The 136,967-nt window shown below is 44.8% G+C and overlaps 1 protein-coding gene and 2 non-coding genes across 3 annotated transcripts; 1 reads left to right on the top strand and 2 right to left on the bottom strand.

Annotated features, from left to right (window-relative positions):
• The first annotated feature begins 50,823 nt into the window (after positions 1–50,823).
• On the top strand, positions 50,824–51,021 carry LOC139263568 (U2 spliceosomal RNA). Its single transcript, XR_011593169.1, has one exon. It is a non-coding gene; the product is annotated as a U2 spliceosomal RNA (small nuclear RNA).
• A 3,093-nt stretch (positions 51,022–54,114) lies between these two features.
• LOC139262351 (potassium channel subfamily K member 10-like) lies at positions 54,115–102,324 on the bottom strand. The gene is made up of 7 exons (XM_070877535.1): positions 102,240–102,324; positions 99,872–100,194; positions 97,997–98,114; positions 84,644–84,804; positions 79,096–79,282; positions 63,043–63,185; positions 54,115–54,720 (listed from the first exon to the last, which is right to left on the bottom strand). The coding sequence occupies exons 1-7, from the start codon at positions 102,322–102,324 to the stop codon at positions 54,115–54,117; spliced, it is 1,623 nt and encodes a 540-aa protein (XP_070733636.1).
• An 8,862-nt stretch (positions 102,325–111,186) lies between these two features.
• On the bottom strand, positions 111,187–111,384 carry LOC139263624 (U2 spliceosomal RNA). The gene has a single exon (XR_011593176.1). It is a non-coding gene; the product is annotated as a U2 spliceosomal RNA (small nuclear RNA).
• Positions 111,385–136,967: the final 25,583 nt, after the last annotated feature.

Genomic DNA, 136,967 nt, shown 5'->3' on the forward strand with positions numbered 1-136,967 from the left:
TGCTCCTCCATGTCAGTGATGTCGCTGGGGACTTGTGGCCCCCCACCCGTTCACCTCTGCACGGACCTCATCGTCGATAGCTTCTTCTGTAAAAGGTGACAGGACGACATGGCATGAGATCATTGCATGATATCATTGCTAGGTACTGTGACAGAGACTGATACAACACATAACTGACAGATGTAATCATGTTTATTATGATAATTATCATTCTTTACCTAAAGACATACACCGTGACCGCAGGCTTTGAGTAAAACATTCCCGGTAAAAGTGCAAGACCTCACATCTGCTGATAGTCACTCATGACTGTTACAAATCAAATTATATAAATACATAAGTACATGTAAATCAATGCAATACTTATTCTTGCGGATCTGACAAGGTTGTTCCATCGTTTGCGGCATTGGTTGCCCTCACGCACCTTATTGGTCGCTGACAAGACCACCTCTGCTATCTCGGCCCATATCCTCTGGTAGGCCTTTGGGGTGGGCTTCCCACACCCTCCCTGTGTCAAATCACCCCAGCGTAACTCAACCTCCTGCAGGAGGGAGGCATTTGCCTCGTCCGAGAACCTCCTGGCTCTTTTGCGCCCTCCAATGTGCTCCTCTCCCAGCTTACTGCTCTCCCCAGCATCAGCGTACTGTGATGCCTCCTCCTCTCTCTCCATTATAGGCCATGTTCGGTCAAATATGTGGCTTGTAACACCTACTTATTGTTTGCTGTGAAGCTCGAAAGTCTTCCTCCCAAAGCAGCCACACCACACCCAGCCACGCCTTCAGTTCCTCTGAGCTCCCTCTCTCTCTGTTTCCTTTTCTGCGCATGTTATGGTGATCTTGACCTCCAGAATCACGGGAATCGAGCGTCGCCATGTCGTTGCTAAGGACGGCCACACTTTACGGCAGAAGGTCAAAAAAATGTAACACTACCGCCCATTTTACATCGCTCGCGGTAACGCCCATTTTCAAAAGTGGAGACCATGTGGTTTGAGAATGGGCGAGAAGCCGGTGATCTGAAAACCCTTTTTACTACCCACGTCAGAAATATTGCCCATTTTTGGGCAATAAGCACAAAAGTGGCGGTTCTAGCCCTATGAATCTACCTGGTGGTCTGGGAGGAGTGAGGGATTCCGGTGGGGAGGCCTTCTCCTCCCGCGCTGCGAAGTGCGCTCCTATCCTCCAGGTTCCCATGGAGAAGGTGCAGTCACGTGTGACTGCTCAGCCAATCAGGTACAGTATTTCACAGCTTTCTCATTAATAGCAATGAGAACTCCGTATCTATGAGTTTTCATTGCTATTAAAGAGAAAAAAAACAAAGACACTAAACACATGTAATAAAAAATAAAAAACACACCTCATGTAATTAAAATTAAAAATCAAGCTCCAGCTTGACAGATCGGAAAAGCCGGTTTTCAGCGCATGCACATTGTGCGCTGAAAATCGGCTTTTCCGATGCCTTCCCGGGTCTGTACACACTCCGTACAGACCTGGAGAGGCCGGGATTTCCAGGCCATTATTGGCATCAGTATTCCTTAATTCATAGTTATGAAGCTCGTTAATTTTTTCAACTACAAAAAAGTCCATGAAATGTATTGTCCTCCTATTGTGTAAACTAAAACTATTGCTATTGAGTTCCTGTTTTCTTGTAGTTGCCTTATACTGTGTTTTTAGAAGTTTACTTCAGCAAAGTTAATAGTGCTTACAGATGCGCAGGTAGACAGACAACATCCATAATACTTACTTTTCATTTTATAGAAATCTGTCAGTTAATGACATGTTCAATCTACATAAGAACATAAGAATTAGGAACAGGAGTAGGCCATCTAGCCCCTCGAGCCTGCTCCGCCATTCAACAAGATCATGGCTGATCTGGCCGTGGACTCAGCTCCACTTACCCGCCCGCTCCCCGTAACCCTTAATTCCTTTATTGGCTAAAAATCTATCTATCTGTGACTTGAATACATTCAATGAGCTAGCCTCAACTGCTTCCTTGGGCAGAGAATTCCACAGATTCACAACCGTCTGGGATAAGAAATTCCTTCTCAACTCGGTTTTAAATTGGCTCCCCCATATTTTGAGGCTGTGCCCCCTAATTCTAGTCTCCCCTACCAGTGGAAACAACCTCTCTGCCTCTATCTTGTCTATCCCTTTCATTATTTTAAATGTTTCTATAAGATCACCCCTCATCCTTCTGAACTCCAACGAGTAAAGACCCAATCTACTCAATCTTTCATCATAAGGTAACCCCCTCATCTCCGGAATCAGCCTAATGAATCGTCTCAGTACCCCCTCCAAAGCTAGTATATCCTTCCTTAAGTAAAGTGACCAAAACTGCACGCAGTACTCCAGGTGCGGCCTCACCAATACCCTATACATTTGCAGCAGGACCTCTCTGCTTTTGTACTCCATCCCTCTCGCAATGAAGGCCAACATTCCATTCGCCTTCCTGATTACCTGCTGCACCTGCAAACTAACTTTTTGGGATTCATGCACAAGGACCCCCAGGTCCCTCTGCACCGCAGCCTGTTGTAATTTCTCCCCATTCAAATAATATTCCCTTTTGCTGTTTTTTTTTCCAAGGTGGATGACCTCACATTTTCCGACATTGTATTCCATCTGCCAAACCTTAGCCCATTCGCTCAACCTATCCAAATCTCTTTGCAGCCTCTCTGTGTCCTCTACACAACCCGCTTTCCCACTAATCTTTGTGTCATCTGCAAATTTTGTTACACTACACTCTGTCCCCTCTTCCAGGTCATCTATTATTGTAAACAGTTGTGGTCCCAGCACCGATCCCTGTGGCACACCACTAACCACCGATTTCCAATCTATAGTCTGATACATGAATATTTCCCAGTAGGCCTATGATCATGAGCAGAAGTTTTATAAAGTTTGGGGAGTGGAAAAATCTAAAGGAGAATTTTGGAGTTACTTATCTTGAACTGTTTTATTTAAAATTACCCAATATTTTTTTTCTCTTTACTTGGACAGAAAGGGTAGTGACAAAAAACAGCTTCAACAATAAGGTCTTCCAGCAGTTTACTTCTAAAACTCAAGTCAAGCTTAATTCTTAAATTATAGAAGCTTACCGACCACTGCATTTTAAAATAAATGAATATTATACCAGAATGATTTTGTAGTATACAAACTTCATTCTTCTTAGGAATAGTTCAGTAACTGGATCTTTTTTTTTATTCGTTCGTGGGATGTGGGCGTCGCTGGCAAAGCCAGGATTTATTGCCCATCTCTCATTGCCCTTGAAAAGGTGATGGTGAGCCGCCTTCGTGAACCGCTGCAGTTTGTGTGGTGAAGTTACTCCCACAGTGCTGTTAGTGAGGGAGTTCCAGAATTTTGACACAGCGACGATGAAGGAACGGCGATATACTTCCAAGTCAGGATGGTGTGTGACTTGGAGGGGAACTTGGATGTGGTGGTGTTCCCATGTGCCTGCTGTTCTAGCCCTTCTAAGTGGCAGAGGTCGCAGGTTTGGGAGGTGTTGCCAAAGAAGCCTTGGTAAGTTGCTGCAGTGCATCTTGTAGATCATACACACTGCAGCCACGGGGTGCCGGTGGTGGAGGGAGTAAATATTTAAGGTGGTAGATGGGTTGCCAAACAAGCAGGCTGCTTTGTCCTGGATGATGTTGAACCTCTTGAGTGTTGTTGGAGCTGCACTCATCCAGGCAAGTGGAGATTATTCCATCACACTCCTGACTTGTGCCTTGTAGATGGTGGAAAGAAAGACTTGCATTTATATAACGCCTTTTACGACTATCCTCATCATTATAGGCAGTCCCTCGAAATCGAGAAAGACTTGCTTCCACTCTAAAAGTGAGTTCTCAGGTGACTGAACAGTCCAATACAGGAATTATAGTCTCTGTCACAGGTGGAACAGACAGTCGTTGAAGGAAAGGGTGGGTGGGAGTCTGGTTTATCGCACGCTCCTTCTAAAACGCAAGTCAAGCTTAATTCTGTAAACTATAGAAGCTTACCGACCATTGCATTTTAAAATAAATGAATATTATACCAGAATGATTTTGTAGCATACAAACTTCATTCTTCTTAGGAATAGTTCAGTAACTGGACCTTTTTAAAAATTTGTTCGTGGGATATGGGCGTCGCTGGCAAAGCCAGGATTTATTGCCCATCCCTAATTACCCTTGAAAAGGTGATAGTGAGCCGCCTTCTTGAACCGCTGCAGTTCGTGTGGTGACACAACCACCAGAGGTCTCAAAGTGCTTCACAGCCAATTAAGTAATTTCACCACAAACAGCACCGTGATAATGACCAAATAATCTGTTTTTAGGGATAAATATTGACCAAAACACCGGGGATAACTCCCCTACTCTTCTTCCAAAGAGTGCCATGGGATCTTTTACGTCAATCTGAGAGAGCAGACGGGGCCTTGATTTAACATCTCATCTGAAAGACGGCACCTACCAACACTGCAGCACTTCCTCAGTACTGTGCTAGAGTGTCAGCCTAGATTTATTTGTGCTCAAGTCCCTGGAATGGGTCTTGAACCTACAAACTTCTAACTCAGAGGCGAGAGTGCTACCTATTGAAAAACAGCTGACACACAAAGTGCAGAATACCCAGCCCCTGACCTGGTCTTGTTGCCACAATATTTATGTGGTTGGGCCAGTTTCTGGTGAATGGTGGCCCCCAGGATGTTGATGATGGGAGATTCGGCGATGATAATCATAGAATCATAGAAATTTACAGCACAGAAGGGGGCCATTTCGGCCCATTGTGTCCGTGCCGGCTGACCAAGAGCTATCCAGCCTAATCTCACCTTCCAGCTCTTGGTCCATAGCCCTATAGGTTCCAGACCCTCACCACCATCTGGGTGAAGAAATTTCCCCTCATGTTTCCTCTAAACCTCCCCCCAATTACTTTAGATCTATGCCCCCTGGTTGTTGACCCCTCTGTCTCAACTAATAAAGGTGAGTATTCCATATGCCTTCTTAACCAGCTTATCTACCTGGCCTGCTACCTTCAGGGATCTGTGGACCTGTACTCCAAGGTCCCTTTGTTCCTCTACACTTTTCACTGTCGTACCATTTAATGTATATTTCCTTGCCTTGTTAGACCTCCCCAGATGCATTATCTCACATTTATCCGGATTGAATTCCATTTGCCACTTTTCTGCCCACCTGAACAGTACATTGATATCTTCCTGCAGTCCGCAGCTTTCTTCTTCATTATCAGCTACACAGCCTAGTTTAGTGTCATCTGCAAACTTCTTAATCATACCCTCAACATTCAAGTCCAAGTCATTGATATATACCACAAAAAGAAAGGGACCCGGCACTGAGCCCTGTGGAACCACATTGGATACAGCCTTCCAGTCACAAAAACACCCATCAACCATTACACTTTGCTTCCTGTCTCTGAGCCAATTTTGGATCCAACTTGCCACTTTGCCCTGGATCCTATGGGCTTTTACTTTCATGACCAGTCTGCCATGTGGAAAATTTTTGCTAAAATTAATATACACAACATCATATGCACTTCCCTCATCAACCCGCCTGGTTACCTCCTCGAAAAATTCAATTAAGTTAGTCAGACATGAATTTCCCTTAACAAATCCATGCTGACTGTCCATGTCTTTCCAAATGAAGATTTATCCTGTCCCTCAGGATTTTTTCCAATAATTTTCCCACCATTGGAGTTAGGCTAATGACCTGTAATTACTCGATCTATCCCTTTCTCCCTTTTTAAACGTAATGTCAAGCGGCGGTGGTTAGATTTTCGCTTGTTGGAGATAGTCATTGCCTGGCACTTGTACATAAGAACATAAGAAATAGGAGCAGGAGTAGGCCGTACGGCCCCTCGAGCCTGCTCTGCCATTTAATACGATCATGAACTCAGGTCCACTTCCCTGCCCGCTCTCCATTACCCCTTATTCCCTTATCGTTTAAGAAACTGTCTATTTCTGTCTTAAATTTATTCAATGTCCAGCTTCCAGGGCTCTCTGAGGCATCGAATTCCACAGGTCCACAACCATCTGAGAGAAGAAATTCCTCCTCATCTCAGTGTTAAATGGGCAGTCCCTTACTCTAAGATTATGCCCTCTCGTTCTAGACTCCCCTATCAGTGGAAACGTCCTCTCTGCATCCACCTTGTCAAGCCCCCTCATAATCTTATATGTTTCTGAATTCCAATGAGTAGAGGCCCAACCTACGCAACCTTTCCTCATAAGTCAACCCCCTCATCTCTGGAATCAACCTAGTGAACATCCTCTGAACTGCCTCCAAAGCAAGTATATCCTTTCGTAAAAATGGAAACCAAAACTGCACACAGTATTCCAGGTGTGGCCTCACCAATACCCTGTACAACTGTAGCAAGAATTCCCTGCTTTTATACTCCATCCCCTTTGCAATAAAGGCCAAGATTCCTTTGGCCTTCCTGATCACTTGCTGTACCTGCATACTAACCTTTTGTGTTTCATGCACAAGTACCCCCAGGTCCCGCTGTACTGCGGCACTTTGCAATCTTTCTCCATTTAAATAATAACTTGCTCTTTGATTTTTTTTCTGCCAAAGTGCATGACCTCACACTTTCCAACATTATACTCCATCTGCAAAATTTTTTCCCACTCACTTAGCCTGTGTATGTCCTTTTGCAGATTTTTTGTGTCCTCCTCACACATTGCTTTTCCTCCCATCTTTGTATCGTAAGCAAATTTGGCTATGTTACACTCTGTCCCTTCTTCCAAGTCGTTAATATAGATTGTGTGGTGCAAATGTTACTTGCCACTTATCAGCCCAAGTCTGAATGTCGTTCAGCTCTTGCTGCGTGCGAGCATTGACTGCTTCATTATCTGAGGAATTGCAAATGGCACTGAATACTGTGCAGTCGTCAGCTAACATCCTCAATTCTGATATTAAGATGGAGGGAAGGTCATTGATGAAGCAGTTGAAGATGGTTGGGCCTAGGACACTGCCCTGAGGAACTCCTGCGGCGACATCTTGGGGCTGGGATGATTGGTCTTCAACAACACAACCATCTTCCTTTGTGCTAGGTATGAGTCCCACCAATGAAGAGTTTTCCCCCTGGTTCCTTTGACTTCAGTTTAACGAGGGCTCCTTGATTCCACACTCGGTCAAATGCTGCCTTTATGTCAAGGGCTGTCACTCTCACCTCACCTCTGGAATTCAGCTATTTTGTCCATATTTGGACCAAGGCTGTAATGAGATCTGGACCTGAGTAGTCCGAGTGGAACCCAAAATGGTTATCGGTGAACAGGTTAATGGTGAATAAGTGCCGCTTGATAGCACTCTCGACGACATCTTCCTTCACTTTGCTGACGATTGAGCGTAGACTGATGGAGCGATAATTGGCCGGATTGGATTTGTCCTGCTTTTTGTGGATAGGGCATATCTGGGCAGTTTTCCACATTGTCGGATAGATGCCAGTGTTGTAGCTGTACTGGAACAACTTGGCTAGAGGCGTGGCTAGTTCTGGAGCACAAGTCTTCAGCACGACATTTGTTTATTATACTTTACCACTGATGCTTCAGATAGAAATGATCAATCATTAATGATCACATTTACCAACCAGTTCAATGCAGAAAGATGAATAGTGTCAAAGACATTGAAAGTAAATGGGGCCAAATTTCTCGGCGGTCCCCGGGCGGGAGCTACGTTTTTGCCACCCGCTGCCGCCAGGTCCCGTAGGAAGCCACTTTCGGCTCTGTTGTGAGGACGGCAGTCGGCGGCAGAAGCGTGAGTGTCCAGCCGGCATCACTATTGTGTGTCAGTTGGAGGCCTCCAATGCAGCACAGCTCTCTGCACTGAACGAGATGGTGCAGCTATTACGCACCAGCATGGAGATAGGTCGCGATATGCTGCAGACCCTGGCTGTGATAGCTGGCAGCATCGCCACCTTCACCCAGCAGTATGATCAGAGGATGGACTGGCTCATTACAGTGTGGGAGCGCACAATGGAGAGTGTTGAGGATGGCTTTTGCATGCGTAGTGCAAGCCCGCGACCACACACCCTCAAGGCAGACAGATCCGGAGGAACAGGAGATCCCGGTGCCTTCGGTCCCGTGTCCTACCTTTTCACCGAGATGCACACGTCTGCAGACATTCCGCTGCTCTCTGACTCAACCTTCTCAACCAGAGGCAGTGAGAGGCAGGGGAGCGCCACACCGTCGTGTAGGTGGGGGGGAGGAAGAGGATATTGGGCATCCCTGCAAGGGGTCAAGAAAGGTGGTGGTGCCGGGTAGAGGGGTGGGTGTTGCTCTTGTAAATGTTTTCATATTTAATAATATTATTATTGTTATTATGCACTTGTAAATACATTCACATTGCTGACCCTCTCTTGGTGAGTGTGTCATTTTTATGACATGTGTGGTGCGTTTTGAGAAACACACTTCTGTCCCTCAGGTCATCTGCTTTATCAGTAATATCTTCCCATCCATATCTCACTGCACTGTATAATGGCTCCTGTCATCAGGCCATCGCTAGACGACAAGGAAAGGTCACCAATGCAGGAAGGCTGCCATTCAATTACTCTCACTTTACCTACTTGCAGGGCAGACCTTAAGGCTTGCACTTCTATTTCCGAGGCCAAACATGGAGGAGTGCCACCTCTGAGATGACATGGTCATCAGTTACATTGCAGTACATTGTATCACACAATTAATGAATCAACTTGGATGTACAAAATGTGACATGCTGAAGACTTTTCACTTATTCATAATAATTTTCCTTTCGCCATTGGGCTTCTCAATGATGGACTTTCGGTCCGAGCAGCAGGAATCCGGGGGAGGCCTATAAAAGGCCCAACGTCGAGGAGGAGCGGCAGTCCGAGCAGCGGGAGTCTGGGGGAGGCCTATAAAAGGCCCAACGTCAAGGAGGAGCGGGCAGGTGCAGCTGCAGCAGGGAGAGAAGGCAAAAAAGAAGTAAAAAGAAATCGAAGGGTGACATCACAGCCAAGGGGGTAAGTGATTGGCTGGTGATTGGTGAGTAGTTTTTCTTCTTTTTCTTTTCCTTTATCAGTAAGAAATCTTTTGCATTGTTGCCAAATTAAATTAATTAAGGGTTAATTCATGGCAGGAGACCCCAGACCCATGTCATGCTCCTCCTATGCTATATGGGAAGCCAGGGACGCTTCCAGGGTCCCTGGCAACTACATGTGCGGGAAGTGTACCCAGCTGCAGCTCCTGACAGACCGCATTGTGGCACTGGAGCTGCGCATGGATTCACTCTGGAGCATCTGCGATGCTGAGGATGTCGTGAATAGCACGTTTAGTGAGTTGGTCACACTGCAGGTAAAGGTTACTCAGGTAGATAGGGAATGGGTGACCATCAGGCAAAGCAGTGGAAGGAAGGTAGTGCAGGGGTCCCCTGCGGCCATCCCCCTCCAAAACAGATACACTGCCTTGGGTGCTGTTGGGGGGGATGACTCAGCAGGGGAGGGCAGCAGCAGCCAAGTTCATGGCACCATGGGTGGCTCTGCTGCACAGGAGGGCAGGAAAAAAAGTGAGAGAGCTATAGTGGTAGGGGATTCTATTGTAAGGGGAATAGATAGGCGTTTCTGCGGCCGCAATTGAGACTCCAGGATGGTATGTTGTCTCCTTGGTGCAAGGGTCAAGGATGTCTTGGAGTGGCTGCAGGACGTTTTGGAGGGGGAGGGCGAACAGCCAGTTGGCGTGGTGCATATAGGTACCAACGATATAGGTAAAAAACGGGATGAGGTCCTACAAGCTGAATTTAGGGAGCTAGGAGTTAAATTAAAAAGTAGAATCTCAAAGGTAGAAATCTCAGGATTGCTACCAATGCCACGTGCTAGTCAGAGTAGGAATGACAGGATAGCTAAGATGAATATGTGGCTTGAAGAGTGGTGCAGGAGGGAGTGATTCAAATTCCTGGGACATTGGAATCGGTTCTGGGGAAGGTGGAACCCATACAAACTGGACGGTCTCCACCTGGGCAGGACCGGAACCAATGCACTAGGGGGAGTGTTTGCTAGTGCTGTTGGGGAGGGGTTAAGCTAATATGGCAGGGGGATGGAAACACATACAGGGAGACAGAGGGAAGTAGAATGGGGGCAGAAGCAAAAGATAAAAACAAGAAAAGTAAAAGTGGAGGGCAGAGAAACCCAAGGCAAAAATCAAAAAGGGCCACATTACAGCAAAATTCTAAAGGAGCAAAGTGTATTAAAGAGACAAGCCTGAAGGCTCTGTGCTTCAACACGAGGAGTACTCGTAATAAGGTGGATGAATTACTTGCGCAGGCAGCTATAAACGAATATGATATAATTGACATTACGGAGACATGGCTCCAGGGTGACCAAGGCTGGGAACTCAACATCCAGGGGTATTCAACATTCAGGAAGGATAGACAGAAAGGAAAAGGAGGTGGGGTAGCATTGCTGGTTAAAGAGGAAATTAACATAATAGTGAGGAAGATCATTAGCTTGGATGATGTGGAATCTGTACGGGTAGAGCCCAAAGGGCAGAAAACGCGAGTGGGAGTTGTGTGCAAACCACCAAACAGTAGTAGTTAGGATGGGGACAGCATCAAACAAGAAATTAGAGATGCGTGCAATAAGGTACAGCAGTTATCATGGGTGACTTTGATCTACATATTGATTGGGCTAACCAAACTGGTAGCAATACGGTGGAGGAGGATTTCCTGGAGCATATTAGGGATGGTTTTTTAGACCAATATGTCGAGAAACCAACTAGAGGAAGGACTAATGAGAAAGGACTAATTAGAAATCTTGTTATGTGTGGCCCCTTGGGGAAGAGTGACCATAATATGGTAGAATTCTTTATTAAGATGGAGAGTGACACAGTTAATTCAGAGACTAAGGTCCTGAACTTAAGGAAAGGTAACTTCAATGGTATGCGACTTGAATTGGCTAGAATAGACTGGCGAACGATACTTAAAGGATTGACGGTCGATAGGCAATGGCAAACATTTAAAGATCACATGGATGAACTTCAACAATTGTACATCCCTGTCTGGAGTAAAAATAAAACGGGGAAGGTGGCTCAACCGTGGCTAACAAAGGAAATTAAGGATAGTGTTAAATCCAAGGAAGAGGCATAGAAATTGGCCAGAAAAAGCAGCAAACCTGAGGACTGGGAGAAATTTAGAATTCAGCTGAGGTTTAGGGAGTGGTGTGTGGGGTCAGTTTGCCTTCCCTGACCCAGAGCGGTTGTGAGTCGTTCCCACTTCCTGGTTCTCGAGCCTGGATTTATTAATCAGGGTGTGATAAAGTACAGCAGACAACTGTTTTGTACAAAGAAGGTATGGATTTTATTCAAGAAAGCAAATAATACAAATACACTCCAGTAAAACGGTAAAATCTTACAAAAGGTTCAAAACAACGGGGAATGCTTTGTTACGGGTAATGAACACAACAGAAATACCTCCCACCTCCCACTTACTCTCTCGCGAAGTTAGACTCTAGGGCAACAGGAATAATGCTCACCAATCCTTCCTTTGACAGTTAGAGCTGTTTTGTGGTTTCGGGGTTCTTTGGTTATAGCCGGTTTGCCTTGCCATACCTCGGCGTGGCAGAAGACCTCTGCTGCGTATTGAAGCCAGTTGGGGCGAGTTCTTTTCTCTGATGTCGCGATGTTTCTTCCTGCGTTTTCTTGCCGTGTGCTCTCGATCTTGTTGTTCCGAAGTGCTTGGTCAGAAAAGTTCTTTCTGTGATGGTCAGAATAGAGATAGCTCTCTTGGTACAACAAGCCGCTAATTATACTCTGAGACCTGTTAAAAATCTAACGTTTCTTTTGTTTAAATTTTCTGCCTAGCTAACTGAAACTTGATTAAGTTTTAATCTGGTGTTGATAGACTTTTTTGAGTTGATGAGCTCTTGTCCATTGTGATAGCACCGCTTTTTTTTGCTTCCGGAAGTCTGGCCTGAGCCAGATATTCCTATGCCTGTTGAAAAGGTGTTGGAATATGTATGTGACATTTGGGTCCTCTGGTACAACAGAAATATCTGGCTCGATTGTTTAAATGCTAATGTTTTCTAGGGGCAGGTTTCGAGGGTAAACAGTTCCCAGACAATTTGATTAGCTCCAATGTCCAAACTGGCCTTTTAGAGATTGACCCCATCCCTTTTAAAAATCCCAAACTTGGTTAAAAACTCGTAGATGTTTTCCATAAGCATTTTAGGATCTCAAAATTTCTGTTTGATAATTCCAAATCGAATTTCCTTTTCAATGAGTCCAAACACTGGGGAGTTTCCACGAATTTTGGAATCTTGCAGAGGAGGACAAAGGGTTTAATTAGGAGGGGGGAAATAGAGTATGAGAGGAAGCATGCTGGGAACATAAAAATTGACTGCAAAAGCTTCTATAGATATGTGAAGAGAAAAAGATTATCGAAGACAAACATAGGCCTCTTGCAGTCAGAATCAGGTGAATTTATAATGGGGAACAAAGAAATGGCAAACCAATTGAACAAATACAATGCCAGGGGTAGTCAACATTCAGGAAGGATAGACAGAAAGGAAAAGGAGGTGGGGTAGCGTTGCTGGTTAAAGAGGAAAATAACGCAATAGTAAGGAGGGACATTAGCTTGGATGATGTGGAATCTGTATGGGTGGAGCTGCAGAATACTAAAGGGCAGAAAACGCTAGTGGGAGTTGTGTACAGACCACCAAACAGTAGTAGTGAGGTTGGGGACAGCCTCAAACAAGAAATTAGGGACGCGTGCAATAAAGGTATAGCAGTTATCATGGGCGACTTTAATCTACATATAGATTGGGCTAACCAAACTGGCAGCAATACGGTGGATATAGATTGGGCTAACCAAACTGGTAGCAATACGGTGGAGGAGGATTTCCTGGAGTGTATTAGGGATGGTTTTCTAGACCAATATATCGAGGAACGAACTAGAGAGCTGGCCATCCTAGATTGGGTGATGTGTAATGAGAAAGGACTAATTAGCAATCTTGTTGTGCCAGGCCCCTTGGGGAAGAGTGACCATAATATGGTAGAATTCTTTATTAAGATGGAGAGTGACACAGTTAATTCAGAGACTAGGGTCCTGAACTTAAGGAAAGGTAACTTCAATGGTATGAGGCGTGAATTGGCTAGAATAGACTGGCAAATGATACTTAATGGGTTGATGGTGGATAGGCAATGGCAAACATTTAAAGATCACATGGATGAACTTCAACAATTGTACATTACTGTCTGGAGTAAAAATAAAACGGGGAAGGTGGCTCAACTGTGGCTAACAAGGGAAATTAAGGATAGTGTTAAATCCAAGGAAGAGGCATAGAAATTGGCCAGAAAAAGCAGCAAACCTGAGGTGGGAGAAATTTAGAATTGAGCAGAGGAGGACAAAGGGTTTAATTAGGAGGGGGGAAATAGAGTATGAGAGGAAGCTTGCCGGGAACATAAAAATTGACTGCAAAAGCTTCTATTGATATTTGAAGAGAAAAAGATTAGGGAAGACAAATGTAGGTCCCTTGCAGTCAGATTCAGGTGAATTTATAATGGGGAACAAAGAAATGGCAGACCAGTTGAATAAATACTTTGATTCTGTCGTCACGAAGGAAGACATAACTAACCTTCCGGAAGTACTAGGGGACCGAGGGTCTAGTGAGAAGGAGGAACTGAAGGATATCCTTATTAGGCGGGAAATTGTGTAAGGGAAATTGATGGATTGAAGGCCTGATAGTCTGCATCCCAGAGCACTTAAGGAAGTGGCCATAGAAATAGTGGATGCATTGGTGATCATTTTCCAACAGTCTATCGACTCTGGATCAGTTCCTATGGACTGGAGGGTAGCAAATGTAACACCACTTTTTAAAAAAGGAGGGAGAGAGAAAACGGGTAATTATAGACCGGTTACCTGACATCAGTAGTGGGAGAAAAGGTTGGAATCAATTATTAAAGATGAAATAGCAGCGCATTTAGAAAGCAGTGACAGGATCGGTCCAAGTCAGCATGGATTTATGAAAGGGAAATCATGTTTGACAAATCTTCTAGAATTTTTTGAGGATGTAATTAGTAGAGTGGACAAGGGAGAACCAGTGGATGTGGTGTATTTGGACTTTCAAAAGGCTTTTGACAAGGTGCCACACAAGAGATTGGTGTGCAAAATTAAAGCACGTGGTATTGGGGGTAATGTATTGACGTGGATAGAGAACTGGTTGGCAGTCAGGAAGCAGAGAGTCGGGAGAAACGGGTCCTTTTCAGAATGGCAGGCAGTGACTAGTGGAGTGCCGCAGGGCTCAGTGCTGGGACCCCAGCTATTTATAATATACATCAATGATTTAGATGAAGGAATTGAGTGTACTATCTCCAAGTTTGCAGATGACACTAAGCTGGGTGGTGGTGTGAGCTGTGAGGAGGATGCTATGAGGCTGCAGGGTGACTTGGACAGGTTAGGTGAGTGGGCAAATGCATGACAGATGCAGTATAATGTGGATAAATGTGAGGTTATCCACTTTGATGGCAAAAACATGAAGGCGGAATATTATCTGAATGGCGGCAGATTAGGAAAAGGGGAGGTGCATCGAGACCTGGGTGTCATGGTGCATCAGTCATTGAAAGTTGGCATGCAGGTACAGCAGGCGGTGAAGAAGGCAAATGGCATGTTGGCCTTCATAACTAGGGGATAAGGGATAAGCCATTTAGGACCGAGATGAGGAGAAACTTCTTCACTCAAAGATTTGTTAACCTGTGTAATTCTCTTCCACAGAGAGTTGTTGATGCCAGTTTGTTGGATATATTCAAGAGGGTGCTAGATATGGCCCTTACGGCTAAAGGGATCAAGGGGTATGGAGAGAAAGCAGGAAAGGGGTACTGAGGTGACTGATCAGCCCTGATGTTATTGAATGGTGGTGCAGGCTCGAAGGGCCGAATGGCCTACTCCTGCACCTATTTTCTATATTCCTATGTTTCTATGTTTCAGCAAGGTCCAACAAAAAAGTTTCCATCAGCTTTGCCACATTTCGCTCACTTTTATGACATCCCAATTAAACATCACCATCAGCAGTAAAGTAATGCAACATGCACCTAACTTTTTTCCAGCAGTCCCACTCATAATGGTGCAGCATCCGCCTGACTGCCATGATGTGATGGCCTCCACCATTCCCTCTCACCCATTTTCCGTGCTGTCTGACTGCCGTGTGTGAAAGCCTCCAGCACTCCCTCCCACCCATTCTCCGTGCTGCCCGACTGCCGTGATGTGATGGCCTCCTTCACTGCCTCCCACCCATTCTCCCTGCCATCCGACTGCCATCCAGGTCAGACCTGCTTTTCCTGAGCGGTCCTTCTGCGGGTGCAGCAAGTCGATCGGAGGCCAGCATAACTGACCAATATGGGCCATTTGGAATATCTGGTATGGACGGGCGGCGCAACCTCATGTCGGCGGAACCCTTCCCCACCAATCTCCCGCCAGGCGGAATGTGGACGGCAGATGGGCGGTTCCAGAGGAATCGGCCAAAAAATCTACATTTCCGGTGGAACCTCGGCGGCTGCGGGTGCAATTTCCACCAAGTTCAGCCTCAATGTGTTTTTTTTAATGGAAGCTTTCTGTGAACCCTACCAGTTGTACCTGTCAAAAAACAAATGATGATTGATTACTCTTGTAAGACTTGTGATGATAGAATTTCATTATTTGCAGAATCTTAATCCTGTTTCTTTAAATTTGCAACTACGTTGTGACATCAATTGTTACAGCGCGAGTCTGCTCCACACAGCTAAAACTACATCATCTGGCATCATCCACAGACTGGTAACCTTTACAGAGATGACAAGTAATTGACGTTCTATGTTGGCGTAGATATTAACATGAGTTATTACCCAATTTCTGGAAACAATAAGAACCCAATAAACTGCCAAACACACACTTTCCATTTTCCCGTCAGAGATTTGCATCTAGCTGAATTTTCCATTACTAACTCTGCAATTGAGTTGGTGCTTTGTTGTGTCTATAATTTTTATTAGAGCATACTTTATGACATAGAGAATGTCAGTGTAAAAGGTCTCTTGTGAAGTGCAGAATATTCTGATCCAATCCTTCTCCCAGGTATAAACTCAGAGAAAAACAACATTAAAGGGAGGGAATTCATTCACCACGACTTCTAAACCTGTAAAAGTTTTACTGGTCTAGAGAAAAAAATTGGAAAACAGATACTTAGAAAGTAAAATTGCTTTGTTGTATTTTTTTTAACTATAATTTTTTTTAGAATTACCTACTACCACAATCCTACTATTTCATCATACTTTTGCTATAACTTCTGACTTCTGTCAGTCAGTAGCAAAATTCTTCGGGGGTTGACAAAGTTAATGCTGAGAAGATGTTTCCCCAGGCTGCAGAATCTAGAACACGGGGTCACAATCTCAAAATAAAGAGTCAGCTATTTAAGACTGAGATGAGGAGAAATTTCTTCACTCAAAGGGTTGTGAATCTTTGTAATTCTCTTCCCCAGAGAGCTGCGGATGCTCAGTCGGTGAGTATATTCAAGAAAGAGGTCGATAAATTTTTGGGAACAAAGGGAATTAAGGGATATGGGGATAGTACGGGAAGGTGGAGTTGAGGTAGAAGATCAGCCATGATTTTGTTGAATGGTGGAGCAAGCCCGAAGGGCCAAATAGCCTACTCCAGCTCCTATTTCTTATGTTCTTATTGTTATGTATGAATAAAGAGTCTGACTGGATACTGTGAGCTCAAAGTAAAGTGTGACCTTAGTTTTTTATTGCAGGTCTCTAGAGTGCCTCTCCAACCTGTGAGGCCTCCTTAAGTACCTGTGCTCCCAAGGGATTGTGGGATCCCTTGCGACTCCAGGGGATGAGCCCTCTGGTGGCAGTACAAGGTATATACAAGTTTACATATATAACAACACTCCCCCCCCTCCGCCCCAAGTCAACAGTGTAACTATTTACAAGGTGAGCCGATCTGGGGCCTTTCTTTCCCTGGTTGATCGTCTTGGTGCAAATGCTGGTTTTGGTGAATCGTCTGTTGGGCCCTCGCTGGGCTGCTGTGCAGCTGGTCTTGCTGGGCTGCCTGGTGTGGTGAGTCCTGCTGGGCTGCTGCGGGTGATGGGTTCTGCTTCGTGGCCAACCGAAGTGTCGGTTGCCACTGGTGTGTATGTTGGGGGGTCAAAGAAGGTAGGGTCCAAAGTGGGTTGCTCAGGATAGTCCGCGAATCTGAGTTTGATTTGGTCCCAGTGTTTCCGGTGAATGAGTCCACTTGAATGTTTGACCCGAAACACCCTGCTCACCTCTTTGGCCACGACAGTGCCAGGAAGCCACTTGGGACCTTGTCCATAATTCAATACAAATACAGGATCATTGATTTCAGTTTCGCGTGACACATTTGCGCTATCATGATATGTACTTTCTTGAAGCCGCCTGCTCTCTACCTGTTCATTGAGATCAGGGTGAACTAACGAGAGCCTTGTCTTAAGTGCCCTTTTAATGAGCAGCTCAACAGGTGGAATCCCAGTGAGCGAGTGGGGTCTCGTTCAGTAGCTAAACAGGACTTGGGCTAGGCGAGTCTGCAGTGAGCCTTCCGTTACCCTCTTCAAGCCCTGCTTAATAGTTTGCACTGCTCTCTCTGCCTGACCATTGGATGCTGGTTTGAAAGGGGCAGATGTAACATGTTTGATCCCGTTACGGGTCATAAATTCTTTGAACTCGGCACTGGTAAAACATGGCCCGTTATTGCTCACAAGGACATCGGGCAGGCCGTGCGTGGCAAATATGGCCCGCAGGCTTTCAGTGGTGGCAGCAGACATGCTTGCTGACATTATCTCACATTCAATCCATTTGGAGTATGCATCTACAAACACAACGAACATTTTACCCAAGAACGGGCCTGCACAGTAGACATGGAACCTAGACCATGGTTTGGAGGGCCAAGACCATAAACTTAGTGGCGTCTCCCTGGGTGCATTGCTTAACTGCGAACATGTGTTACATCTGTGTATGCAGGACTCTAAGTCCGCATCGATGCCAGGCCACCAGACGTGGGATCTGGCTATCGCTTTCATCATTACGATGCCTGGGTGGGTACTGTGGAGATCACTGATGAAGGTGTCTCTACCCTTCTTGGGGACAACTACCTGATTTCCCCACAGAAGGCAGTTTGCCTGTATAGACATTTCATCTTTGCGCTGCTGGTACGGCTTTATCTCTTCCTGCATTTCCACTGGGACACTGGACCAGCTCCCGTGAAGCACACAGTTTTTAACTAGGGACAGTAAGGGGTCCTGGCTCGTCCAGGTTCTAATCTGTCGGGCTGTGACAGGTGATTGCTCACTCTCAAATGCTTCAATAACCATGACTAAATCTGCAGGGTGCACCATTTCCACCCCCGTGATGGGCAATGGCAGCCAACTGAGAGCATCGGCACAGTTTTCTGTGCCTGGCCTGTGGCGGATGGCATAGTTGTATGCGGGCAACGTGAGCGCCCATCTCTGGATGCGGGCCAATGCATTAGTATTTATCCCCTTACTTTCGGAAAACAGGGATATTAGTGGCTTATGGTCCGTCTCCAATTAAAATTTTAGCCCAAACAGATATTGATACATTTTCTTTACCCCATAGACACATGCTAACGCTTCCTTTTCAATCATGCAGTAGGCTCTCTCAGCCTTAGACAGACTTCTGGATGCATAAGCAACCGGTTGCAGTTTCCCAAAATCATTAGCTTGTTGCAATACACACCCGACGCCATACGACGACGCATCACATGCTAGTACCAAACGCTTACAAGGATCATACAACACAAGCAATTTGTTTGAGCATAACAATTTTCTAGCTTTTACAAAGGCAGTTCTTGGCTTTTGCCCTATATCCATTCGTCTCCTTTAAGGCAGCAGTGGTTTTAACAGTGTGCTGAGATCCGGTAAGAAGTTACCAAAATATTTCAGGAGTCTTAGAAACGACCGCAGCTCCGTCACATTCTGTGGGCTCGGTGTGTTCTCGATTGCCTCCATCTTCGAATTGGTGGGCCTGATGCCGTCCGCCGCGATTCTCCTCCTCAGGAACTCCAATTCAGGCGCCAGGAAAATGCACTTCGAGCGTTTTAACATGAGCCCCACGAGGTTGAGTCGACTAAGAACCTCCTCCGTGTTCTGAAGATTCTCGACCATGTCGTGACCTGTAACCAAGATGTCGTCCTGGAAGACCACCGTGCGCGGGACCAACTTTAGTAAGCTTTCCATGTTTCTCTGGAATATCGCCGTGGCTGATCGAATTCCAAACAGGCATCTGTAATAAATGAAGAGACCTTTGCGCATGTTGATGCAGGTGAGGCCCTTCGATGATTCCTCCAGCTCCTGCGTCATGTAGGCCGAGGTCAAGTCCAGCTTCGTGAACGTCTTTTCTCCCGCCAGCGGAGCAAAAAGGTTGTCGGCCTTTGGTAATGGGTATTGATCCTGCAGGGAGAAACGATTGAAAGTTACTTTGTAATCACCACAGATTCTGATGGTGCCATCTCCTTTGAGGACTGGAACGATCGGACTGGCCCACTCGTTGAATTCAATCGGTGAAATGATGCCCTCTCTTTGCAACCGGTCTAGCTCAATCTCTACCCTTTCTCTCATCATGTACGGTACTGCTCTCACCTTGTGATGAATGGATCGTGAATTAGGTGGATCTGCACTTTTGCTCCTTTGAACTTCCCGATGCCTGGGCACACGAAGTGTTGTCAGCGAATGAGAGCGCTCGGCCGTCGTCCCAGTTCCAGCGTATCTTTCCCAGCCAGCTCCTGCCAAGCAGCATGGGATCATCGCCCGGTACCACCAGAGTGGTAGCTTGTGCACCGCTCCATCTTAGGAGACCTTTACAGTAGCACTGCCAATTATGGGAATCAGTTCCTTTGTGTAAGTTCTTAGTTTCGTGCAAATTGGAGTCAAGACTGGCCTTGAGGCCTTGCTGCACCACAATTTTTCGAAAGTCTTTTTGCTCATGATGGACTGGCTCACGCCCGTGTCCAACTCCATTGACACCGGGAGTCCATTTAGTTCGACCTTCAGCATTATCGGGGGGATACTTAGTGGTAAATGTGTTCACCCCATATACCTCTGCCTCTTCGGTCTGATGCTCTGGTTCGTCGTGATCCACTGTGGATCTGTCCTCCTCTGCAACATGGTGGTTTGCAGTATTAACAGAATTTGCAGCTCGCCTGCACATACGTTGGAGATGTCCCATTGTTCCACAGCCCTTGTAAACATACCCATTGAAGCGGCATGAATGGAAATGATGATCACCCCCGCAGCGCCAACAAGGTGTTAATGGCCTTGCATTCATCACCCTTGATTGTGGACGCTGAGACATCTGCGGACGTGCAGCTGCAGGCATATGGGGCCTGCCCTGTATGTTGCGATTTGAAAACAGCATCACTTTGTTCACAGTACTTGTAGCAGCACTCGTGTGCTGAGATATTTGCTTAGTATTGTCACTGGTGGCAATGTACGCCTGGGCTATCGCTATGGCCTTACTCAAGGTTGGGGTCTCTATAGTCAAAAGTTTGCGAAGTATCATTTCATGGCCAATGCCAAGTACTAAAAAGTTTCTAAGCATGTGCTCCAAATGTCCTTCAAATTCGCAATGTCCTGCAAGGCATCATAGCTCGGCGACATAACTCGCCACTTCCTGGCCTTCAGACCTTTTGTAGGTGTAGAACCGGTACCTTGCCATCAGAACGCTTTCCTTTGGGTTCAGATGCTCCTGGACCAGTGTGCACAAATCATCGTATGATTTCTCTGTGGGTTTCGCTGGAGCAAGCAGATTTTTCATGAGGCCATACGTTGGTGCCCCGTAGACGGTGAGGAGAATCGCCCTTCGTTTGGCAGCGTTCGCTTCTCCTTCCAGCTCGTTGGCTACGAAGTATTGGTCAAGTCGCTCCACGAAGATTTCCTAATCATCCCCCTCCGAAAATTTCTCCAGGATGCCCACTGTTCTCTGTATCATTGGGTTCGTCATCTGTATCTCGTCACCAGTTGTTATGTATGAATAAAGAGTCTGATTGGATATTGTGAGCTCAAAGTAAAGTGTGACCTTTGTCTTTTATTGCAGGTCTCCAGAGTGGCTCGCCAGCCTGTGAGGCCTCCTTAAGCACCTGTGCTCCCAAGGGATTGTGGGATCCCTTGGGATTCCAGGGGATGAGCCCTCTGGTAGCAGTATAAGGTAAATACAAGTTTACATATATAACACTTATGTTCTTATGTTCTTATGTTCAGTGCTGTTTCTGATTGTCTCCTTACTCTGCTTAACTTGTGTGACAGAACTTCTGAATTTTCTTATTTCAGCAGAGACTTCCAGAGAGGCCTGAGAGGACACAATATTACTAGCTGCAGGATGGACTAAGTTGGATAGTCTGGAGATCTATCTAATAAACTCATGAGAGCTATGCACTATGTAAAAGTGAACATCAAAACTACAACAACTTGCATTAATACTGAACCTTTAAAATGTAAAATAAACACCCCAAGACTACATTCTGTAGGCAGGAAGGAGAAGTAACTTCTGCCTCCATTTTCAACCTTCAATTTGCCTTTATAGTGGTTTCAAACTTTATCTCTCAAATAGCTAGTCCTAGTGAGGAGGAGATAATCAATAGCAAAATGCACCTCAGAGAGTTTGTGAATCCAAACATGAGAAAGCTGCCCACTCCAGAGCAACAGGGGCCTAATTTAAGTGGCAAAGACCCATCCCGATTACGTCATTGGGATATGTATGCCATTTTAACCGTGGGCCCGATTAACGGCCACACGGTCTCAAACCCACCAGCACGGATTCTGGCCACCGTAGGCCCAGGTAAATTTAACATTGTTTTTACTTTTAACAATACCTTTTGGGCCAGGAGGAGTCAGAAGAGATGCATGTGGGACCAGAAAGAATCTTAAGGCAGTTGTAACAGATAACATCTTTAGTTTAAGTACCCGTACTATGTAATGGAAAACTGCCATCCATACGAACGCCCAATAGCTTGGCAAAACAAAGAATGGCCACCATTGCTCTTATCCTTACATCAAGACCCATGAATACCACAACTTTCTTATTTTACCTCAATGAAATTAAACTATCACAATGCATTAGGGTACTAGTTAGTCCAAATTTATAGCTTGCCACATTTAATGGGTCACAATGACCCACAATCCAAATGGTTTAGCATGGCAATAATAGTGTTCTGCAAAATCATAGGCTTGTTCATATATTGTCCCTCTGTGAGGTTCACCAATCATATACTGAAGTGCTGCTAACATGCATGGTAAGTTAGATTGTAAAAGCAGGCAAAGTGTGAGCATACTTGGCAACCTTATGGAGACAAGCAAATTTCCTCCTCAGCTACTCCTAGGATTGTTGCACAGTTAAGGCAGCATTCATCCTTTCCCCAGCCTGTTCAGATAAAAGGAATTTCTTGTTTGTTCATCATCGTCCGCAGGCATGGGGTCAGCTTCCACGTGTACGTTGATAACACCCAGTTCTACCTCTTCATCACCTCCTCTTCCTCACAACTAACTATCTACCATCAGACTACTTGTCTGGTATTAAGCCACGAATCCTCCAACTTAACATCAGGAAGACCAAAGTCATCATTTTCAGCCCCCGGCATCAACTTCACTCCCATGCAACTGATTTAATTCCTGCCCAAATATTTGTGATGAACCCAACTGTACAAAGCCTTGACTATCTGTTCAAACCTATAATCAATCCATCGCCAAGATCAGCTATTTCCACCTGTTCAATATTGCGCAATCTGCAACACTCCAGCTCCTCCTCTGCAGAAACCAGCACTCATGGTTTGTCACCCCCAGACATTACTATTCCAATTCCCTCCTTTCTCGCCTTTCACCTGTGGCCCTCTTCGACTAGTTTTACTGGTGATACAGCCGAAGAGTCCCCAAAAGCAAGTTTTAAATTATTTTCACGGGGCCAGGAAGAGCAGAAGTATTCCTCTGGGCCTCACAAAGATATTTAAGTACTGCTGCTGGTCGCTGACCTTTCATCAGACCACAATTTTTTTTAAGCTTCTTAAAAATTATTGTTTTTTATCATAATGGGAAAAATTTTACACTCCACAAAATTAAAATTTGTTTTTTTGAGTGTTAACGTTTGTTTAGCAGTCAATACACTGTTAAAACCCCAGTTACACCTAATCCAACAAGGTCTAACATTTAGGGCCCAAGTTTCCACACGATAAAAAACGGGCGCCCCTCCGAGCTGGGCGCCCGTTTTTCGCGCCTAAAACGGCGCCTAAAAAAAAAAATCGCGATTCTGGAGCGTTCTGCAGCTCCTTGTCTGCCTGGCACGGCGTGAAGGGGGGTGGAGCCTACACTCGCGCCGATTTTGTAAGTGGGAGGGGGCGGGTACTATTTAAATTAGTTTTTTTCCTGCCGGCAACGCTGCGCGTGCGCGTTGGAGCGTTCGCGCATGCTCAGTGTGAAAAAAACATTGGCACTCGGCCATTTTTGTAGTTCTTTGTAGCTGTTTATTAGACAGGTTTCTGCTACATTCACTGGAACGGAAGTCCTCAGCAGAGTCCAGTTGACACGAGGTGCTGTGCAACTGTATCACGGAGTTCTCCGTTAAAAAAACCCAAAACCAAACACAACACATTAAAGAAGCATTAAAAGAACGGGTGCCTCCTCTCCCCTCCCCCCCCCCCCGCGGGAAGAATGGGCGCCTCCCCCCCCCGCGGGAAAGAACGGGCGCCTCCTCTCCCCCCCCCACCCCCCCCGCGGGAAGAACGGGCGCCTCAGGCTGACTGCAGCATTCTCTGTGCCTGAAGCACTTTCACACAGGTAGGAAGATGGTTTATTTAATCTTTTTTTTGCTTATAAATATTTATTCAGGTTGGATTTATTTGTATAATATTTGTAGAAGTATAAATAAGGATTTATTGTAGAATTTAATTACTTCCCTTCCCTCCCCTCCCCCCACACCTCGTTCTGGACGCCTAATTTGTAACCTGCGCCTGATTTTTTAATGTGTAGAACAGGTTTTTTCAGTTCTACAAAAATCTTCACTTGCTCCATTCTAACTTAGTTTGGAGTACGTTTTCACTGTGGAAACTTTGAAATCAGGCGTCAGTGGCCGGACACGCCCCCTTTTGAAGAAAAAATTCTGTTCCAAAGTAGAACTGTTCTACCTGACTAGAACTGCAGAAAAAAAAATGTGGAGAATTGCGATTTCTAAGATAGTCCGTTCTCCACCAGTTGCTCCTAAAAATCAGGCGCAAATCATGTGGAAACTTGGGCCCTTAATGAGGTATTTAACAGCAATAGTACCACGGAAAAGCCCAAGTTTTTCATCAGTTTCACTGATTTCACTGATTGCCGGCTATAGGGGCGGGGGGTTGCACAGTGCAGTCAGTGTCAGAGCAGTGAACGACTGACCACAACTTCAGAATTTCTGCATTTAGATGTGCATGGGCTGCCTCCTAAAATTGTGGTCAGTTTCAAAGGGGTAATAACGCTGAACGCTGACAGTTCACTGTCATTACCCACCGCAAATTACGGCCCATTATCTTTCTGAGGCTTGGGAGAGCACTTCCACTCCTCCTGGCTCCACAAAAATCATTTTAAACTTACCTTATTTTATTTCTCTTTGACTGTACCACCAGTGTAACTGGGCAAAGCGCGCACCTTCCTCCTAGTCGCCTCCCAAAATGGCCAACCCCCCGTGTGTACCCCATCAGTGCCTTATTTGCATATTTCAAGGGCCTACTGCCTGAAACAGTTGGGCACTTCGGATGGCCAGTTGTAGACCCCTTTAAAATTACTGGTGGCTGAAGCATTGGCATTAATGGAGCAGTAAGTCGAACAATCCATTAGTGGCTCGTCCACTATGATTTGGCCTAAATTGGCCCCATTGTGTTGTTCTGTTAAATCTCTTCCTGAAGTCTCTGTTTATACTTGTTGCCTTTAGCTTGCTATTTCCTGGTTCTGCTTTCCCTCCAATACTGTTTCCTTCCTCCGAACTTCCGTTTTAATTTACACTTTCCCACATGTAAATGATACAAATTATTCACGCAAAAATTCTAAAGGTGAAGCTACAAGTAGCAAAATATATTATTTAAAAACATTCTGTAATAATTAAAGATTGTACCACCGGTATCTGAACAGAATGTGCACTTACCTGATGGGAACCCGCCTTCGAGAACTTGCTGGCAGACGCTGGGTAGTAGAGGGCAGTGTAGTTGCCCTTGGGTCCCGGGGTGCACCGGGTACTCCAAACAGCAAACAGAAGGTCTCTCATTTGCAATGTATGCACCTATGAATGCTCACAGAGTTGTAGAACTGTTGAGTTGGGAGTGGCTTAGCCAGTCATGTGATGTTCACAAGACTCAATGAAACCCCAGCCAGTTGGGGTCAGGGATCCATGTGAGGCATATGGTTGTGAGCCTGGTGGATGAACTGGTAATGTGTAATGTGATTGTTAAACCTTTGCTAATAAACCAACTAGTTCTTAATAGCAATGTGTTGCTATGAATTCAGAAGCAAAGAACCCTTGATGCAAATACATTTCACTCCCAGTCTCTCACTCATGAGCCAATCAAATTTTTATCGTGGGAAATTACTTGTATATAAAGGCTTGCAAAATTCAAGTAAAATGCAGCAACTTTCTATTTGCATCCAAAAATAAAAATAGAGGATAAATGCCAGGCTACAGTGGAATGTTATTTTGTGTATTATTGACAATTTTTGGAAGCATTTTCTACTCTGATGGGAGCTGACGCTAAGTTTGAAAGACTGGCTTGTAGTTTAAGCTTTTAAAATTAAAAATATCCTTGGATTTCCAAACGGTTAGCACTTTACACTATGCAAACTGTTTGCACCAGCCGTAAAATTTTCAAGCCTAATTGTTGGGAGATTGGTGAGTAATTAGCACAACTCTGTGGCAGCAATTATGATTTCCATGTTTCTGCAGATCATCTGCCAAGTTGGAACTTGACAGATCGCAGGTTTGGGATTTAGCGTGTGCACAAGCGCATGAGGAAATCCCAAACTTGTTGTTCATTTCAAAGGTGGTATGATGGCGTACTCTGAGAGTATTCCATCATACCCATCACAAATTCTGGCCAATATTAATAGACACTAATGGTAAGCAAGTTGAGTGTAAGTATAGGAGGAAAGTGTTTATATTTGATTTGTTTAAAAACTTTCATTTACCTTTATTCACCTGGAGCTCTTGGCTTTTGTTTAAAGTCTTTTTTTTGTTGTATTTATGTCAAATGTTCTTGGATAGTGCACACCCACATGCCTGGACCAGAAACAACAGATACAGGGTATCATCCTGGCCCAGAGACAACCGATACAGGGTACCATCCTGGCCAAGAGACAACAGGCACAGGGTACCATCCTGGCCCAGAGACAACAGGCACAGGGTACCATCCTGGCCCAGAGACAACAGATACAGGGTACCATCCTGGCCCAGAGACAACAGGCACAGGGTACCATCCTGGCCCAGAGACAACAGATACAGGGTACCATCCTGGCCCAGAGACAACAGATACAAGGTACCATCCTGGCCCAGAGACAACAGATACAGGGTACCATCCTGGCCCAGAGACAACAGATACAGGGTACCATCCTGGCCCAGAGACAACAGATAAAGGGTACCATCCTGGCCCAGAGACAACAGGTACAGGGTACCATCCTGGCTCAGAGACAACAGGCACAGGGTACCATCCTGGCCCAGAGACAACAGGTACAGGGTACCATCCTGGCCCAGAGACAACAGGCACAGGGTACCATCCTGGCTCAGAGACAACAGGCACAGGGTACCATCCTGGCCCAGAGACAACAGATACAGGGTACCATCCTGGCCCAGAGACAACAGGCACAGGGTACCATCCTGGCCCAGAGATAACAGATACAGGGTACCATCCTGGCCCAGAGACAACAGATACAGGGTACCATCCTGGCCCAGAGACAACAGATACAGTGTACCATCCTGGCCCAGAGACAACAGATACAGGGTACTATCCTGGCCCAGAGACAACAGATACAGGGTACCATCCTGGCCCAGAGACAACAGATACAGTGTACCATCCTGGCCCAGAGACAACAGATACAGGGTACTATCCTGGCCCAGAGACAACAGATACAGGGTACCATCCTGGCCCAGAGACAACAGGCACAGGGTACCATCCTGGCCCAGAGACAACAGGCACAGGATACCATCCTGGCTCAGAGACAACAGGCACAGGGTACCATCCTGGCCCAGAGACAACAGATACAGGGTACCATCCTGGCCCAGAGACAACAGATACAGGGTACCATCCTGGCTCAGGTGCAGTGAATAGCAGAGAACGAGTGAATATGAGTCTACCTCATCTCTTATGGTGCCCCATGCTTTGGGGCAAATGGGGACTGTTGGGGAGGGAGAAAGTGAAGGAAAATGAAACCACAGTATAGATATATTATCGCTTAACTAAAGTAGCAGACAGGTGCTTTACATTTTTTTTAAACACGACGAGGAAAATAAATGAACATGTGAGGGCAATTTTAATTTAAACCGCCCATCAGGAAACTGACGATTTTGGGTACAACACTTGTTTTACACCTTGCCTGACTTTTGCTTTCCATTGAAGTCAATGGACAGTAATATCTGGCAGGGTGTAAAACTGGCATTCCACCCGATCCCCTGGGTTTCCCATTCAACGCTGGGCTCCGTTTTTCAGGGGGGTCAGTGGGCGCAATTGGTGGCGGGTTGGGTGGGAAAGTGTTTTTTTCCCCCAGCGGGTCAGGACCTCGCTGTGAACCCACTGCCACATGCCTTTTCCAAATGTCGGGTCTGTCGGTGCTGAGCAAACCCGACCCACAGCGGCGGGGGAAATAATTAAAATAATTAGTGGCTTCTTTACAACCACTTGTTTTTTTTCCCAGCTTTTTGAATTTAACAGGTCGCTCACTGGTTTCCTGCTGTGCCTAGACCTTGGCTGTGAAACTGAGACAGGAGGCCATTGAATCAGCTGGTGAGCTGATAGCTTCAAATGTCAAGTCAAAGCTCCCAGCTGATTATGAAATGTTCCCTTAACCATTAGCTTCTCTAAACTGCATTTCCACTGCAGATTCAGAATGCTGCAAGTCTTTAGGCTCGTCTCCATCCAGTCTGACCTCATTACCTCTCTCACCATTGACAGATCGCTTCTGTCATCTCTACTTCACTTGCCATCTATTCCATCAGCACGGGTGTCATTGAAGCTCTCTTACCTTGGTCCTCAGAATTCCACCACCATCAGCTCCAACACCAGCATCACCAGACACACCAGCAGCACCAACAACTACACCAACCTCCTCCGCAATTAACTGATGCTGCACAAGACATCAGCACCCATCCACATTGCTGCCAGGAGGCCAGGGATAGCCTCACCATAGCATTGCATAAAACACGCAAGTGTTTACCCTTGTGTGTTGTTAGTTGGTATGATTGGATTAGGATGAGGGTGTGTATGAGGGGTGGCTAGTGATAATGTAGATAGAGAGGGATAGGTGGAGGTGCAAGGTAAGTTGGTCTGAGTAAGGATGTGCAGGAGCAGGCGGAGTCAGGGAGATGGGGATGTGATGAGAGGCACAGCAGAATGAGGTTGAGTGTGGTTTTGTACTAACGTTTTGTGATCTACTGAGAACATTGAAAGGTTTGCGCCACTGCAGCCTGGTCTTCCTGATGACATCCCTGCTTGTACCCTCCTGCATAATGTGCAACCAGGTTGCATTGGTCTCCTGGGGAGGTCTTCTCCGCCCATGGGAAGGGAAGAGGACCTCCCTGCGTGCCGTGACTCCCTCCATAAGCATATGGAGGGAGTTATGGGAGAGCCTAGGTGCAGTCCCTGCACCTCTGTGCAGTCAATGCTGCAGAACACCGACAGCACAACTGTCAAATTTAAGTTGGCCATCGTCCTTTTAAGGAAACCAGCTGATGATGCATCATCAAATGACATCACCAGACCCGCTTCCTCTAATTGGCCAGGAAGTGCGCTGGACGGGCTTAACAAGGAAATTAAGGGAAATTAATTCTATACAATGGGCTGGCGCCGGCAACGTGGTCGGGACCCACCACTGACATCACCCGTCACGGACCCAGCAATATTCCTAAAATCCAGAGTTAGGTTAAAATGACCCCCAAATGATACCATCACTGAAACTGATGTATTTGTATTATAGTGAGTTTACCAATACAATATTACGGTATTAGGTCTATTTGCAAACCAAGGGAGCACAAAGCTATGCTGATGCTTGTACCACTGCAAGTAGGAGAGGGTGAACTAAAACTCTTCAGACCTCTGCACATGAGCAGCCCAAAGCCTACTCTTTGAGATTTAGCCTGCCTCCAGCATAACCATTCTGTTTCTTCTGACTGAAAAGAGCTGATGGGAAAGCCAATTTTTTCTAACTGGAAGGAAATAGATTGAGAGGGGAAATGGTAGTGTGCGATTTAGATTTTTTAAATGTATGTAAATGCATTTGCTTTAAACCACCTGTTGTGATACTGTAAAAGGCGCAAATCAGAATTGGTTGGAGAATTGAAGGAAACATAATTTTCATTGCCTTGTTGGAGGGCATGAAGAAGATTACAATGTTGTGGTTCATCCATTGTGCTGTCAGAGGTGCTGGTGAGATGAAATCTGAAGGAAGCTGATGAATGGAATCATCAGTAAACAATGGATAGGGTTGGATGAGGAGTGGAGGAGGTTGTTATGAAAAGGGAACAGAGTGGGAAAGAGGACATTTCAGAAATTGATAAGAATTGTTCTGTGATTTGTACTAGTTGCAAAAGTATATAAATAAATTATTAGACACTAACCTTTAACACCATCTTCCTGCTTCCTACTCAGCAAAGCCCTCAGCAGTCAAGAGCTGTTAGTCTCCTAAGGGGGGTGAAATTCAGCACCGCCCCGTTTGGGGGCGGTAACAGTCGGGAGGGGCAAGACTTGGCACCAGGCGCTGAAGTCTTGCCCCTCTCCAAAAATTCAGGTTACTGCCCTCAGAAGGAAGTGGAGTGCTAAATCAAGCGCTCCACTTCCTTCCTGGGACGCTAACAGGGCGGACACCTCAGCAGCGCTGCACACTGGGCTGTGCAGCGCTGCCATGTCCGAGGGGCCCTTCCCTCACTTAAAGGGAAGGGCTCACATTGCAAACTCTGCAAATGAAAAAGGGACCTACCTGGACCACCATGGAGCAGGGGTGCCGCACGATCAGCCCGGCACTCAAGCAGAGTGCAGTGCAGAATGATTGGGGCCAGGGCCCCATGAAGGAAATGGAGCAGCAGCAGGAAAACCAAGGTAACTTTTTTTTCTAATTTCCATCGGCCACCTCACCTTTAAATTTCACCCCGATAGTGGCCGGCCGCTAGATCCGCGGCTCCTGCAGCTGTCAGTGACTTCACCCAGTGCTGCTGCAGGGGGCGAAAGTCAATTTCGGGGCTGGGGAGCTAACAGGGCGATGCACGTGCTGATGATGTCACGATCTCCAGGTGCAGGAGATTGGGGCGCAAAGCCATAGTGTCGCTGCTAATCTCCCACCCAATATGGTGGGAGTCGTTGCCAGCGATGCGTCCGGGCGGTAAGGCAGTTGTGCTCTGTTAGCCTCCCACCCCCGGGGCAGCTAACAGGAGACGCAAATGCACCAAATTTCTATCACTAGTATCCAGCAGACACGGTCATGTCTCCCTGATCTATCTGAAGACCTCATTTAACCTCTTGTGGCACTCCTCTTGATCTGGAAATCATACTCATTTTGGGAGCTATCTTACCTTTCCCTGCCACTCTGTGGGTTGTGGGAGGAGGAGAATTAGACCAGTTTAGGACTTGATCCTTTTTATGCTATTTGTCAGTCTGTATTGTTCTTTTCTGTGTCAATTTTGAAATTTACCCTCAAGAGCTCATTTATACAATGTCACCAGTCTCATTCACACCTGATTTCTACGTTTCTGCGATTCTTTTATTTATTTCCTGATATTTTGCATAAAATAACAGCAGTTTGATTTGTGCCAAAGTGAGATGGAAAGATACATAATTTTTATCATGGATATCAGTGCCCACACTAAGGGGCCAAGTTTCGGCCTGAGTTGCTCCTGATTTTTTGGAGCAACTGGTTTAGAATGGAGTATCTTAGAAATTTGAATTCTCGGCATTTAGTTTGCTCCAGTTCTAGTCAGTTAGAACAGTTTCACTTTAGAACAGAATTTTTTTATCAAAAGGCGGCGTGTCCGGCCACTTACACCTGCTTCCAAAGTTTAGGCAGTGAAAACTTACTCCAAACTAACTTAGAATGGAGTAAGTGAAGATTTTTGTACATTCAAAAAAACCTTGTCTACACTTTAGAAAATCAGGCGTAGGTTACAAATCAGGCGTAGGGAAAGGGGGGGGGCTAGGGTTTAAAGGGAAGTTTACAAACATTAAACACTTCAGTTTTACAAATAAAGAGCCATCATCAATAATAAATGATAAATACATCAATAAATCAACCAATAAATCAATCAAAAAAAATTAATAAAAAATAATTTTTTTTAAAAATCAATAAATAAAACATTTTCTACTTACCGACTGCAGCACCGGGAGTCCTCCAACAGCGTGCTGGGACGGCCCCCCCAGTGTGTCTCTGTCAGTGTCTCTATCTCTCTGTCTGTCTGTGTGTGTGCCTCTCACTCTCTGTCTGTCAGTGTCTGTGTTTCTGACAGCGAGGGGAGGGGGAGAAGGTGGGTGGGGGAGAAGGGGTGGGGGGAGAGGTGGAGGGGGGAGGTGGAGGGGGGGTGGGGGGGTGGAGGGAGATGTGGAGGGGAGTGGGGGGGAGTTGGATGGGGGGAGGTGGAGGGGGGTGGGGGGAGGTGTAGGGGGGGTGGAGGGGTGGAGGGGGTGTGGGGGGAGAGGTGGAGGGGGGGTGGGGGGGAGTTGGAGGGGGGGAGGTGGAGGGGGGTGGAGTGGGGGTGGGGGGGAGGTGGAGGGGGGGTGGGGGAGGTGGAGGGGGGTGGGGAGGAGGAGGTGGGGTGGGGGTAGGAGGAGGAGGAGGGGGTGGGGGGAGAGGAGGAGGGGGGAGGTGGAGGGGGGTAGGGGGAGGGAAGGTGGAGGGGGTGTAGGGGGGAGAGGAGGGGGAGGGAGGGAAGGGAGAGAGGATGGAGGGAGGGAGGGATGGAGGGCGGAGAGGGGGAGAAGTGAAAGAGGATGGAGGGAGTGAAGGGAGGGAGGGAGGGATGGAAGGGAGAGAAGGAGGCTGAACGGCTGGGCCCAAGACTTCGGGCTGGATTTACAGGTAGGTGGCATCAGGTCTCGGGGGGGGGGGGGGGGGCGGGTCACGGAGGTCCGGGGGGGGGGCGGGGGAGGGAAGAGTCGCGGAGGTCCTTGGGGGGGCGGGGAAGAGTCGCGGAGGTCCGGGGGGGTAGTCGCGGAGGTCGGGGGAGGGGGTGGGAGAGTCGCAGGTGGGGGGGAAGAGAGAGAGTCACGGGGGGTGGGGGGGCGGAGGTCGAGTCGGGTCGGGGGGGGGAGCAGAGGTCGGGTCGCCGGGAGGGGGGACGGGAGGAAGCAGAGGTCGAGTCGAGTCCGGTCGGGTGGGAAGAGCCTTATTCACGCAGCCCCAGTGAGGCCATTCGGCCAGGGCTAGGGGCTGCGTGCTTTGGGCCCCTCCCACAGTTTTGGGTGCCTGGAGCTACTGCACATGCACGCCCACTGTAGCACACATGTGCAGAGGTCCCGGCACTGTTTTCAGCGCAGGGACCTGGCTCCGCCCCCTACAGCACATGCTGCGCTGCGCCCAGCTCCAGAGGGCCTGCAGGGAGCCGGAGAATAGGTAAGTTTTTTTTAGGCGCACTTTGTGGCGTGAAAAACAGGCGTCCAGGTCTGGGCTGCGCTGTTTTAGGCGTGGCCCGAAACTTGGGACCTAAGGAATGGAAAATATGTTCTGCTCAGAAGCTGCACAGTGTTTTATATAGGATTACATAGGATATACAGTACAGAAACAGGCCATTCAGCCCAACCAGCCCTTGCCGGTGATAATGCTCCACTCGAGCCTCCTCCCGTCTTTCCTCATCTAAATCTATCAGCATAATCCTTTATTTCCTTCTCCCTCATATGCTTATCTGGCCTCCCCTTAAATGCATCTATACTATTTGCTTCAACCACTCCATGTGGTAGCAAGTTCCACATTCTCAGCACTCTCTGGGTAAAGAAGTTTCTTCTGAATTCATTATTTGATTTCTTGGTGACTACCTTACATTGATGGCCTCTAGTTATGCTCTTCCCCACAAGTGGAAACACTCTCTCTGTATCTACTCTATCAAAATCTTTCATAATTTTAAAGACTTCTATTAGGTTACCCCTCAGCCTTCTCTTTTAACAGCCTTCCTGTTCATCCGTTTCCTGATGGGTATACCCTCGCATTTCTGGTATCATCCTTGTAAATCTCCTCTGCACGCTCTCCAGTGTCTCTATATCCTTTTTATAATATGGCGACCAGAACTGTACACAGTACTCCAAGTGTGGTCTAACCAAGGTTCAATATTTCACTACTTTTCAATTCTATCCCTCCAGAAATAAACCCTAGTGCTTAGTTTACTTTTTTTTAATGAACCTTGTTAACCTATGTTGCTACTTTTAGTGATTTGTGTATTTGTGCTCCGTGTTCCCTTTGCTCCACTACCCCAGCCAGACTCGCATCCTCCAAGTAATAAATGACCTACCTATTCTTCCTGCCAAAATGTAATGCCTCACATTTATCTGTGTTGAAATTCATTTTGTTTTTTGATGGTGGTTTTGCTAAGTTTTTGAAGTTATTTAGCAAATATTGAACAATTCTACCCTGTTCATTAATAATAAGTGTAAATCATTTACAACCACCATCCTCTGCTGAATGATCTCAACCATAGGCTTTAAAATAGCACAGGACTTTGCTGCTACTAATGGTGGTCTTCAGTGCATTATGATGACTGATTGTTCTGCAGCTGCACAGCAACATATTCCATAGAATATTGGCTCACAAACAAAGAGACACAGCTGGGCGAAGACATTTTATGAGTCAGAATTTATTGGTAAATTATTTAATGCAAGAAAACATAAATTAGCCATATGATGTCATTCTACCCAGAATAACACATATCTTCTGGGGCTCTTGGGAATTATGACTTTGCCTCCTCTAACAAAACTCTGAAATTTTACTGAACTATTTTAAAAGGAGAGATTACAAACTGCCTTTCTTAACCATCAAGGAATGTGTAGAGGCGAGAAATTCAATGGCGCCACGCCCGTTTTTTGGATGCTAAATGGGGGCCTAAACCTCCGATATGGCACACAGGAGGCACAGGTTCATTTCGGGCCAGAAGTTCACAGCCTGCCATTTTTGTATACAAAAGAAAATAGGCGTCCACATGCAAATAAAGGGTTTAATGCCCATTTGAAGTCCCTCTGCAAAATTGGTTTGCCCCGGGACAGCCAGCACCAGGTCGACATGTGGCCCAAGAGGCGGTCCTAAAAATGACTTCTGCAGGCTGCCACCAAAAAGGTCAGTTTGTGAAAAATATTTACCTAATTGTGGATCTGGGCACGGCAGGAATGCTCCTCTCGACCCGATATTAAAACCCTGGGCTGCTGCCGGCCACCGTTCATCCACCTTCCGATTGCAACCTCGACCCCCTCTGATCGTCACCGCCACGCTCTCCCCGCATCCCGGCCGCCGCCCTCCTGATCATCCCCCTATCCCGGCCTCCTTTAAGTTACCCGAGGGCCGCTGTCAGCGGTGCAGCAGCCTGATCCTCGGGGCTTCTTCACCAGCGAGCAGTCTGGGGACACCCGTTCAGTGTCCGCAGCCTGTCGGTTCTGTCATGTATGTAACCATCATGCAACAGTAACCTTCATGTAACTGTAACCTTCATGCAACTCCTGTACACTGTTCTTATACCCTAGAAATGCACACCCTGACCACAGGGGGTGAACTTGTGGGAGAAACTCCTCACCTGGGTTTCCAGGTATAAAAGGGGAGGTCCCATCCAGGGTCAGCACTCCTTGGTCCTGGGGAATAAAGGTTAAGGCCACGTAGTGACTGGGTCTGCAGTACATGCCTTGTGTGAGTTTGTAGTAAGGTGCAAGGACACCACATTTGGTGACGAGAAACGGGAATCACCCCGAACCACGAGGATGGCCACCGGTAGCACAGCGGAACGTTACTGTGTGGGTGAGGACTGGGACGACTTCGTGGAAAAACTCCAGCAGAGCTTTGTCACAAAGGACTGGCTGGGAGCGGCAGCGGCTGACAAGCGGAGGGCGCATCTACTGACCAGCTGCGGGCCACAGACGTATGCGCTGATGAAAGACCTGCTCGCACCCCAAAAGCCAGTGGACAAGTCCTTTAAAGAGCTCAGCCAGCTGATCAGTGAGCATCTCAAGCCGCGAGTAGCGTACACATGGCCCGGCACCGGTTCTACACACACCGGCGTCGGGAGGGACAATACATCTCGGACTTCGTTGCGGACCTGAGGCGCTTGGCCAGTCTCTGTGCAGGGGGGAGATGTTAAGGGATTTCTTCATTGAGGGAATGAATCATGCCGGGATTTTAAGGAAGCTCATAGAGACTAAGGACTTGACTTTAGAAGGGGCGGCATTGATAGCTCAGACCTTCATGGCAGGGGAAGAGGAGACCAAGCTAATTTACTTGCGCAGCCCTGGTCCCAACGTGGCGATGGACCAGGGAGTTAACATGGTGAACGCGGTTCGGGACCCCGCAGGCAGGCAAGGGCATTTCGAAACTGCCCAGGCAGCAACAGACTCTAGGGTGGGCCCGCAACAGGGTCAATGGAAAGGGGATCAGCAATTCACGTCATCACGAGGAACAATGCGTCCCGTGATGGGACCATTAACACCCACTATCAGAGTGCCTAGAAACAACCAAATGCGCAATCAGAGAGGAATGCCTGGTAACAGTCCTTTTGTTAACAACAATCTCAGCTCATGCTGGAGGTGAGGGTGGTTGACATACTGCGAAAAGCTGCATGTTTCAGCAATATACCTGTAGGATTTGTAATATCAGTGGACACTTGGCCAGGATGTGCAAAAAGGCTGTAGCGAGGCTAATCTGCGAGACAGAGGAACCAGATGAAGGGTCTGCAAAGCAGGATGAGGCCTGGGGAAAAGCCATGGATGCTGAAGTTCAGCGGGTTCATGTGGCTCATGTCCACAGCTCATACACTAAAACGCCACACATGATGATGAAAGTTTTATTGAATGGCATCCCGGTACGCATGGAGCTGGATACGGGAGCTGGCCAGTCACTTATGAGTGCCCAACAATTTGAGAGACTATGGCCACACAGAGCTAGTAGGCCCAAACTGGAACACATTGACATGCAGCTACGGACGTACACCAATGAGATCATCCCAGTGCTAGGCAGTGCAAACACATAATGGATCACAGAACCGGCTGCCACTCTGGATCGTCCCGGGAAATGGCCCCGCGCTCTTGGGGAGGAGTTGGCTAGCCGAGATGAATTGGAAATGGGGGGATGTGCACGCCATTTCATCTGTGGAGCGAAGTTCCACAGATGAAATGGCGTGCACAAAAATTCGGGTCACTGTTTCAACCCGGTGTCGCAACGTTCAAGGACACCAAAGTAGTGATACGCATCATTCCAGACGCCAGACCAGTGCACCACAAAGCCAGAGCGGTGCCGTATGTGATGCGTGAGAAAATTAAAAGTGAATTGGACAGGCTGCTCAGAGATGGCATAATTTCGGCCGTTGAATTCAGCGACTGGGCAAGTCCCATCATTCCTGTCCTTAAAGCAGATGGCTCAGTCAGGATTTGTGGCGACTACAAAGCCACCATCAACGGAGGATCTTTTTACCACGCAGGTGGCAAGCTGTTCACGAAGCTGGACCTCACTTCGGTCTACATGACTCAGGAACTGGCTGAAGAATCCAAGCTTCTGACCACCATCACGACACACAAGGGATTATTTATCTACAACAGGTGTCCGTTTGGCATTCGTTCAGTGGCAGCTATCTTTCAGAGAAACATGGAAAGCTTGCTCAAATCCATTCCTGGAACAATCGTATTCCAAAACGACATCCTTATAACGGGTTGAGACACTGAGGAACACCTCCACAACCTGGAGGAGGTGCTACGCCGACTGGACCGGGTAGGCCTAAGGCTGAAAAAGGCCAAGTGTGTGTTTTTGGCCCCAGAGGTCTGGTTTTGGGCAAGAGGGTTGCCGCAGATGGGATCCAGTCCACTGAATCAAAAATGGAGGTGATCCGCTGGGTGCCCAGGCCCGGTAACACGTCGGATTTGCGATCATTCCTGGGCTTTTTGAACCATTTCGAGAACTTTCTGCCGAATTTAAGCACATTGTTGGAGCCGTTACACATGCTCCTGCGTAAAGGCTGTGAATTGCTTTGGGGGGACTGTCAAGAACGGGCTTTCAATAAGGCGAGGAACCTGCTGTGTTCTAACAAACTGTTGACTTTGTATGACCCCTGTAAAAAACTGGTTTTAATGTGCAATGCATCATCCTACAGGATTGGGTGTGTATTGCAGCAGGGTAATGATGACAGCCGACTCCAACCGGTGGTTTATGCCTCCAGGTCACTCTCCCAGGCAGAGCGTAGATACGGCATGATCGAAAAGGAAGCACTCGCTTGTGTTTACGGTGTGAAAAAGATGCACCAGTACCTTTGGCTAGAAACGGACCACAAGCCGTTAACATCCCTGTTGTCCGACAGCAAGGCTGTCAATGCCAATGCGTCAGCTCGCATACAGCGATGGGCTCTCACGCTGGCTGCATATGACTACACCATACGGCACCGGCCAGGCACAGAAAATTGCGCTGACGCGCTCAGCAGGCTCCCACTGGCCACCACCGAGGGGGCAGCGGAGCAAAGCGCTGAGATGGTCATGGCTGTTGAGGCTTTTGACACCGCAGACTCCCCCATCACAGCCCGCCAGATCAAACTCTGGACCAACAGAGACCCCCTCCTATCCATGATAAAGAAATGTTTTCTGACTGGGGATTGGGCGCCCGCACACGGGGCGTGCCCCGAGGAGGTTAGACCGTTTCAAAGACGGATGGATAAGCTCTCCATCCAAGCCGACTGCCTGCTATGGGGCAGCCGGGTAGTCATGCCCCAGAAAGGAAGGGAAGCGTTCATCAGGGAACTCCACAGCGAGCACCCTGACATCGTGTTAATGAAGGCCATTGCCCGGTCACATGTATGGTGGCCGGGGTTTGACTCAGACCTGGAACACTGGGTTCGCAGGTGCACGACGTGTGTCCAGCTGGGCAATGCCCCCAGGGAGGCCCCACTCAGCCCGTAGCCCTGGCCCACCAGGCCATGGTCACGTATTCATTTAGACTATGCGGACCCGTTCATGGGGAAAATGTTCCCGATCGTTGTAGATGCATTGAACTCGTGCACGACATCCATCACCGTGGAGAGTCTGCGTACGGTTTTCATGACCCACGGCTTGCCGGACATCCTGGTCAGCGACAATGGCCCGTGTTTCACCAGCCATGAATTCCAGGAGTTTATGTCGGGCAATGGTATCAAACACGTCCAGACAGCACCGTTCAAGCCGGCTTCCAATGGCCAAGCGGAACGTGCGGTCCAAGTCATAAAACAGGGCATGCTATGCATCCAAGGACCCTCCCTTCAGTACCGCCTATCGCGCCTCCTGCTGGCCTACAGGTCCCGCTCACTCACGGGAGTCCCGCCAGGGGAACTCCTCATGAAACGCACACTTAAAACGCGTCTGTCCCTCATTCATCCAGCCCTGGCCGACATTGTTGAGGGCAATCGCCAGTCCCAAACCGAGTTCCATGATCGAAACTCAAGGGGGAGGTGTATAGAAATGGATGACCCGGTATTTGTTCTTAACCATGCTTTGGGACCCAAGTGGCTTGAGGGCACAGTAATTGGCAAAGAAGGGAATAGGGTCATAGTGGTTAGACTGAACAATGGGCAGATATGCCGCAAACACTTGGACCAAGTAAAGAAAAGGTTCAACATAGACACGGAGGAACCTGAAGAAGAGCATGAGATGTTACCCACACCACTGTAACCTTCATGTAACTCCTGTACACTGTACTTATACCCTAGAAATGCACACCCTGACCACAGGGGGTGAACTTGTGGGAGACACTCTTCACCTGGGTTTCCAGGTATAAAAGGGAAGGTCCCACCCAGGGTCAGCACTCCTTGATCCTGGGGAATAAAGGTTAAGGTAACGTAGTGACTGGCTCTGCAGTACATGCCTCATGTGAGTTTGTAGTATGGTGCAGAGACACCACAGGTTCGATGATTTTTTTAAAATTCATTCACAGGATGTGGGCATCGATGGCAAAGTCAGCATTTATTGCTCATCCCTAATTGCCCTTCAGAAGGTGCTAGTGAGCCACCTTTTTGAACAGCTCTAGTCCGTGTGGTGAGGCTACTCCCACAGTGCTGTTAGGAGGCAGTTCCAGGATTTTTATCCAGGGACGATGAAGGAACGGCGATATATTTCTAAGTCAGGTTGATGTGTAACTTGGAGGGGAACCTGGAGCACAAGTCTTCAACACGACAGCCAGAATGTTGTCAAGTCCCAAAGCCTTTGTTGTATCCAGTGCGCTCAGCTGTTTCTTGATATCAAATTGGCTGAAGACTGGCTTCTGTGATGGTGGGGACCTCAGGAAGGGGGCAGGATGGGTCATCTATTCGACACATCTGGCTGAAGATGATCGCAAATGCATCGGCCTTGTCTTTTACACTCATGTGCTGGGCTCTGCCATCATTGAGGATGGGGATGGTCATGGACCCTCCTCCTCCCATTAGTTGTTTAACTGTCCACCAACATTCACAACATGATGTGGTAGGACTGCAGAGCGTTGATCTGATCCGTTGGTTGTGAGGTCGCTTAGCTCTATTTATAGCATGCTGCTTCCGCTGTGTAGCATGCATGTTGTAGCTTCCCCAAGTTGGCACTTCATTTTTATGCCTTGTGCTGTTCCTGTCATGCTCTTCTACAATCCTGATTGAAGCAGGTTTGGTCCCCTGGCTTGATGGTAAAGGTAGAGTGAGGGATATGCTGGGCCATGAAGTTACAAATTGTGGTGGAATACAATTCTGCTGCTGTTGATGGCCCAAAGTGACTCATGGTTTCCCAGTTTTGAGCTGCTAGATCTGTTCTGAATCTATCCCAGTTAGCACGTTGGTAGTGCTACACAACACGATGGAGGGTGTCCTCAGTGTGAAGACAGGACTTCGTCTCCACAAGGATTGTGCGGTGGTCACTCCGACTAATACTGTTATGGCCAGATGCATCTGGGACAGGTAGATTGGTGAGGACGAGGTCAAGTAGGTTTTTCCCCTGTGTTGCTTCTCTTACCACCTGCCACAGGCCCAGTCTGGCAGCTATAGAATCGTAGAAAAATTACAACACAGAAGGAGGCCATTCAGCCCATCGTGTCCGCGCCAGTCGAAAAAGAGCTCTCCAGCCTAATCCCACCTTTCAGCACTAGATCCGTAGCCCTGTAGATTACAGCTCTTTAACTGCACATCCACGTACTTTTCAAATGTGATAAGGGTTTCTGCCTCTACCACCCTTTCAGGCAGTGAGTTCCAGACCCCCACCACCCTCTGGGTGAAGAAATTATTCCTCATCCCCCCTTTAATCCTTCTACGAAATACTTGAAATTCATGGCTCCTGGTTATTGACCCCTCTGCTAAGGGAAATAGATCCTTCCTATCCACTTTATCTAGGCCCCTTATAATTTATGCACTTCAATTAAATCTCCCCTCAGCCTCCTCTGTTCCAAAGAAAACAACCCAACCTATCCAATCTTTCCTCATAGTTAAAATTTCCCAGACCTGGCAACATTCTCTTATATCTCCTCTGCACCCTTTCTAGTGTAATCACATCCTTCCTGTAATATGGTGACCAGAACTGCACGCAGTATTCAAGCCTAACTAATCTTGTATACAGTTCTAGCATAACTTCCCTGCTCTTGTATTCTGTGCCTCAGCTGATAAAGGAAAGCATTCCGTATGTCTTTTTAACGACCTTATTGACCTGTCCTGCTAATTTAAGAATCTGTGGAGATATACTCCAAGGCCCCTGTTTCTCCACACCTCTCAATATCCTCCCATTTATTGTGTATTCACTTACCTTGTTGCCCCTCCCCAAATATATTACCTCACACTATTCTGGATTGAATTCCATTTGCCACTTTTCTGCCCAACTGATCAGTTCATCGATATCTTCCTGCAGTCTAGAGTTTTCCTCCTCACTGACAACCACACGACCAATTATTGTATCATCTGCAAATTTCTTTTTCATGCTTCCTACATTTAAGTCTAAGAGCTAGATTTTCCACTTTTGTGCTTATCACCCAAAAATGAGTATTATTTCCGGCTTGGTCGGTAAAAAAGGGTTTTCAGATCACCGACTTCTCGCCCATTCTCAAAGCACCTAGTCTCCATTGTTGAAAATGGGTGTTACCGCGAGCAATATCAAATGGGCAGTAGCGTTAAATCTCACTGACCTTCTGCCGTAAAGTGTCGCTGTCCTTAGCAACGGCATGGCAACGCTCGATTCCCGCGATTCAGGAGGTCAAGGGTCATCATGACATGCGCAGAAGAGGAGACAGAGAGAGAGGGAGCTCAAAGGAACTGAAGGCGTGTGTCGCTATGGTGTGTGCTTGTTTGGCTGTTGTGGGAGGTACTAGGGAGATGCAGCAGCAGCAAAAAGCCTGCTAAGCACGAAGAACATAGTTGGCACCGAGTTTTTGTCCAACAAATAAGATATAACATGGAAGGGATGGAGGAGGCCCTGAAGCTGGTAGCCAGAAACACTGGTGGCAGGGGGTTCCTAGTGGTCCTGGAGAGCGGCACTGCACCCCAAGGTGCCGCACCCCCATTGCCAACCACACATGAGAGCCAGGAGCAACATCTTGCTTCTGGCTCGGAGCACGTTCCCACCTTGGAACCGTCCTCTCCTGTATCCGTCCAAGCAGCGTTTCAGCCGTCATCCCCTCCCCCCAATGAAGTAACACCTGAGGAAATCCCTCGGCCAGGCGGCTTGGAGTCAGGAGGGGAAGGGGAAGGGGTAGGAGAAGTGGTTGGGGGGAAGAGAAGGGTTGGTTTTTACAGAAATACTTATGATTCAGACAAATGTTCGGTTTAAATGTTTTTTATTTAACAAAACCTTGGTTGCGCATTGGCTCAGATAGCTGCACCATTACATGCTGTTGATTCCTTAACATAAAAGGGTATAATGACACTTAACTTCAATCAACTTAAACTTTAACTGCCACCATTGATGTATCACCTGCACACCCAGCAGTGTGTCAGCCTTTTAAATAACACCAACGTTCTTTCAGGCAAAGCGATCATTGATGAGCTCCTGATGTAAGGCTCTTGCAGCTATCATGCCAACATGGGCCATTTCATGCAGTCTACAGGGGGGTGGGCGCATGGCTTCAGCATCAGCATGATTGTGTGGGCCGATGTTAGCGTCCGCCTCCTCATCCTCCTCTTCCTCTCTCTGGTGAGGTGGACTGTCAGACTCATCCAGCAATTCTTGTCCCCTCCTGATAGCCAAGTTGTGCAGCATGGAGCACGCCACCACGAATTGAGCTACCTGCTTAGGGTGGTATTGGAGCTCGCCTCCTGAGGCATCTAAAGCATTGCTTAAGCACTCCAATGGTTTTCTCCACGATATTGTGAGTGGCTCTGTGGCTCTCGTTGTATTGCCTCTCGGCTTCGGTGTGGGTATCACGTAGGGGGTCATCAGCCAGGTGGCGAGGTCATATCCCTTGTCACCAAGCATCCAGCATTGCCCTTGTAGCTGATTGTTAAACAAGTCAGATACAGTGCTCTCACACAGGATGTGAGCATCATAGATGCTGCCCGGAAATTGAGCATTCACTGCCAGTATAATTTGCTGGTGGTCGACAATGAGTTAGACATGCAGGGAGTGGAATCCCATGCAGTTCCTGAAAACCGCTGTATCCTGAAAAGGTGCCTGCATCGCGATGTGCGTACAGTCTATTGCTCCCTGCACCTTGGGGAAGTTTGCATCTCTACAATGCCTTACACAACCTCATGGCGTCCCGAAGTGCAATTCTGGAGAATCCTAGAGCCCTCTCATTCTGTGCCTCCCTGGTCATAAGGAAACATAGAAACATAAAAACATAGAAAATAGGTGCAGGAGTAGGTCATTCGACCTTTCGAGTCTGCACCACCATTCAATAAGATCATGGCTGATCATTCACCTCAGTACCCCTTTCCTACTTTATCTCCATCCCCCTTGATTCCTTTAGCCATAAGGGCCATATCTAACTCCCTCTTGAATATATCCAATGAACTGGCATCAACAACTCTCTGCGGTAGAGAATTCCACAGGTTAACAACTCTCTGAGTGAAGAAGTTTCTCCTCATCTTGGTCATAAATGGCTTACCCCTTATCCTTAGACTGTGACCCCTGGTTCTGGACTTCCCCAACATTGGGAACATTCTTCCTGCATCTAACCTGTTCAGTCCCGTCAGAATTTTATATGTTTCTATGAGATCCCCTCTCATTCTTCTAAACTCCAGTGAATACAGGCCCAGTCGATCCAATCTCTCCTCATATGTCAGTCCTGCCATCCCGGGAATCAGTCTGGTGAACCTTCGCTGCACTCCCTCAAGTCCCTCCTGCGTGCGTACAGGGCTTCAACGACCTGATGCAGCACTGTGTGGCATGCTGAGAAAGTCGGCAAATGTCGCCAGCTGTGGCCTGAAAAGAACCGGAGGCATAGAATGACAGTGCCATGGTGACTTTGACCTTGACAGACAGTGCAGTACTGATGGTGCTGGCAGGCTGCAGATCTCCCCTTATCAGCTGGCATACCTCAGTGATAACCTCTTTGTGGAAGCGCAGTCTCCGAAGGCAGGTGGTGTTGGGCAAGTCGAGGTAAGACTGCTTCTCCCTGTACTTGCGGGGGGTGTAACGTCTGGTCCTCCTCATAAGTCTGGTACATCTTACATTGGGCACATAATGCTGTGGAGCGTACCTTCGGCGATCTCAGGTCTGCTGCATGTAATTGGTCATCAAGAGAGGGTGAGAAAGGACAGGCCCCATTGCAGTAGCTCTCTGTTTTCCACCAATTGGTCACAAACAATGAATGTCCCGATGAAGACACCTATTCAATTCCAATCGGTCACAGTATGGTCAAGATATTTGTACAGATGTTCACATTAACTCCAACGACTTCCAGAGTACATCTGAACTCCCCCGAAGTTGAAGCACAGCAGCCTTTTAAAGGATGCGACATGTGATGTAGAACATGGCGTCCATAACACTGTGATTAGTTCCAGTTAGTTCCACTTTTTCTGGGCGTTTTTTTGGGCGAGCGATATTGTGGGCAATATGTGCGCAAGGTGGTGAAAGTGATGCTGGGCGATCTCATGGCCGTTAGTTTCGGTAAATATGCTCTTTACGACAAAAAAAGTGGGCTGGCGGTATTATTGAATCTCGGCATTAAATCAGTTCGGAAATTAACGCTGAGCGATATTATGGGCGTTGATTTTGCCTATTCTGATGATTCTGCCCAAAAAAAGTGGGAGGGCGGTATTATTTTTTCCCGGCGTTACACACATGGGGAAAGCAACGCTCGCCGATAAGTTTCCTAAAAATGCCCGTCAGTTCCATGTTGTGGCTAAATGGGTGATATATGGGCATTATACGTCATTTCAGCAGTAAAATGGGAATTAAGTGGGTGTTAAGCTTGCAAAAATAGTGGAAAATATAGCCCTAAATCATTAATATATACTTCAAAATGTAAGGGACCAATTACTGAGCCCTGTGGAACCCGAGCCCCCTTCAGGACTCGGGCAGCTCGGTCAGTAGTGACACGACTGAGCCACTCTTGGTAATGGATATTGAAGCCGCTGACCCAGAGTACATTCTGTGCCCTAGCTGTCGTCAGTACTTCTTCCAAGGCGTGTTCAACATGGAGGAGTCATTCAGCTGGTCCCTCGTATCGAGGATGACTTGCTTCCATGCCAAAAAGGGATGAGTTCATAGGTGTTTCAATGAAGGACCTAATATTCCAGGTCCTGAACTACATGTTGTTGGAGTGTGTTGGAGGGGCGGGCCTGGGGGTTCTGTGCCTCGGTGCGGGGAGTGTTCGGAGTGGGGTGGACGGGTTGACTGCGCAGATGGTGGATGTGGTGTGGTTGACATCGTGGGCGTGGCTCCGGGGTGGCCGGGGCTGGGGGCTCGACATCCGGGGGTGTTCAGCATTTGGGAAGGATTCTGACAGGACGGGGCGGGTTGGGTGTGGGGGGAGTGTTCCCGGTGTTGGGTGGGTCCGGAGCTGGGGGGGGGGGGGCACGGTCTTGGGATGGGGGGTGGGCTGTTTGGGGCTGGGATGGGGAGAGACTTCTTCACTCGGGGAGTTGTTGGCCTGTGGGGTTCCCTGCCGCGGAGAGTTGTTGATGCCAGTTCATTGGATGTGTTCGGGAGGGAGTTGGATGTGGTCCTTGCGGCTGGGGGGGGTCGGGGGGTGTGGAGGGGGCATGGGTGCTGGGGTGGGTGATCAGCCATGATCTTGTTGAATGGTGGTGCAGGCTCGAAGGGCCGAATGGCCTACTCCTGCACCTATTTTCTATGTTTCTACATGTTGAAGGGTGAAAGATGCCTGTGCGTGGATTTTTTTAACATGTGGTGGCCGTTGCTTCACCAGCCATCACACGGGCTTGACAGAGCTAGGTCTTGGTCCAGTGGCAAAGATTAACCAAGACAACTGGAGACTAGCTCTGCTGCACGGATCTAGTGCACACACATATTACAGTATGGGCTGACCCGTGCTGCCTTTGGGCCCCGTAACTCACGCCTCTCCTGGGCTCCGATCACGTCGCTCTACAGTCTCTCGTCGCTTCTTTGCCCCGACCTCGCTGCTCTTTCTGTATCTGCCCACGCTCCAATCAGCAACCTGGACCTTGGCGACGTCCAATCCAGTCGCCCTCTTCACATCCGTCGCCCTCCTGAACCGGCTCGCGCGGCACCTTGAAGTGGTATACCGCCACGCTGCTCCTTTGAAGGCCCCGACCTGCTGATGGTCCTTACAGGTCAATACAATTCATCTGCCACATACTTTAGGATAACCCAGAGAGAGGAAAGGAAGTTGCTTGAGTTCTGATGACATGCATCCCAGGGTATTAAAAGAGATGGCGGAAGTTATAGCAGATGCATTCGTTATAATCTACCAAAATTCTCTGGACTCTGGGAGATACCAGTGGATTGGAAAGCAGCTAATGTAACGCCTCTGTTTAAAAAAGGGGGAAAACAAAAGGCAGGTAACTATAGGCCGGTTAGTTTAACATCTGTTATGGGGAAAATGCTTGAAACTATCATTAAGGAAGAAATAGCGGGACATCTAGATAGGAATAGTGCAATCAAGCAGACGCAGCATGGATTCATGAAGGGGAAATCATGTTTAACTAATTTACTAGAATTCTTTGAGGATATAACGAGCATGGTGGATAGAGGTGTGCCGATGGATGTGGTGTATTTAGATTTTCAAAAGGCATTCAATAAGGTGCCACACAAAAGGTTACTGCAGAAAATAAAGGTACGCCGAGTCAGAGGAAATGTATGAGCATGGATAGAGAATTGGCTGGCTAACAGAAAGCAGAGAGTCGGGATAAATGGGTCCTTTTCGGGTTGGAAATCGGTGGTTAGTGGTGTGCCACAGGGATCGGTGCTGGGACCACAACTGTTTACAATATACATAGAAGACCTGGAAGAGGGGACAGAGTGTAGTGTAACAAAATTTGCAGATGACACAAAGATTAGTGGAAAAGCGGGTTGTGTAGAAGACACAGAGAGGCTGCAAAGAGATTTAGATAGGTTAAGTGAATGGGCTAAGGTTTGGCAGATGGAATACAATGTCGGAAAGTGTGAGGTCATCCACCTTGGGAAAAAAAAACAGTAAAAGGGAATATTATTTGAATGGGGAGAAATTACAACATGTTGCGGTACAGAGGGACCTGGGGGTCCTTGTGCATGAAACTCTTTTTTTGGAGTTCATCTGCAAAACAAAAAAACATTAAACGGTGCCACCCGACCTGGGTGACACTCCAGACATTTACAAGGCCCTTTTTTTTTTCCCCCTTTTTTTTTTGTGTTTTTCTTTTTTTGGTTTTTTTTTGGGCACTAAAATCACAATTTTCCCCAGTGCCCCCTATAAAAGGGAAGGGGGACACTAAAAGCACCGGCAATTAAAACAAATTAAACTTAAAAACGTAAAATCAAATTAAAATTTGGTTGCCGGGCGTGATGATGCACTCCAGTCCCTCCGGTGCCCACCTCTCGCGGAAGGCCACGAGCGTACCGGTGGACACCGCGTGCTCCATCTCCAAGGACACCCTGGACCGGATGTAAGAGCGGAAGAGAGGCAGGCAGTCAGGTTGAACTCCTTGTGCATGAATCCCAAAAAAGTTAGTTTGCAGGTGCAGCAGGTAATCAGGAAGGCGAATGGAATGTTGGCTTTCATTGCAAGAGGGATGGAGTACAAAAGCAAGGAGGTCCTTCTGCAACTGTATAGGGTATTGGTGAGGCCGCACCTGGAGTACTGCATGCAGTTTTAGTCACCTTACTTAAGGAAGGATATACTAGCTTTGGAGGGGGTACAGAGACGATTCACTAGGCTGATTCCGGAGATGAGAGGGTTACCTTATGATGATAGATTGAGTAGACTGGGTCTTTACTCGTTGGAGTTCAGAAGGATGAGGGGTGATCTTATAGAAACATTTAAAATAATGAAAGGGATAGACAAGATAGAGGCAGAGAGGTTGTTTCCACTGGTCGGGGAGACTAGAACTAGGGGGCACAGCCTCAAAATACGGGGGAGCCAATTTAAAACCGAGTTGAGAAGGAATTTCTTCTCCCAGAGGGTTGTGAATCTGTGAAATTCTCTGCCCAAGGAAGCAGTTGAGGCTAGCTCATTGAATGTATTCAAGTCACAGATAGATAGATTTTTAGCCAATAAGGGAATTAAGGGTTACGGGGAGCGGGCGGGTAAGTGGAGCTGAGTCCACGGCCAGATCAGCCATGATCTTGTTGAATGGCGGAGCAGGCTCGAGGGGCTAGATGGCCTATTCCTGTTCCTAATTCTTATGTTCTTATGTTCTAAGCGATTGTCAGAACATGGATGAGTACTGATTCATCAGCTGAGGGAGGGTGGTAGGTGGTAATCAGCAGGAGATTTCTTTGCCCATGTTTGACCTGATGCCATGGGAATTCATGGGGTCCGGGATCAATGTTGAGGACTCCCAGAGCCACTCCCTCCTGACTGTGTGCCAATGTGTCGCCACCTCTGGTGTGTCTGTCCTGCCAGTGGGACAGGTCATACCCAGAAATGGTGGAGAAATCTGGGACATTGGCTGAAAGGTATGATTCTCTGAGTATGACTATGTCGGGCTGTTACTTGACTAGGCTGTGGGACAGCTCTCCCAATTTTGACACGTCCCCAGATGTTAGTAAGAAGGACTTTGCAGGGTCGACTGGGCTAGTTGTGCCTTTGTCGTGTCCGAATCCAAAATCTAGGTTGATGCCGGGTGGTCTGTTCGGTTTTATTCTTATTCTACATCATCATAGCAGTTTCGTACAACTGAGTGGTTTGCTAGGCTTGAGACCTGAAGCCCAATATTAGGTGTGCCTTGCACCTATCCATTCAGGCGAGCCCCCGTTCTTGGGAGCAAACAAACTTTAACACACAATGTTTACAGAATGCACTACAGAGAAAAAAGAATAATGAACTCTTGGTGGGTAAAATTCTGAGCTGGGTTTCTTCAGATAGGCTAGAAGATTTAAGAGCTAAAAAATCATTATAGCACGATTTGAAGTGGTGACACCCTCTCATCACTAACTTTAGCGCCGGGAAATGTCTACCACCTCCAACCGGGATATTGTTTTTTTAATGCCCCAAGAGGGGAGTGGAGCATTCAGGGAAATGTTCCACACCCCTCTTAGGGCGCTAACCCTGATTTTTTGTGGTGCTATCGTGGGAGCACTGCTAAAGTTCTAGCACTAGGAAATCGGCATCCTAGCGTCTAAAGGAAAGGTCAGCTGGACCACCAAAAAAACTGAAAGAAAATGCAAGGGAGATTAGCAACAGTGTTGAACACATAATAGAGATTCATTAGTACAAATAAATTCCATTTTAACCGCCCACTTGCTCACCCGCAGAAATAGCGCCCTGACAGCTTCTTTGGGATGCCTGCTTTCCCTGTCAGAATTAGCGCCAGGTGCTACGGCAGGCAAAAGTGTTCAATTTCGCAACCGCGGCGCTGAAGGGGCATTGCACACTCATTGGTGTCACCAAGTGGGTGGCGCTAGAGTGCGCAGCGCTAACTCTTAGTGCCGCCGGTAAACTTCCACTGAAGGTCGCGGGAGGCACTGCCAGCGCGGCGCTCGGTCAGGAAGAGCTTAGCAGCCCTTTAGCGCCTGACAGCTAAGCAAACACACTTTTAACCCTTAATCTATCCTGTTTCACTGTCTATGCTAGAAATGTGAACAGCACCAGTGCTAACAAGAGTGTGACAGATCAATTCAAACAATTGGAAAGGGTTGGGTTGCAGCAAAGGAATTTGTAAAGGACGACCAGGAATATCTTTGAATACAAAGGTGAATACTGGCAAGCGGAAATCAAGACAACTTTAATGTCTGGGATAAACATTTTTTTTGGAAAATAAAATAGTGGTACAGAAGGCACCTTTTGAAAATATAGAATTGTGAGACTATAGAACCATGGAAGTTTACAGCACATTTGACACACTGCATTTGTTAAAGTAATCTGAAACTTATCCCACTGTCCTGCCCTCTCCTCCTATCTTGCTCTGCTTCAAACATTTATCTACATTCCCCTTAAAAGATGCAATGATATCAGTCTCAACCACACCCTGTGACAAAGCATTCCATTCTCTAACAATTCTCTATGTAAAGAATTTCTCCGAACCTCTCTCCTCACTTCCTTAGTGTCAATTTTAAATTGATATTTGTTCATACTGACTCCTCAATCAGTGGAGGTAATTTTTTCCTGCTTACCCTATCAAAACTCCTAATTATTTTAAGAACCTATATTAAATCTTCTACTAGCCTCTCCATAAGTCAGTAATTTAATTGATTTACCCATTATTATACAGTAGCTTTGGACAAAGGATGACCCATTTACCAGTTGTCACCATGAGGAAAATCTATATCGCATCCCTCTATTTGAAGTGCTAAGTCTCAGAAGGATATCACCAATGGAACCACATTTTTCTGCCTCAATGCTGCTGAAAATGTTCTGTACTTTGACACCCTACCGTGGCACTAGTCTTGTGCAGAGGTGCAGATTAGATCAAGGCTTCTTTCAGTGTTGTGGCTTCCTGTAAATTCAAAACATTTTTTACTCCTGTTGTGACAATTTCCATCACAATTATAAATCACAATAAATAATAAATTACAATGTAAAATAAATTTTCCAACCTCTTCCCTTTGTGTGTTGTCATAAAGTTAAAAATTCCTGCTGTTACACATCTTGTCATGAAAGGAGTGTAATTTTGGGCAGCAGGATTAAGTGTACGAATTTAAGAAGATTTTTAAGATGCTGACAAAACGTGAAAGACAACTTGCATTGAAAAAATAGAGAATATTAAAGCAAAATTTATGCTTGTGATGATCATCAACAAAATTAAATATTAGATTAACTTTTTTTTAAATCCTGCACCTGTTGTACAAAGAAAGAATAATGGGTAATCTGTGGAATATCTCATTTATTCCTTCTGGACACAGCTCACTGCTGACATTATCATGTTTTGAATACTGCTGACATTATCGTGTTTTGAATACTGTACATAAAGTATTACCTGAGCAGAGCACAAAGAGGAAAATCCCCTATCGCTTCTCGGCCTTTTGGCTAAGATCATGCGTAACTGACCTGACAGGGGAGTAACCATGACCAGAAAGTGGTTCTCCCTGGATCAGGAAGGTGGTTCTCCTATGCTTTTTGGAAATAGGAGGTGGGTGGGGGGCACACATCCACCTCCATGGCACGAACCTGGTATTGCAGTACTTCCAGGAACGGTGCTTGGGCTCTAGGCCTTTTGGCTAAGAGCAAAAACATTGGCGCAGAGTGATCCTTGAATGGGCCCAAGGTGACCTCTGGCATTTGTGATCTGACAGGTTGATCTGACAAAGAATTGGAAAGATTGGCAATGAATAAATATTTAAAAAAAATGATGGTTCTAATGAAGCCTGCCCTATTCCCTTTCCATTTAAATTAACGGAAAGGAAGTCAGATGGACTCCATTGTGGGCTGTCAGCCTCCCTGTGATACATTACACCCAGGCAGTACAGATGAAAATCTGCCCTTAGGTCTTTCCCACTTGTGGAAAAAAAGAAGCATTCCACTGTTCCCATTATAGAACCTCTGTTCTTGTTTCATCTAGTTAAACAGTTGCTTGTTTTCACTGGGTATAGTGACATGGTTTGCATAATTTTAAGTATGACCAATAACAGTGGGAGAAATTTCCTATTCAATGATATTTAACTGTTAATCTTTAAAGTTTTTCCTAACGTTTCCCTCTCTTATATCCATGATGTCACAGTTGATGATTGCTCAGTGCTCAAACACTGAGGTCCGAGAACGCTCATGGAAATCAGTAAGACGCAGTTGGTCCTGTTTTATATTTTTTCTAGCGGCAGAGATCTGCAAATGCAGTTTAGTGCCAGTGTATTGAAACTAAATCTTATGTTTAAGCATTTTGGAGGAGGGAGCTCTGGGAATACCCTCACAATCTAGCATTCTAAGCAACTTTGAATGTGCAGTTATGGTGCCTTGCTACCATTTTGAAAAAAATAACAATTTAAAATATGTTGGGATAAATTGCCCTTGAAATTTCCTGCACTGTGTGCTGTCATTTCTCTCTGATGTTTCAGCAGAAAATTTCATTTTTAGCTTAGCAGAATTCACATTGTATCTTAGTATTGCAGTAATGTCACATAATGACACAACACAAACACATAGGAATGCTATTCTTTTGAGGAGCTCATAATGCAGCTTATATTTTCCCATATGAATTAGGGCTTTATGGAACATTATTTATCTCTTACTTTCTGGACATAAAATCATTTAGTTCTGATACAATACAGTCATCAACACTGACATCAAAGAATCACAGAAATAAAATATCTCAAAGTTATTAATTTTTTAGTAAAAAAATAGTTGTACAACTTCACAGAAATAAAGAAATATGAAAATTGGATTATTCATTGGAAACACTCTACCAATAACATTGGATCCTTCTCACTTGACCGGTCATAAAATATCTTACATTATTCCAGTGCTGTTTTAAAATATGATTCTTTGATTTTCTACACTTAAAAACACACATACAATTTTGCCTTAAAATTCACTGGCCTTTCTGCCAGACTCCTGCTGATGCTTTAACAGAAGACATTAAATCAGCCGGAACTCAGATATGCTGGGGGCAGGGCATCCCCAAGTCAAGAGTTCCCACACCCCAGCCCTCAGCTGGGATCCGGTGTGGGGCCACGGCATCTGGGGAAACCAGGTGTACTTGCACCAACAGATATGGAACCAACCTGGGGCTTCAGGTTGGGATCAGAGCCTGAACTCCCAAAGATGATGGGCCGCAAATTTTTAAATATATTCCAAGTGGCTCGCTGATACTGTGAGGTGCTAGGGGCAGCCTTTTTCCTTTCCGGGGGAGGAGGCAATAAACCAGACTTGGAAAAGCTTCATCTGGAGTTTTCAGATTCATCAGCCGGAAGAATACACCCCCAAACCATCAAAGACCCAACCTTTGCAGTCCTTCCCCCAATCCTGTGAACTTTGGTGTGGTTAGCGGCGGAGTCCCAAGGAGAGGGGAGCAGATACCGGCACTTAAGCCAGGATGCGGTACCACACTCCGTGGATTTTCAAAGTCTTTGTGTTTTGCATCAGTTAAAACAACCCCTTCAAATTTCTGAAGTTGCAGGTTTTAATCCCAGCAGTATCTGACATAAATATACCAGGTAGCAATACGAGCCCATGCATCAGTCCACATTCAGGCAGCTAAATGAGACATTCCACAGAGGAGAAGTGTCTGACCCAGGGAGAATAGCCTTCTTGTCCTTTTTGAACTGCAGCACTTGCACTCTAGGCAAGCGTGGGGTGTCAAACCTGTTTTACAAGCCTCTTCAGAAGGAGGCTGAATCGAGGGTGGTAGTATGGGGAAAAGACAAAAATGGCACAACATGGATTAAAAATACCTGCTTAATTTTATCAGGCTCTGTCTTCATTTTATTGATGTTAATTTTCAAGAACCAATACCAATTAATTGTATTAATTGCAGAAGAATCACAGACAACAAGAGAATGATCATAGATCCATACACCAACATGCTTTCTTTGAATTATTACTTTTGTGTAATATTATTCCCAACGCCCTATATTTTTTAAAACCTAATATAGGAAACTTTGTAAAAGCAGGACAAGAGAGCCCTGAGAAATCAACATTTATCAAGATCAGTCCAAGAAGTTGCTTATTAAATTACAAAGATATGGACATGCAGACTGTGGTCTTTTGTTGAGTGCTTATGTCAGTCTTCAGCAATTACACTAGGATATTGTAACGGTGTAACTCTGCTGCATTGCTCTGCTGCAGAATTCTCATGTCTATCAGAAATGTAACATTTTAAAAGGGCCACACAGCACAAGCCAAGCAGATGCACAAGGTTCCTAAAACAAACTGATGTTTGTTTCAAAATTGTAGAACAGTTTATAATAAATTAGTGGAAATAAATATTCCAAAACTGAATCCTCTCAGTAATAAACATGTAGAGATTTTGTGGGACTTCTGATAACAATATACAGAACCATCCACTTCTTTCCTAAGATATACTGCATTGGTAATGAGCATTAGTGGTCCACGTAAAATTTTTCCAAGTTTGTATTAACATAGTCTTCAAACACATTCCTATAGATCAAACAGATTAATTCAAGCCGATGTTTGATATTTGGTAGTTCAATCCTTATATCACAGTGGCACAATAAATCAATCTAAAGGTTTGTGTAGACCATGCATGTGTGAAAATGGTTTTCTCACATTTTTAAAATGATAAGGCACATGTCAGTGGTTAAAAAAATCTCCAAACAAACTTTTGATATTGTTCACCGTAGTGTTTTCATATCTTTTTTTCAAGTAATTTCCTATTCTCTGGATTTTTGGTTTCATTAGGTATTCTGTCATCCTCTACTTCTGGATGCTGAACGTAGCTTGTTATAGCAGGAGCATCTATGTTGTTTTCTTTCTCTCTTTCCTGTTCCTTTTTCTCTTCATTCAGTGTGCAATTTTCAAATGTTTCATATATTTTTCTAACATCCTCTGGTATCTCTTTCTTTAGTTCTTTATTTTTGTATCTCTTGGCTCCTCTTGCTGAAGATCCAAATTTATTGATGATGTTGTCTTCTGAAGATCCTTGCATGTGCTTGTCATATTGCCTTGTTTCTTTCTGCTGTAGATTGTTAGAATTGCCATTTATACTTTCCTGAGATGATGCCTTAAATTGACCTGTCTCCAGACCTGCAAACGCTAACCGTTTCTCAGGGGAGAGCATGTCCAGGGAATGAGCTCGTTGGTCCAAGCCAAGCCGCCTTCGCTCCATGTTTCGAATGGTTGCTGCCCTCTGAAGTTTGTCGTGAATCTCCACACTTAATCGTCTGCGTGTTTCCCTGAACTCTGCTGTCACGTTTGCTTTCCATTCGGCGGCGTGAGCCTTAATTTCACCAACCTGCAGCCACATAGGAATCATTACTTATTGTTACACAAACAAGAGTGATCCAGTAACACACCAACAGTAATGTATACAAGGTCAACAATGATATAAATAAAGGCAACTTTACGTACAAAATAGGCAGTGTCAATGTTTCTTCCTTGCCACGGATTTATTTAGTCCTTTAATAAATAACCATGGTAAAGGGTCAAGGCCCATAATGCAGAACACCAAAACCAACATGAATAAAGGGGAAGAGAAAGTAAATCAGGAAGTGAAGGTTCCAGAAGGAAGGAAGGAAAGGATTGAAGGAGATAAACAGTTCTACAGTTTAAGCTGTCATAGCTATAGGAGATAACTTAAAAGACCAACTATTAAATCCATTTGTTATGTCAGTAAATTAGAAACGGTTCTGACATAGGCCAAAAATAATCAATAAACATCAAAAAATAAAAACAAAGTCCCCAAAATTCTTCGGGTTGCAATCTTGACAATAACACCAAGATTACGGCCAATGTCAGCCATGGCTCAGGGGTAACACTCTCGATTCTGAGTCAGAAGTTTGTGAGTTCAAGTCCCACTTGAGAGACTTGAGCACATAATCCAGGCCAACACTCCAGTCTGAGGTACGGTCTTTCAGATTGGGTGCTAAACAAGGCATTTCCTTTCCTCTCAGGTGGCCATAGAAGATCCCATATAATTATTTTGAAGAAGTGCAGGGAAAATCTCTGTGGTGTCCTGGCCAATATTTATCTCTCAACCAACATCATTAAAACAGATTATCAGGTCATTATGGGACTATGGGACTATGCTGTGCATAAATTGGCTGCTGCATTTCCTACAATATCTATAGGGAGGGTTACCTGGGCTCCCTCACCCCCAAAAAAGAATCATAGAATGATACAGCACAGAAGGAGGCCATTTGGCCCAGCACAACTTTGGTAGAGCTATCTAATTAGTCCTACTCCCCTGCTCTTTCCCCATAGCCCTGTATTTTCTTTCCCTTCCAAGTATTAATCCAATGCCCTTTTGAAAGTTATTACTGAATCTGCTTCCACCACACTTTCAGACAGTGCATTCCAGATGATAGCAAGTTGCTGAGTAAATGTCTTCCCCCTCATGTCGCATCTGGTTCTTTTGCCAATCACCTTAAATCTGTGTCCTCTGATTACCAATCTTTCTGCCACAGGAAATATTTTCTTCTTATCTACTCTATCAAAACCGTTCGTTATTTTGAACACCTTTATTAAATCTCCCCTTAACTTTCGCTGTTCTACTGAGAACAACCCCAGCTTCTCCAGTCACCCCACATAACTGAAGTCCCTCACCCCTGATACAATTCTAGTAAATCTCTTCTGCATCCTCTCCAAGGCCATGACACCTTCCTAAATTCTGCTGCGCAGAATTGAACACAGTACTCCAGCTGAGGCCTAACCAGTGGTTTATAACGTTTTTGTATAACTTAATTGCTTTTAGACTCTAGGGCCTAGAAATTGGGAATCGCCACATTTGGGGGCGGTAACATACAGGAAGCACTCCCCTTCCTTCCTAGGGTAGTAACGGGGCTCAGGTCTTAGCAGCGCTACACACTGAGCCGCATGGCACTGCCGCCTAGGAGGGGCTCTTCCCTCAGGGAGCTGGTTGGCCAACATTTTAAAGCAAATTTGAGGGAGGGCTTCATGGTCCAGGCCACTTTCCTTGCTCTGACCCCACTAATGGGGCCCACATACTCACTTATGGTAGCCAAAATGCTTCCACTCATTTGGTGTACCAACCCTAATAGTGCCAAGTCCCAAATGTAGCAGGAGCAGAAATAGTGGTGGCCTAGTGTGACCAGGTTTCACTGGGGTGTTCTGCTGGGCTTCTGCTGGATTTAAGGCAGGAGACCAGTGGAGGTCCTGCAAACTTTCAGCTCAATATCTTTGGTTGTCAAAAATTTCAGCCTATTTAATTACTGATATTAATCATCTTTCAAGTAACTGGTATTAAAGCTATATTCTTATAGAATATTTTAAGGGTATAATTGCACACAAATTTTAGCATCACACCAAAGTGATTTGGTGTGACGGCTGATTTCCACTTTGGTGCAGCACTAAAGAAGCAAGGACTATACTATGTCTATGGATCACACTACAAAAGTAGAGGTGAAATTGTCATCAGTTGGGATTTTCACATCCAAACTTCAAAACCTCAGACCACAGTGTAAATGTGGTCTGCAGTAAAAAGTGCACAATATACTGGGGCATTCCTAAAACACCATGAAGTCATGATATCAGAACATCAAACGGTTTCAAATCAATTTTAAAAACTAGTTTTGATTGGGAAAAACCAGTGTAAATTGGCTTTCCAACCCATAGCAATTTGTTCTCAGTTCACTTGGGGAATTGGTAATGCACTCTCATTTATTTTGGTCTAGCAATATTTAGGATAATCGGGTGCTCCTTGAAAACTGTAAAATGTAATAAATTTGGCTTCCAAAGCTTAATCAATAAATTATGAGCTGCACCTTTAGCTTTTCTGTCAATCATGCAAGATGTCAGCACTCTTGAGAGCAAAGTGTAATGTCCTTACTCAATGGCACAAAACCCACATGAGGCACATTCTATGGACAAGGTCACTCTATGACCTGAACCTTTATTCACAGGACCAAGAAGTGATGACCCTGCGTGGGACCTCCCTTTATATACCTGGATGACCAGGTAAAGAGTGTCTCCCACAAGTTCACTCCTGTGGTCAAGGTGTGCATTGCTTAAGTATATACAGTATTGCAGTGGTGTTACATAGAGGTTACATACATGACACAAAGCTTGCCTCAGGGTTTTACAAAATGACAGGAAATATGTGAAAGTTTGTTTTAAAACTTGCTTTTTCCAGTTTGCTTGAGATTTTATATATTTTAAATGCTAAAGAAATATTTATTCAATTGTTATTTCAAAACGGTTTGGTCTTTCCCTAACAATTTACAACGTATGAGGGCTAATTTCCCAATCAGATGCTCTTGGCAAAGAGCAGCATTGGTAGGAAGTACTAGTTAGGAAAACTTGGGCCCCGATTTTGAGTTCATTTAAATTGATGAGGGTAAAAATAAGAGAGTCAGCAGCAAAACTGAACTTTTGTTTTCAATGGGGGAACATAGAACAGGGAACTCTTCACATTATGAGAAAATACTTTGTTTCCTCCATTTTTTTCTCTTCTCCCAGAAGGTGCCAACAAACTATTTGACAGTGGCGGCAGCACAACCAAGTTCAATCCTACAGTCAAAGGCAAAGTACCACGGATGTTGGAAATCTGAAATATAAACAGAAAATGCTGGAAATACTCAGCAGGTCAGTCAGCATCTGTGGAGAGAGAAACAGAGTTAACGGCCTGAAACGTTAACTCTGTTTCTCTCTCCACAGATGCTGCCTGGCCTGCTGAATCAATCCTATTGCCCTATGACATCCACTTGCATGCATTGAGATCAGCTATCTCTGCATAGACTGGAGTTTGAAATTGGAGTTTCCTAATCTGAGTCATCAGAGAAGTAATGCTGATTTATTGCACTCAAATTTTATATTCTTTCTCATCAGTCTTCGCCTGTATTTACTGTATATTTTTCCAGTTTCCTAGTTTCCTGTATAGCCATGAGCACAAACACACCAAGGTAAAGTATGAGACAGGTAAACTGTTTCCACATGTTTCTTGCTATGCTCCAAGGCTATAATATTTATATTATTTGCCTACGGTACCTTACCTTATCTCGCCCTTACTCTTTCTCTTCCACTCTTTTCCTTCTTTGTTCCTTTCCAACTCCCTCCCCTCCATATATTTTCTATCCATCTCCATTATTTCTCATTTTATCGTGAAGTGTCTTCCAGTCAGATGTTGCAGTGTCTCTGCAGTTAGCTTCTGGGATATATTGTTCAGTTGATATCCTCGCAACAATCACTAATGGCGTCCGCAGAAATTGCTTTCGTAAAAACTGCCTGTGGCTCCTTTACTATGGGGGAGACTAGAACTAGAGGGCATGATCTTAGAATAAGGGGCCACCCATTTAAAACAGAAATGAGGAGAAATTTCTTCTCTCAGAGGGTTGTTAATCTGTGGAATTCGCTGCCTCAGAGAGCAGTGGAAGCTGGGACATTGAATAAATTTAAGACAGAAATAGACAGTTTCTTAAATGATAAGGGAATAAGGGGTTATGGGGAATGGACAGGGAAATGGAGCTGAATCCATGATCAGATCAGCCATGATCTTATTAAATGGCGGAGCAGGCTCGAGGGGCCGTATGGCCTCCTCCTGTTCCTATGTTTTTATACTACAGTGAGGATATGCTCAAGAATGACTGGCACCAGTTTGCATTCCATAGTCTGTCATCATCTTGCAGATTCTTTTTTCCTCTGTCATATTTTGAAGCCGTAGATGAGTTTGTTAAATCTTTCATGTTGGAATGTTTGCGAAATGTTGGAACTTCTGTCATCATAGGCAGTCCCTCGGAATCGAGGAAGACTTGTTTCCACTTTTAACATGAGTTCTTCGGTGGCTGTACAGCGCAGCATGGACAACGTGATCCACGGCGCAGCCCTGGACAACGTGGACCACTTCCCTTATCTCGGAGCCTCCTATCAACAAGAACACCGCCTCCAGTGCGCCAGTGCAGCCTTCGGCTGCCTGAGGAAAAGAATGTTTGAAGACCAGGCCCTCAAATCCATCATCAAGCTCATGGTCTACAGGGCTGTAGTAATACCAGCTCTCCTGTATGGCTCAGAAATATGCACCATGTACAGCAGACACCTCAAGTCGCTGGAGAAATACCACCAATGATGTCTCCGCAAGGAACTTCTGTATGAACAGAAACTAAACTATTTTGCAATTTATTTTAAATGATGGGGATTGCCAAAATATGTTTTCTCCAGCGGTGGATTGAGCATTTTGTTCCGGATAAGAATTGTTCAATTAAGGCAATTTCCTAACCAGATAACATGCAGAGTGATGAAGGAAAGAAACAAACTCTACAATTTAGTGGTTGAGTTATGGAGACGTAACCCATTTCTTGAACCATCTACTCATTAACATGTACAATGAAGCTTTTCTTTTTGAATTTCACAAATGGGGCAAAATTGCCCTGCAACCCGATTGGGGGGCGGTAACCTTCTGGGGCCAGGGCTTTTAGTGCCTAGTGCAGAAGTCCCACCCCCGCCACTGAATTACCCTTACCACCCCTCATAAAAAGCAGAGCACAGTCTCACACGCTCCACTTCCTTTGGGGGCAGTAAAGGAAGCAGTATGTGGAAACTAGCGCTAACGCGCTTCAATGCCCCTCCCCTTCGATTAAAGGGGAGGGCCACTGCACACTCTGCAAAGCCGCTGATTGCCTCCATGAGGCCACCAGGGCAGCGTGTGACCGGGCCTGCACCCTGGCACCCAAGAGAGAGTGCTACAGCTGCATGATGGCGGCCTGGACCACGCTAGGGCCACCATTGTTGAGCCGACCTGAGAATCTGACAACAAAAATAGATGATGGGCCGGGGCGCTAGCGCCCTCCCCTTTAACTAATACCCCAAGAGCGGATGTTAGCCAGCTTCGCGACCCGCAAAGCTGCGTTGACATCCACCCACGCCAGCCTTGCAGCCCGTGGGGTGTTAAGGGGTCAGCGCGGGGCAGTGAGGGGTCACCGCACATCATCGCAGGTCGTGTGGCGGCCCGGGACGCTAACCGACAATTTCCCGGGAGGTGGTGGCGCCCCCCTCCCCCGGACAAAATGTGTCCTCAGAGGTGCCAACGGGGCTATAAAAAGGGGCAATTTCGCCCCCAAAGTCTTTAAAGTGTAAATATTTAAATGAATGAGGACTGCAATAGAATACGCTCTAGAATTATTTTCAATTCTGCTGGCATAAATGTTCAAGGTTTTAAAAATTACCCTTGGGATCTGTCACCAAATAACAATACTGCGAGCCAATTAATGCTTTCTAAGTGAAATTCCTTGTTGTTGGTTTCAAATCCCTAGGTACTAAATTGAGACACCTTGACTTAATTTCAGTCTAGAGAGCGCATTAGAGTACAGACTTTAATTACACATGTCTGAGCAGGTCCCACAGGTGAAAGAGTGATCCAACATAAAGTGGCACACACCCTGTCTTCTCAAAACTAGAGCCATGCAATGCAGGGTGACTGTGTCATCCTTGATAGGCTGCTTATGAGCTTTTTCATATAATGCCCTTCATCAATATCTGTGGCATCCTTGGCTTTTGGGTCATCTCTTGAGGCATAGTCGCGATTTAGTACAGAAGCCTTGCATTATAATTGATTTTATGAGACATTGTGGAGTCACACTGATGGTGGATATGTCACATACTCAGATGCCTGATGCTTTGGGGGGGAAATTGCGTTGTGCCCCATTTGGGGGCAGTAACAGCCACGAGGCAGCAGTTCCTGCGCCAGGTGCGGAAGTCCCGCCTCACTTGCGATATTGGGGTTACTGCCCCCGGGAGGAAGTGGAGCGCAAAATAATGAGCCTCATTTCCTCCGTAGGGCGCTAAGGGGGCGGAAGCACAAGGAGAGGGGCTCAGCGCTATGCGCTGGGACACGTAGCACTGCCGCGTAAAAGGAGCCCTCCCCTTCATTAAAGGGGTGGGCCACGCTGCAGACTTCGCGGGGCCCTACCTGGACGACTGGGGAGTGGGGAGCCATGTCATCAGCCCGGCACTCAAGCAGATGCAGTGGGCTGGCCGATTTGTTTTTACTGAAGTCTTCAGTTTCTTGCAGTCTTTGCAATTGGTGTTCCCATTGTTCTGCATGAATTTGATGAGATCATCAGTTTCATGAGGAGACAAAATCTTCACCGGGGCAGTAATTCCACTCCCATCAATATCCTAGGACCTGTATTTATAAACCATGACACTCCTCTCTGATTAAGTCAGAGGAAACCCGACTTTGCTGCCTCCACTTAACTGCAGAGGCAATGATTGTGCTGTGAGCTGTCTTGCAGGCAACATCAATGATTGAGATAGCTTCTCATCTAAAGGTCTGTCTAGTGGTAAAGGTCCCAATGGCATCAAATTGCTATGCAATGGGATCCTTCCAGGTCATTGCAAAGGATATCTGCCAGACAAAGTAGTATACATTTGTACAAAGAAAGTGACTGATGCCTTGTTTACCAGGGAAAACAACCTTACCACTTTCCCAGTAGAAACTAGAATAGGCACAGCATATTTTGGTTGGCAGGCTTCCTGAGAGTCCAGGTTGCTACAAATGGAACTCATGTGGCAATATGGATTTCCAGCCTGCAAATATTCAGGTGGTATCTGCAAGTTAAAGCCTAGTAACCAGGAATCACCCATGTTGCTTTTATTATGTAGCATTCCATAGTGTCTAAGTTATTTGTAGGTCTTGCCAGAACAGCTGCTAGGAGACCAGATCTACCCCTTGCATCTGTCTCATGTCCCCAAATAGAAAGCCTCACAAGGCAAAGTACAAATACGAGTTCCATGTCACCACCTGTTGTATTGTTGAATACACCTTTGGGATGCTAAAGTAATGATTCCGTTATTTGGACTACTCAGGTGGGGTGTTGCTCCTCACTTCATCCAAGGTTTCCCAAATCATCACCATCTTGTTGTACAATTTGTCATCCAACGAGGAAGGAGCATACAACAGCTCAATAGAAGGGCAATGGCATGGATGATCACACAAAAAGGCAGGGGAGGAGATCAACATGGAAGGAGTTGATGGACAGACAGGGATATTGCTGAGGCATTCTGCGATCAAGAACTAATTCCAGTAATGGATACACCCGCCACTGAACAATTTTGTTTTTGCTATGAAAACCCACACATTGTCCCACCCAAGAGCATGCCGTAAGTTCCTTATACCGAAGCTGAACTGCCATTTTTGAATACCCTCCAACCTCCCTCTCTGTGTAAAGTAGCACACATACTGTTTGTGTTGGCAGTACTCACTCAGAGCAGAACTTTGAACTCTTCTATGCAAAGTATTAGTATGCGTTACTAGAATTGTATTCTGCAGCTTTTTTGCAACAATAATGTGCTGAGAAAATGGGCAAATGTTATCGCCAGGTTTTGCATACCATCTCTCTGAAGGTGCAGCAGTTTAACCTTTACATTTGTTCTATGCCTTCTTTGCACGAGTAAGAATCATGTATACAAAGAATGGTACACTTATCTTGGCATTTCTCCTGATGCAAGTGACCCTCTTACGCATTTGTTCCCAGGATCTGTTGGCTCTGGGATACTACATTAACCTGCTCTGCAACTTCCACCCTGGACCTGCAGTTTAATTAGTGGGTGGCCTTTAGCTCCAAAAAGGGCTTGCATGTTTACAAGAGCAAATACAGCATCTTACCTCTTCCTTTGTTTTCTTGGATATCACACGTAGCCAGTCTCCAATCATGCTGAGGACAGCTGCAAAATAGGCCAGACCCACTAGAATCCAGAACCAAACTAATGGTTTATACCATTCTCGATAATGAATAGATATGTTTCCGCCTGAATAAACAGATTACATAGAACTAAGTGCACACATTTTATAGAGATATAACTTTTAATTGTTTCTTGTTATTGCACAGTATTTTGGAAAATGAGAGCCTGTTGCTAATTTTCAGAGATGATCTAATTTCACAGCAACTGCTGTCCCTAACCTCTATCACCTGCTGTAATGTTTCAGTGACAGAACACAGACACAAGATGTATATTCAGCACTGTGATGGCCAACATTTTGTAAAGCATTTTTTGTAAGTGTTAAAGTTCACAAAAATACTCACCAACTCAAAACAGCAGTAGCTTTTATTAGCATTAAGTAAATTGGCCTTGGTTCAGATATTTGGTTTGACCGAAACTGGCCTAAGCCAATCAAACTCAGAGCTGGAAACAAACAGCTAAAATTACTATTTCCAATTAGAAATCAATAGAAAAAGCACTGACTTTTTCAAAATCAGCAATATCTTGCGAACGCAAATGTATTCTTGTCTGGCCTGAAATACGATACTAGCCATTGTTTTGTCTGTCTTCAAGATGGGGCATCAGCCTTGCTGTTTCTTTTGCCATTATTAAAATCCTCTGTCTCATTTTATTTACACTAATTTATGTTGTACATCCTGTTCTTTCAATTATTTATCTCTTTATACATAGTAATACATTAAGCCATGAGATTAGCCTAATATAGGGCCCTGTAGTTGGCAAGGTATCAAAAAGTACATGAAGCAAGCCAATAGAAAAACTTAGGACATTTAGATAAACAGAGAAACAGTCTGAGGGCTAGAACCTCCACTTTTGTGCTTATCGCCCAAAAATGGGCGTTATTTCCGGCGTCAGCGCTAAAAAAGGGTTTTCAGATCGTTGGCTTCTCGCCCATTCTCAAAGCACCTAGTCTCCATTTTTGAAAATGGACGTTACCACGAGCGATATGAAATGGGCGGTAGCTTTAAATTTTTTGACCTTCTGCCGTAAAGTGTGGCCGTCCTTAGAAACGGTATGGCAACGCTTGATTCCCGTGATTCAGGAGGTCAAGGGTTATCATGACATGTGCAGAAAAGGAGACAGAGAGGGACTGAAGGGTGTGGTGTGGCTGCTTTGGGAGGAAGGAGGGAGATTTTAGAGCTTCACAGCAAGTAGGCAAACAAAAATTTGCCACATATTTGCCCGAATTTGGCCTATAATGGAGAGAGGAGGAGGCATCACAGCACGCTGTGGAGACTGACACTGGAGAGAGCAGTGAGGTGGAAGAGGTGCACATAAGAGGGTGCAAAAGAACCAGGAGGTTCTCTGACAAGGCAACTCCCTCCTGCAGGAGGTCGAGTCATGCTGGGGTGATTTGACACAGGGATGGCGTGGGAAGCCCACCCGAAAGGCATATCAGAGGATATGGACCGAGATAGCAGAGGTGGTCTCATTGGCGTCCAACGAGGTTCGTGAGGGCAACCAATACCGCAAACGATGGAACGACCTTGTGGGATCCGCAAAAATATTATATTGATTTACATGTACTTATGTATTTATATAATTTGATTTCTAACAGTAATTGTTATGTATGTATGTAAACCTCACCAACATGTAAGACATGCCACCAGGGGCACAGCTGTGGGAGACCTAAGGGTCACCTGTGCACCCTGGGCAGGCAGGTATAAAAGGTAATCTACCATGCTGCTTCCTCACTCTGGAGTCACATTAAATTCACATTAAAGAGACCAAGGTCACAACAATTTGAGCTTACAATACAGTCTTGTGGAGTTATTCTGAACATAATAATTGGCGATGAGTAATGGATCATGAACTTTCAAGTGGTAATGGCTGCCGTTGGTATTTTTGAGAGATTTTTTGAGGGTGATGATTGGGAAACCTTCGTTGAGCATCTCGACCAGTACTTTGTGGCCGACAAACTGGACAAGGCTGACACGGCAGTCAAGCGCAGGGCGATTCTCCTCACCATATGTGGGTCTTCGATATATGGCCTCCTCAAAAATCTTATGGCACCGGCAAACCAACAGACAAGACTTACACAGAGCTGTGCACACTGGTTCGGGAACAACTCAAGCCGAAGGAGAGCATCTCAATGGACAGGTATTGCTTTTACACGCACCATTGCTCCGAGGGCCAGAATGTGGCGAGCTTTGTCGCCGACCTAAGACGCCTTGCGGGACAGTGCGAATTTGCCGGATCTTTGGGGGAAATGTTGCGGGACTTTTTCGTGCTTGGAATCGGCCACAAGGTCATTCTTCGCAAACTGCTGTCTGCCGAATCCCTAGATCTGAGCAAGGCCATCACGACAGCCCAGGCTTTCACGTCCATGGGCGACAACACGAAACAGATATCTTCACAGAATCGAAGCTCACCGGCAAGTATTGTGCATAAAATAATGCTTTCAACAGGCAGAACTATACATGGCAGGGCCTACACGACTGCAGAGGCCAGACCTAGACCTAGGGTGACTCAGAGTCCGCTGTGGGGTGTGAATGCCTATCCATTAACACCATGTTGGTGCTGCGGGGGCAGTCATAGAGCCAATCAATGTTGATTCAAGCCCTATGTGTGGAAGGGCTGTGGAACAATGGGGCACCGCCAGACAATGTACAAACTGTTATGTACGTAAACATGTATATACCGTGTACAGCTACCAGAGGGCTCATCCCCTGGAGTCCCAAGAGATCCCGTAATCCCTTGGGAGCACAGGTACTTAAGGAGGCCTCACAAGTTGGAGAGGCACTCTGGAGACCTGCAATAAAAGACTTTGTTCACACTTTACTTTACTCACAGTATCCAGTCAGATTCTTTCTTCATACACAACACAAACGACCTGTGACTCACCACGTGGCAGAGTCAAGAGAGGACGACCGATCCAGTGAGGATCACACTGAACGAGCAGAAGAGGCAACTCAACCCGAGGATGAAGAGGAAGTATATGGGATACATACCTTCACCACCAAAAGCCCTCCGATAATGTTAAAAGTTAAACTCAAAGGCACTCCAGTCTCCATGAAATTGGACACGGGGGCGAGTCAATCAATAATGAGCCAGAAGGCATTCGAGAGGCTGTGGGTTGACAGAGCATAACGACCCAGGCTGATCCCGATTCAGGCAAAGCTGCGCACCTACACCCCTGATACCAGTTATTGTTAGTGCGGATATAAGAGTGTCCTATGAGGAAGCGGTGCACGATTTACCACTGTGGATTGTTTCAGGTGATGGGCCAACTCTGCTTGCTAGAAGGTGGATAGGGAAGATTCGATGGAACTGGGAGACCTCTGTGTACCTTCTCCGGTGAACGACATCTCCCTTGCTCAAAGACTGAGCAAGCCCCCACCTTCAGCTGAACCAGGCATCGAAGTGCAGATCCATTTGCAGATCCCCGAGGCAAAGGCTGCTCATCACGACCACGAGGAGGTAAAGATCAACCAAGCAGCGGTATAGGGCGGTACCCACCACCCAAAGCCGACAACCTCTTCGCGACGATGGAAGAGGCTCCAAGTCGACCAAGCAGAATGGGACTCCGGCCGAAATGATCTGAATGTGTCTTCCTGACGCCAGAGGCAAAATCCCTGGGGAGGAAGATCGCAGCAGTCGGCATCATGGACACAGATGAGAGTGCAACCAGACCACGGAACGAAAGAGCATCCAGACCCATGGGACGAGAGTGCGTCCAGACCATGGGACAAAAATGCGTCCAGACCACGGGATGAGAGAGCTTCTAGACCACAGGATGTCGCCACAACGAAACAGAGGCATGTGTTGCCCAGCAAGGAAGATGACTGGGCTTGGGGCAAAGGTAAAGGGAGGCCGCTGAGAAGGCCAGGAACCCACTATGTTCCAATAAGTTGTTTGCACTGTGTAACCCATGTGAGCGCTCTTTCGCAGCTAATGATGCATTATCATATGGGATCGGGGGTACCTGACACAAGCCAAAGTCTTATAAAGCGGGTGAACACCAAACGGTCGTATATGTATCTGACAAAGTGTTTGTAGCAAGTGATATATTATCACACGGGGTCGGGCGTGTTGTACAGCAAGCCAAAGTAGCGGGCGAACCCCAACCAGTTGTATATGTATCTAACAGAGTATTTGTAGCAAGTGATGTGTTATCACATGGGATCGGGCATGTTGTACAGCAAGCCAAAGTAGCGGGTGAGCCCCAACTGGCTGTACATGTCTCCAATAAGTTAACCAAGGCAGTAGCTTGCATTCACGGGACAAAAGAGACGTACCAAAGAGTGTCCTAATATTTGCTCGAGTCAGACAAGCTGCCAATCTCATGGTTTTTGCAGAGCAGAGGCACCATTATCAATGCTTTGTTTCGAATATGTCTAACACTGTCTGTGCACTTAACATGATCCGCCACGGGCCAGGCACTGAGAACGGCGCTGATGCCCTCAGTTGACTACCGTTGCCCACCACCAGGGTCGAAACGGCGCAGCCCGCAGACCTGCTCGTTGTTATGGAAGTGCTAGAGAGTGAGGGGTCAACCGTAACGGCCCCCCAGTTTAGGACCTGGACCAGCCAGGATCCTATGTTACCGCTTGCTAATGGCGAATCGCTAGACGGGATGTTGCAGCTTATCCGTCACAAAGCCGAAATGCTCATCCCATCAGATTGCCCCCTATGGGGCAACCCTACAACGTTGGTAAGAAAGACAGGGAGGCTACACACAGTCGGTGGTCCAGCGCCTCCACACCATGGCCCAGGATCCACAAGGACCATGCGGCCTCCTGCCACTAGTGAAAGTCTCAAGGCCATATCAGCCATCCTTGGCTTGCCAGACCTTAGGGTCAGCGACAATAGTCCGGAGTGGGCAGCCCAAATCATAAAGCCAAGCACCACACGTGTCAAGGTAGACTCCCTACTGACCCAGCTATCCCGGGTGCTACGCAGTTACTGGACAGAATCACTCAGAACCGAGCCTTCCGTATGCTATCAGCAGAGAATGTACCATGATCGCACGGCTCCTCCACACGACATCAGAATAAATGATGTAGACCATGTTCATGGCCCCAGATGGGCTGCACTGTATTAGCCAAAGAGGAGAATGGAGTGTTTCTGATGAAAATGGAGTGTTTGTTGTGAAACCACGTAATGGGCAAATGCAGAAAGCATTTGGACCAGACCAAACTGCAAACTACAGATAACCAGGAACCACGGTGAAAGGACCTGGCCCCCAGTGACCCACTAACACAATCAACCTCACTGTCAACCACGAGGATGAACCCACCATGCCCGACAGTCCGATCAGACCAGCCACGCGACCGTGCAGCAATGATCCGACCAACTCACCCATGCCAGGACTTCAACCCAGGCGATCGACCCGGGAACGCAGAGCGCCAGATCACCTCAACTTGCAAATAACTTGCACATAAGACTTTGGGGGGGAGCGATGTTATGTATGTATGTAAATCTCACCAACATGTAAGACTTGCCACCAGGGGGCACACCTGTGGAAGCCTAAGGGTCACCAGTACACCCTGGGCAAGCAGGTATAAAAGGTAATCGACCATGCTGCTTCCTCACTCTAGAGTCACATTAAAGACACCAAAGTCACAAAAGTTTGAGCTTACAATACAGGCTTGTTGAGTTATTCTGAACATAATAGTCATGAGTGACTATCATCAGATGTGAGGTCTTTCACTTTTACCAGGAATGTTTTACTCAAAGCTTGCGATCACGGTCTTTAGGTAAAGAATGATAATTTTCATAATAATCATGATTACATCTGTTGGTTATGTGTTGTATCAGTCTCTGTGACAGTACCTAGCAATGATATCATGCAATGATCTCATGCCATGTCGCCCTGTCACCTTTTACAGAAGAAGCTATCGACGATGAGGTCCATGCAGAGGCGAACGGGTGGGGGGCCACCTGGCCCCAACGACATCACTGAGGTGGAGGAACAGGTGCTCGCACTCGTGGGGAAGCACCTCCGGACAGCCACGGACACATCTGCAGACCCTGAAGTGATGCCACGTGAGTAAAGCTTACACCATTGCGTGATGTAAAGTCAATAGATGCCACACCCACTCATATCCGAACAATCATACATGATAGATTATTTCTAAAATTGTCCTAGAAATAATGATGGACTAATGAAAATCGTTGGAATGCAAATGTGTTGATAGTCATAAAATGTGATGTCTTAGACGATTTTGAGGGCAGTGGTGCTTTTGTCGTGTATATGCTGTGTGTAGCGCTGGACTCACCTTGTGATGCTAGCACCCCATTCTCCTCTAATACCCTAATTTGTGTTTTGCAGCTCAGCCAGCAGCACGTCCCAAGGCAGGACCATAGAGGCCAGAAGGTGGGGGCACGGGGCCCGACTCTCCGGACAATCCAACATCTGGTGCTGAGGAGCTCCGATTCTTGCCCATCATTCCGCTGGGTCTGTTCTCCATGGATGAGAGCGCGGACTTCGAGGAACCTGCATCGCCATGCTCCAGAAACAATTCCACCACAAGGCCATCTAGTGGTCCTCCGGTCATTCCCGCCTCCACTCTGGAGGTACTGGCCCCAAGCGCCTCACCACAGGGCACCCCATTTGTCCCCAGGACGGTGCCGACCCTGCGGAGTGTCGTGGACGCGGCAGGCCTGTTCCACGAGCGCCACATGACAGCGGAGAGATGGTACAGTTGTCCCAGAGGACTGTAGACATTGGTGAGCAGTTCATCGAAACATTGGGGGGCATATCCCGACAGCTGGCCTCCATGACCGAGTACATTCCATACATGGCGGAGGCTCTGGATGCGATAGCCAGGAACACTGGTGGCACACGCCTCCCAGTGGTCCCCAAGTGCGGCACTCCACCCCTTAGGTTCCACACCACCACTGCGAATGACAGATGAGAACAAGGGCCAAGATCCTGCTTCTGCATCAGAGACTGTTGCCCCCTCGGCACCCCTCGCTCCTGTACCCGTGCAACAACAGCATCTGCCTTCATCCCCCCCGATGAGGCACCACCTGAGGAGCTCCTCGGCCAGGCGCCATGGAGTGAGGAGGGGAAGGGGTAGAGGTGGGGAGAAGAAGGGGAGGAGGGATGGTAAATTGAGGTGCATGTCCGCAGGTAATGGCTGTGTTATATCTCCATCTGGGTATATGCAATTTGTTGTAATGTATGGGGGCTGGGGGCCATCCTCCTGCTTTGCCATTGTATTCTGTGTTGCTGGACATATTGAACATTTGATTGATGTCAATGGTGGAAAAAGTGGGGTGTGGGCGGGGGTTGGGTGTTTTTGCCTGTGATACTTATGATTTCAGACCAATGTTGGTATAACATTTTTGTTATTGAACATAACCTTGTTGCGCATTGTCTCAGATAGCTGCACTGTTACACACTGGTGATTCCTTAACATGAAAGGGTTAAATACAACTTACCATCAATCAACGTAAACTTTAACTGGCACCAAGGTGATGGGCACCATTGATGTCTGAGCTGCACACTCACAGCAGTGTGTCAGCATTGTCACTCACATCAATGCTCTTTCAGGCAAATCGTTCAGATATCAGCTCCTCACGTAAGAGTCTTGCAGCTATGTAGCCACCACGGGCCCTTTCCTGCGGTCGGGAGGGGGTCGTGGGCATGGTTGCATAGCCAGCCTGATTGTCTGGCCCTAGGTCAATGTCTAGCCCCTCATCGTTCTCTTCCTCTCTTTCATGAGGTGGAGCATCCGTACCTTCTGGCAATTCTTGGCCGCTCCTGATAGCCAGGTTGTGCAGCATCGAGCACACGACCACGAATTTATCTACTTGCTCAGGGTTATATTGTAGCTCCCCTCCTGAGTGGTCCAGACATCTGAAACGCTGCTTAAGCAGGTATTGTTTGGTGGCCCCATTGCATTGAAAGTATAATAGCGACTGATCAGAAGCAATGATTTCCTCACTAAAATACATCTGGAGTAAACCCCCAATAGTCCAGAAAATATGTCTGTTGAGTTGTTCACTTCACCTGAGAAGAACTCATTGCAAACTCCCCCAAAGTTGAGGCAGCCTTTTGAATGAAGTGACCTGTGATTTTAAAAATGCCAGCCACACCGTTCAGAACAGTTCCACTTTTTCTGGGCGTTTTTTTGGGCGAGCGATATTGTCGGCGATATGTGTGCGAGGTGGTGAAAGTGATGGTGCGCGATCTCCTGGGCATTAGTTTTGCCAAATGTGTTCTTTATGACAAAAAAAAATGGGCGGGCGGTATTATTGAATCTCGGCGCTAATTCCGTGCAGAAAGTAACGCTGGGTGATATTATGGGCGTTGATTTTGCCCATTCTGATGATTCCGCGCCAAAAAAGTGGGCGGGCGGTAATATTTTTTCCCGGCGTTAAGCACATGGGGAAAGTAACGCTCGGCGATAAGTGTCCTAAAAATGCCCGTCAGTTTCCATTTTGGCACAAAATGGGCGATATATAGGCGTTATATGTCATTTCAGCGGTAAAATGGGCGTTAAGTGGGCGTTAAACATACAAAAAAAGTGGAGGTTCTAGCCCTGAGACTGTAAAGTGCTATTCATCCCTGAACTTTTTTTTTTAGCTCTATGTAAGATCTGAACTTATCTTAAGCATTCATAAGTTTGAAGCTAATTTCACATCAGTTGAGACTGATATCCATAACAGAACGACAGAAAAAGTGAAATCTACAGTTTGATTTATTTGATGGATTTGAATTATATTTCTATTTGGAAGAACATCTGTTACATGTGCTTCAATAGTCGACTACTATCTAACAAGTTGAAGAATAGATTCCTCTAACACCTTATAGTATGTACAATACATCATCAATCTTTAAGTGCTCTACAGTGCATTCTTACTAGAACATAACTAGTAATTTTTCTTATGAATTTGCCACTTATTGGAAAGCCCTTCTGATCAAAAGTAAAATTGAGTAATCTATTTATACTTTTAAAAATGGAATGTATGCTTCCCTTTTCATCTAATTCTCCCAATTTTGTTGTTAGTTTAGCCATTTTAGGTCCATGAAAGTTCACACTTTTCCTGTCTGACAGAGCAGGGAAGTGATCGACCAGCATGCAGCTACAGAGGATAATGTGAGGGTAAAACAAGTGTAAAACAAGGAGTAAAAACATTAGACACAGACAACTGATGCCTTCAAAATAATCATTTGGCATTTCACTCTTGTATTTGCTCCATTCATTTTTAAATTCTCTAAAATTGCAACATGCACACCGTATAATTTCTCCAACAAGTATTAGTAATATTAGGATAACTAGCCAATAATTTGATGTTGGACTCCAGACATTATTGCACTGTGATTTATGGGAATGTTTTCAAAGGAGTGGTACTTGTACTAAATGCCACTCCAAAAGCAGGGCTAAAGAATAACAGAGCTGTTATATTAACAATTTAGTTTTTGTGGTAATTGCTTGTGTCCTGGCCAACATTAATCCCTCAACCAACACCTCAAAACAGATTATCTGGTGATCTATTTCATTGTTGTTTGTGGGAACTTGCTGCACACAAATTGGCTGCTTTGTTTCTTACATTACAACAGTGACTACATTACAAAAAAAGTGGATGTGAACAGTGCTATATAAATACATGTCTAATCTATATCTATCTGTCTTACATGAATGTTGCATCAGGTTTGCTAATCACTAAAACTACTGACAGTAACATAACTTTATTAAAGTTTTGTCATAATCAATATGTTTATCTTTACTACTCTGGCACAATGAAACAGGATTACATTTTTTAAACTAACATTAATGTGTGTTCCAAAACCAGGTTCTAGATTTAGAAAGCATCAATCTTTTTCATAGGCTAGCATAATAGAGATGCAAATAATTACTCCTTCATTATGGTTTAAACTTTACTGAAGCAGAAGTTGTATGCGATTGCTGCAGGTTCAGCAAAAATAATAGAAGTGAATAATTAAGGTAGAGCCGGCATTTTCATTGATGTGATAAGGGATATGATGGGAGTTGGCTAAAGTGAACTGGGAAAATAGTATGGGACAGTTAATGAACAGTGGCAGACATTTAAGGAGATATTTCATAACTCGCAACAAAAATATATCCCAATGACAAGGAAAGACTGAGAAAGGGTAACCATCCGTAGCTAACTAAGGAAATAAGGGATGGTATCAAATTGAAAACAAGGGCATACAAAGTGGCCAAGACTAGTGGGAGGCCAGAGGATTGGGAAACTTTTAAAAGCCAGCAAAGAACAACTAAAAAAAATGACAAAGAGAGGGAAGACAGAGTATGAAAGTAAATTAGCACGAAATATTTTTAAAAAGTAAATGTTTCAACAGGTACATAAAAAGGAAAAGAGTGGCTAAAGTAAATGTTGGTCCCCTAGATGATGAGACTGGGGAATTAATAATGGAGAACAGGGAAATGGCAGAGATGTTCAACAAATATTTTGTATCGGTCTTCGCAGTAGAAGACAGTAAAAACAGTAAAAACATCCCAATAGTGGATAATCAAGGGGCTTAATGCAAGGAGTATCCGCAATAAGGTGGATGAATTAACTGTGCAAATAGATGTTAACAAATATGATGTGATTGGGATTACGGAGATGTGGCTCCAGGATGATCAGGGCTGGGAACTCAACATCCAGGGGTATTCAACATTCAGGAAGGATAGAATAAAAGGAAAAGGAGGTGGAGTAGCATTACTGGTTAAGGAGGAGATTAAGGCAATAGTTAGGAAGGACATTAGCTTGGATGATGTGGAATCTATATGGGTAGAGCTACAGAACACCAAAGGGCAAAAAACGTTAGTGGGAGTTGTGTACAGACCTCCAAACAGTAGTAGTGATGTTCGGGAGGGCATCAAACAGGAAATTAGGGGTGCATGCAATAAAGGTGCAGCAGTTATAATGGGTGACTTTAATATGCACATAGATTGGGCTAACCAAACTGGAAGCAATACGGTGGAGGAGGATTTCCTGGAGTGCATAAGGGATGGTTTTTTACACCAATATGTCGAGGAACCAACTAGGGGGGAGGCCATCTTAGACTGGGTGTTATGTAATGAGAGAGGATTAATTAGCAATCTCGTTGTGCGAGGCCCCTTGAGGAAGAGTGACCATAATATGGTGGAATTCTGCATTAGGATGGAGAATGAAACAGTTAATTCAGAGACCATGGTCCAGAACTTAAAGAAGGCTAACTTTGAAGGTATGAGGCGCGAATTGGCTGGGATGGATTGGCAAATGATACTTAAGGGGTTGACTGTGGATGGGCAATGGCAGACATTTAGAGACCGCATGGATGAACTACAACAATTGTACATTCCTGTCTGGCATAAAAATAAAAAAGGGAAGGTGGCTCAACCGTGGCTATCTAGGGAAATCAGGGATAGTATTAAAGCCAAGGAAGTGGCATACAAATTGGCCAGAAATAGCAGCGAACCTGGGGACTGGGAGAAATTTAGAACTCAGCAGAGGAGGACAAAGGGTTTGATTAGGGCAGGGAAAATGGAGTATGAGAAGAAGCTTGCAAGGAACATTAAGACGGATTGCAAAACTTTCTATAGATATGTAAAGAGAAAAAGGTTAGTAAAGACAAACGTAGATCCCCTGCAGTCAGAATCAGGGGAAGTCATAACGGGGAACAAAGAAATGGCGGACCAATTGAACAAGTACTTTGGTTCGGTATTCACGAAGGAGGACACAAACAACCTTCCGGTTATAAAAGGGGTCGGGGGGTCTAGTAAGGAGGAGGAACTGAGGGGAATCCTTATTAGCCGGGAAATTGTGTTGGGGAAATTGATGGGATTGAAGGCCGATAAATCCCCAGGACCTGATGGACTGCATCCCAGAGTACTTAAGGAGGTGGCCTTGGAAATAGTGGATGCATTGACAGTCATTTTCCAACATTACATTGACTCTGGATCAGTTCCTATAGAGTGGAGGGTAGCCAATGTAACCCCACTTTTTAAAAAAGGAGGGAGAGAGAAAACAGGGAATTATAGACCGGTCAGCCTGACATCGGTAGTGGGTAAAATGATGGAATCAATTATTAAGGATGTCATAGCAGTGCATTTGGAAAGAGGTGACATGATAGGTCCAAGACAGCATAGATTTGTGAAAGGGAAATCATGCTTGACAAATCTTCTGGAATTTTTTGAGGATGTTTCCAGTAGAGTGGACAAGGGAGAACCAGTTGATGTGGTATATTTGGACTTTCAGAAGGCTTTCGACAAGGTCCCACACAAGAGATTGATGTGCAAAGTTAGAGCACATGGGATTGGGGGTAGTGTGCTGACATGGATTGAGAACTGGTTGTCATTCAGGAAGCAAAGAGTAGGAGTAAATGGGTACTTTTCAGAATGGCAGGCAGTGACTAGTGGGGTACCGCAAGGTTCTGTGCTGGGGCCCCAGCTGTTTACACTGTACATTAATGATTTAGATGAGGGGATTAAATGTAGTATCTCCAAATTTGTGGATGACACTAAGTTGGGTGGCAGTGTGAGCTGCGAGGAGGATGCTGTGAGGCTGCAGAGCGACTTGGATAGGTTAGGTGAGTGGGCAAATGCTTGGCAGATGAAGTATAATGTGGATAAATGTGAGGTTATCCACTTTGGTGGTAAAAACAGAGAGACAGACTATTATCTGAATGGTGACAGATTAGGAAAAGGGGAGGTGCAAAGAGACCTGGGTGTCGTGGTACATCAGTCATTGAAGGTTGGCATGCAGGTGCAGCAGGCGGTTAAGAAAGCAAATGGCATGTTGGCCTTCATAGCAAGGGGATTTGAGTACAGGGGCAGGGAGGTGTTGCTACAGTTGTACAGGGCATTGGTGAGGCCACACCTGGAGTATTGTGTACAGTTTTGGTCTCCTAACCTGAGGAAGGACATTCTTGCTATTGAGGGAGTGCAGCGAAGATTCACCAGACTGATTCTCGGGATGGCGGGACTGACCTATCAAGAAAGACTGGATCAACTGGGCTTGTATTCACTGGAGTTCAGAAGAATGAGAGGGGACCTCATAGAAACATTTAAAATTCTGACGGGGTTAGACAGGTTAGATGCAGGAAGAATGTTCCCAATGTTGGGGAAGTCCAGAACCAGAGGTCACAGTCTAAGGATAAGGGGTAAGCCATTTAGGACCGAGATGCGGAGGAACTTCTTCACCCAGAGAGTGGTGAACCTGTGGAATTCTCTACCACAGAAAGTTGTTGAGGCCAATTCACTAAATATATTCAAAAAGGAGTTAGATGAGGTCCTTACTACTAGGGGGATCAAGGGGTATGGCGAGAAAGCAGGAATGGGGTTCTGAAGTTGAATGTTCAGCCATGAACTCATTGAATGGCGGTGCAGGCTAGAAGGGCCAAATGGCCTACTCCTGCACCTATTTTCTATGTTTCTATTGGGAGGGAGCAACGTAATACAATCATTATCACTAATGAAGTAGTACTCGGTAAAATAATGATACTAAAGGCGGTCCTGATGGCTTACATCCTAGGGTCTTAAAAGAAGTGGATGTAGAGATAGTGGATGCATTTTGGTTGTAAACTACCAAAATTCCCTGGATTCTGGGGCGGTCCCAGCGGATTGGAAAACCGCAAATGTATCTCCCTATTTAAAAAAGGAGGCAGATAAAAAGAAGGAAACTATAGACCAGTTAGCCTAACATCTGTCGTTGGGAAAATGCTGGAGTCCATTATTAAGGAAGCAGTAGCGGGACATTTGGAAAAGCATAATTCAATCAAGCAGAGTCAGCATGGTTTTATGAAAGGGAAATCATGTTTGAGAAATTTGCTGGAGTTCTTTGAGGATGTAACGAGCAGCCTGGATAAAGGGGAACCAGTAGATGTGGAGTATTTGGATTTCCAGAAGGTGCTACATAAGAGATTGCTGCACAAGATAAAAGTTCACGGAGTTGGGGGTAATATATTAGCATGGATTGAGGATTGACTAACTAACAGAAAACAGAGAGTCGGGATAAATGGGTCATTTTCCAGTTGGCAAACAGTGACTAGTGGGGTGCCGCTGGGATCGGTGCTGGGTCCTCACTATTTACAATTTATATTAATGACTTGGATTAAGGGACCGAGTGTAATGTAGCCATGTTTGCTGATGATACAAAGATGGGTGGGAAAGTAAATTTTGAGGAGGACACAAAAAATCTGCAAAGGAATATAGACAGGCTAAGAGAGTGGGCAAACATTTGGCTGATGGAGTATAATGTGGGAAAATGTGAGGTTATCCACTTTGGCAGAAAATATAGAAAAGCAAATTATAATGTAAATGGAGAAAAATTGCAAAGTGCTGCAGTACAGAGGGACCTGGGGGTCCTTGTGCATGAAACACAAAAAGTTAGAATGCAGGTACAGCAAGTAATCAGGAAGGCTAGTGGAATGTTGGCCTTTATTGCAAGGGGGATGGAGTATAAAAGCAGAGAAGCCCTGCTACAATTGTACAGGGTATTGGTGAGGCCACACCTTGAGTATTGTGTAAGTTTTGGTCTCTGTATTTAAGGAAGGATATACTTGCATTGGAGGTTGTTCAGAGAAGGTTCACTAGGTTGATTCCGGAGATGAGGGGGTTGACTTATGAAGATAGGTTGAGTAGGTTGGGCCTATACACATTGGAGTTCAGAAGAATGAGAGGTGATCTTATTGAAACATATAAGATAATGAGGGGGCTCGACAAGATGAGGTTATTTCCACTCATAGGGGAAACTAAAACTAGGGGACATAGTCTCAGAATAAGGGGTCGCCCATTTAAAACTGAGATGAGGAGGAATTTCTATGGTATTCTCTGCCCCAGAGAGCTGTGGAGGCTGGGTCATTGAATATATTTAAGGCGGAGATAGACAGATTTTTGAGCAATAAGGGAGTAAATGGTTATGGGGAGCGGGCAGGGAAGTGGAGCTGAGTACATGATCAGGTCAGCCATGATCTTATTGAATGGCGAAGCAGGCTTGAGGGGCCAAATGGCCTACTCCTGCTCCTATTTCTTATGTTCTTTTGTTCTTATCTCATGTGAGTGATTTTGATTTGTGTCAGAGTGCTGCTGCAGAAGTAATCTAAGGTGAAGCAATAGACAAGGCTACTAGAGAAGTAATGCAAGTTATTAAATATTAAAAATATGCAACCTCAATAATCTTGTTCACACACTCAGTCATTTTTAGAAAAAAACTTTAAAACCTGTGTTTATCTGAGAAAATTACAGCAAACTGCCTACACACTAATTGTTTAATTAAAAATCTTCTTGTAAAAACACATAATTGGGGTTAAAATGTATAATACCATATTATTGTTAGTGGTTTATCAAGTGTTGAAGCTACATAGTGTCATAAGTGTAAGCAATTATTTATTTAATGCAAGTTATGCTCAACGTTGTGTCTAAATTTCAGCCAAGGTGTGCAACTCACCTTTGTGAGGAAGCATGAAGAAGAATGACTGATCCAAGTGGGTTTCTTGATCAGCGGCACATTGCTTTAAAACTCTCTATCACTGGACAACCAAAGCAAAATTACATATGATTGGCCTAGAGTTTCTCAATGATTCACGCCCAGATATCAGCTTAATCTGGACAGAATCAAATGAAATAGCGCTATAGGTTGTGGAATTTTAAGCGTAATTAAGTTGTGCACATAATCACTTTGTGCTAGAGTATCCACGATCTTTTACGCTGGTCCAAGAGTCCATTAGCCCAAACAGTTCCACGCACAAAACTGGCCATGCCCCCAGGTTGGAATGGCGAGTTTCCGCCAGTGGAGCCCATTCAGGGGTGTTTTTGACTCAGATTTACATTCATCCCTAGTTAGACAAACTGCAGTAGCAACAAACTAAGATCCTGATCCCTTATTCTAGTCATACTAAATGGTTTGGAACTAATAAAAACTGAAATAAATATGATTGCTTGCTAAACAATTCAAGTATATAAACTAAACTAATATAGAGATATTTTATTAAAGCCATAAATTTGTACCTGAAATGATCTTAGGCCAGTACACTGTTTACCTGCTACATAGTCACCAAATCCTACAGTTGTTAAGGTGATAACAACAAAATAGATGGAGTCCAGAGTTGTCCAACCTTCGATGTGCTTGAAAATAATTGCTGGGATAGCCACAAAAACAAGGCAGCCCGCTAGAATGAAAAGGATTGTGGAGATGACTCGAATTTTAGTTTGGCTCACTTGCTTTTTCTGAAAAGAAGAGACAAGCAATTAAAATTTATAGCTATAACTGATGACAGAAATTGATTTAATGTAAATATTGGATATTGAAATGGCAAATTGCTTTGTTTGATAGAAATAATTGTAAATGAAAGGTCTTTATTAAGATCACAGATAATGTTATTGGGAAATAGAACATTTTTCCTACTTTGCCCTCAATGACACGTGAAGCCTCTGAGTATAGATTTTAGGAGAAAATGCACAAATAGGGGACTGGTGATGCAATGCCTTTTACCTCTGAGACATGGGTTCAACTACAATGAAAGTCTTTTCTCTATGAGGGTGGAGGGCAGTGGTACAGTAGTTATCATACTGCCCTTTAACTTCTGCGAGCTCTGTTAAGATATTAGTCAGAGGAAAATGGACTTTTACATTGTCGTGCCAGTTACAGAAGAGCAGCACTGTACTGGCCTCCCATTGTTGCACTCATTATTTTTCCTCCTGCCATTGTACTCTGCCCAGAAGTGGCGACTCAAAATGTGGTGGCGGTTCACGAGATCCGTGGAAGTGTGGACCACAACTGCTGCGAGAACAAACTAAATTCCTCTTTCATATTTCCAATATAGTCAGCAGTGAGAGGACTGGGGATTTGTCATCAGCTGGACTTTTATAAGGTAAATGCACTTATAGTCACCTCTGTCTGCGAGGTGTAAGGGTCTTATGTTAAATTAACTTGGTTGATTGTGTACCAATGAGCATGTGCCCAGGTCATAAGGTTTGACAGTAAATTGGCCAGTGAGAGATCACAAATGATTGTTCTAGGAAATGGTGCAACCAGACATGTTGCTGAGGCCTGGTTGCCAGCACTAATATCCCTCATTTTATAAACACAAAATTTAGCATAACATTCAAAGAAAAATAAATATGTTCTTAAGTAAGCTCTCTAAACAATTGAGTCAGCAATTGAAAAGAATACTTGTCAAATAGCCATCAGAGAGAGGTGACCAGTTTCTGGATTGGATTCAAGACCATGGAAGAGAATTTCCACAAGATTCTCTTGATTTCTTGAGAAAATATCAGCAGAAGATCAATGGAAATCGTGGAGAAACTGTATTTAATGGCTGTTTTCAGCTGTTTATGCCATTTCTCCGGGAGTTCTGCTGATCTCTCAGTAGAGAATACCTGTGGAAATTCCAGGCACACATCTCTGAGGTCCAAGAACCACGGCACAGTTTGAGGAAATACAAATCCAAAGCTCAACTTGAAGTTCATATTTTGATTTTTGGATTCATGAAGGCAAACTTGCATTTGGATTGTGAAATAACATAATCCCTTTTGGTGTAGTTTCAATTGTTACCACTCACAGCGCCTATTACTACATTTACCTGAAATGGGTACAAGAGCCATCTGAAGTCCAAATTGATCTGAAATTCTGCATTGAAGGATAGGATGGTAGCACAGCATGTTGGCACTTCAAAGCACTATGCCATAAAATGGTAGGATTTGGGTTCTCCTTTCCAATTGACCATATGGTGAATTTCTATCCTTAGCCATGCTATCAGCGTAAGGTGTAGAGCAAAATCAAGATATTTTCATACAGGCTGGAGGAAAAATCAAAAGGCAAGACAAACCAGGGCATTCTTGCACACCTCCTAGTACTGTACTCAAGAGCAATACTGGTTGATTAACTGCCATCTCAGTCAGATGTGGCATAAGGAAGGAAATATAAATTTTTAAAAAACATATGGGACGCAGGGCTAATCTGAATAAATTGACCCCCAATTTAGATCGCTTGGCTGGCTCAGACTGTGTCTGGGGGAGTGGGGGTGCCAACATTCTTATGGGTCCAAATTTCTGCCAACAAAAGTGTGGTGGATCCATGACCCATGACCACCTATATTGAATGACACCAAACTTGCCCCACATTGTGGGGATGGAGTCATTAGTTTGTTCAGAGCTAGTGACTGGTACCTGCAAATTCACATCAAGAGCACCAACTCCCAATCCGCCTGCCAGAAGGTAGAGCGTTGCACACGCACCGCATTAGGTTGCACCCAAGAGAAAGCAGCACTGAAAGATCTTCGGCTCCGATGGAGCCATAGCTCTGGCAGCATAAAATAATCGATCCCCTCAAGGATTTATTACCTTAAGTCTGTCACGGTCTAACATCATTCCTATGTCCTCAGCTGGACTCAACCCAACCTTCAGCTGGTATGAGTGCCAATGAGACCTTATACGGGCGTAAGTGGCGGAATTCCCAGGGCAACCCAGGAACTCCCCCAGACATCCTCACTTGATTTTTTGGGGGAGGTGGGGCGGAGGTCGAAGATCTGCCCACGGCCCTCTCCCTTTAGAAAATGGTTGGACCAAAATAAATTTTCCAGTTCCCGGTCAGGCAATCTGCCTCCAGAACTGTCTCATGACTGATTGGCACTTTGACCCCAGCTCATACTGCATTCCCTTTAGATCTAGTGTCTCCTAAGGTAATTCCCCAAAAGGCATGCTAGCCTTTATCAAAAACTTCAGAACACCTCCACAACTGTCTGACATGGTGTGGAACGATGAATTTTGCTCTAACGGAGATGCACTGTTGCATTGCTATGCAACACTGCATCCAGCAGTCAGGCCTGGAACTAATAAACGTGCCCATTGAGAAAACATAATTTGAATCTCAGTGGATGTTAGGTTCTGAACTCAGAATCTTTTGGATGGAACTGATCATTTGGAAGAACTGCTGGGAGACTGGTATAAGATATTTCATGAAATATCAAGCCAGCATTTAAAGATGCAAATCTGTTTTGTCTTTAAAATCTACACAAACAACGATGGGCAAGGTCTTTTCAATGTATTCTTTAAGCTGTTTTAGTTGACTGCCATGGTAATCCAGTAAATTTAGTCTGGTGGCCCATATATTTACATTAATAATTTAATTAATAAATAAATTATGGGTGAAATTTCACTGCTTGTTGGAATTGTTACAACCATTTCATATTCAGTTACACACTAGAGAATAGTTGTAAATGACATATTGATAATGACATTGATAATGATGTGACAAATCTAATTCAGCTGGTCAGAAGATCCATTTAACTGGAAAGTTATATATACAATTAGTTGTTGTCTGACATTTTTCACTATTTCCTCCAATATTAGGATGTTGTTTAATGATTTGACAATATTTAACAATTCTAAGTAAAATAATTGTACGCATTTAGCCAAATAAAATAGCAGATTGTGACACCAATGTCTCTTGACAGTCTACTTCTTTAAAGAAGATAGAATGCAACATACTTCTAATAAACATGAATGCAAAGGGTTCTCTATATTTTTTATTTGTTTTATTTTATTTTTCTCCCTCTTTATGTCTAAAAGTGGAGGCTTTGCTACCTAGCATCTTATTAGGTGGCTCTATAACCATCTGCAAGGATGTAATAACAGTCACCCAAGGTGATATGCCTTCAATATTCCAGTCTTCCATATGAAGAAAGACCTCAGCTCCACTGATATTACAACCAACACCATATTAGGAAATGCAGCTGAAAACACATGCCCTTCTACTGCATGTAATAAAGTATTGTCACACCCATGCACTATGTCACCATGCCATCTCGTGAGTTAGTCTTTGAAAACGTTATGTGGATTTATACAGTTGCTTTTGGCACAGCCATTACTGCTAACATTTATTTCCTCATTGCTCAAAATTGAATTAAGTGAGCAGTAACTCAAATTGAGAGACATCAAAGTACAAATATTTTTGTTGTTAGCTGTTTCAAAAGTTACATCTCCCCTCGGGTTCACATTCTATGAACTATGTTCGCTGATAAGATCTGTCATAAAGGTTTGATAAATTGAACAAAATTGCTACTTTCATAAAATCTATAAATTCCTGCATATCATCTGTAGTAACTTAGTTAAATAAATGATTTAAAGTCAATTTTCTGGTATCGTAACCAAAAGGTTTAATTCACATCCCACATATTAAATGTTCACGTTTCAGTGCTAACCCTAAAAATTTAACATAAGCCAAAAAAAAACTCTTTTTGCAGATCATTCCTACATTTGCAAAGCATAGTTATTTACAAATCCCTTTTTTTTCCCTGCATCTGTCCACCCCCAATCTGACTCTCAGCAGAGTTGGGGCTCTATACAGAGTAAAATAAAGTTAATTTTCTATTGTCTATTTTGGGGTCTCTAAAACAAAACCGTATAAAACTGTCAATTGATTTGAAATAAGAATATGGATTTTTGTGGCTAATAAACGTCCTCGGTTCTGGGTGTGGTATTAGGAGGGTGCTTTACTTTAACTGTATACTAGTATTTACCACACAACCAATGTTTTCATATGTAGAAAAAAGCATTGTAGGTGATTAGGGAAGCTGCAGTGGATTTTCTTTTGGTGGTTTCGGCAGCTAAAGAATGACACCATAAATTTTTGATTAAATCTTTTCACAAAAGAAAAATTGCCTCTAAATTCTAAGGATCCCATAATATTTCTCAGCTCATGGGACACTCTGCAGTATCTGGAATGCCACTGTTATTTGTACGTATAACAGAATGACATTGGGTACGGTAGTATAGTGGCTATTTTACTGGACTAATAATCCAGTGAACACAAGAATGGCAATTTGAGAACTTGAATTCAGTTTTTTAAAATTCTAGAAATAAACAGCTGGTACCAATAAAATTGAGAATGAAACTGTCGGATTATCGTAAAAATCCAATTGGTTACCTAATGCCCTTTAGGGAAGGAAACCTGCCATCCTTATCCGGTCTGGTTTATATGTGACTCCAGTCCAACACCAATGTGGTTGACTCTTAACTGGCCTCTGAACTGCCCGAGCAAAACACTCAGTTGTATCAGGGCAACTATGCAGCGATTCAAGAAGAAGGCTCACCACTGCCTTCTCAGGGGTCATAAATACTGGCCTTGCCAGTGACACCCACATCACCCAAAAATAATTTAAAAATATATAACACCACTGAACTGTAGATCCTGCAGTTTGATACAATATTATTTATTCTTTTCTATCTAGTTACTTTACTACATTAAAAAAATGCTTTGGTCAAGTTCCTACTGTGATTGCCCTAGTTATTTTGCTATCTGTTCATACATTGATAATTCCCTCAAAATGCACCAAAGGAAGTGTGATTTATTATTTTGTTCTGATGAAGGGGGAACTATGTTACATTAATAGAGTAAAATGTGTGAACATTTGAATCTATAATTATGTAATCTTTGTTAAATACATATATAGACAAGTATAAATATTCAATTTATACTTTGTTAAATTGTTCAGTATATCAAAACCTCTGAGAATGAACAGTTTATAGTCCATAGAGTTCATGATGCATAAAATAATATATTAAAATAATGAATATCTGTCAACTTACTCTGAATACTTTCTCCACTCTTGCAATACTTTTACCAAAGATTGTGCCCAATTGATCCCCAATCCCTGCTAACAGAAAGCCGAAGAGAGGAATTCCAAACAATGCATATAAGATGCAGAATATTTTCCCTCCTTCAGTACTGGGTGCAATATTCCCATAACCTATTAAAATAAATAAGAACACATTTTTGGGATATAACAGTAAAGACAGGCTTGTCTGCTGCTACTTAACAGATAGTTGTCAGGAATTAATACACTAGATCACCAAACAGTTCTAGAGACAAACATGAAAGATACAACATAGAAGTGGCAACTGGGGTGAAACCGGGGAACTATCAACCTGCACAATTAAACTACTGCTCTATCTTTTGTTTCCAGGTGTCTTATTCCTTACATTGGGAAACAAAAAATAACTTCAGCAATTATATCATTAGTTTGGCCCTAATGGAAGGTTAGTTCAGTGCTCTCCAGTAGTGCAAGAAATGAATATGCTAATACTTCTTCTGAGAACCCACAACTAGAGATCTGTTTAGAAGCCATAGCAACCCAAAAATCAATATTCAGTTTTTCTGAAGCTTTGATGCCTTATTTTAAAAGCTGAATGTCCTGCGTACCCATCAGAAATGTTCAACTGATAAGATGAGTGATGTCCCAGGAAAAACAGTTCAGAGGTGATGGATTGAAGTATAGGCCAGAATTTTATGTTTTTGATCTGTCTGGAGTTTGGAGGCCCAGTAGAGTGTGGGAAATCAAAAGTTCAGGTTTCCCCGCACGTTATGGAGTTTTGACTTCACAGCGAGTGACTGAAGTCACTGGCAGGATCCCCACCCAGAAGTCTGCCTGATTGACAGGCTAGCTTCCAATTGGGCATGGAACATTGTACAGGAGGCCACAACCATAGGTGGGTGCGAGCCCCAACCCTGGGGGGGATCTGAGCCCGGGGGACCAATCCCTAACCCAGGGGGGAGGGTCCAATCCCGGGGTGTCTGATCCTTGACCCTGGGGGGGTGGGGGGGAATCACTGTGGAGTCCGATCCCTGACCCTGGGGATGGCGGGAATCAAAATGCGGGGGGGATGGAGTTTGTATTGGGGGGGGGGAGGGTTGATGGTGGGGGAGCTAAAAGGATTGCTCCCCGAGGCTATACTTACCTCCCTGCAGCTGCTGGAACCCCGACTGGCCACGGTTTTCAAGCACAGCACGTTAAATCAGAGGCTTCCAGTCTCATTATAATGCCAACTCGTCTCCTGGGAACTTGTTGGCTGCCACCTTCCCCCCCCCTCCACCTCCCCCCACCTCCATTAAACCTGGAAGTGGGTAAGTTGGAGGTAGGTTAGGGTCGGGATTCACATTTTTAATAATTTAACCTGACCCCCCATGGTGTCAATAACTCTATTTTTGGTCTACAGTTTTTACTTTGCCTGCATATTAGGGAAAAGATAAGCATGAGAAATGAGTGATTCCAACATTAACCTCTTCATGTTATTAATTGTGCATACTTTGTATATAGTACATGAAGATTGTAAATGTTATTTCATTATAGATAACATATTCATATATTCTGCTAATTAGACCTAATCTACATGACCAAAGTAACTATATTTAGCTAATTAGTAAGCACTCTCCATAAAGCTTAGAATAAGAGTTCTACTATTATAGTAGATTTAAATTGCAAATTAAAATTTGCTTAATTATAATATTGATTTTCTTTTGTAGAACAAAACAGGCTCGAGGGGCTGATGGCCTACTCCTATTCCTCATTTCTGAAAACCTCTAGGGCCTAATTTTTAAAACTTTAGTGGTTATTAGTATGGCCATCACTTATCACTTTTAGCACATTGCAATAGATTTCCCGACATCACAACGGTGACTACATGTCAAATGTATTCTATTGGGACATCCTAGGTCATGTAAGGCAACTAGGGGGGAGGCGATCTTAGACTGGGTGTTGTGTAATGAGAGAGGACTAATTAGCAATCTCATTGTGCGAGGCCCCTTGGGGAAGAGTGACCATAATATGGTGGAATTCTGCATTAGGATGGAGAATGATACAGTTAATTCAGAGACCATGGTCCAGAACTTAAAGAAGGGTAACTTTGAAGGTATGAGGCGTGAATTGGCTAGGATAGATTGGCGAATGATACTTAAGGGGTTGACTGTGGATGGGCAATGGCAGACATTTAGAGACCGCATGAATGAATTACAACAATTGTACATTCCTGTCTGGCATAAAAATAAAAAAGGGAAGGTGGCTCAACCGTGGCTATCAAGGGAAATCAGGGATAGTATTAAAGCCAAGGAAGTGGCATACAAATTGGCCAGAAATAGCAGCGAACCTGGGGACTGGGAGAAATTTAGAACTCAGCAGAGGAGGACAAAGGGTTTGATTAGGGCAGGGAAAATGGAGTACGAGAAGAAGCTTGCAGGGAACATTAAGGCGGATTGCAAAAGTTTCTATAGGTATGTAAAGAGAAAAAGGTTAGTAAAGACAAACGTAGGTCCCCTGCAGTCAGAATCAGGGGAAGTCATAACGGGGAACAAAGAAATGGCAGACCAATTGAACAAGTACTTTGGTTCGGTATTCACTGAGGAGGACACAAACAACCTTCCGGATATAAAAGGGGTCAGAGGGTCTAGTAGGGAGGAGGAACTGAGGGAAATCTTTATTAGTCAGGAAATTGTGTTGGGGAAATTGATGGGATTGAAGGCCGATAAATCCCCAGGGCCTGATGGACTGCATCCCAGAGTACTTAAGGAGGTGGCCTTGGAAATAGTGGATGCATTGACAGTCATTTTCCAACATTACATTAACTCTGGATCAGTTCCTATCGAGTGGAGGGTAGCCAATGTAACCCCACTTTTTAAAAAAGGAGGGAGAGAGAAAACAGGGAATTATAGACCGGTCAGCCTGACCTCAGTAGTGGGTAAAATGATGGAATCAATTATTAAGGATGTCATAGCAGTGCATTTGGAAAATGGTGACATGATAGGTCCAAGTCAGCATGGATTTGTGAAAGGGAAATCATGCTTGACAAATCTTCTGGAATTTTTTGAGGATGTTTCCAGTAAAGTGGACAAAGGAGAACCAGTTGATGTGGTATATTTGGACTTTCAGAAGGCTTTCGACAAGGTCCCACACAAGAGATTAATGTGCAAAGTTAAAGCACATGGGATTGGGGGTAGTGTGCTGATGTGGATTGAGAACTGGTTGTCAGACAGGAAGCAAAGAGTAGGAGTAAATGGGTACTTTTCAGAATGGCAGGCAGTGACTAGTGGGGTACCGCAAGGTTCTGTGCTGGGGCCCCAGCTGTTTACATTGTACATTAATGATTTAGACGAGGGGATTAAATGTAGTATCTCCAAATTTGCGGATGACACTAAGTTGGGTGGCAGTGTGAGCTGCGAGGAGGATGCTATGAGGCTGCAGAGTGACTTGGATAGGTTAGGTGAGTGGGCAAATGCATGGCAGATGAAGTATAATGTGGATAAATGTGAGGTTATCCACTTTGGTGGTAAAAACAGAGAGACAGACTATTATCTGAATGGTGACAGATTAGGAAAAGGGAAGGTGCAACGAGACCTGGGTGTCATGGTACATCAGTCATTGAAGATTGGCATGCAGGTACAGCAGGCGGTTAAGAAAGCAAATGGCATGTTGGCCTTCATAGTGAGGGGATTTGAGTACAGGGGCAGGGAGGTGTTGCTACAGTTGTACAGGGCCTTGGTGAGGCCACACCTGGAGTATTGTGTACAATTTTGGTCTCCTAACTTGAGGAAGGACATTCTTGCTATTGAGGGACTGCAGCGAAGATTCACCAGACTGATTCCCGGGATGGTGGGACTGACCTATCAAGAAAGACTGGATCAACTGGGCTTGTATTCACTGGAGTTCAGAAGAATGAGAGGGGACCTCATAGAAACGTTTAAAATTCTGACGGATTTAGACAGGTTAGATGCAGGAAGAATGTTCCCAATGTTGGGGAAGTCCAGAACCAGGGGTCACAGTCTAAGGATAAGGGGTAAGCCATTTAGGACCGAGATGAGGAGAGACTTCTTCACCCAGAGAGTGGTGAACCTGTGGAATTCTCTGCCACAGAAAGTGGTTGGGGCCAATTCACTAAATATATTCAAAAGGGAGTTAGATGAAGTCCTTACTACTCGGGGGATCAAGGGGTATGGCGAGAAAGCAGGAAGGGGGTACTGAAGTTTCATGTTCAGCCATGAACTCATTGAATGGCGGTGCAGGCTAGAAGGGCTGAATGGCCTGCTCCTGCACCTATTTTCTATGTTTCTATGTTTCTAGATTACATAAATGCAAGTTAGTTCTTTCTTTTTTCTTTCTTTAATAAACAAATTTCCATCGTGCATAAACTGAAGGCTATTAAATTAAATAAACCTGAAATATTGGCCCCAAGTTTCCAGACGCTACAAAACGGGCGCCCCTCCGAGCTGGGCGCCCATTTTTCGCGTCGAAAACCGCGCCTGAAAAAAAACGCGTGATTCTGGGGCGCCCTACAGCTCCATGGCAGCTTGGCGCGGCGCCCAGGGGGCGGAGCCTACCACTCGCGCCGATTTTGTAAGTGGGAGGGGACGGGTACCATTTAAATTAGTTTTTTTCGTGCCGGCAACGATGCGCGTGCGCGTTGGAGCATTCGCGCACGCGCAGTGTGAATGAAACACTGGCACTCGGCCATTTTTGTAGTTCTTTGTAGCTGTTTAATTTTTGAACATGTTTTAATAAAAGCACATTGCCATCAGCACTGAGGCTTCTTGCAGCAGTGAGAAGGCTGCAGGAAGCCTCAGAAGTTGAGGCAGCCGTTTCCTGACGGCCTCCCTCCCCTGCCGTCGGGAATGGCTGCCTCAACTTCTGAGGCGTCCTGCAGCCTTCTCACTGCCTCCTCCCCCCCCCCACCTGCCGTCGGGAACGGCTGCCTCCTCCTCCCTGCCTCCCCACCCCTGCCGTCGGTCGGTCGGTCGGGCCCTCCCTCCCTCCCGTTCGCGGGAACGACGCCACACCGCTGAGCTGACTGAACCTGCCTGAAGCACTTTCACACAGGTAGGAAGATGGTTTATTTAATCTTTTCTTTGCTTATAAATGTTTATTCAGGTTGGATTTATTTGTATAATATTTGTATAAGTATAAATAAGGATTTATTGTAGAATTTAATGACTTCCCTCCCCCCCCCCTCGTTCCGGACGCCTAATTTGTAACCTGCGCCTGATTTTTTAATGTGTAGACAAGGTTTTTTCAGTTCTACAAAAATCTTCACTTGCTCCATTCTAAGTTAGTTTAGAGTACGTTTTCACTGTGGAAACTTTCAAATCAGGCGTCAGTGGCCGGACACGCCCCCTTTTGAAGAAAAAATTCTGTTCCAAAGTGAAACTGTTCTAACTGACACCAGTTGCTCCTAAAAATCAGGAGCAAATCATGTGGAAACTTGGGGCCATTATATTGCCGATGTTCTATTGTAAGTTTATATAAAGCTGTAGATGATTCCATTCTAATTTTGTGACAGATGTGGCTCAGTTGATATCACTCTCACCTCGGAGTCAGAACATTGTTGATTCAAGTCCCACTCCAGATACTTGAGCACAAAAATCTAGGCTATAACTCAAATGTAGCGCTGTCGGAGGTGCTGTCATTTGGATGAGACATTAAACCGAGGCCCTGCCTGCTTGTAAAAGATCCAATGGCACTATTTCAAAGAAGTAAGTGCCCTGGCCAATATTTATCTCTCAGTCATAAAAACATATTATCTGGTCATTATCACATTGCTGTTTGTGGGTGCTTGCTGTGCAAAAATTAGCTGCTGCGTTTCTTACATTACAACAGTGACTACACTTCAAAGTGCTTCATTGCTGTAAAACGCTTTGAGACATCCTGAGGTCGTGAAAGGCGTTATATAAATGCAAGTCTTTCTTTCTTCAATTGGGAAAAGATAATTCAATCTGTGAGTAGCAACAGGTGAGTACTTCTCTTATGCAGTATAAGTATCCAACTGTTGATAATTTGTGATTGTTTTGTGTGAAAATAATATAATTTCCCCCAGCAACTTTTTTAATCGGTTTCGTAGTTTATATACCACTGTGGTCATCACACTGATACTGCTGCTATTTCAGGGAAATAAAGATGTAGATCTCTAATCATACAAACAGCTTGATAATTGAACTATTGGTAACCAAGAGTATTAATTTATTGGTACCCTTTATGAAAATTTTAGCCCATGGTAATGGTGGAAGTAATTTCCAGATTTTCCCATTTCTGTCGATCAGGAGCTACCTCAAAAGTACGGTTAGAATTCTCTTCAACCCATTACTTGAAACAAAGCTCCTTAACAATGAATTGAAGGGAATTCCAAATTATTTTAAAAGGAAAGTAGCTAGTTGTTTGAAAAAGAGCAATGCTAAAGGATATGGCGTGTGAACAGGAAAGTGGAATTCGACTAGTTGGGTTATGTGGAGAAAAGCACTGGCACAGATTTGATGGAATGAATGACCTGTTCCTGTATTGTAGCATTCTACAATTCATTCTGTGATACCTGAGGCTCAGCAAAAGGGACCGGTCGGTCTATCTCATAGGCAGAAAACTTACTACCCTGTATTTCATTTTTTGTTTTCCAACAGTAAAGATAAAGTCAGCTTCAGGCTAGTCTTATCATTACCTACATCTTTTTAGATTTGAGGGCACTTTTCATCAGCCACAGCTGTTCTCCAGTCATTTCCTGCATCCGATCAATTAAAAAATTTACTTATAGCTTAAAATTGACCCATACATATCACTTGCCAGCACATTAATTAGTAAACTGCCTTTTTTCAAAATCCTTGTCTGAACAATGATCATTAAGAAAGTGGCCTTAGGAATTACTGAGCCCAATAGTAAGGGAGCTGAATTAACACCAGTATCTATCCAGTTATTAACTCAAGGGCCTCATACTTAGCAGTGTGTATTAGTTCTGCTCTTTCACAATCTTCAGTGACTCCTACAAATCAAATTCCTTAGATCATGTCATCATTATTCAAATAGAAATATTCATATCATTATAATTATATTAACAATAATTGTTTATAACTGTTTACTTTTTAAAAAGTTGTTAAAACTGATATTTGCTCTTTAAATGTATTTGAGATTATTAACTGCAGTATAACTGTACCCTAAAATATAACACTTATTTGCTTGTGTTTTCTTTCATGATGGGTCGATTTAGATCATTAGTCAATACATGTGCCCATTTTCTTAATATTGCGGTGCTCAAAAATAACACCACACCAAGATATTCAAATGCTATAGTGCTGTAGAAAGCACACTAAAATGGGTTAATGTGGAATCACCCTAACATTTGAGACATCTATTGAGACTGTAAAATAAAATAGGATACACAAGTGTTACCTTTCTGAAGTAAATTACATTTGGGAACATTCACTGAAATATACTTTCAATGGGGAGTCTCACCACCAAAATTATTTTCAAAAGGCAGATTGTTATCATTATTTTGATTAATCTAACATACTGTGTTTCATTCTGCTAATTTAATTAATATGTTTATTTAAAAAGAGAGTTGGTGGCGTCACAATGCTGACTTTTAAACAAACATCTGAATATCAGTGGAAATTGACATGCAAAAAAGAAAGTTACTATTATCCATAATTCTTTGCAACTACTTAATTTTTAATAAGCGGCTTGATAATGGAAGTCCCTCCTTAAATATTTACTTTTATTTTAGTAACCAGTCCAATCTCTTACCAGGTGATTAATCACATTCAACTTTAAGAATATGCTCACTGCACTAGTTGTATATAGTGCACTAAATGTTAATGCTACACAACATGGTTATATATCATGAAATCAATTAGGCATATATTTTGGAGGGATTGGTATGCCAGCAGACAGGTTTTCAATTAAGCATATAAAAATGATGCAAAGAAACTTGCAGAAATCAAGATAGTGCTGACAGAAAATTTCAAAACTATGTTGAAAAGATATTCCATTGCATTAAAACAGGAATAGAATGCAAAGCAAAAGTATTGTCACTGTACAATGCATTAGTCAGACCCCATCCAAAATATTGTGTGTAGTTTTGGTCACCTAATCATAGAACTTTATTGGGCGGGTGCAGGGACAAGTACGTTTCTGGTTATTAGAATTCTAAGTTATGAGAAAAGTTTAAGGAAATTGGGCTTTTTTACTTTGGAGGGAGAAATTAAGAAATTAACCAATTAAACTTTCCAACATTATGATGGGTATTGACCAATTGGCTCGCGGGAAATTAATGGCTGTGATGAACCAGGGGACATGTTAAAAAAAATTAGGAAGTTAGGAGTAAGAAGGGAAGTTGAGTGAAACCTAAGAACATAAGAGCATAAAAATTAGAAGCAGGAGCAGGTCATTTGGCCTTTTGAGCCTGCTCCGACATTCAATAAGATCATGGCTGATCTTCTATCTCAACTTCACTTTCCTGCACTACCCCCATATCCCTTGATTCCATTAATATTCAAAAATCTATTGATCTCTGTCTTGAATATATTCAACGACTGAGCATCTACACCTCTCTGGGGTAGAGAATTCCAAAGATTCACCACCTTCTGAGTGAAGAAATTTCTCCTCATCTCAGTCCTAAATGGCCGACCCCTTATTCTGAGACTGTGACCCCTGGTTCTAGACTTCCCAGCCAGGGAAAAAATCCTCCCTGCATCTATCCTATCAACCCTGTAAGAATTTTGTATGTTTCAATGAGATCATCTCTGATTCTTCTAAACTCTAGAGAATATAGACCTAGTCTACTCAACCTCTCCTCATTAGACAATCCCAAAGGAATTATGGAATAAGTTACCAAGAAGAGCACTGAAGCAACAAACATAAAATGGGTTCAAGAGACAATTAGATTAATTTTAGGATAGAGAAAGGAGAAAGAGAAATTCTGTAATTTTGCAATCTCAGTAAGCTGTGCTTACAGGAAATTAGGGTTGGAGAACTGGGGCTACAAAAGGACCTATTGCCCTTGCTAATGTGGCTGCTCTCTGGGAGTGCTAGATCATGGAATTACCCCTGTGGTAAGAAGGCAAATGAATGGGATTGATTATGAAAAGGTGATGGGCTTGTTGGACTTAATAGACTTCTAAAAAATGCTTCTAAAAGTAATTATGTTCTGAAGGGGAAAAAGGTATAACTGAGGGACAATTTATGTTAACAGATTTTCAAATAATAACCAAGAGCAAAGACCAGAAAGCAAAATTCTACAGTAGAGAATTTTAGAAATGAATATGTGTGGAAGAAAGTAAAGTGGAAAAAAATGGAATGAGTTGCATATCTAGCTTCCATACTGGACAGCTGTGGCTTTGAACTCCAGACTGCCCCATCACTAACTGCATTCTATGCTAAAGGTTCTATTAGTCATCAGTTGAGCTATTAGGTATAATCCTTTGAGACAGTACAATAATCTACCTCGGCGAGGGGGTTTGCTTTTGTCTGTTTGGCCATATTACAAATGCTCTTGGAAGCTAATCAAAAAATAGTATTTGCAGTGGTCATCCAAAGCTTGGAAAATCCAAAGCTTGGAATATTCTACTTTCCTGGAGGATAATAGAACTTTGAGGAAATAAAAACACAAAATACTGAAATACACAGCAGGCCCATCAGCATTAAAAAGAGAAAAGATAGTTCAACATTTTAAGTGTAAAATCTTCATCAGAACCAGTACTGATGAAAGGGCTTCACCCAAGCTGTTAACCTCTTTTTTTCAGATGCTGATGACTTTCTGATATAAGCACAACTCCCCACTGGGAATGCATTTTTCTTTTGATTAGTACTTTGAAGAAAGTATTTCCAAAATTGAATGCATTCCCCTTATCTGTGTACGTGGTATGGGATTTCAGAACTCCTTACCTGTTAATAAAATGGTACAATATACTGCTACACCACACTGCTGAAAAAATTGATATTTCTGGTCATCTAGAGGCTCTTATTGTAACCAGTTAATATTGGTGATGAGATCAGTTCATGAATGCCTCGCTAGAAGAACAGCATACTTCTAATTTCTGGATACCAATCATGCTACAAATTTGCAGAACGTACCACATTCCATCTCTCTGTGGATTGCTCTGTGTCATTTCCAACAGATGCATTTTTTCTCTAAAATGATTTTAGATAATGATTCTAGAATTCAACACCTAATGATTTACTTATTGACGAAGAAAATAAAAACAAAGAGCATGCTCACTCATTTCTTTCATCCTTACTATCATCGTTTAGTAAAAGCTACAACAAAGTATGGACGCTTTATTTGATACACATTAAATTCGAACTGCAGCTCTATATTATGTCATGAAAAACATGTTCTACATGTTTGGTCATGTACTGCAGCACCTTATGCTTCACATTGGGCCTTTAAAGGATTGAAAGATAAGTTGCCAATTCAGATCATAAATGCATTCCCTTTTACAATACCAACTGAGTCACTCACATAAGCTGATCACAAACCAAAAACCTCTCTCTTTCTGACCTATAATGTCATGTCACCTTGGGAGTGCAGCACACCAGGATAGTGTAGATTTCTCCCAACATATACAAAAACATGTATTTATATAGTGCATTTACTGTAGTGAGTGTCACAAGAAGCCTTACAGTAAAGAAACAGACACCAAGCAATAAAAGATGAGCGAAGGCATGGTTAGAAATGTGTTTGGAGAAGGTTTTACATGAAAGAAAAGAAAGAGGTGGAAAGCTGGAAGGGTTTGGGGGAAAAGTTACATAGACTGTAGTACTTATTCTCTAAAAGACTTTTCTCAAAGTCTGTCTCCCTTAATTGAAAGATATTGCAGTAAAGTGTAGAGGTCTAGACATGGCCCACCCAATTAGCACCTGGGTCCACCCAAATCTAAGTCTGTGTAAATGCTGCGAATGCAGAGAAGTTCAGTGATTCTCAACTGGTTCTCAATTCCCTTCAGCCAACCAAAAAAAAGAGTGTGTGTGAAGAGGGGGGGCAGGTAGGGGAATGAACTGCAGTGAAAATCTCGTAAGATTTTCTCCCGGGGTTGCAGTTTGAGATGAAAAATAGAGAAAAAAACTCCAGTAACAGATGAGCCACGAGCCACATCGTTAGTGACGTCTGGAGTTTTTGGGTCTAAGTTAACAAGAGCAGAAGCAGCCCGAGTGTCAATGTGAAACAATTAAAATAATAACAAAAATAAACATTAAAAAAAAACAAATGTACACCCAGCCAAGGCTGAGTCACCTCAGCAGACAGGTAGCGAGCGCGATGTGGATTTGTGGGTGAGCCAGCCTGCGGTGCACTGAGTGTGAAGATAAGGGAAGAAGAGGAGGAGGGAATGAAGCTGATGGGATCTGATGTGCGGATAGTGAGCTGCTGGTGCAGGTCATCATCAGCCAGTGCCCGCTATGTGTTTGTTTCTTTTTGTTTGTTTTGAAAGGGCAAGACCTGAGGTGGGCGATGTGTGTGAAAAGAAAGAAAAGACTTGAATTTAAATAATGCTCCTCGTGACCTCAGAATTACCCAAAGTGCTTTACAGCCAATGAAGTACTTTTTGAAGTGTAGTCACTGTTGTAATGTAGGAAACGTGACAGCCAATTTGCATACAACAAGCTCCCACAAACAGCAATGTGATAATGACCAGATAATCTTTTTTTGTGATGTTGATTGAGGGATAAATATTGGATAGCTCCCCTGCACTTCTTCGAAATACGGATCTTTTACGTCCATCTGAGAGAGCAGACGTGGCATCTCCAACAGTGCAGCCTCCCTCAGCACTGCAATGGAATGTCAGCCTAGATTTTTGTGCTCAAGTCTCCAGAGTGGGACACAACCCTCTGATTCAGAGGCCATGGCTGACACTGTTGTGGGGGTCGGGGCGGGGGTGGCAGGGGGTTGGGGGGGTGTTGATGAGGAGAGGGAGAGAGGCAGGAGGAGGAGTTTCTGTTTGTGGTCTAGTCTATATCATCTTCTGCCATCATCATAACTACCACTAAATAACATTAATTTTGCACCATTCACATCATGATTGCGCCAGCAGGGACTGACAGTAACTGTCATTATTATTGCTGGTGTCTCAACGCAATCTGTACGACCAATTGCTTTTTGATGAGTGCTGTATTTATCTTGATGAAGTGGAGATGGGGGATGATGCTGGGTGTAAGGCCTGTGTGTGGTTTTTTTTTACAAGGTGCCATTTTTATTTGTGTATTTTTTTTTTATTTTTGCACAGCCGGTCGGGAGTAAATAAAGCAGCGACTGCTTATTATAATTCTGTCAGTCAGTCGCTTTCATCACTCAGCCAACACCTAAAACAGATTATCTGGTCATTATCACTTTGCTGTTTGTGCAGTCTTGTTGTGTGCAAATAGGCTGCTGCATTTCCTACATTACATCCGTGACTACACTTCGAAAGTACTTCATTGGCTGTAAAGCACTTTGGGATATTCTGATGTCATGAAAGGCACTATATAAATGCAAGTTCTTTCTTTCTTTACAATTCCTTCTGATTCACGCAACACTTTTTATCCTTTTTAATGAAATGCTCCAGATTCATCAAACATACAAACCTCATTCAGGGACGAATTGCTTTTGGCCATCAGATTGGAAGTTGTCCAGGAGAGGACAGTGTGGCGAGCCCAGCCACTCCAAAAGACGGCTGCTCAGCTAGTTGGGCTCAAGGGGAACCACTAAAATGAACAATGTAACCATTGTGAAGGAAGGATGGGTGCAGAAAAGCGGTACAGTTGCTATTATTATTGTACCGTATGTTCACCCCAAATTGGTAGCAAATTCAAGAATGGAAACGGATTTTTAGAAGGGATGAATGGGAAGGAGAAGGAGAAAATAATGTCAGAGAGATGTTTTGTGTGTGCAAGTGTGTGTATGTGTGTGGAATCAGTTTACAGCAGAGTGTTTTCAGTGCTGATGTATTCAGCATAATTTGTGGTTCATAAACACATTTCAATTTTGATTCAGAATTTTTGACCCAACACTTTAACTAGATGAGAATTTTTGATTTTTATTAAAACTTGTTTTCATTTTGAGTCACACCTACTCCAGTTGTGCATTTAGTCAATACTATTCAAAATATGAAACAAAGCGAATACACGCTACAAGAGAGATCAGCAGACCTTTGGCCATTGAATCCGCCATAAGTTGAGGCCCACCCAAATTTCCATTCTTAGTTACAGCACTGGTAAGGCGTGTCTCTAGTTTGTGTGTGAGGAGAAGGGAATTGTAAAAGAAAGTAAAAGATAAAGGGGACAGAGCATCACACAAAGACTCTGGACTGCTTTACATCCACTTGCTGCACTGAAACTGTTTTCACTTATACTATTAATATTGGTAACAAAGTTTAAAAAAAATTACCTATGGTGGTTATCACAGTCCCAGCAAAGAAAAAGGCACTGCCAAGTTCCCAGTGACTTGTATTGTTAGCTGAGTTACCTACAGGATTCACTCCTGCACCAAGAGCCTCAATTGCATGCTAGAAAGAAATGATTGTACATAAATAAATTGTACTTTAAAACAAATTATCCACAATAAAGCAATAGAAATATATGGTTGTGAGAGCATAAATCTATACTTTTACAGAGGTGTCCAAAATACAGTATGTATATATACACACATATATATATTTAGTAAAAACAGAAAATTCTGAAAACACTCAGCAGGTCAAGCGGAAGAGAAGGTAACATTAACATTTTAAGTCGATGACCTTTCATCAGATAATTATATCTTGACATTTGTTCAACTGACAATATCAATTGTAACAAAGTTATAGAAACACGTCCCTCAAAAATTGTTACAAATTTTACAATAGCTTCCTTTGTATCTATCAGTTACCAAGATTTTTTGTAACTAATTCTGGTAAAACTTTCTTTTTTATTGAATGAACTATTCTTTAAGAACTGCTATTCTCTACATTCCCAATATATGCCAATTTCATAAAGTTTTTTTTAAGCCCACCCCAATCACGTAAAAGATCCCATGGCACTATTCAAAGAGCAGCTACGGAGTTCTGCTAATATTTGTTCCTGTTCAAAATAATCCCTCAACTAACATCACTAAATAAAATAGATTATCTGGTCATTAATGCAAAAACAAAATATTAGAATGCTGGAAATGCAGGTCAGGCAGCATCTATGGAGAGAGAAACAGAATTAATCTTTCAGGTTGATAAGCTATCTGCTCACTATCTCATTGCCGTCTGTGGGAGCTTGTTGTGTACAAATTGGATGCCATGTTTCTTACATTACAACAGTGACTACACTTCAAAAGTACTAATTGACTGTAAAGCGCTTTGGAACAGTCTGAGGTCGAGAAAGGGCTATATAATTGCAAGTCTTTTCTTTCTTCTATTCCGCATAAGAGATAATGCACAGGCGAGTATTAGTCTAGGTTTAAATTCAATATATATTATGATCAGCTATCTGCTCTTTTAATAAAATAATGATTATTGTTAATTGGCATGGTTGAGCATATTTGTTCAGTTTTGTTTCCTGTATTCTTCGTAGCACCTTCTGACTGATAGCCATTGGTTAAATGAATACGCCTATGCCAATACCAAATACACCGCACTCTTCACTGTACAGGTGATGCCATTGTCTATGCACTTATTGAAAACTAGGGTAGTGAATCACCTGTGCACGTCACGGTGGTGCACTGGATTAAGGTCGAAATCAGAAGTGAGATGCGTGTATAATGTCTGAAGAACCACGGCCTCCTTGAAATACAGAACCAAGCATGCGCGGGTTATTACTTTCACCTGAGACATTGTTCAGATATGACTTATCGACCGTGTGAATATCCTGCACTTCTTTACGATTAACCATAAACATCACGCGACATTTAAGACGACTAAGATATTTAAGTAAGAAAATAAAGATATTTAATTTTTAAAAAGTCATTGTAACTTCAACAATTTGACACTTTTTTCCGGGGTTCAAACAACTGTTGGCGGTTAGTTGTGGATCAAGTTGATCTTGTGAGTAAGAAAAAGAACATTGAATTGGTCGGTCAACAAGGGCTGAGCATTAAGTCTGAATAATACCTTCCTCTCCCTCTCGAACCAACCGCTTCCCTTTACCAAAACCCAACAAACGTTTTCTTTTAAAGTAAAATGAACTCTCTCTTTGGTGTGGAGAGTTCAGCTGATCGACACAATACACTTATCAAACCACTCTCGTACAGGACATGCAAATAGTTGAACCTGAACGCACTTTTGTGCATCCATTTCCTTACCTCAATAAGCGCGTCAAGTTCTCCGGGGTTCACGCAGGGATGATTCCGAAGAAAATTCGCTTTCTCTACAGTGATCTTATTCTTCTGTTTGCTTTCGAAAGGTTTTTCCAGAGCTCTGAAGACTGCGCCTCCGATCACCAGGTAACCCACAACCACCACAAAGATGGCCAGCACCGTCTTCCACTTCATGACTGTGGGCGACCTGTGGGGGCCACTGTCCATGCTGGCTACCACCGTGGTTCTGGAGGATATGGAGAGCCTGGACACGGGGTAGTGCCCGTTGCTCTTTGGGTCACAGGCTTGCACAGTGGATTGAACAGCCACTAAAACAAGAAATAATGAAGTATAACTCTGATCCCAGGATGGAGCGAGAGAATCAAACCTATTATAGTTCTATGCACCAAGAAAGGGTATTTGCTGCTTTAACTGTCAATCTGATATCAATTTAGGATACATACTAACTTCATATTTTCCTTCCGAGTCTGACCTTGTGACCAGAATGTTTCCTGGAGGTGTGCAGATTAGTGGAACGCCCCCTGTTTCAACTGTATGTAACTCAGCCTCGTCAAGTTTGTTCTGTGCAGTCGTGACATGCAAACGTGTTCCTATTGCCGGAGTAGTATTTTTATTTTAAATACGCGCATGTCAGCAGCACTTCCTGGTGCCGATGATATCATTGTGTGCCATTCCTCATAGAATAAGTTACTTGTAGTTGTGTCAGGTTACACGTGCAGACCCCGGTACCGGGTCATTCTCCCTTCAGTGTGTAGGGCATATGGAACCGTCAAACTAAAGTAATAGAATTCAGACACTGAGGCGAGAATGCCTCCATGCTGTAGAATTCAATCGTTTATTCTCCCCCGACCCACAGCTATATCTCCTCATATATAATAATCGTACAATCATTATAGAAAAATGACGACACAGAAGGAGGCCAATCGGCCTATCGTGCCCATGCCGGTGATAATATTAATTAAAATGTGCGAACTGCAACTAACTATGTCAAATTAACTGGTAGCGTGTGTCTATTTCGCCCAGATTCAACCCCATTCGATATATAAGGCGTATTAGGCATTGTTCTAATGACCATTGATACCATTCTGCGAGGGTGACTCGAGCCAGCAGCAATCATTAAAAGCATTAGCAGGAACTGACAGCTTGTGTAGGGTTACCGGAAACGGTCGATTTGTATGCAATTTATTCTGCATTCAACGAAACGATAAACTCCTAGGCAACACTGCACTTGCGGCTGTTATTGTGGCGAACTAATGTATTCTGATGCCAAGCATTGATAACGACAGTGCACCCAACCCGCCAAGAGAGTTGCTTAATCCAAGAGTCGGTTTGGATATTTGCATACAGTTTCTAAAGCCGCCGGGAAATTCACAAAAAATGAATAAGATTTTGGGTCTCTGTTACGAGAAATTACAAGCTGTTTGGAATGATGTCATCCGCTGTTTACCAGACATATAAAGCAGCTTATAGGTTAATACTGCCTTCCCTCACATTCAGCGGTCCGCGGACATAAGTTTTCAATCGGGGAAGTATCACTGATGAATCAAACAATGTTTTGAAATTGTTGTGCCGTGTGTGTTGTGGGTGCTGCGATGAGGTATTTGAATTTACACAGCTCATCGGGAATATGACAAGACAGCAATATAGGGGATAGCGAATGTGAAAACGGGTAAAAGCTGAAGAGGTATAAACAGATTCGTTTTCTATGTTAATATGCCAATGAAATACAGCAGTCTCAGAAGAAATGTATTTAGCAGTAAATTGCCCAGTGTTGCTTTTGTTCCTGCCTCCCCGCACCAGACTGCGGGTTTTTTGCTCGCTATAGTGACCCGCTCCGTGCAATAAAACACACACACACTAGACCACAGCTGCACAGGCGATCTCAACCATCAATGAAAACAATAATGGCAATGAAATAAAAAGCGAGCAAAATAAATGATATTCCCAGTATGGATTTTGGAATGAATAAAGAATTACAAATTCAAAGTAACCTCTCTATTGAGACCCCAGCCGTGCGGTTAGATCCCACGATGTAACTGCTCAGTTAGCAGTGCAGCATATATATATATATATATAATGAATGGTTACAAAATGGTTATTGCGAGGACCTGGAGTCGGAACCCCATTAAAACGAATTCTCTCCAGTAAATATCGGTGAAACGAGGCAAACGCTTGGCTATTTAATGGCAAGTTACTCGCTCACGTAATTGTCCATCGATTTGTTTATACATATATACCTTAAATGAAAAGCTAAAAATATCAAAGCCATGGGCAAATACCATTCAATTCACGGAACAAAAATCCAAATAACACACACACACACATAAATTCTTACTGCATTACGGCTACAAACCTGGAGGGTCACAACCAGTGTGTTTTCTTGACGATTCTATTGGAAATTTCATCTTCGATCGCCAAAACCTTTCCTTTTCTTGCATCCGCAAATTGCAATCAGTTACTCGGAATGCGTGTACTTAAGATGAAAGGCCATCCTTTGGAGTCAACATTTTACCTGTTTTATTCCAAGCAGGTCGATAAAATAAAGAAAGTGAGATTTTTTTTAAAAATGAAGCAAAAATCATAAACCGGGCTGGGGCTCAGCAACATCAGAAACAATCCGTGCACCAATGATCTCACACTGCAGAAAGAATTGCATGCGTCTGCCTTACATCTGTCAATTAAAAAAATATATATAATATATCTATGAAGAAAATAGCAGATCTTGCTTCCGGAGTGGCTGGAGTGGTTGGACTGACTGTTTTTGGCTGGAGATGGAGGCTGTGTGTGGCTGTGTCGTGTTGTTAGGTGGAGTTGTGAGTCGGAGGCACGCTGGGTTTGTCGACACATGGCAGTGTCCTGCGGCAGGCGGCAGCCAGCTCATCAAACATTCCCTACACAAAGAGGGGGATGGCGAGCAACATCAGGTGGCTTGGGAGGCATTCTCTCACCCAAAGGACTGTTTACACTATTGCTTCTGTAACAGGTTCAAATGTGTATGTAGGTACTCGCATCTAATTGTGCAATGTATGCGTACACATCAGTTTGGATCTACAGTCCGTGTATGCGTTTGTCTCGTAAGAGCCTGTTGTGTGTAACATTCCAGCATTTACCAAGTGCAGATGCTGACATTACCGCAAACACACAGTTTGCAATATTGCAGGCTACGTGTAACTTTATGCGTGTCGATCGTGTACATTACATGTCTGAATAATGTATACTTTGAAAGTTTTTATTCCATAAATACGTCTGAATATTGTAAGGTACTGTTTTTATAAATTGGATCTATTTATCTGTTTTCTATGTATACATTGTGCTCACAAACATGCCATGGCTATCGTACAAGTAAATAAAAGGAGTAAAGGAGACGGATAGTATCGAATCATTGTCGATGTCATTTGGAAGTTCAACTGGTGATTGCATTTTGCAATACTTAATCGCATTGCGCCGCAACCGGTATTCCTGAATCTTTGAACCTGTGCGGAATGTCAATGACTGAGCTTTCGCCGGGCGGCGCTTTCATCTGCAACCACAACTCATACCGAGTGAGCCATCGGCTATTAAGGGGATTCAGCGAGAACAAAGGGGAGGGCGGCGTTTTCCAGGCTCTTTGACAACAGAAAGTAAAAAAAAAATCTGGGAGTGGTCGGGAAACCGGTTCGTTTAACCCTTTTTAAAGATTTCTTCAAAAAGTTTTCTAAATTGTCAGTGTATAAAGACGAAATGCTGGACACTATAGGATGTAATTACGACATACGCAGTTGCATTGAATACAATCAGTTTAGGATCGAATCAAAATCAACAGTAATACCAATGTTGGGTACGTTGCAAAAATACTATCGCAATATTCAAGGGGTTACATGAAGATTTCTGCAGTATTTTTCCCAAAGCTCGCCCATCCCTTGTTTCTTGTGTACCTGCTACCATATTAAAACTGCAGCAGCCCTTGTCCAAGGATTTACTCGTCAGTTTCATCAATTCGAAATAAATCAACCAGTCATCTTCATGTACTAAAACTAAACACAGTACCTTAAATGTGGCTGTACCAATCAATGCCTTGTACAACTTAAGTGTAGTATGCGTAGTTTTATATTGCACTGTTCTAGCAATACAATTTGAAACCTTATTTGCTTTTCCAGTTGTCTTGTCACATTGCTTGTGGACATTCAGTTTTTGATCCACTATGACCAACAGGTCATCCGTTCTATTCCACTAGCTTCAGCAGATTTCCCTGCATTGTGGACACATGTCAGGAATTACCCAGGCCTAAATGCACCACATTGAAGGACATCTGCCAGACACCAGCCATTCCTCCACTATGTCTAAATTGGTGTTTACCTATGCATTTGATTTAAATGCCTAACTCTCTGTGACATCAACAAACTTGTGAATGCCTTCATCCAAATAATTCATGAAGATGGGACTCCAAATGGCATTGCCCCACGTAGAGCTCTTTCCATTGAGAATCATTGAGAACAACCATCTGCCTCCAAGGCTCGTTTGTGCACATGTGTGGTCAAATCAAATAACTAATAAAAATACAGTATGTTTGAAAGACTATGGGCCAAAGTAAGCATCTATAAGTATATAAGTAGCTATGCATACTAAATTGTTCATTAAATTTCAATCGATTGTATTTTAAAAGCAACGCGACCCTGTCCATCAATGGATGACTATTCTGTGAAGTTTATAACATAATTATCCACTGCATGTCTGTGCCATATGCAGTTAACAATTACACTTATAATAAATACATTGGCCCTGAAATCGCAGTCTCCCCGGGTCCGTACGGATTGTGTATGGACCAGGGATGGCATCGCAAAAGCCAGTTTGCGGAGCTCAATGCGCATGCGCCGAGAACTGGGTTTTCCGATCTGTCAAGTTTTAGCTTGACAAATCCTCCATATCTTGGCAGCAAGGACATTCGCATGGGCAAGATTGCGGTATTTTCCCATCTCTTGCCCTGCGAATGTCCTTAAAATTCTTGTACCTGGTAAAAGCAGGTTTATAGCCTACTTTTACCAGCGTAAGAGTTTTAAAACATACAAAAACATATAAAAATAACATTAAAAAAACACATTTTAATGTTAAAAACCCTGCCCACTAAGGTAAGTTTATTTAAAACCATAATTGCAAAACTTTAAAAAAATTGGAAAAATATTTTTTCTAAGACATTTATTAACTTTAATTTTAAATTAATGTTAAATATGTGGTGTATTTTTTCTATTTTTTATTGGTGTTTTGGTGTGTGTGTGTGGGGGGGGGTGGTTGGGGGGTTCTCAATCATAATTGTTGTGTCCTTAGATGCTCTAGTAATGACTCCACGAGGCAATGTGTTGTACTTGAACTGGATTGACCTTAGTCCTTTATTTGTTAACTCCAGAGTGAGGATCACACCTGGAGGCCTGCCTTTTATACTAGGCCAGGCACACCTGTACAGGTAACCTACAAGTCTCCCAATGCTGTGCCTCTGGTGGCACACCTTGTGATAGTACCAACAGTAGCCATGTAGGATACATGACAATAATAATGAGAACTCCTACTTATGGAGTTTCCATTGTTATGAATGAGAAAAGACTATAGCTGAATTGGCTGCCCAGTGCCATGTGACTTTTTGGAGTGCAGTCACTGTTGCAATGTAGGAAATGCAGCAGCCAATTTGTGCACAACAAGCTTCCACAAATAGCAGTGTGATAATGACCAGATAATCTGTTTTAGTGATGTTGATTGTGGGATAAATATTGGCTGGGATATCAGGGATAAATCTGCTGTTCTGCCTCAAAATAATGCCATGGGATCTTTTACATCCAACTGAGAGATCAGGTTTAACATCTCATTGGAAAGATGGTACCTCCGACAGTGCAGCTCTCCCTCACTGGAACGTTAGCCTAGATTTTTGTGCTCAAGTCTCTGGAGTTGGACTTGAACCCACAACCTTCTGACTTCGAGGTGAGGGTGCTACCAACTGAGCCACAGTTGACACCTTGTCCACCAAAAATCTCACTGGACCTCTCAATATCCTGGGCTCTGGATACAACGTCTATTTTGCTAGTTTCACCCAGATGTGTCCTGGTTACTATTTAACCCTCAACCCAAAATTACTAAAACAGATTATCTGGTCATCATCACAATGCTGTTTGTGGGACCTTGCTGTGTGCAAATTAGCTGTTGCGCTTCTGACTAACTTATTTGGCTGTAAAGCACTTTGGGATGTCCTGAGATCATGAAAGGTTGCTATAGAATTCCAAGTATTTCTTTTTTTTCTTTTAGCTAATTTACTCTCCATGTGCAGGTGTCTTTCTGCCATGCAACAGTTTACAATTTCCTGCATCAATCACATTGCCAAGGCTCTTGCATATGCATAAAGGAATGTGCTTTTCTGCTCACTACAGTTTGCAACATCTTCCCTTTTCTTGCTCTATTCCTGCTCTTGTTGCTGGATACATTTTTTTCTCATGAGTCTTTCAACACCAACCCCACCAGCATTCTGAACTCATCCAAAACTTCAATGTCCACATTCTATCTCACTCAAAAATCGACTCCTGTTCTTGCCAACCTCCTTGGTCGGAATTTTGCCTACCTGGGCGGGTCCGGTGCGGTGTTGAATCTTTACTGTACAATAATATAATAAAAGTTATATATGAGTGACAAAGAAATATTTAAATATTATCATTAAGTAATATGAAACCATCTACAAATACAATCAAGAAAATAATTTAAAAAGTACAGTAATTGGTGCTTTAGTCACAAATCTATAGATTTTTCAATAACTGGTACAATTAAAAGATATGCATGTATATGTAATATATATAATTAAGCAGATTTTAAATGTAATTGTAAAAAGGTAGATTTACAATCTTATGCAAGTTCAGTGGAAGAGCTACAGAAACCCTGACAAACAGTGTAAGTGGTGCTTACAATATGTTTCTGGGATTTCTGCAGCTCTTCTGTTGAAGTTAACAATAGACAAGTGAGAGAACCTCTGCAGAAATTCACCTCCAAAGTCTCAGACTGAAAAATTTAATTAGTTATATTCATAGAAACATAGAAAATAGGTGTAGGAGTAGGCCATTCGGCCATTCTAGCCTGCACCGCCATTCAATGAGTTCATGGCTGAACATGCAACTTCAGTACCCCATTCCTGCTTTCTCACCATACCCCTTGATTCCTCTAGTAGTAAGGACTCCATCTAACTCCTTTTTGAATATATTTAGTGAATTGGCCTCAACAACTTTCTGTGGTAGAGAATTCCACAGGTTCACCACTCTCTGGGTGAAGAAATTCCTCCTCATCTCGGTCCTAAATGGCTTACCCCTTATCCTTAGACTGTGTCCCCTGGTTCTGGACTTCCCCAACATTGGGAACATTCTTCCTGCATCCAACCTGTCTAACCCCGTCATAATTTTAAACGTTTCTATGAGGTCCCCTCTCATTCTTCTAAACTCCAGTGAATACAAGCCCAGTTGACCAAGTCTTTCTTGATAGGTCAGTCCCGCCATCCCGGGAATCAGTCTGGTGAACCTTCGCTGCACTCCCTCAATAGCAAGAATGTCCTTCCTCAGGTTAGGAGACCAAAACTGTACACAATACTCCAGGTGTGGCCTCACCAAGGCCCTGTACAACTGTAGCAACACCTCCCTGCCCCTGTACTCAAATCCCCTCGCTATGAAGGCCAACATGCCATTTGCTTTCTTAACCGCCTGCTGTACCTGCATGCCAACCTTCAATGACTGATGTACCATGACACCCAGGTCTCGTTGCACCTCCCCTTTTCCTAATCTGTCACCATTCATATAATAGTCTGTCTCTCTGTTTTTACCACCAAAGTGGATAACCTCACATTTATCCACATTATACTTCATCTGCCATGCATTTGCCCACTCACCTAACCTATCCAAGTCACTCTGCAGCCTCATAGCATCCTCCTCGCAGCTCACACTGTCACCCAACTTAGTGTCATCCGCAAATTTAGAGATACTACATTTAATCCCCTCGTCTAAATCATTAATATACAGTGTAAACAGCTGGGGCCCCAGCACAGAACCTTGCGGTACCCCACTAGTCACTGCCTGCCATTCTGAAAAGTCCCCATTTACTCCTACTCTGCTTCCTGTCTGACAACCAGTTCTCAATCCATGTCAGCACACTACCCCCGATCCCATGTGCTTTAACTTTGCACATTAATCTCTTGTGTGGGACCTTGTCGAAAACCTTCTGAAAGTCCAAATATACCACATCAACTGGTTCTCCCTTGTCCACTCTACTGGAAACATCCTCAAAAAATTCCAGAAGATTTGTCAAGCATGATTTCCCTTTCACAAATCCATGCTGACTTGGACCTATCATATCACCTCTTTCCAAATGCACTGCTATGACATCCTTAATAATTGATTCCATCATTTTACCCACTACCGATGTCAGGCTGACCGGTCTATAATTCCCTGTTATCTCTCTCCCTCCTTTTTTAAAAAGTGGGGTTACATTGGCTACCCTCCACTCCATAGGAACTGATCCAGAGTCAATGGAATGTTGGAAAATGACTGTCAATGCATCCGCTATTTCCAAGGCCACCTCCTTAAGTACTCTGGGATGCAGTCCATCAGGCCCTGGGGATTTATCGGTCTTCAATCCCATCAATTTCCCCAACACAATTTCCCGACTAATAAGGATTTCCCTCAGTTCCTCCTCCTTACTAGACCCTCCGACCCCTTTTATATCCGGAAGGTTGTTTGTGTCCTCCTCAGTGAATACCGAACCAAAGTACTTGTTCAATTGGTCCGCCATTTCTTTGTTCCCCGTTATGACTTCCCCTGATTCTGACTGCAGAGGAACTACGTTTGTCTTTACTAACCTTTTTCTCTTTACATATCTATAGAAACTTTTGCAATCTGTCTTAATGTTCCCTGCAAGCTTCTTCTCGTACTCCATTTTCCCTGCCCTAATCAAACCCTTTGTCCTCCTCTGCTGAGTTCTAAATTTCTCCCAGTCCCCGGGTTCACTGCTATTTCTGGCCAATTTGTATGCCACTTCCTTGGCTTTAATACTATCCCTGATTTCCCTTGATAGCCACGGTTGAGCCACCTTCCCTTTTTTATTTTTTGCGCCAGACAGGAATGTACAATTGTTGTAGTTCATCCATGCGGTCTCTAAATGTCTGCCATTGCCCATCCACAGTCAACCCCTTCAGTATCATTCGCCAATCTATCCTAGCCAATTCACGCCTCATACCTTCAAAGTTACCCTTCTTTAAGTTCTGGACCATGGTCTCTGAATTAACTGTTTCATTCTCCATCCTAATGCAGAATTCCACCATATTATGGTCACTCTTCCCCAAGGGGTCTCGCACAACGAGGTTGCTAATTAATCCTCTCTCATTACACAACACCCAGTCTAAGATGGCCTCCCCCCTAGTTGGTTCCTCGACATATTGGTCTAAAAAACCATCCCTTATGCACTCCAGGAAATCCTCCTCCACCGTATTGCTTCCAGTTTGGTTAGCCCAATCTATGTGCATATTAAAGTCACCCATTATAACTGCGACACCTTTATTGCACTCACCCCTAATTTCATGTTTGATGCCCTCCCCAACATCACTACTACTGTTTGGAGGTCTGTACACAACTCCCACTAACGCTTTTTGCCCTTTGGTGTTCTGCAGCTCTACCCATATAGATTCCACATCATCCAAGCTAATGTCCTTCCGAACTATTGCCTTAATTTCCTCCTTAACCAGCAATGCTACCCCACCTCCTTTTCCTTTTATTCTATCTTTCCTGAATGTTGAATACCCCTGGAGTGAAAGCAAATTGAACCAGTGGCATGAGTAATGAGAATGAAATTGTTACAGTTGATGACTTGATTTAATGTGTAACTGGACAACCACAGTATACTGTGAGAAAAACCTGACCAGAAACAACACAAAAATGTATTTAAATGGTCTATGTCATTTTTTATAGTGATAATCAATTCACTGTAATTACTATTGAGTTGGAAAGCAACAACCGAGAATGGCTAGTGAAAAATGTAATTCCCTCCGCATCCAGGATAGGACTTAGACCCCTTCAGGAATTACTGAATTCATATTTACCAGTAGCTTTTCAAGTAGAATAGAATCTCCATCAATCTGTTAGCTGATGTAATCAACATGTTTTTATTTTGGTTTGTTTTCCATGCTGTCAAGTAATCAGCTGGCGCAATGGTCACGGAACTGATCCCTTAGGTTGACAGATGTGGTTCCTGTGGCTATGCAGGGAAATTAAAAAAGTAGGGGGAAAAAGGCTCTTAAGTGCCTGTCAACTATATGATAATGATCTCAATTGGGTCCCCTGCTGCCACTGCTGATCGGGTTGGCTCAACAATGACAGACGCACCTGGGGGTAAGGCGCGTGGGAGCAAGATGACAGTGGGTTCCCGACCCGCAATCAAAAATAACAACTTTACCATCTGACCTGCCACTGATCACGCCCGCTACCACCCTGGAAAAATCAGCTCCTTGCCTTTGTCTAGAAGTCCCTTTATGGCCTTAGTGCTTCTCACTTTTGCAATTTTTTCTAGCAGTCTGCTCTTGCAACTCTGGTCTACTATCTGTTATCCACTCGTCCACTGTAATGTCAGCAACAGAGCCTTCAATCATTGTGCTCTCATATTCTGAGACTATTTCCCTAAGCCCTTTCAGCTTCCTGTAAAGGGCTAGACTTTCCATTGACATCTATAAGTGGGTGATATTTCCAGCGTTGGTGGTTTTATTATTTTTTGGGATCGCCAGAATATTGCCCATTTTAGAAACCACTAGTCTCGCTTTTTTAATTTGGGCGTTAACCGTAGCGATTTGAAATGGGTGATAATGATTTATTCTATCGTGCAAGGCAGGCATCCATAGCAATGGCCGTTCTGCGCACGCGTGTTTTTTTTAAGTAATTAATTTTTCCCGCGATTTGGGAGGCCAGGGGTCATCTGCACATGCGCAGAACAATTGAAAGAGAGAGCGAGAGAGAGTCGTTTGAGGAAAGCTGGTGAAAGAAGTGGTGAATTTTGATAGGAGAATTATAAAAATAATAATGGAATACGTGGAGTCAGGTTTAAGTGATGTTGGTGAGGTGGCAGAGGTGGGTGAAGGGAGTGATGATGCAGAGATTTTTTTTAATTTATTTTTTTATATTCGTTGCCAATCTTTCCAATTCTTTGTCAGATCACAAACGCCAGAGGTCACCTTGCACCCATCAAGGATCACTCTACGCCAATGCTCTTAGCCAAAAGGCCTAGAGCCCAAGCACCGTTCCTGGAAGTACTGCAATACCAGGTTCGTGCCATGGAGGTGGATGGGTCAAGCCCCCCACCCACCTCCATGGAGGTGGACGGGTCAGGTCCCCCACCCACCTCCTATTTCCAAAAAGCATAGGAGAACCACCTTCCTGATCCAGGGAGAACCACTTTCTGGTCATGGTTACTCCCCTGTCAGGTCAGTTACGCATGATCTTAGCCAAAAGGCCGAGAACAGAGATGGGTGGGAGAAGGCGTGCCAAAAGATTTAACGAAGAGGCAAATGCTGCCCTGGTCCACGAGGTGAAAACTCGTTGGGCTCAATTAACCAGGGGTGGTCATAGGAAACCGCCACCATGAGTCTATCAGCGGATTTGGGCAGAGATCACCGAAGTAGTGTCATCAGCGGCCCACGATGTCCGTGAGCGAAACCAGTGCCGCAAGCGCTGGAACGACCTTGTTGGTTCCGGAAGAGTAAATATTAAATTTATTAAATGTATAATTATAATTGTAATGATGCAATGGCTCATTCATTCAAATGTAGATCTGTTGGATTGCAATTCAGCTGGTAATCTTGTTGTCATGGCATAGTTCCTAACCACAATCTTATTAAATTTATTCTCAGACCGTAGATATAATCATGCATTCAATTGCATACAAAGCGTATTAGCATATAACGTTAACGATGAATAGCAAGGGCGATGACTAATTGTGAATTATCTGTGTGTTGTTTGTGTTATGTAAAAGTAATAGTATCTAGTAATATTTGTAATATCTGTAATTGTACCTCGGCAATGAGCTTATGCCATGCTCTTGTCATCTTTGCAGAGGAAGATTTCAAAAAACCGTGTGGAGCAGAGGTGGACCGGAGGAGGACCGGCAGAACTGTGCCAGCTCACAGATCTGGAGGAGCAGGCGTTGGCACTAGTGAAGGTGCATAATCGTTCAGCCACCCGTGGTGGTGTTGAACCCGTTTCTGCGCCACGTAAGTACTGTATAAACTATTGGTGATTTAAAGTAATTTAATGCCATTTCAGTATAATATATGATTGATGCAATGTTATTTAATGTTATGTAATTAATGATTGGATCATGAAATATCATTGTAATGCAATGCAATTCTGTACTATCATGATGTTAATTATATGTGACGTCTGTCAGTGATATTTATAGCTGTAGTGGTGCTCCTCGTACATATGGCTGCATAGCATAAGCATTCTCATGTCACCCTGCCCCCCCCCCCCACCTTTTCTATGAACCTCATTTATGTTTTCTAGGTCACCAGTCTCCCCAGGCTCTCCAGGCTCCCCAGGCTTTGCAGGCTCCCTAGGCTCTATCAGGAGGCGATGAGGTAAGAGCTTCTCCACTCCTAGTTCAAGTCCTGTTGTCCACTGAAGAGATGGATAATGAGCCTGTAGCAGGCTGTTCAAATGTTCCTCCGGCCACGTCCTCCTCCACCGAGAAAGCAGTGGGACCAAGCCCCGAGTGGTTCAATGTCTATGCTGACCTCGCGGAGGTTGGTTCGGCGAAGTCGGATTGCTCCTAGACAGGCAGATGTCAACCTGGACATGGTTTAACTGTCTCGGATGAGTGTTAACATTGATCGAGAGCTCCGCCAAGTAATGGGTGGATTAACTGGTCACATTGTCACTCTGACTGCGTTAATCTCAGATGAAATGCCACGAATGGTTGCGGCAATGCAGAGAATGGCGATTCCATAGATGCCATACAGCTGGCTATGGTCTCAGGATACGGCACTGCACCCCAAGGTGCCATACCGCCCTTGTCGACGGATGCGAGTCAGGAGAAAGCAGTTGCTTCTGACTCGGAGGACATTTCTTTGGAAACATCCTCTCCAGATTCTCCAGCCTCAACTGTGACTCTGCTACCGCCAGCCCCTACACAGCAGCAGTGCTCGAGGTGTTCTGCTACAAGGTGGCTTGGTGGTAATGCGGGTAGAAGGGGGGGTGTAAGTGGGAGTGGGTGGGTTCAGACCAGGGGGATAGAGGCAAGGCGAGGCATGGCCGCAAGTAGAGGAGGGGGAACAGTATTTTTTTGTATTTGTGTTGTTCAGTTATTGTTTTAATAAATTTGTTGACTGTTGGGTGGGTGGGTGTTATATTTATAATTGTTTTTGAAAAATTGTTGTTATATATTGTTATATATTACTGTTATTTTTTTTTAAATCACTGTTGGGGTGGGGGTGGGGCGGTGGGGGGGGAGATGGGTGTTTATATTCACATGCATGTTTGTTAAAAAAAATGTTTTTAAATTTTGTAATCATTAAATATTTTTATTTAACTTAACAATGTTGTGCAGTGTCTTCCAATAACAGAAAGGTTAAACATCAATACAAGGTTTGCAAACAATGGTGAGGCTAGGCCAGGCAAGGATGAAACGTAATGTAATGCAACTGTAACTGTCACCAACGTAACTTGCTGACGCAAGTCTTGCAGCTGCATAACTACCACGGGGCTTTTCCTGCGGTCTAGGGTGGGGTGGTGGCATGGCTTCAATGCCAGCCTGATTGTCCTCTCCGAGGTCCTTGTCCACCTCCTCATCCTCCTCTTCCACCTCATCTCTCTCCTGAGGTGGACCAGCAGTCCCATCTGGCAATTCTTGTCCCTTCCTGATAGCTAAGTTATGCAACATGCAGCGCACCACAATGAACTCAGCGACCTGGTCAGGGTGGTATTGTAAGTCACCTCCTGAGTGATCCAGGCATCTGAAGCATTGCTTAAGCACACCAATTGCCTTTTTGCTGATATTGCGTGTGGCGATATGGCTTTCATTGCAGCGCTTCTCGGCTTCCGTCTGGGGCTTACGCAGGGAGGTCATGAGCCAGCCGACAAGGCCATATCCTTTATACCCCAGCATCCAACCGTGACCTTGTGGCTGACTCTTAAACAGGTCAGAGACAGTGATCTCATGCAAGATGTGCAACTCATGGATGCTCCCTGGAAATTTTGCATTTACTGCCATGATTATTTGCTTGTGGTCGACAACGAGTTGCACAATCAGGGAGCGGAATCCCTTTCGGTTCCAAAACACCTCTGCATCCTGAAAAGGTGCTCACAGGGCGATGTGCGTACAGGCTATTGTTCACTGCACCTTGGGGAAGTTTGCTATTCTCGAGAAACCCAAAGCCCTCTCAATCTGTACCTCCCTAGTCATTGTGATGTTTATAAAGTCCATCCTGCGAGCGTAAGGGGCTTCTGTCACTTGTCAAATGCAGCAATATGTGGCGTGCTGAAAGATATCGCAAATGTTGCCAGCTGAGGCCTGAAAGGAGCCCGATGCATAGCAGGAAAGTTCTGCAGTAGCCTTGACCTCAATGGGCAGTGCAATCCTGATGGTGCTGTTAGGCTGCAGATCTCCCATTATGAGCTGGCATATCTTACTGATGACCTCCTTTTGGAAGCGCAGCCTCCTAAGGTACGTGTTATTGGACAAGTCCAGGTATGATCGTTTATCCCTGTAAATGCGTTGGGTGTAAGGTCTCCTCTTCCTCAGCAGTCTGCCACTTCTTTGATTGGGCACATAATGCTCTTCAATAAACCTTCTCCCATCTCTAGTCTGCAGCATGTAAGTTGTCATTAATACTGGCTGAGAAATTACAGGCCCCATTACTATAAATGCCCTATTATGTCTTCAAAATTATTAAATTGTCCTCTGTAAATGCAATAGAAACTCAAAATTCACCACAATGTGATTAGATGGTTGTCAAGAGATTTTAAAATAACCTTAAAAGCACAAATTACTTCAATGCTCCCATGAACTTAAAGCAGCCTTTTATGAAAAGGCTCCAAATTACAAAATGGCGTCCATACCGCTGGGTTAAGATCAGGTGAGTGCATCTTTTCTTGAGCATCTTTTTGGGCGAGATGCCGAAAGTAGCGCTCGGCGATAATCTGGGCGGGATTTGGGCATTAGTTTCCATTATAAACAGTCTTCTGGCGCGGTGCACAAGTGATGACATCAGATTTTATTAAAAAAATATAGGCGGGCAGTTCAGCTAATTCCCGGCGTTAATTGCATGCCAAAAGTTACACCAGCGATAAATGGGCAAAAATTGGGGGTTAGTTTCCATTTATAATCAAATATGGGCATTAAACTCAATCTTAGCGGTTAAATGGGCAGTAACTGGGTGATCCCGATGTAAAGTCTAACCGAAAAGCATCTTTAAAGTCTACATTTTCACCCTATTTTTGGTCTCCTCCCCTACATTCTCTTCTATTCTTGCAAGTGTCCGAATCCCAACTGTGAAGTGCCTTAAGACATTTTGCAGAGGGCTTATTTGTACAAACAAGTTTGAGTTGTTGGGCACATGCCTACCTTTATGGGAGAGGAGTCAAAAATACTGTCCCCTCCCCAACGCAGCTGCGCATGCTCACTACAAAAATTTGGTCCAACCCACTTGTGTTGCAAATAAACACAGCCGACCGTATATCAATATATTACCAAACTGATATTTTGATTAATACATGATTAATACAATTAAACCTGTGGGCTGAGGTCTGTTGCTCGTCAGTCTGTGATTTTCTGACAACTGAGGGTTTTTTTTATTCGATCATGGGATTTGAGCGTCTCTGGCAAGACCAAAATTTATTGCCCATCCCTAATTGCCTTGGGAAGGTGGTGGTGAGCCGCCTTCTTGAACCGTTGCAGTCCGTGTGGTAAAGGTACTCCCATAATGCTGTTACAGAGGGAGTTCCAGGATTTTGATTGAGCGGCGATGAAGGAACAATGATATACAGGATCGACTTCCTGAATCCGGCAACCTCAGGACCGAGGCCGACCTGGTTTTCGTGTTTTTCCGGATGTCAGAATGGCTTTTTGATGTCACGGATCCGGAAACACCCGAGCCCAGGTTCGGGCATTTCTGGATTTCAGAACGTCAGAAAGGCGGTTGCGGGGAGGTTGGGGGGGGCGGTGGGCTGCTCGCCGAGGAGCTGTTCAGGTTGCCGGCCCCATTGATGAGGTAGTCGGGTGGGGCCCCACCGTCGAGGAAATGTTCGAGCGGGGCCCCACCGTCAAGAAAATGTTCGGGCGGGGCCCCGCTGCCGTGGAGGAGTTCCTTGTCTGGCCCAAGGTAGGTGGGGTCGGGCAGCCGAGTAAAGGGGAGGGGGGGCTGCCGGGGCAAAGTCAAGACGGGCGAGGTCGGACCGCGCTGTCGGGGCAGGCGAAGTCGTGGTGAGGTTGGTGCGGGCGAAGTCGGGGCGGGGCGATGTCAGTTCGCTGAGGCGGGGGGGGGGTCCGGATATCAGAACATTTTCCGGTTTCTAGACGACCCTGCCACGGATCGACCCGGTGTCCGGATTCCGGAACATTCTGGATTCCAGAACTCCGGATTTTGGAGGTTGAACCTGTACTTCCAATTCAGGATGGTGTGTAACTTGGAGGGGTACTTGCAGGTGATGGTATTTCCATGCACCTCCTGCCCTTGTCCTTCTAGGTGGTAGAGGTCACAGGTTTGGGAGGCGCTGCTGAAGAAGCCTTGGTGAGTTGCTGCAGTGCATCTTGTAGATGGTACAAAATGCAGCCAAGGTGGAGGGATTGAATGCTTAAGTTGGTGGATGGGGTGGCAATCAAGTGGGCTGCTTTTTCCTGGATGGTGTCAAGCTGCTTGAGTGTTGTTGGAGCTGCACTTAGCCAGGCAAGTGGAGAGTATTCCATCACACTCCTGACTTTGCCTTGTAGAGGCGGAAAGGCTTTGGGGAGTTCGGAGGTGAGACACTCGCCGCAGAATACCCAGACCTCTGACCTGCTCTTGTTGCCACAGTATTTCTGTGGCTGGTTCAGTTAAATTTCTGGTCAATGGTGACCCCCAGGATGTTGATGGTGGGGGATTTGGCAATGATAATTCCACTGAATGTCAAGGGGCAGCCGTTAGACCCTCGCTTGTTGGAGATAGTCATTGCCTGGCACTTGTGTGGCGCGAATGTTACTTGCCACTTATCAGCCCAAGCCTGAATGTTGTCCAGATCTTTCTGCATGTGGGCAGGGAGTGCTTCATTATCAGAGGATTTGCGAATGGCACTGAACACTGTGCAGTCATCAGCGAACATCTCCACTTCTGAACTTATGATGGAGGGAAGGTCATTGATGAAGCAGCTGAAGATGGTTGGGCCCAGGACACTGTCCTGAGGAATTCCTGCAGCGATGTCCTGGGGCTGTGATGATTGACTTCCAACAACCACAACCATCTTCCTTTATGCTAGATATGACTCCAGCCAGTGGAGAGTTTTCCTCCTGATTCCCATTGACTTTAGTTTTATCCGGGCTCCTTGATGCTATGCTTGGTCAAATGCTGCCTTGATGTCAAGGGCAGTCACTCTCACCTCACCTCTGGAATTATTTTGTCCATGTTTGGACCAAAGCTGTAATGAGGTCTGGAGCTGAGTGGTCCGGGTGGAACCCAAACTGAGCATCAGTGAGCAGGTTATTGGTGAGTAAGTGCTGCTTGATAGCACTGTCGACAACACCTTCCATCACTTTGCTGATGATTGAGAGTAGACTGATGGGGTGGTAATTGGACAGATTGGATTTGTCCTGTTTTTTGCAGACAGGACATACCTGGGCAGTTTTCCACATTGTTGGATAGATGCCAGTGTTGTAGCTGTACTGGAACAACTTGGCCATTGTCATGTATCTTATATTATTGTATATAATTGTATTTTATTATGTTATACATGACTGTAATTAGAGATGACTTGTAACTACAAGTTTATTTTATTGTTAGGGGTGTATTTATAGGAGACATTGAATACCTGTCCCAGACAGGTATATAAGGCAAGTGTGGCATTCGAGAGCTGTGTAATAAAGGTAAAGGTCCTGAGTGACCTTGACTTCAGTATGTGCCTCGTGTAAATCTGTACTACAGAGACAAGACTTTACAGTGGCGACAAATGGACAACGGCCAAACCTGCCGGAGGCATATAGACCAAGTCAAAAGCAGATTTACCAACAACACTGCTGAACCAGAGGCAGACTACAATGTGGAACTCACACCACACCTGGTAGACAGACAGAGAAAACAACCTGAGGAAAGGGCAATCCCAACAGACAGCCCAGGCGAGACACCAACAATCATACTAAACGAAACAGACAGCCCAGACAAGATACCAACAATCACACCAAAAGAAAAACAGACACCAAGGCAAACAACTGAACCACAACTAAGACACTCCACACAAGAACGTAGACCACCTAAGAAACTAAACGTAGAAAGACAATAAGACCTAAGTGATGTCATGTATCTCACACTACTGTACATAACTGTATCTTACCATGCTATACATGACTGTAACTAGAGATGACCTGTAACCACAAGCTTACCTTACCACCAGGGGTGCACTTACAGGAGACACTGAATACCTGTCCCAGATAGGTATATAAGGACAGGTCTCAGGCAAGTCTGGCATTCGAGAGCTGTATAATAAAGGTACAAGTCCTAAGTGACCTTGACTTCAGTATATGCCTCGTGTAAATCTGTACTACAGAAACAAGACCTTACAGCCAGAGGCACGATTAGTTCAGAAGCACAAGTCTTCAGCACGACAGCCGGGATATTTTCAGGGCCCATAATCTTTGCTGTATCCAGTGCACTCAGCCGTTTCTTTATATCACTTGGAGTGAATCAAATTGGCTGAAGGCTGCCTTTTGTGATGGTGGGGACCTCAGGAGGAGGCCGATATGGATCATCCGCCCGGTACTTCTGGCTGAATACCGAGTGATAGTGGTGGAGGAGTCTTGGACGTTGGCTGAAAGGTATGATTCTGTGAGTATGACTATATCAGGCTGTTGCTTGATTAGTCTGTGGGACAGCTCTCGCAATTTTAGCACAAGTCCCCAGATGTTAGTGAGGAGGACTTTGAAGGGTTGACTGGGCTGGGTGTGTCTTTGTAGTGTTCGAATCTGGTGCCTAAGTCGATGCCGGGTGATCCGTCCAGTTTTATTCTGTTGTTTTTCTTAGCGGTTTGATACCACTGAATGGCTTGCTAGGCCATTTCAGAGGGTAGTTAAGAATCAACCACAATGCAGAAATATACTCAATATTATCACTAGAACAATGAAAAAGGAAGTTAGAAGAAATGTTTTCACGCAGAGGGTTATTAAAATATAGAGTTCTTTACCACACATGGCTATTAAAATGGAGGGGAGAAATTCCATGCAGTGAGTTGCATTGCCTTTACACCAATGACTCCCTAAGCAAATGCTCTATGCGGAGCTCCTTCACGGCAAATGAGCCAAAGGTGGGCAGCGGAAACGTTACAAGGACACCTTCAAAGCCTCCCTGATAAAGTGTGACATCACCACTGAAACCTGGGAGTCCCTGGCCGAAGACCGCCCTAGGTGGAGAAAGTGCATCTGGGACAGCGTTGAGTTCTTCTACTCTCAAAGCCGAGTGCGTGAAGGGGTCAAGCGCAGGCAGTGGAAGGAGCGTGCGGTAAACCAGTCCCACCTACCCCTTCCCTCGATGAATGTCTGTCCCACTTGTGACAGGGTCTGTGGCTCTCGTATTGGACTGTTCAGCCACCAAAGAACTCACTTCAGGAGTGGAAGCAAGTCTTCCTTGATTTCGAGGGACTGGCAATGATGATGATGATGACACCAATGGAAACCGATTTGTGCCCTCTAGTGGTCTGAAGAGGTATCGACGCAGGAGTTTCCTGGGTCAGCTCATATTCGCATCCGTTGGAGGAGTCTTTTGTGTAAGTCCCTAGCAAATAATTTTACTGTGCAAATAATGGATATTAGCACGCACAAAGCAACGTGTTTAGACCTTGCGAAAGCCAGCAATCCCGTAAACCTGGATGGCCTTATCTCGCTGCTGGGCCTTGTGTAATATCAGAGGTGATGAGTTCCCCAGTCCTCCTGTAAAGTACATCAGTTGCCTGATGAATCCATGCTAGTTCTGCTATTATAGGCAACCTGAAATGATCCATAAAAATTGAGTGTGGTGGTCACCTTTATTGCTACAGAGAGAGCAGTGCAGGCAGAGGACCATGGCTACAGGTCGTCGTGCAGTAGATGACGGAACTGCCCTTTTGCCTCTTTGGTGAAGCTCATTCTTCTCATATATCTCCTCATTAAAGTCCTCAAATAACCTCTCCTGGCGGTATATTCTATATGTATATATATGGCTCTGAAATGCTGGTCGGAGGCTTCTTTCGGACGAATGCCTCCGGCCTGAGAATTTTTACCCAATTACCTGGTGGTCCTGGATGCGCCTTCGATTCTGGTGGGGAGGTCTTCTCTTCCCGATCTTCGGAGCATGTTCCCGTCCTTGAGGTTCCAATGCAGAAGGTGCAGTCACGTGTGACTGCACAACCAATCAGGTACAGTATTCTCATTAATAGCAATGAGAACTCCGTAGCTGTGAGTTTTCATTGCTATTAATGAGGAAAAAAACAACACACTAAACGCAACATAAAAAATAAAAAACACATCTCACATAATTAAAATTAATTGAAATTAAAATTAATAAATGTCAGAAAAAAAGTATATTTTTCTGATTTTTAAAAAAGTTTTGTAATTAGGGTTTAAAATAAACTTACCTTAGTGGGCAGGGTTTTTAACAGAAAAATGTGTTTTAAAATTTGAGTTTTATATTGTTTTTATATGTTTTAAAACTCTTACGCTGGTAAAAGTAGGCTGAGTTTTAAAGACATTTGCTGGGCAAGAGATGGGCAAGTACCACAATCTTGCCCATGCGAATGCCCTCGCTGCCGAGATGCGTGCGATCTGTCAAGCCAGAACTTGACAAATTGGAAAAGTTGGTTTTCGGCACATGAAATTGCGCGCCAAAAAACGGCTTTTGCGATGCCTTCCCGGGTCTGTACACACTCCGTACTGAACCGGGGAGGCCGGAATTTCATAGGCCATATAGTGCATCCTCCTTAAAGGCTGCCTGACTCTCCTTTATTCCATCCTTGCCGCTCTTCATCATAATAATAATTGTAGACAATGGCATCCCTTATGCACTGTCATACTTGCTCCTGTGAAGCTGTCATTGTGGTTATGGGGTGGGGGAAGGGATGAATATCTGCTGGTCGCCTGACCCTGCCAGAAGCAGTAAGAAGCAAGTGCAGCTCTGTGTAGGCAAAACAGCAAAAGAACATTGCAAAAAAGTGTTTCCTAACTGATCAAATTGCTTGTGAAAGTTGTTCGGGTAAGATACTGCTCACATAAAAATATAAATCGGACCTGTTGAGTATTTCTGGCATTTTCTGTTTTTATTTCAGATTTCCAGCATTCGCAGTATTTTGTTATCAGATACTCCTCAATTACGAGTGTCTCAGCTGATGTCGACAACAGATGCACTCTAGAATTCCAACGCTGCCTTCGCAAGATCATGCAAATCCACTGGGAGGATAGACGCACCAACGTCAGTGTTCTCGCTCAGGCCAACATCCCCAGCATTGAATCACTGTCCACACTCAACCAGCTCCGTTGGGCGGGCCACATCGTCCACATGCCCGACATGAGACTCCCTAAGCAAGCGCTCTACTCGGAACTTCTACACAGCAAGTGAGCCCCAGGTGGGCAGAGGAAACGTCTCAAGGACACCCTCAAAGCCTCCTTGATAAAGTGCAATATCCCCACCGGCACCTGGGACTCCCTGGCCCATGAGAGGCCTAAGTGGAGGAAGAGCATCCGGGAGGGCGCTGAGCACCTCGAGTCTCGTCGCCGAGAGCATGCAGAAATCAAGCGCAGAGAGAGGAAGGAGCGTGCGGCAAACCAGGCTCCCCACCCACCCTTTCCTTCAACCACTGTCTGTCCCACCTGTTACAGAGACTGTAATTCCCGCATTGGACTGTATAGCCACCTGAGAACTCACTTTTAGAGTGGAAGCAAGTCATCCTCGACTTCAAGGGACTGCCTATGAGGATGATGTATAATTCTCAGTCTAAGTCATCCTGAGTGTGATGCAATTATAAATGCAGGAAACTTGGATTTGCAACATGACTGGTCCTCATTATAATATATCTAAATGAGGACACTTGGATGGATTGTAGGAAGGACAAAAAAACACAAGGGAATTCAGGCGGTGAAATTTTATGACATGCACCTATGTGCATACCAGACCATGATTCTTCCCCCAGTCAGAGGAACAGTAGCATAATGGTGATGTTATTGCTCTAGTAATCCAACAGCCTGAACTAATTATCCAGACACGTGAGTTCAAGTCCCACCATGGCAGTTGTGGAATTTTAATTCATTTAATTAAATAAATCTGGAATAAAAAGCAAGTATCAATAATGGTGACCATGAAACTTTTGGATTGTCGTAAAAATCCATCTGGTTCACTAATGTCCTTTAGGCCATTCAGCCCTTTGAGTCTGCTCCGCCATTCAATAAGATCATAGCTGAACTTTTAGCTTAGCATTGTTGTTGCCAATTTAAGTGTATCTAAGGGTTAAGTCATGGCAGGACAGCGTGGACACGTGTTATGCTCCTCCTGTACTATGTGGGAAGTCAGGGACGCTTCCAGTGTCCCTGACGACTACGTGTGCGGGAAGTGCATCCGCCTGCAGCTCCTGACGGACCGCATTGCGGCACTGGAGCTGCGGGTGGATGAACTCTGGAACATCCACGATGCTGAGAATGACGTGAATAGCATGTTTAGCGAGTTGGTCTCACCACAGGTAAAGGGTACACAGCCAGATAGTAAATGGATGACCAACAAGAAGAGCAGTGCAAGGAAGGTAGTGCAGAGGTCCCCTGCAGTCATCCCCCTGCAAAACAGATACACCGCTTTGGGTACTGTTGAGGGGGATGACTCATCAGGGGAGGGCAGCAGCGGCCAAGTTCATGGCACCGTGGGTGGCTCTGCTGCACAGGAGGGCAGGAAAAAGAGCGGGAGAGCTATAGTGATATGGGACTCAATTGTAAGGGGAATAGATAGACGTTTCTGCGGCCGCAACCGAGACTGCAGGATGATATGTTGCCTCCCTGGTGCAAGGGTCAAGGATGTCTCGGAGCGGGTGCAGGACATTCTGAAAAGGGAGGGTGAACAGCCAGTTGTCGTGGTGCATATAGGTACCAACGATATAGGTAAAAAACGGGATGAGGTCCTACGAGATGAATTTAGGGAGCGAGGAGCTCAATTAAAAAGTAGGACCTCAAAAGTAGTAATCTCAGGATTGCTACCAGTGCCACGTGCTAGTCAGAGTAGGAATCGCAGGATAGCTCAGATGAATACATGGCTTGAGGAGTGATGCAAAAGGGAGGGATTCAAATTCCTGGGATATTGGAACCGGTTCTGGAGGAGGTGGGACCTGTACAAACCGGACGGTCTGCACCTGGGCAGGACCGGAACCAATGTCCTAGGGGGAGTGTTTGCTAGTGCTGTTGGGGAGGAGTTAAACTAACATGGCAGGGGGATGGGAACCTATGCAGGGAGACAGAGGGAAATAAAATGGAGGCAGAAGCAAAAGATAGAAAGGAGAATAGTAAAAGTGGAGGGCAGAGAAACCCAAGGCAAAAATCAAAGAGGACCACATTACAGAAAAATTCTAAAGACAGCAGTTAACGGATATGATGTAATTGGCATCACGGAGACATGGCTCCAGGGTGACCAAGGCTGGGAACTCAACATCCAGGGGTATTCAACATTTATGAAGGATAGACAGAGAGGAAAAGGAGGCGGGGTGGCGTTGCTGGTTAAAGAGGAAATTAATGCAATAGTAAGGAGGAACATTAGCCTGGATGATGTGGAATCGATATGGGTGGAGCTGCGGAATTCCAAAGGGCAGAAAACGCTAGTGGGAGTTGTGTACATACTACCAAACAGTAGTAGTGAGGTTGGGGACAGCATAAAACAAGAAATAAGGGATGTGTGCAACAAAGGTACAGCAGTTATCATGGGCGACTTTAATCTACATATTGATTGGGCTAACCAAACTGGTAGCAATGCGGTGGTAGAGGATTTCCTGGAGTGTATTAGGAATGGTTTTCTAGACCAATATGTCGAGGAACCAACCACGGAGCTGGCCATCCTAGAGTGGGTGATGTGTAATGAGAAAGGACTAATTAGCAATCTTGTTGTGCGAGGTCCCTTGGGGAAGAGTGACCATAACATGGTAGAATTCTTTATTAAGATGGAGAGTGACACAGTTAATTAGGAAACTAGGGTCCTGAACTTAAGGAAAGTAACTTCGACGGTATGAGGCGTGAATTGGCTAGAATAGACTGGCAAAGGATACTTAAAGGGTTGACGGTGGATAAGCAATGGCAAACATTTAAAGATCACATGGATGAACTTCAGCAATTGTATATCCTTGTCTGAAGTAAAAATAAAACGGGGAAGGTGGCTCAACCATGGCTAACAAGGGAAATTAAGGATAGGCATATAAATTGGCTAGAAAAAGCAACAAATCTGAGGACTGGGAGAAGTTTAGAATTCAACAGAGGAGGACTAAGGATATAATTAAGAAGGAGAAAATAGAGTACGAGAGGATGCTTGCAGGGAACATAAAAACTGACTGCAAAAGCTTCTATAAATATGTGAAGAGAAAAAGATTAGTGAAGACAAATGTAGGTCCCTTGCAGTCAGATTCAGGTGAATTTATAATGGGGAGCAAAGAAATGGCAGACCAATTGAACCAATACTTTGGTTCTGTCTTCACGAAGGAAGACACAAATAACCTTCCGAATGCACTAGGGGATAGTGGGTCTAGTGAGAAGGAGGAACTGAAGGATATCCTTATTAGGCGGGAAATTGTGTTAGGGAAATTGATGGGATTGAAGGCCAATAAATCCCCGGGACCTGATAGTCTGTATCCTAGAGTACTTAAGGAAGTGGCCCTAGAAATAGTGGATGCATTGGTGATCATTTTCCAACAGTCTATCGACTCTGGATCAGTTCCTATGGACTGGAGGGTAGCTAATGTAATACCACTTTTTAAAAAAGGAGGGAACGAGAAAACGGGTAATTATAGACCGGTTAGCCTGACATCAGTAGTGGGGAAAATGTTGGAATCAATCATTAAAGATGAAATAGCAGCGCATTTGGAAAGCAGTGACAGGATCGGACCAAGTCAGCATGGATTTATGAAAGGGAAATCATGCTTGACGAATCTTCTGGAATTTTTTGAGGATGTAACTAGCAGAGTGGACAAGGGAGAACCAGTGGATGTGGTGTATTTTGACTTTCAAAAGGCTTTTGACAAGGTCTTGCACAAGAGATTGGTGTGCAAAATCAAAGCACATGATATTGGGCGTAATGTACTGATGTGGATAGAGAAATGGTTGGCAGACAGGAAGCAGAGAGTCGGGATAAACGGGTCCTTTTCAGAACGGCAGGCAGTGACTAGTGAGGTGCCGCAGGGCTCAGTGCTGGGAAAACAGCTCTTTACAATACACATTAACGATTTAGATGAAGGAATTGAGAGTAATCTCTCCATGTTTGCGGATGACACTAAACTGGGTGGCGGTGTGAGCTGTGAGAAGTACGCTAAGGGGCTGCAGGGTGACTTGGACAGCTTAGGTGAGTGGGCAAATGCATGGCAGATGCAGTATAATGTGGATAAATGTGAGGTTATCCATTTTGGGGGCAAAAACACGAAGGCAGAATATTATCTGAATGGCGGCAGATTAGGAAAAGGGGAGGTGCAATGAGACCTGGGTGTCATGGTTCATCAGTCACTGAAAGTGGCCATGCAGGTACAGCAGGCGGTGAAGAAGGCAAATGGTATGTTGGCCTTCATAGCTAGTGGATTTGAGTATAGGAGCAGGGAGATCTTACTGCAGTTGTACAGGGCCTTGGTGAGGCCTCACCTGGAATATTGTGTTCAGTTTTGGTCTCCTAATCTGAGGGAGGACGTTCTTGCTATTGAGGGAGTGCAGCAAAGGTTCACCAAACTGATTCCAGGGATGGCTGCACTGTCATATGAGGCGAGACTGGATCAACTGGCCTTTATTCACTGGAGTTTAGAAGGATGAGAGGAGATCTCATAGAAACGTATAAGATTCTGACGGGATGGGACAGGTTAGATGCGGGAAGAATGTTCCCAATGTTGGTGAAGTCCAGAACCAGAGGACATAGTCTTAGGATAAGGGGCAGGCCATTTAGGACTGAGATGAGGAGAAACTTCTTCACTCAGAGAGTTGTTAACCTATGGAATTCCCTGCCGCAGAGAGTTGTTGATGCCAGTTCATTGGATATATTCAAGAGGGAGTTAGATATGGCCCTTACGGCAAAGGGGATCAAGGGGTATGGAGAGAATGCAGGAAAGGGGTACTGAGGGAATGATCAGCCATGATCTTGTTGAATGGCCTACTCCTGCACCTATTTTCTATGTTTCTATGATTCTATGTTTACCTCAACTCCACTTTCCTGCACTATACCCATATCCCTTGATTCCCTTAATATCCAACAATCTATCAATCTCTGTCTTGAATGTACATAAGAAACAGGAGCAAGCATAGGCCATTTGGCCCCTTGAGCCTGCTCCACCATTCAATAAGATCATAGCTAATCTAATCTGGTGGCATAGTGGTATATAGTTGGGAGGGCGTGGTCCTGGGTGTCTCAATATTGACTCTGGACTCCATGAAGTCGCATGACATCAGGTCAAACATGGGCAAGGAAACCTTCTGCTGATTACCACCTACTGCACCCCTCAGCTGATGAATCAGTACTCCTCCAGGTTGAACACCACTTGGAAGAAGCACTGAGAGTAGCAAGGGCACAGAATGTACTCTGGGTGGGGAAAATTTCAATGTCCATCAACAAGAGTGGCTCGGTAGCACAACTACTGACTGAGCTGGCCATGTACTGAGGGACAAAACTGTCAGACTGGGCCTGTGGCAGGTGGTGAGAGGAACCAACCTACTTGTCCTCGTCCTTACCAATCTACCTGTCACAAACACATCTGGCCATGACAGTATTGGTAGCAGTGACCACCGCACAGTCCTTGTAGAGACAAAGTCTTGTCTTCACACTGACGGTACCCTCCATTGTTTTATATGGTACTATCACCATACTAAATAGGATAGATTCAGGGCAGATCTAGCAGCTCAAAACTGGGGATCCATAAAGTGCTGTGGGCCATCAGCAGCAGCAGAATTGTATTCCACCACAATCTGTAACCTCATGGCCCTCACTCTACTATTACCATCAAGCCAGTGGTCCAACCCTGGTTCAAGGAGTGTAGAAGATCATGCCAGGAGCAGCACCAGGCATACCTAAAAATGAGGTGCCCACCTGGTGAAGCTCCAACACATGACTACATGTATGCTAACCAGTGGAAGCAGCATGCTGTAGACAGAACTAAGCAATCCCATGACCAATGGATGAGATCAAAGCTCTGCCATCCTGCTACATCCAGTCATGAATGGTGGTGGACAATTAAACAAATAACATGAGGAGGAGGCTCCACAAACATTTGTTTCCTCAATGATGGCGGAGCCCAGCACACGAGTGCAAAAGAGAAGGCTGAAGCATGTGCAACCACCTTCAGCCAGAAGTGCCAAGTTGATGATCAATGTCAGCCTCCTCCTGAGGTCATCACCATCACAGCCAATTCGATTCACGCCACGTGATATCAAGAAATGGCTGAGCTCATTGCATACAGCAAAGGCTATGTGCCCCAACAACATCCTGGTTTGTAATGCTGAAGACTTGTGCTCCAGAGCTAGCCACGCCTCCAGCCAAGCTGAAACACTGGCATCTACGACAAAGTGGAAAATTGCTCAAGTATGTCCTGTCCACAAAAAGCAGGACAAAACCAATCCTGCCAATTACCGTCCCGTCAGTCTACTCAATGAACAGCAAAGTGATGAAGAGGTCGTCGTGAGTACTCACCAAAACCTGCTCACAGATGCTCAGTTTGGGTTTCGCCAGGACCACTTGGCTCCAAACCCTCATTATAACCTTGGTCCAAATATGGACAAAAGAGCTCAATTCAAGAGGTGAGGAGAGAGTACCTGCGCTTGACATCAAGGCAGTACCTGTATTGGACTGGGTCAGACATCAACCCAGGTGTCATATTTGACCCTGAAATGAGTTTCCAGCCACATATCCGCGGTGTAACTAAAACCGCCTTTTTCCACCTCCGTAACATTGCCCAACTCCACCCCTACCTCAGCTCTTCTGCTGCTGAAACTCTCTTTCATGCCTTTATTTCCTCTAGACTTGACTATTCCAACTCACTCCTGGCTGGCCTTCCACATTCCACACTACGTAAACTTGAAGTCATCCAAAACTCAGCAGCCCGTGGACTAACCCTGCACCAAGTCAAGATCATCCATCACCCCTGTTCTTTCTGACCTACATTGGCTCCCAGTTAAACAACGCCTCGCTTTCAAAATTCTTATCCTTGTTTACAAACCACGCCATGGACTTGCCTCTCCCTATCTCTGTAATCTTTTTCAGCCTCACAATCCCACAAGATGTCTGCGCTCCTCAAATTCTGGCCTCTTGAACATCCCTTATTATAATTGCTCAACCAACGGTGGACGTGCCTTCGGCTGCCTGGGCTCTGGAACTCCTTCCCTAAACCTCTACGTCTCTCTACCTCTCTTTCCTTCTTTAAGACACTCATTAAAACCTCTCTCTTATCTGCCTTATTCCTTCTGTGGCTCGGTGTCAAATTTATCTGTTTGTCTGTGTAGGGGTTAAAAGAAGACTTCTCTCCTTCAAGGTGGACTCTCTGATATAAGGAATCGACATCCCTGCCGTTCGTATAACGACCACGGAATCAATCAGACGAAACCTTCGGTACAACTAGTTTATTCGAGCACGTGCAAGGGAAAAGTTCAAACGTGAACCTTCCCAGAACAATAGTTCTCACCCACAATTATACAACAAATCGAAGTGTGTGCCTCTCCCACAAAAGCACTGGTTGGTTTACTGCTTATCAGCGAAGTTACATTGATTTGTTGTCTCTTATCAGACTGGCTTTCTGAGTGGTGTTTCTGTAATGTATGTATGCCTGGGTTTACCTGCCACCAGGGGGAGCGACCGTCGGAGGTCATTGGGCCACAGACACACACGTGCAGCCCTTGTATATAAAGAAAGCCTTCATGTTTAATCCTCACTTTGAGAGCTAATAAAGTAGAGTCAGGTCGCACCTGTTTGAGTTCATGGTACTAAGCCTATTGAGTTATTGCATATGCAACATTTGGCGACGAGGCACATTACGAACTTTCACAAAAAATGAGCACCATTGGAATCCTGGAGCGATTCATGGAGGGAGAAGACGGGGAGGATTTTACAGATCGCCTCGACCAGTACTTCGTGGCCAACAGGATGGATGAAGACGCTGATGCAATTAGGCGCAGGGCGGTTTTCCTCATGTTTTGTGGTCCAAAAATCTATGGCATAAAGAATCTGCTCTCACCTGCATGTCTAACAGAAAAGACCTATGAGGAATTGTGTAATTCCGGACCATCTCAAACCTAAAGAAGGCATCATTATCTCGAGATATCGCTTTTACAAGCAGGTTAGTTCTGAGGGCCAGGACGTGGCTGAATTTGTTGCCGAGCTGAGACATCTTGCTGGGCCATGTAAGTTTGGAACCGCGATGGAAGGCATGCTGCGCGACATCTTTGTAATAGGCATAAACCATGAGGTGATCCTGCGGAAGCTGCTGGCTGCAGAGACGCGGAATCTGAGCAGGGCCATCACGATTGCCCAGGCTTGCCTGACCACGGTCGATAGTACAAAGCAGATATCCTCGCAGAGTCGGAACTCCACGGCAAGTATTGTGCACCAGATTGTGTCGTCGGTTGGCAGAGCTGCACCTGGCAGGGCCTACCCAATTGTGTTTGTGAAACCTGTAGCTGCTCAAAGTCCGCCATTGGGCATGAATCCGATTTCACCCTGTTGGCATTGTGGGAGCAATCATCGGCCTCATCAGTACCATTTAAGACAGTATATTTGTAGAGGCTGTGCGAAAATGGGGCACTTTCAGCGGATGTGTCTGCAGCTCAGCATGCGTGCTGCGACACACCATATGGATGATGATGACTGATCCGGAGCGGATCCAGCAATGCAACCCAAGATACCCAAGGAGGAAGTGTATAGTGTACATTCGTTCCTGACAAAGAGCCAACCGATATGATAGAAGTAAAATTGAACGGCGTGCCGGTATCTATGGAATTAGACATTGGTGCGAGTCAGTCAATTATGAGCCAGAGGACTTTCGAAAAGCTGTGGGACACCAAGGCCGTGAAACCCAAGCTGAGTCCAGTAAATGCAAAATTGCGTACCTACACCAAAGAGCTCATACCAGTAATTGGCAGTGCAGCAGTCAAGGTTCATGATCTATCACTGTGGATCATTCCAGGCAATGGTCCAATGCTGTTCAGAAGGAGTTGGCTCGAAAAAATAAAAGTGGTACTGGAATGATATTAAAGCTTTGTCATCGGTGGATGATGCTTCATGTGCTCAAGTGCTGAACAAGTTTCCCTCGTTGTTTAAACCGGGCATCGGCAATTTCACGGGAGCCAAGGTGCGGATCCATCTGGACTCGGTTGCAAGACCTGTCCATCACAAAGCCCGGGCGCTCCCATACATGATGAGTGAGAAGGTCAAAATCGAACTGGACAGACTCCAACGTGAAGGGGTCATTTCACCGGTCGAATTTAACGAATGGGCTAGTACCATTGTTCCTGAGCTGAAGAGTGATGGCACTGTCAGGATTGTGGAGACTACAAGGTTATGATCAACCGAGATTCGAAACAGGATCAGCACCCGTTACCAAAGGCTGATGATCTGTTTGCAATGCTAGCCGGGGGGAAATCGTTCACCAAATTGGATCTGACGTCAGCCTATATGACACAGGAGCTTGTCGAATGGTCGAAGAAACTTACGTGCATCAATACGCATAAAGGGCTATTCATTTACATCCTTTTGGAATTCGCTCGGCTGCAGCCATATTTCAGAGAAACATGGAGAGTTTACTGAAGTCCGTCCCTAGAACCGTGGTGTTCCAAGACGACATTCTGGTCACAGGTTGTGACACTGCCGAATATTTGCACAACCTGGAAGAGGTTCTACGTCGTCTGGACAAAGTGCATCTCAGGCTGAAATGTTCAAAGTGCGTCTTAATGGCACTGGAAGTCGAATTCCAGGGAAGGAAGATTTCTGCGGACGGCATCAGGCCTACGGACTCGAAAACAGAGGCCATCAAAAATGCACCCAGACCCCAGAATGTGACGGAGCTGCGTTCGTTCCTTGGTCTTCTCAACTACTTCGGTAATTTCTTACCTAAATTGAGCACATTATTAGAGCCACTGCACATGCTGCTCAGAAAAGGCGACAACTGGGTTTGGGGTGTATCTCAAAACAGGGCGTTCGAGAAGGCTAGAAATCTGCTTTGTTCCAACAAATTACTGGTACATTATGACCCGTGCAAGCGTTTAGTATTGGCCTGTGGCGCTTCATCACATGGGGTTGGTTGCGTGCTCCAACAATCCAATTAGTCGGGCAAACTACAACCCATTGCGTACGTGTCGAGAAGCATGTCTAAAGCGGAAAGAGCCTACGGCATGGTAGGGAAAGAAGCTATAGCCTGCGTATATGGGGTTAAAAAGATGCACCAGTATCTATTTGGGATTCGTTTTTGAGCTTGAAACTGATCGTAAGCTGCTCATATCTTTGTTTTCAGAGCATAGAGGTATCAATATCAACGTGTCGTCCCACATCCAGAGGTGGGCACTGACATTAACTGCCTATGATTATGTCATTCACTACAGACCTGGCACCGAGAATTGTGCCGATGCCTTGAGCCGTTTACCGTTGCCCACACCGGAGGTGGAAACGCCACAGCCCGTAGATCTACTGTTGGTCATGGATGCCTTTGAGAGTGAAGGGTCACCTGTTACTGCTCAACAAGTTAGGACCTGGACCAGCCAGGATCCGATCTTATCGGTTGCAAAATGTTGTGTCCTTAGTGATGATTGGTTGGCCATTCCCAGGGAAGTGTGTGATGAGACCAAACCTTGCAACTGTCGCAAAGACGAATTATCCATTTAATCTGATTGTTTGCTATGGGGCAATCGTGTTGTTATGCCCAAGAAAGGCAGGGAGAGATTTGTACATGAGTTACATTGTACCCATCCCGGTATTGTGATGATGAAGGCCATTGCCAGGTCTCATGTTTGGTGGCTTGGCATTGACTCTGATTTGGAGTCATGTGGTGCATCAGTGCAACACTTGCATGCAGTTAAGCAATGCACCAGTGGAATCTCCGCTAAGTCTGTGACCAGGCCCTCAAATCTACCACCAAGCTCATGGTCTACAGGACTGTAGTAATACCCACCCTCCTATATGGATCCGAGGCATGGACGATGTATAGAAGGCATCTCAAGTCGCTGGAGATATATCACCAACGATGTCTCCGCAAGATCCTGCAAATCCCCTGGGAGGACAGACGCACCAACATCAGTGTCCTCGACCAGGCTAACATCCCCAGTATTGAAGCACTGACCACACTCGATCTGCTTCGCTGGGCAGGCCACATAGTTCGTATGCCAGATACGAGACTCCCGAAGCAAATGCTTTATGCGGAGCTCCTTCGTGGTAAACGAGCCAAAGGAGGACAGCGGAAACGTTATAAGGATACCCTCAAAGCCTCCCTGGTAAAGTGCGACATCACCACTGACATTTGGGAGAACCTGGCCGAAGACTGCCCGAGGTGGAGAAAGTGCATCCCGGAGGGTGTTGAGCTCTTTGAGTCCCAAAGAACGTGAAGAGGCCAAGCGCAGGCAGCAGAAGGCGTGCACGGCAAACCAGCCCCACCGACCCCTTCCCTCAATGAATGTCTGTCCCACCTGTGACAGGGTCTGTGGCTCTCGTATCGAACTGTTCAGCCATCAAAGAACTCACTTTGGGAGTGGAAGCAAGTCTTCCTCGATTCCAAGGGACTGCCTATGATGACGATGGTCATGGCCATCCAAACAATGGTCGAGGATCCACATCGACTATGCGGGTCCTTTCCTGGGCAAAATGCATATTCCAAATGGATAGAATGTGTAATCATGTCATCCAGCACATCCACAGCCATCATTGAGAGCCTTCGTGCCATGTTCGCCACTCATGGTCTGCCTGACATCATTGTGAGCAACAACGGATCGTGCTTCTCGAGTTTGGAGTTTCAAGAGTTTATGAGACTCAATGGTATCAAGCATGTAAGGTCAGCATCATTCAATCCCGCGTCCAATGCTCAAGCGGAGCGGGCCGTCCAAACCATCAAGCAAAGTCTGAAACATGTAACTCATGGTTCTTTGCAGACTTACTTGTTACACATACTTCTTAGTTATAGGACGAGACCCCACACGCTTACCGAGGTCCCCCCTGCTGAACTGTTGAAGAAGAGAGGTCTCAAGACCAGGCTCTCGCTTGTCCACCCTGATCTTAACGATCACGTCGAAAGCAGACGTCAACATCAGCAGTGCCGTGTCACGCGACATCTCTATTAATGATCCTGTGTATGTCAAGGCCCCAAGTGGGTCACTGGCACTGTTACGGCCAAGGAGGGTGTAAAGTCCTTACTCTACAGCATGAAACCACACAAGGCACATTCCAGGGACAAGACCACTCAGTGACCTTAACTCTTTATTACAGCACTCCAGAAGTGATGACCCTGCATGGGACCTCCCTTTATATACCTGAGTGATCAGGTAAGGAGTGCCTCCCACAAGTTCACCCCCTGTGGTCAAGGTGTGCATCTGTGTTGAGTGTATACAGTAATACAGTGGTGTTATATTGTAGTTACAAACATGACATCACCTTCCCCCCCACCCCCCCACAAAGTCTTATTGGGATCATAGGTTTAGTCTTTCAGATGGTCTGCGCTCCCTCGTGGAGCGCCGCAATTGGGGCTCTGGCTGTTGGACACTGATGTGAGTGTCTGTCACCTGTGGTGATTCTGGCCTCTCCGGGCTGACCTCAGGAACTGTGCATTCCTCTGATTGCTTTTGTTGCACGTTCACTGGCGGTAGTGTGAGCTCCATCTCATGGTTTTCTTCAGGTTCCAGCGTGTCATTGCTGAACCTTTTTTTTACTTGGTCCAGATGCTTACGGCATATCTGGCCATTGTTGAGTTTTACCACAATGACCCTATTCCCTTCTTTGTCAATTACGGTACCCTCGAGCCATTTGGGCCCCATGGCATGATTGAGGACGAATACAGGATCATTTATTTCAATACATCTCCCCCTTGAATTACGGTCATGGTACTCGTTTTGTGCCTTACGCTTGCCCTCAACTATGTCGGTCAGGACTGGGTGGATGAGGGACAACCGAGTTATGAGTGTCCGTTTCATGAGTAGCTCTGCTGGCGGGACCCCTGTGAGCAAGTGCGGGCGGGACCTATAGGCCAGCAGGAGGCGCGATAGGCGGCATTGTAGGGAGGGTCCTTGAATCCTGAGCATCCCTTGCTTAATGATTTGGACTGCACGTTCCGCCTGGCCATTGGAGGCCGGCAAGATGCACCGCAGTAACTCGCCAAAGCTTCCCCGACAGCAATGTCGAAACCTGAGACCTCTACCACCTAGGAGGACAAGGACAGGAGGTGCATGGGAAGACCACCACCTCCAAGTTCCCCTCCAAGTCACACACCATCTTGATTTGGAAATATATCGCCATTCCTTTATCGTTTCTGGGTCAAAATCCTGGAACTCCGTACCCAACAGCCCCGTGGGAGTACCTTCACCAGAGTCTGCAGCGATTCAAGGTGGCTTACCAACACCTTCTCAAGGGCAATTAGTGATGGGCAATAAATGCTGGCTTGCCAGTGATGCCCATATCCCATGAATGAAAAAATATATAAATTTGGCAACGAGAGAAAACAATCTTTCGTTGCATGTTCAGCCATGAACTCATTGAATGGCGATGCAGGCTCAAAGGGCCGAATGGCCTACTCCTGCACCTATTTTCTATGTTTCTATGTTTCTTTTTATCGTCTAAAAACCTTTCAGAATTTTGAACATTTCTATTAAATGCCCCGTTAAGTTTCCCCATTGCAGTGAAAAAGGATGCAATTTTCCATGAGCTTCTTCATAACTTGTCATAGGAACAGGAGTAGGCCATTCAGCTCTCAAGTCTGTTCTGCCATTCAATTAGATCATGGCTGATCTGTATGTCAACTCCATTTACCCACCTTTGCTCCATATCCCTTGATATCCTTACCTAACAAAAATCTATCAATCTCAGTCTTGAAGATATCAGTTGACACAGCGCACATAGACTTTTTGGGGGAGTGACTTCTAAATTCGCACTATCCTTTGTGTGAAAAAATTCTTCCTGATTTCTTAAATGACCTAGCTTTAATTTTAAGATTATGCCCCTTTGTTCTGGATTCTGCAACGGAGGATATAGTTTCTCTGTCTCTACCCTATCAAATCCGTTTATTTTAAACATTCCCTCAACTTTCTAAATCAAGTTAATACATGTCCTCATAATTAAACACTTTAAACGCTAGTATAATTCTGGTGAATCTGTAGTGTACCCACTCCAAGGCCAATATATCTTTCCTAAACTTTCATGTCCAAAGCTGAACTCAATACACCTGATGGACCTGACCAAGGCTCTGTACAACAGAAACAGCACTTCCTCACTTTTGTGCTCCACTTAAAGAAAAAATTATGAATGCACTCTTGGAACCAAACAGTTTAAAGATCATGAAATAAATAACAAATACAGGAAGAATGTTTGAATTGGAAAGGGAGTCATAAACAAAATGTAATGTCCCTCTCCCTAATCTCCCTCCCGCTCACAACCATCTTTCTTTCACCCTCTTCGCCCTCACTCCCCCACATTCAGTCTCCCTCACAACTCTCTGCTCCACCCCCCTTTCTCCCCCTCCCTTTTCCATCCCTCCTCCAAGCCTGTCTCTCATCTCTCTCTCCCAACCTCCCTCCCACTCCCTCTGCTAGCTCTCTCTCCCATCCCTCCCACGACAACCCTTTCTCTGTTCCTCCCCTTTCCTCTCCCCCACCCCCTCCCTGTCTCTCCCCCTCTTTATCAGTACCTCGACCACCTTCCTCCCGTCTCCCTTTCCCCCGCCCTTCCTGTCACTCCCCATCGCCCATCTCAAACCCTTGCTTCCTTCCCATCTCTCCCCCTCCCAAACCTGCCTTTCCCCCGCCCCCCCCCGTACTGCCCCTCCCTCCACATCTCTCCCCCCTCCTTATCTGACCCTATCCTTCCCTCTCTGTAGCTGCCCATCCTCCCTTCTCACTCCTTCCCTTTCTTTCCCCCTCATTGACTCTCCCTCCTTCCTCCAGTCTGCCCCTCCCTCCCAGTTACTCGCCCTCATTCTCCCAGTCTCTCCCACTCACTCCCTGTCTCTCCCCATTCCTTTCTCTTCCCATCACCCCCTCAATTTCTCCCTTCCCCTTCCATTTCTCTCCCACCTCATTCCCCCTTCCCCTCCCCTTCATTCCCACCTTTCATTCGCCCCCCCCCCATCATTTCTTCCCCTCCACCTCCATTCCCCCATCCCACATCATTTCCCTGCTCCTCCCTTCATTTCCTCCCTCCCCCTTCATTTCTCTCCCCTCCCCCTCCATTTCTTCCCCCTTCATTTCTCTCCCCTCCCCCTCCATTTCTTCCCCCTTCATTTCTCTACTCTCCCTCCATTTCTCTCCCCTCCCCTTCATTTCCCTCCACCCTTCATCCCCCACCCCTTCATTTGTCCCCCTCCATTTCCCCTCCCCATTCCCCCCTTCATTTTCCTCACCCCTTCCATTCCTCTCCCCTCCATTTCGCTTCCCCTCTGCCCTCCATTTCTACCCCCTCAATTTTTCTCCCCTCCATTTCTCTCCCCCTCCCCTTTTCTCCCCCTCCATTTCTCCCTCCTTCATTTAC

Source organism: Pristiophorus japonicus, chromosome 4 (genome assembly GCF_044704955.1).
Source record: "Pristiophorus japonicus isolate sPriJap1 chromosome 4, sPriJap1.hap1, whole genome shotgun sequence".
Lineage (NCBI taxonomy): Eukaryota > Metazoa > Chordata > Chondrichthyes > Pristiophoridae > Pristiophorus > Pristiophorus japonicus.

Excerpts from the sequence above, each read along its gene's own strand:
- LOC139262351 (XM_070877535.1), bottom strand. The coding sequence starts at position 102,324 with ATGCAAGAAAAGGAAAGGTTTTGGCGATCGAAGATGAAATTTCCAATA. Across the intron at positions 84,805-97,996 it reads GACTGTGATAACCACCATAG|GTTATGGGAATATTGCACCC; the intron begins GTAATTTTTTTT and ends TTATTTTAATAG. Across the intron at positions 54,721-63,042 it reads CCAAGAAAACAAAGGAAGAG|GTTGGTGAAATTAAGGCTCA; the intron begins GTAAGATGCTGT and ends ATGTGGCTGCAG.